Raw genomic sequence first — 130,856 nt, 5'->3', positions numbered from 1 at the left:
ACTTTCAAAAGGAACACTGTAGCGATCACTCTGACACTGATAAAAAACATGATAAATATACACTGGAGGTATGCCTCTTATCTCACGTACAGATACAGGGGCGGTCGGGTGGACTAGTGGTCAAAGCATCGATCGTCATGCAGAAGACCCGGGTTCGATTCCCGACATGGGTACAATATATGAAGCCCATTTCTGGTGTCCCCCGCAGTGATATTACTGTGATATTGCTAAAAGCGGCGTAAAACCATACTCACTCACACACTCACGCACACATCATCTCCTTCCTTCCCTCCCTATCTACCTCCCCACCCACTCACTTTCTAATTACTCACTCACCCCGGAGAACACAAGAGTACTACGCTACCAAACCATGGGGCATGTAAAGTTGGCACTAACGGTGACTGGGATCTTAAATCCAATGGCATCTTGCCATTCAATATAGACCACTTGAAAGACCGTGCACTTTAATCAGCTTCAGTTTGTTCCGCTATTTCATTGTCTCCGTGTGGTATTTCATTATGTTCCAACACGTTGGGATTCCAGGCACGACCCTATGTTCCCTGTACCCTGCTAGTTTTGAGGCGCGACGAAATAGATCGTTCGGGTGGTTAAGCTAAATTGCATATCTTTAAATCCCAATTCTGTCGATCGGTACGCAAAGTGTCAATCACTGGATTGTCTGGTCGAGATACAATTACTTACAAATAGCCGTCATAATACTGGAATATTGTTGAGATCGGTGTTAAACAACAAAACAAAGAAAATATTGTATTTCGAGTATGTCTGTCGACACAGATACGGTTCTTTATGTTTGAAACAAACATTTGTCGTTGAGCATCACACAGCCACAGCCACAGCCACAACCACAGCCACAAACACAGCCACAGCCACAGCCACAAACACAGCCACAGCCACAGCCACAGCCACAAACACAGCCACAGCCACAGCCACAAACACAGCCACAGCCACAGCCACAAACACAGCCACAAACACAGCCACAAACACAGCCACAGCCACAGCCACAGCCACAAACACAGCCACAGCCACAGCCACAGCCACAAACACAGCCACAAACACAGCCACAGCCACAAACACAGCCACAGCCACAGCCACAGCCACAAACACAGCCACAGCCACAGCCACAAACACAGCCACAGCCACAAACACAGCCACAGCCACAGCCACAAACACAGCCACAAACACAGCCACAGCCACAAACACAGCCACAGCCACAGCCACAAACACAGCCACAGCCACAGCCACAGCCACAGCCACAAACACAGCCACAGCCACAAACACAGCCACAGCCACAGCCACAAACACAGCCACAGCCACAGCCACAGCCACAGCCACAAACACAGCCACAAACACAGCCACAGCCACAGCCACAGCCACAGCCACAAACACAGCCACAGCCACAGCCACAAACACAGCCACAAACACAGCCACAGCCACAGCCACAAACACAGCCACAGCCACAGCCACAAACACAGCCACAGCCACAGCCACAACCGCAGATGCGACCACAACCACGACCACAGCCAAAGTCACAACCACAGCCACGGCTACAACCACAGTCACAACACAACCACAGCCACAACCACAGCCAAAACAATAACCACAACCACAGCCACAGCTACAACCACAGCCAAAACCACAACCACAGGCACAACCACAGTCTCAACCACAGCCATAACCACAGCCACAGCCACAACCACAGCCACAAACACAACCGCAGCCACAACTACAGCCACAACCACAACCACAGCCACAACCACAACCACAGCCACAACTACAACCACAGCCACAACCACAGTCACGAGCACAGGCACAGCCACAACCACAGTCACAACCACAACCACAGCCACAACCACAGCCACAACCACAACCACAACCACAACCACAACCACAGCCACAGACACAACCACAACCACAGTCACAACCACAACCACAGGCACAGACACAACCACAACCACAGTCATAGACACAACCACAGCCACAACCAAAACCACAGCCACAACCACAACCACAATCACAGCCACACCCACAACCACAACTTACAACCACAGTCACAGCCACAGCCACAACCACAGCCACCACCAAAGCCACAACCACTACCACAACCACAACCACAACCACAGGCACAACCACAACCACAGTCGCAGCCACAGCCACAGCCACAACCACAGCTAAATCCACAACCACAGCCACAGTCACAACCACAGCCACAGCTACAACCACAGCCAAAGCCACAGTCACAACCACAGCCACAGCCACAGCCACAGCCACAGCCACAGCTACAACCACAGCCAAAGCCACAGTCACAACCACAACTACAGCCACAGCCCCATGCAAATCTCGAGTGAAAACATCATGATACTACTGTTAAAATTTACTTTATATATTTTCACTTGCATTTTTATAAAGTACAGGAGGTTCATGTATACATGCAAGCTTCTTCAGGCACCAAAGTAAATAAGAATTCAGCATTTAATTGATTCCGTGAGAAAACATGACGGTGCTCACAGACTGTGTCATGTGATATCACTTTGCGCCCACGTACACACGTACAAACTTATAGTTAATAGTAGGGTGAGAGCACACTGCCCCAGTGTCTGAAAGTAATTGTCTCAGAATGGCTTCTGCTTCACTCCACGCAACAGATCTACCACGCACCGCTTCAGGCAGAGGAGGATTCGATGGGAAACACACATGGGAAACCACACGTTTACTTTTATCGCGTTATGACATTGGAACATTCGTGGATCAACTTCATAACGTCAACGCCAGAAAATAACCAGACTCAGTTATCCAGCTTCCATGTGGCTGAAAAGGCAAAATAGCGGTGAAAAGCAATGTCTTTTCATGCCATGTGTCAATGTCGTAAATATAAAACTGAACAGAACCTTGTTAAATAACGGTTTGGACGCATCTGAATTATTCGGATAAGAGTTTTATTCGCTTTGTTTAACCGCCGAGCTCAGCAATATTCCAGCTATATGAGAGCGGTCTGTAAATAATCGAGTCTGAACCAGATAATCCCGTGATTTGACATCATGAGCATCGATCCATTTAATCTGGATACGATGACACTTAAAAAACCCAAATCGCCGAGAATGACCAAGCGAGACTGACCAACCGATCCATTTTGTCGCCCCTCACCACAACTATGGGAGCAGAGATTCTTAATCGAAATCCCCCGTGTGCGACATGAGTGAGTGAGTTTTACGCCGCTTTTGGAAATATTCCAGCAACATCACGGCGGAGGACACCAGAAATGGGTTTCACACTTTGAACCCATGTCGGGAATCGAACCCGGGTCTTCGGCGTGACGATCGAACGCTTTAACCACTAGGCTACCCGACCGCTCCTGGACGACATGAGAGAGTCCTCTGGGTGCCCCCAATGTAAATGATTTAAGTACAGCATCAATTATTTTGTCCATGTTGTTTTCTATTAATTTGTATGTAGGTCACAAAATGTTCGATATTTTAACATCCACCCATCAGCAAACTCGTGGTCCCATTCCCTACAAAGGTGAAATATGTAGACTTCATTTCTGGTGTCCCCTGCCGTGGTATTTATGGAATATTGTTGAAAGCGAAATACTCACCCTCCCGGGTGGATCTCAGCATCGCGAACACACATGGAAATCTGTTCAGTATATGATTCATATCATTTTAAAGAAGCAGTATCCGAGATATCTACTGATTAGACATCTCCAAAGAAGCCGATGACCTCATTTAATCCTGATGATTTTCTGATCAGATATCTTTTAATGTTTTCGCAAGTGACTTAATACAGGTTAGTATTCGTACTACGTGTCATGAGTTCCAAAGATCAGGGTTGTCATTAAATAAGAAAAAAGTAATAATGAAAACACGGTTATAGGTTTACAGGTTTATTAATAACGTCTAATGGTACAAATTCATGACAATAAAAGATCAGATAAACCCAATCTGTGCTGACAAAAATAACCGTTCAATTAAATCAGAGTAAATACACATGCGGCTCAGAGAAGCAACTGTATTACAGCAATAAAGTGTTTTGTTTGTTTGTTTGTTTGCTGTTTAACGCCGCACTCAGCAATATTCCAGCTATATGACGGCGGTCTGTAAAATAATCGAGTCTGGACCAGATAATCCAGTGATCGACATCATGAGCATCGATCAACGCAATTGGGATCGATGACATGTATCAACGAAGACAGCGAGCCTGACCACCCGATCCCGTTAGTCGCCTTTTACGACAAGCACAGTCGCCTGCAATAAAGTGAGAGCACCTCCACCAACACTTTGACAAGATACCGACCGGTGTATGGTTGTACAGTGCGGTCTTAACGCTAAGGGGATCTTAACTCCCATACCTTAACATCGGCTTACGACAATCGTCCGCTAAGTTTGTTGTGTACAACGGCACCCAGATGCGTAGACAGCCAATTAAGTCGGCTGCGAACAATTAACACCTGAGTCAAATAACTTAACACTGTAATGAGTGAGTGACCTCGGCTGGGTTAAATAACGGGAAATAAACACAGAGGGCCTGTCCCTAAAACAACTCAAACGATAAAAAAAAATAGTCGTTAACGTCTGAAGATCAAGGGGTCACGGGTAGCCCAGTCGTCCAAGGCGCCGCGATTCGCTGTGCTAAGTTGCGGACCTCAGAGAGAGCAATCCCTGCTGGACAGCCGGGGAATACAATAGTCTGGGGCACTTAGCCAAACTGTGTTTCTAAACATGGGGGGGGGGGGGGGGGGGGAAATATCATAAATACATAAGAAATATATGAGCGTCCATTTAAATACTCCTAAAGTGTGAAAACCCTAGTTAGGAAAACATTTTCAATACAAGAATAGACCGCCTCCGTGGTCTAATAAGGTAGCGAACATATAGACATAACATACATCAAGTCAATACATGGTATGAGAGTTCCATTAGATCACAAGAGAATGAAATAGTCGGGCCACTAATTCCTTGGGGCCGTCGAGTAGCCTAGTGGTTAAAGCATTCGATCGTCACGCCGAAGACCCGGGTTCGATTCCCGACATGGGTACAATGTGTGAAGCCCATTTCTGGTGTCCCCCGCCGTGATATTGCTGGAATATTGCTAAAAGCGGCGTAAAACCTCACTCACTCACTCACTCACTCCTTAACACAGAATGTATTGACACGGTACACACACACTCACTCACTCACTCATTAACACAGAATGTATTGACACGGAACAATGACGCCCGCCGGACTTTGCCGATCGGTGTCGGGGAAAAAGCCGAGGAGCGGAGAGTTCACTAGACCGTGACACGAGCAAAATAACTACCCGGTGACACTATGTACCTGATGTTCTTTTATTTAATTATTCTATATATTTTGAATACTTGCTTAATTCGATATTTGTAGTCACTGTGTAGTAAAATATCTGAAATAACAGCATCAAACGAATCGACGTATTGCGTGTCAAAGTAGGTTTAAATCTGGGAATGCTTGATCAGGTAACCTGCCTCGCAGACCAACGTCATGCCAATCAAGCCATTCTGGCACGCATTGCCTCATCTCGAGAAAGTAGGTCTCAGCAGTTTATATATAGCATCAGTGCTTCACAGCTGGTATATATATATATTCATGATCCTTATATATATATACAAGGGGATTCTAAGAATATACGTTATTACTTAAACATGACGCGTGAGGCTAACATGAGCGACAGCGTATGCTAATACCTACACTGAACAAAACATCAATTGTAGAAAGATGTAATTAAGATGAACAATGAACATATACTGAACAAAACAAGTTAAGGATCATTAATATTGTTTGGGATATATTTTTATGGTAAAGATTGAGTTTCTATTAATGTGTACGGAATGTGGAAATATTTCATTATCCCTGACTTTTTTTGTCCATTGTATTTGATAAAGCATAAAAATGTTTTTGTTTTTTTAACGCCGCCCGTAAATAATCGATTCTGGACCAGATAAGCCGGTTATTGATATTATGAGCAACAAGCCATGCCGTCGGTGAGGAGGCACGCATTCTTCCAAGTCTCTGGCCCTGACGCATCCATAGAATATATAATTAAATTGCCTGTTGAGGTCAGCATATGTTGCTGGAGATTCAGTTGTAACCCGTAGTCATTAAATGAGATGTTCTGTGCGGAGGTTTTTGAAATTCCTACGCTATGTATGAAAGTTCAGTTAGTGCTAACAATACTATCAATAAACTTTTGATTAAAACATGAGTATGTTGGTATCAGACAAACTCAATAACCAAAAGTACCATTCCTGAAACGACACGTTAAATTAATATAAAAAGGCAGGACCAGATAATAACCAGTCTAAGATATCCTCACAAACAGATTCCAGTGGGAGGAAAATACAGTACTGTGGTAAAAATTATATACTCTTCAAAAAAGGAAACGCAATACGGATATTTGAAACGTGAAAAGACGTTCACAGTCACCTCAACCGCATCCCAAATACCTGGACTGCGGAGAATCTCCGACCAGACCGTACGAAACCGTTTAAGAGCAGCAGATCTACGATCAAGACGTCCTGTTCGACGCGTCATACTGAATCGACAACATCGTCAACAACGGCTGTATTGGTGTCGTCAACATAGGGTATGGCCTCAACTGCGATGGAGAGATGTCTGGTTCACCGACGAATCAAGATTTCTCCTCCGTTGAGGGAATGACAGACGTCGGGGAGAACGTTACGCCGGAAACTGCGTACAGGAAGTGGACAGGTTTGGTTGGTGTAGCGCAATGATATGGGCGGTTATCTCTCATCATGACAGGACAGATTTAGTCCATATCCAGTGCAGTCGTACGGTTCAACGATACATCAACGAAATTCTCCTACCACACGTCCTCGAATTGCATCCAACGGCAACGGTGTATTCCAGCAGGACAACACTAGACCGCATACAGCACCGACCACAAGAGCCTGTCTACACAACAACAAAGTTGATATTCTACCCCATCCGCCCAGATCCCCGGATTTGAACCCGATAGAGCACCTAGGGGATGAATTGGATAGACGGCTACACCGACGTCAACCACAACCCCAGCAGCTGGCTTTTGCGTTGCAGGCCGAGTGGGCTACCATTCCCCAGGATGTGATTTGCACACTCGCTTTTCCATGAGTAGGAGATGTCTGGCCGCTATCAATTCCAACGGGGGACATACGCGTTATTGATGGTAGCTGATCTTCACCTCGGACTTTTCCTATGTACCGATAACTGAGATGACTACAATCACCAAGTGTTCTCTCCACAACATTTTGGCTCAATACCTTGTACGGTACCTCGCATAAATGTACCTTCCTACCTCACACAAGTCTGGCTTTGCGTTTCTGTTTATTGAACTGCATGAATAGAACTTGGAAATCGTTCAATACTCCACTTAATGAGGGGGATTTAGCATTAGCGTTAGACACACATTTAATATCAACGGTGATTTGACGTGGAAATACTATAGCTGTGTAAGCATTTCATCAACATAAACGGCATCTACAGACCACGTTGACTTAAAGGTGACTACTAATTGCATTGGACAAGACAGAAGACAGTCAATCGATTTTTATGCTGATGTCAATGTGTTTGCATGGGTGCCATGCATACGGCATGGACATGCAGCCTGTTTGCAGATATTGAAGTTGCTGACTAACGAGACATGTTCGTGTTTTCATTCAGCCAACAAGATTCTCAGGCGCAATTCACATGGCCGAGCTAATCTACCGCATGGATAATATAGCTGTCACATTGTCGGCCTAGTGACGGTTCATGTTTCATTCTCTTGCACGTGCTTCTCAACGGGTAATTGTGCTCGTTTCCAGAGAAGGGGAGGTTGAATAAGATATGTGAATATATAATACGATGGTACTCATAGCTGTTTGTTTTGTTGTTTTACGCCGCACTTGGATATTCTCCGCTATGTGAGGCCGGCTTGTAAATGATCGAGTCTCGTCATGACAAACCAGTGGGTGATATTATCAACAACGATTCACGCATTGGAGGTACGAAGATATGCAATCAGCCAATTATCCGAGCCTGGTCACGCGATCCATGAAGACTTTTATGACGTTTGTTTGTTTGTCAGAGAAGGGAGGTGGGGGTGAATAAGATATGTGAATATATAATACGATGGTACTCATAGCTGTTTGTTTTGTTGTTTAACGCCGCACACAGCAATATGTCAGCTATATAGCGGCGGACTGTAAATAATCGAGTCTGGACCAGACAATCTGGTATACTGACTCCGAGCCGACCAGTCCTTGTTTAAGCCCCTTAATGCCGAGCGCCAGACAGGGTAACAACAAGTACCATCTTTTAACGTCTTTTGGTATGACGCGGCCGGGGATCGAACCCCGGACCTTCCGCTCTCCGGGCGGACACTCTTCCACTGGACCACGGAGGCGGTCCGCTTATAACGAGCTGATGGATATAACGAACTTACGTTTTTGGTCCCGTCTATTTGCTGTAGTTATTCTGTACATGTGCTTATACCGAACTACGGTTATAACGAACTAAAATAAGAAGTGCCTTTGAGTTCGTTATAACCGTAGTTTACTGTATACCTCATAGTTGATTTTTATCCCATGTTTGATTTTCAATCGATAATATCTTAAGTTAGCGATATTATATAGAACAAATGAAATGTACTGGCGCGTAGTCAGCACTCAAAGAAAATTAGTACAATTCTCCGAAAACTTATCGGTGGATTCGACTAGGCAGCGCTTCCTGGGAGAAGTCCCATTCGCTGTCTGGGCTGCGGGTCGAGGGACAAGGGCCCAGAGCTGATGATGAGTCTAACCAGCCCGACTGCAAGGATCACCCCAAACCTATTTGCTGCATTTATGTATAATAATAATAATAATAATAATGAAAATAATAATAATAATAATAATAATAATAATAATAATAATAATAATAATAATTATAATCATCATCATCATCATCATCATCATCATCATCATCATCATCATCGTCGTCGTCGTCGTCGTCGTCGTCATCATCATAATCATAATAATGATACCAACAGCGTGGATCGAGGCTCATGATATCAATCACTGGATTGTCTGGTCCAGACTCGATTATTCACAGACCTCCGTCATATAGCTGGAATATTGCTGACTGCGGCGTTATACAACAAAACAAGCAAGCAACGAGCAACCAAAACAAGGCTTAACATATATATGCATTTCATCACAAATTAGAATATATGACTTCACGTTTCATGCAGAGCCCGCGACATCTCAGCATAATATATCTTCCCCAGGAACACATCGGCCACGTTGTGACGCACTTGCTAGATTTTGTGCAGGACGAGTTTAATGCGCTGCCTCGGCTATCATATTGCCTCACATTCGTGGCCTCGTGACATGAAACACATTTATTTACACGTGAACGCAACAAGCATCGCGAGAGGCATTTAATCATGTATGTATATGTAACTCGACGTTTCTGCAAAGGTCTAGCACGAAGTATTGAACTTGCGATAAACATTGTCACCACCAAACTTGCCGATGCAAGACGGAGCAGTACAGGGAACACGTTTTCATTCAGTTGACTGTAAATAGCTTTCCTCGGAACCGCTTGAGTGGTCAGTCTGTGTGCTGCTTCAGAATAATGTTGACTGCTTGTGTATTTCCATGTGACATTCCCTTCGTATCTTGGCTTGTGTTTATTGGTTACTTGGGTCTGTTCATTGCCGACGTACACCCCTCATTTTTGTGATCCGTGTGCAAATATCACTTGAGTGGCGGGATCGGTGCACATGTACCTAAAGATATCCGCGAACAAAATATACGGTCGCCTTTCCCAGGTGAGACTCATTCATTGAACATTGCGACGACAAGCTGATAAGGTATTGTGTTGCTTGTGTGTCTTCAAATGTCTCAACTTGTTTCAGATGTCTTGATTACATATTGATATATGTCGTTATTTAACGGTTTGTTTTACTTCATAATGTCATTGTTATTCGTTTAATCGTTTAAAACATTAACTTTAATATGTTAAAAACATTTGATGTTAGACTTACATGATCGTGCATTCGTTTTATGTTTTATCATATGTGTATAAACAGGTACAATATACATAGACATATCCTAACGAATCCTTATGCAATATCATGATTCATATTTGTAAATTGTAAATTTATCAGCTCAAGTTTCAGGTGAACAATAGTTATAGGAATTGTGATAAACATTTTATTCTTGTTAATACGTTGTTATACAGATGATATTTCTACTGCTTAAGTAATCCAATTATTGATGATGAATGTGATCATGCTTTCGACGCAAATTATGATACTTCTGACATGTTTTATTAAACAACGTGGCAATAGACTAATGTAATATTAGTTATGGTCATAATAATGATAATAATCATGCAGGGTCGTCATATCTCGATTCGCTTGCGTCACTTAGGCGTGGGTTCGCATCCCGGACTCGTCCTGATTATGTGTCTAGGTTTGTCAGCACCAAATCCGTGCTTTTGGACTTCATGAACGTTGAAAACGTAGAAACACATGCAGGACTATGGGATACAACCCACATCAGGAAGATGTTAGTGCGATATAACGCGCTGGGAATACTCTTCGACTCGCTCCACTAATATCCCGACGTTGAATACTTGTGTGTATAATCTTAGTTTCGTGGTAACGTGATTCATTCGTACATAATAGTACATAATAGCCGAATGTTATTTCTTTATTACTAAAGGCATTCGAAAATATCATCGTTACCCGACCCGCGTCATAAAACACCCGAATTATTTCCTGGCGTAGACTGACCTGCGCACACCGCTTGTTAGCTAAACCAGTCCGTCGAGATCATAAGGACAGTACGCTTATCAGCTTAAACCTATCCAGATCTGTTCAACGTGCCGCCGCTATACAATTAATACTAATGAAGAGGTAGACTGTTAACAAATGTTATAACAATAGACACAATTACCTGAACCAACGGTGATGTCGAACACTTTTTGATTGAATAACCTGGTGCTCTTGACCCCATAGCTTTAGTAGCGCGTAGGTCACAAAGTACGTCGTTCGTATTATAAGACACGTCCTGAAGGTACTATACACAGCGATGTTATCAGCCATACCATAATGTCGGGCGACCCACTTCACTCAGCCGTCCTTGACACTGGGTAGCGAATAGCGTTCCCTTTTTTGACGCATTCCTCCAACTTGCATCATCAGTCCCCGTGAGTAGAGATTCAGGGTGATCTTGCACTGATGCTATGTTTACGTAGAGACTGGAAGTTGATTTTTGTATTGTCGTTAAATTAGTTTGTGGCTTTTAATGTTGCCTTGCTCCAATGCTGTACTAAATATAAATCCATGGATGTGTGGTAATTCTATTCTCATAAGACAGTCTAAGGAATCCAGTCTCTTATAGGGACAACTTGTTCTTATTACAGTAAACTACGGTTATAACGAACTCACAGGGGCACTAATTTCAGTTCGATATTGCCGTAGTTCGTTATAATCATTTATAGCTAAAATGGATAGAATTATCATTAAACCGCCCGCATGTTATCGGAAATGAGCGGGCCACTGTAACTTGATAATGCCCTCATATTGATTGACGACGGGCCATTATCAAGCTCGTTGTTAGGTGACGTCATAGGATAGGGATAGTTGACGTCACGTTCAATAGTGACGTCATCTGGTTTGTTCTATGACGTTTCCATACTTGTAAAAGTGGGTCAGTGACATCCGTGTTGATTGCAGTAAATGTTTTAAAACCGATATTGTTGTTTCTTTTTATTTGATAACTAATTCCATCCATTTTAGCTATAATAACGGTAACGCTATTTTTCAGGGCATTATCATTTGCAGAAGCCCTCGGGCTTTTCAACTGCCCTCCTTCGTCGGGCAGTTAATGGAAGACCTCGGGCTTCTGCAAATGATAATGCCCTGAAAAATAGCGTTACCCTTATAATATACAGTGTATATATAGCTGGACAGGGCAGAAAAAACAGTTCGTTATATCCCTCATTTCATTATAAGCGTGTTCGTTACAATCGAAGTTTACATAATCAGAACTTATGATTTAAGATGAGGTGAAATAGGGTTTAACGTCGCGTCCAAGATTATTGCACTTATAAAGCGACGTGCGTGTACGTGTGTGTTTGTGTGGCTGCTTGTACTAGTCCGGACTGATGCCGATTTATAGTGCTAGACCACCGACATACCATGCCGCAGTTTAACATGAATTCCCCACCAAGACATTGTTTACTGACTCCGAGCCGACCAGTCCTTGCTTTAGCCCCTTAATGCCGAGCGCCAGACAGGGTAACAGCAAGTACCATCTTTTAACGTCTTTTGCAGTTCAGAGGTTTTTTATGCACTTGTCTTATGCACTGAATATAAGTATCTTACCTTAATGCTTGTCATATTTTTGGATGACCCTCCCGATGTCCTTCAACATTTTATTATGACCATCCCCGAAAAGACAAAAAACATTTATACTTAATAATAATACGTCCATTTTGTCAAGACCCTCACCAAATATGTGTAACTCCTAAAGACTATCGTATGTTGGGTGACCTTCCCCAGGTTTTCTCTGACCCATCCTATCCTATAATAAATGACCGGTCCCTCATGTCGTGCTTTCCGTCCGTCCGTTGTTAACCCGTTAAGGGAGGCGGGGTCGGGCGCATAAGGCAGTCCTAACACTCAGGGCTCAAGCATAATGTGTGTCTGTAAGGTTACAGACCATCGGAAGCCTATGTTAAAGTATGGGAGAGATCTTAGCGCTAAGATCGCTTTGTGCAAGTGGGCCCAGATGACGATGCCTTACTGTCTAACAATTATCGATAACCTCAAATAATGATGGCTTAGTTTCATACATGACGCTGTTACAATCTCTCTCTCTCTCTCGCGTACCAAAATCATCATTATCATGGCCTGTTCATGGTGTTCACATGCATGTAGTTGCATGTTGGAAAAATAGTTCAGTAAGAACAATATTAAAATTACATCGACACGGAACTACCATAATGACTTTTCCATGGTCCGATTAATTCCGTATTTATTTGAGAAGTGTATGTGTGTATGCTTTATATTGGTTTTGGCTATTTAGATGAGACATTTAGATAACCGGAACATTAGGACGAGATGTACGGATAACCCATTCACGACATCTTGCAAAACATATTTATGAACCATATGATTTAAGATACGCTAGAGTTCCTCGGAAAATTTAAATTGTCTCTCTCTCTCCCTCTCTCTTTCTCTCCCTCTCTCTCTCTCTCTCTCTCTCTCTCTCTCTCTCTCTTTCACTCTCTCTCTCCCCCCCCCCCCCCCTCTCTCTCTCTCTCTCTCTCTGTGAGATGAGTTAATGAGTAGTGAGTGAGTTGATATTAAACGTCACATCGGCAATATTTCAGCCTATCGTGGAGACTCTCCGAGATGAAGGAGGGACGGGGAGCAGGCTCAGTGACTCGGGTGTATACGTGTCATCTTTCACACCGAGCGTTTTTTTATTTCATACATATCAAGACGATAAAAGGTAAAAACTTCCGAGGCTTGCCGCGGGGTTTAAAACTTTTATCGACCAGTGTTGATACGTTTGATGTCAAAAGACACGAGGGTGAGATTCTATTGTTTTCCAACATCATTTCATTTCAGTTTGTAACAGTAGTCATCAATACATTGAGTGTACAAAGTAGAGCTAGCCAGCATCGGTGGAAGACAGATTAGTGATGTCATTAGATCGTGACGTCATAGTAACCGATGACGTCACAATGGCATGCAAAGCATTGTGATGCAATTTATTGTAAGTCCTTCGTCAAAAGTTCGGGACTTACAACATTCACTCACTCGGGACAGATAATGTGTGACATCCTCGTAGCCAGTTGGTGAATCCCTAAATATCACCCGAGTGATATCTCCATGGTTGGTCTGTTGTTTAACGCCGCACTCAGCAATATTCCAGCTATATGGCGGCGGTCTGTAAATAATCGAGTCTGGACCAGACAATCCAGTGATTGATGTCATGAGCATCGATTCACGCAATTGAGATACGATGACATGCGTCAACCAAGTCAGCGAGCCTGACCACCCGTTAGTCGCCTCTTACGACAAGCATAGTCGCCTTTTACGACAAGCATGGGTTGCTGAAGACCTATTCTACCCCCGATCTCCACGGGTCGATATCTCCAGTGAATTATTTGATAGGCATTAGCTAGAAGTTGACGGATGACAAAGAAGACACTATTTATGGTTCAAACAAAGTTACGTGAACTTTATTGATAGTTGGATAGACGCAATCATTTTGCTAACACTCAAATAGTTTGAGTATGGGTACTAAATCGTCCCATAGTCTTCCTTGAAAGGTTCCCCTCCCATAGTTAAACAAGAGCGGTCACCCTCCCATAGTATAGCATAGTAAAGTGAATATCACTTGAGGATTAGTTTGAGGCATTTACTTGATTGGAACTTTGTTTTAAGTAGGAGAAAGTCCTCAATCTCCCGATTATTTTCGCATTTGAAACTTGTTCTCGGCCTAACGGACTCGAACAAGCTTCACGTGCGAAAATAAACGCGAGATTTCGGACAATCTCCTATACATAACAACTTCTTTATTTACCATAGATGCTGGGTTGTTAGCCCTGCTTGACAACGGTATAAGGATCTATACCGAAACGTTGCCTTTACAGACGTTGTTATACATAAATTGAGTCTACTTTGATATCTCCAGTGGTAGCCAGTGTTGGGGGATAAAACGGAATTGCAGTTACCGTATTCGAGGTAATAAGCGCCCTGTTCATATAGGCACCCACGGTGATATTTGCTAATATATTGGCCAGTGAACAATCCCAATTAACACCCCCTCCGATTGATCAATGTACACAGAACTTATTTATTCATGTATAATACGCACTCGTGTGTTATATGCACCCTTAATTATTGGCAATTAAATTCTGGAAAATTATATCTGTCGTACATAAACATTTCAGGCTGTCAGCATAAACCACGGAATTTACGATAAAATCATATTCTAATAATTGCCCCCTATTTCTAATTTATGTCGAATACGGTAATTGAAACCTAAAACACAACCGTGTCACAACGTCGCAAACACAACTCGGCTGTCATCGGAATAACGTAAACATCAGATCACACTCGCATCGTAACCCACACCTACGCTAGAGATAGTATAATTATTATCACATGTGATAACAGGGGTCACTACCGCCACGCCCACTGCATACATTTCCTTATCGTCTGTAAATAAACGGCGTGTTACGACGTAAATTGTAATAAAAAGGTAAATTGTAATACTTGCAGCAAATTGTAATAATTTTCAATACTTGCAGCAAATTGTAATAATTTTGAAAATTATTACAATTTGCTGCAATTATTACAATTTACCTTTTTATTACAATTTACGTCGTAACACGCCGTTTGCAAAGTACGCCTACTTTTCAAATAGAATTCACTGACAATACCTAGTCAACTAAATTACATAATTTTTTTAGATTTAATACATGATGTCTAGGATCAGCTTGACTACACGTGAAGATCCGAGTTATAATTGATCTTCAGCAACCCATGCTTGTCGTAGGAAGGATATTGCCGAGTGCGGCGTTAAACAAACAAACAAACATTCAAACAAACAAGAAACTAATCAAATATAAACAGGAGTGTTTATTTTCAAGTTGAGCCTGTCGAAAGGTCAACTTTTAAGCATTGTTTTACATTAAAGACAATCTGTTCACTTGTATTGTGAAATCGTTGGTACATACATTGAGGCGAGTTTGAATGTACTTTTAATCGACAATTCACTGTCATCAATGTGAATGAATGTGTGGTTCACCGACGGTCGGTCCCTTTCTGCACTCTCCGCTCTGCGGCCTTGACCTGAGGTGAAATCGATGTTGGCTAATTCATTATACAACACCCTCGGCCCGGTTCGGTCGTTCTCGGCCAGCCACAAACGCTCGCGGACATTGCATCGTATAAATCCGGGTCATAGTTCGATACGCATCGCTATAGTGACATTCAGATACAAGGTACGTCATAGTAGTCTACTTGTTTCAAGTGTGAGACACGGTCACGAGTTCGGTGATCCCTCGGCTTAGCAATAACTTTACACCTGAACGAAAATGACCTGAGGGGTCATGTGTCTCAAAAGGAGGCCAACATTCGGGTCATTTTGACATCTCTGACTGACAAGGTGAGTTGTGTTTCATTGACATCTGTGTGAGGTACGAAATGCGAGCTATCGATTTGTTTACAAGTATATCGTACATTGTAGGCCTTATCGTACATATAGCTTGTTTGTTTTTTTCACCATGGCTCCCCTAACAAATTCAGTACGCGTCTAAGGAAGTTTCTGCAGACGAAGATGTAGTTGTGTAAAATGTCCTGTACTGAATAACGTCCCCGGTTCCTATTACAGTAAACTACGGTTATAACGAACACGCTTATAACGAACTGATGGATATAACGAACTTACTTTTTTGGTCCCGACTATTCGCTGTAGTTATGCTGTATATATGCTTATACCGAACTACGGTTATAACGAGCTAAAATTAGTAGTCCCTTTGAGTTCGTTATAAGCGTACTTTACTCTACCGCGAGTACGAATACCGGAATCGCCCTGATTGTGTTTATTGGTTAGTGTGCATCCTATCCTTCTGCATTAGTTTCACCATGTCGTAAACATCTGCATGACTCCGGGTTTTCCTCCCTCATAAAACTGACACGCTGTAATACAACTGCAATTCTGTTCAAATCGGCGTTAAAAAGGAGCACTGATCTAACGCAATTCCCCGGGACTGGTTGTTGCCTTTGTTATTGTTTTTCCCCAGTGAGTACCCGGATGTATAGCAGAAATCTAGACTAGTTCGCGACCTCTGCTGCGCCATTCGTAAGCGCCATTAGTCACTTTTATTGGTAGTAATAAGGGCGTATGGTCACATTGATCAACAAAATGAAATAAAGTTTTCGAGATAATAAGGAAATGTAAGTATCTTTGTGGGTAGCATCGGTAATGGTGACGAAGTTTTGATAAGACACTTGCTTGGTAATTTTGCGATTTTCGTTTACACTATTTTGACTTGCAACACAAAGTAAATATTTCACCTGAGCATTGCTTTTTTATAGTGTGTATATTTTTTTACTGTGAAATGTGTAACAAATTTATGAAACGTCTAAATATTCAGTTATTTTACAAAGTGACTGAAAAACATTTCCATCTGTATTATTATGATAACGAATTCCAAACATTTTAATGTCATCACCAATTTTAAGAGACTGAAAATGTAACGTTGAAAAGTACATTTCTATATTGTTTGGCTTCTAATTCTACATAATAATCTGTTGTGATGTTTGTATGCCCTTTTGATCGTCTTAATCAATTTGGACAGATTTTTTAGTCAAAATGACTGAAATATTTACACATTTTATAAAGTGCCTGAGAGAATCACATTTTACAAATTGACGGTAATATATACACGCTTACAAAGGAAAAGACCTGTGAAAACAACGTCTATCGCTCATTAAGGAATTTCCCAACCAAGACGTAGAGAAACAAGAACGAATCGGTTCAAATGAAGGAAAACAAAATGCAAATATCATAATTAGAACCTACCAAATTTATGTGTATAAATTTTAGGCAGCTTCCTTGTTCGAGGAATGTATCCGTGAATATCCACACAAAGGAACAATATCCCACTCGTCTGCAGCTGTACAAAGAAACTTATTCGATGTCACGTGTAACAATCAAATATTTTAAAAAATATATATCGTTTCGGGATATTATAAGCCGTGTTCGTTTCTGAACTGATCACCTGGATTGTTTCAGGTGTTTTACATAGGTGTTAAGTCTCAATGGTCGGCTGAGAAAGCCCACGTGACAACTATTTTCTTTACGTCCACGGTTCCTAAAAAATCCATTGAGTGATAGATAACAATGATCAATCAATCAACGTATTAACGGTTAACCCTTTGAACAAATTGTATGTTGTTTTTACATCGGCACTTCACGCCATGATATGAGTGTATTCCCTTTGTTTTAGTAAACCTAGACATGTAAACACTCACTCTTGACATATCCACTGTGCAAGATAACAGTGATTAATCAATCAACGTATTTTCTGTTAATCCTTTGATGACTTGGAACGATCCGTTGATTTACAAAAAAAAGTAAATCAACTGATCATTCATCTCTTGCTGGGCTGCCACGTGCATATTACATAACACACATTTCACCTCACTTCAAACCTGGATTTAGATTGAATAATTACCCCAGACACAATAAATGCCAAATGGTAACCTTTGTCAGGTAATCTAAGTGGCGCTACCACTAATTGTACCTGTAATAAATTCATTAACTGAGCATCAAGTGAATGACGACAACTACACAAGTGTAGGGTTAGACGAGAAAACGTGGATGACAACAAGTGTGTAGTAATCGTAATATCGACGCAAGCCGAAATCCGAAATTCACTGCATGGATACATTTTTTAGTATTAAACTATAACCATCTGGGGGTATTTCCAAATGACGACATCCGATGAGCTCCGCTGTTCTTTTTGTCTGTTTGTTTAGGCTGAAGAAATTAATTAACATGCGCCCTTTGTCGAAATCGTTATAGATCACAGTTAACCAATCAGTGTTTATGCAAAAATGCGTAAAACAAATATTGCCTCCAGCCTCCAAGTTTATTAAGCTGTCCTTGCAGACGGTAGCCCAGTCTCTGGTCACGCTCAGTTGCGTTGCGTATCATCCGGGTACTCACGGGGAAAAAAACAAAACCAAAGGCAACAACCAGTCCGGGAAATTGCGTTAGATCAGTGCCCCTTTAAACCCAACTAGCGCACTCAGAGTTGCTATAATGCTGTGTTAGAACAGTGTTTGGCGTGAGGGTTTGGCTGCTAGTGTTTTCAACCCGTGTGTAGTGCTTATACTGATCAAGACATTGTATTCCCGTGTTATAGGTTTTCCGACGCTAAAGAAACATTCGTAGTTTTCACTCTTATCACATGAACAACTGTAAAACATCTCAATGACATTCGCTTATGAAAGACAACTTTCTGAGTATAGCTATCATCTGAATATTTACAATGTCTGTGTGATGCTACGACCCCCGTTATAGCGCGAGGAAGCGCGATAAACATGGCCGTCCGAAAACGTTTGATATCCCAAAATCTATGATCCGACGATACAGGTAGGTGTCGTATGGTCTGCTTCAGTATCTGCTGATCTAATCGAATTCTCCTCCAACCTCGACCCCACCCTCCTCCAACCTCAACCCCACCCTCCTCCAACCTCAACCCCACCCTCCTCAGACTTCAACCACACCCTCTCCTTAACGGATCCGTTCGGTCACACAACTCCTGACGGTGTGAGGTGCACCGATATATTCCACGTGTCGCGGACAGAAATAGAATTCCCTTCTATCCCCGGGGCTATAACTTGTTCTCTCAGAGCCTTCCTTCAAGCGATGTGAGGAGTTCACACACAGTGTTTGACCTTCGAGGAGAGGTTTCAGGACACCGATAATGTAAGTGGACATTCTGTTCTATAACTATATCCGCCTCCGAGGGTTATTCGATTAAATATTCAACTGTTATTCCTTCATCGAAAGCTGTCTACCCCCGTCTGCGGTAAAGAGAGGATGTGACGACCCAGATATTGGACACATTCTCTTTATGCTGATATGGATTTAGGCAGTAATAAAAGTTATTTTTGGCAATACATAAACGTAGAGTGCATAACTATTTACTGTGTTATTTAAACGCCCTTGGGTACAATTCACTATTTCACATTCAACTAATGCGCATAAGCGGTGCATCATGCTATCCCGAACAAAACAAATTCTTTTTCTAATCGTTATAGTCAGTGTCCAATACCCAAAAGGTCAAAGGTCAAGGCATATGCATGGTGACACCCCATTACCGTTCACATCGAAATCACATCTCGGAATTACCAGCGCCCGTTTAAATATGTCAAGGCTGGCTTATTACTGTTTGATTGACATTTATAAGTTGGTTTGACTGACATTCTAGAAGTTGGTTTGACTGACATTCTAGAAGTTGGTTTGAAAGTTTATACATTTCTAATTTACTGCATTTAGCGACGTTCCAGTGTAGATTCCTGCATCGTTATCAACTTCCCGATTTTATATATTAACGTCAATGTCAAAATTCAGTCAATTTGTAAAAATACTGATATTTTAGGGAAATATTAAAGTAACACTTATACAATGTATTTTTCTACCTGGCAGGGTTTACGGACGATTATGCTCCGGGGTAACGTATTCTGAGAATGCGTGTGATGACGTATGATAATTATTTTAATCTCATGTTTGTTAAACGGTCTGTATTGATAGGAGATGAATACAAGACAGTTATCCAAACTCATTACAATGAGCCTGAACACCCGATCCTTAAGTCGCCTCAAGGATCATGCGGACCGACCGGTGAACATCGGGGACAGATAGATCTTCAGCAACCCATGCCGTTAAAGGCGACAATGCTTGTCGTAAGAGGCGACTAACGGGATCGGGTGGTCAGGCTAGCTGACTTGGTTGATCCATGTCATCGTATCTCACTTGCGTAGATCGATACTCATGATGTCAATCACTGGATTGTCTGGTCCGGACTTGTTTATTTACAGACTGCCGTCATTGAGCAGGAATATTGCTGAGTGCGGCGTTTAACAACAGACAAACAAGCAAACCCAACAACCTATGCTAGTTGTAAGAGGCGACTAACGGGATCGGTTGGTCAGGCTGAGTGGCTTGATTGATTGCGTGTCATCGAACTATGACCATAACTAGTTATATCAATCACATGTTTGTCTGGCCCAGAATTGAAAAAAAAAATATCTACAGCCCCCATCTCATAAGCAAATCAAAATTTGTGCACGCCTGTCATCGTGTGCAAGAATGATGGATCCTAACGATTTCGATCACTGGATTGTCTGGTTCAGACCTTGTCATTTGTGGACCGCAGTCGTACAGCTCGAATATCAATGCATGCGGGGTTAAACAACAACCAAAACAAAGCTTGTTATCAAGCACATGACGCATGGAGAACAATAACAGGAACACAATAAAAACCCTCCCCAAAGCACGATAAAGTATTAGTTGCGTTAACTTCGAAAAGGATTTTTTTATAATTACCAAATCGCTAATCGTGTTATACAAAACATGTTATAACACATTACGTCGACATATTACGACGAACAAAGTCGAATAACAGTAAAGACTAATTCCATGATTCCACGGTCTTAAGTTTAGTCGGTGACGCAAGCGCTGTAGCCACGAGCATCTACATTCAGAGATGAGGTGAATGGGGTTTAACGTCGCGTCCAAGATTATTGCACTTATATAGCGACGTGCATGTACGTGTGTGTGTTTGTTTGGCTGCTTGTACTAGTCCGGGCTGATGCCGATTTATAGTGCTAGCTCACTGAGATACCATGCCACAGTTTAACATGAATACCCCACTCAGACACAGTATACTGACTCCGAGCCGACCAGTCCTTGTTTGAGCCCCTTAATGCCGAGCGCCAAACAGGGTAACAACAAGTACCATCTTTTAACGTCTTTTTGTGTGACGCGGCCGGGGATCGAACCCCGGACCTTTCGCTCTCCGGGCGGACGCTCTTCCACTAGACCACGGAGGCGGTCATCTACATTCAGACACACAACTACTAAAGGGCAGACCGCCTCGGTAGTCTGGAGGATAGAGTGTCAGCCCGGTAAGCGGAAGGTCGGTGGTTCGATTCCCGGCCGCGTCATACCAACATAAGTTAAAAGTTGGTGCTTATTTAACGTGTCTGGCGCTCAGCATTAAGAGGGTAAGACAAGGACTGGTCGGGTCGGAGTCAGTATACCGCAGTTGAACATGAATACCCCACTCAGAGTCAATATACTGTGTCTGGTGTTAAAGCCCATTTCACCTCACCTCTGACAAGCAATATTCAGCAGGAAGTTATGACTTCAAAGCCATAAATTGCCCAGTTATAGCATTTGGTGAATTGCGAAGATAATTCCATGTCCTTCTTATAATAGAATTTGTCACACACAAAAAACGAATTTTTTAAATTAAAAACATTGAAAAGAAGTTCCCTTTCTTTCCATGTGTGATTACACCATTAAGAAATATGCTTTCATACTAAACCTTGGCAACACCAAATCAAGAATGTGTCAAGAAACTTGACTTTGCGAATTACGTGAATTTTGAATGTAAGCTATGCCTGTGCTTGAAGCTACGTGATGTGCAATCGAATGTCGTATTTACTTCTCGTCAGTGTACGAGTAATTAGGAGCTAAACACTGTTTTTTCAATGTGGAGCAAGGTTACCTGTAGATTTAACCGCGCTAAATAAAGCAGCTTGCGGTTTCAAATGTTAGATGCAGCGCGGTTAATTCTAGTATCAAGTATTCCAGCTTTACATTGAAAACACAATCTGTTTATCTCCATTTAACCATGACCACATAAGACGCGAACTCAATAGATTTCCTAACACGAAAGAGGTCGGATTTTATTCGGTCGTGGTGGCATTGAGATAAACATAATAAATAATAATTATTGTATTTTCAATGTAGAGCTGCGTGTTAGGTTCCAAATCCAACTTAGCGTGCTTAAATATACAGGTAACCTTGGTCTACATTGAAAACACAGTGTGTTTATCTCCTAAATATCTTAATACTGTTTTACAAATGTAGATGAGTATCAACAGTGTACCTCTTGGTGACATCGGTAGCCGAAGTGTCTGTTTTGAAGTGCTCACTGATAATATTTTATGTCTGAAACAAACGCCCGAGCAAAATGTAGTAGTAGTTGTAGTTGGAGCTGTAGTAGTAGTAATGGCGTAGTAGGAGTAGCAGTTGTGGTAGTAGTAGTAGTACTAACAGCAGCAGATGTAGTAGTATAGTATGATAGTAGTAGCAGTAGTAGTAGTAATATAATAGTAGTTGAAATGCAACGGCAGTAATAGTGGCATAGTAGAAGTAGTAGTAGTAGTAGTAGTAGCAGTAGTATTAAATGTATAGTAACAGTAGTAGTTGTAGTTGTAGTAGTAGTAGTATAGTAGAGAATTAATTGTAGTTGTCGTATGGTAGTAGTTGTAGTGGTAGTAGTACAGTAGTCGTGGTAGTAGTTGTAGTAGGAGTAGTGGTACAGTTGTTTCAGTAGTAATGTGGTAGCTGTATAAGTTGTTGTGGTAGTGGTAGATTTAGCAGCAGCAATAGAAGTTTAGAAGTGGTAGTAGTAGCAGCAGTAGTAATATAAGTAGTAATAGTAGTAGCTATTGCAGGAATAGTAGTAGTATCGGCAGCAATAGTCGTTGTAGTATCTGTAGCAGCAGTAGTAGTGGTAGTAGCAGTAGTAGCAACAGTAACATTAGTGGGAGTATTAGCTGTATCAGCAGTAGTATTGTCAGTAGTAGTAGCTGTAGTAGTAGCGGGATAGTCGAAGTAATGGTTGTAGCTATTGCAGGAATAGAAGATGTATCGACATCAGTAATCGTCGTAGTAGCTGTAGCAGTAGTAGTGGTAGCAGTAGTAGTAGTTGTTGCAGTGGTAGGAGTAGCAGCAGCAGCACAAGTAGTAGCTGTAGCAGCAGTAGTATAAGTAATAGTAGTAGCCATAGTTATATAAGTAGTAGTTACAGTAGCAGTATAGTGGTAGTCGTAGTACCAGCAACAGTAGAAGTAGTAGTAGTAGTAGATGTAGCAGGAGCAACAGTAGTAGTAGATGTAGCAGCACCAACAGTAGTAGTAGTAGTAGTAGTTGTAGCAGCAGCAGTAGCAGTAGTACTAGTAGTAGATGTAGCAGCACCAACAGTAGTAGTAGTAGTGGTAGTAGATGTAGCAGCAGCAGTAGAAGTAGTAGTAGTAGTAGTAGTAGTAGCAGCAGAAACAGTAGTAGTAGATGTAGCTGCAGCATTAGATGTGGTAGTAGTAGCAGCAAAAACAGTAGTAGTAGTAGATGTAGCAGCAGTAGTATAGGTAATAGTAGTAGCCGTAGTTATATAAGTAGTAGTTGTAGTAGATGTAGCAGCAGTTCATGTGGTAGTAGTAGTAGATGTAGCAGCAGTAGTAAAGGAAATAGTAGTAGCCGTAGTTATATATGTAGTAGTTGTAGTAGATGTAGCAGCAGTAGATGTGGTAGTAGTAGATGTAGCAGCGTCAGTAGTATAGGTAATAGTAGTAGCCGTAGTTATATAAGTAGTAGTTGTAGTAGATGCAGTAGCAGTATACTGGTAGTCGTAGTACCAGCAACAGTAGTAGTAGTAGTAGCAGCAGCAGCAACAGTAGTAGTAGATGTAGCAGCAGCAGCAACAGTAGTAGTAGGAGGAGGAGCAGGAGGGGGGGGGGGGGGGGGGGGGGGAGCGGAGGAGGAGGAGAGTTCTTGACTTATTCGACTGTCTGTTGTTTTCTTCCAGATAGTTAAACAACACGACCATGTTCGGCCGAGAGGTACTGCTCCGCGCTGAACGGGAGGCCACCAGACAACTCCGGCGGCTGCAACAACAGCGCTTCAGGGCAACAGTGACGTCGGTACAGGACCGCACCACGGAACCTGGTCTCCAGGCTCAACCAGAACCAAGTTCCTCCAGTTCTGCTTTGCCATTTGAACAGATCCCGGGCCCCAGGAGTCTGCCAGTCATCGGAACTCGCTGGCTGCACATGCCTGGAGGTGAGCGGGGCAACTCAGGTTCTGTTGACAATATGGGGCAGTTGATGTGCATCCTGGTAGCACAGGGGAGATCACTCACCTGATGAGGTAGCCTCGGACCGGTGTATGCAAATAGAGAAAAACAGATGTTGGAATCCACACATAGGGTCTCCCCGTGGGGAACAAGCTGGCTACAGGATTATATATCATAACGTATACATCATTTTGGGTACCATTTATACTGATGGTTGGAGTGAGACGGGCCTTAGCTTATATGCCCCGAATTTCATTAAAGAAAAATGCCGGGCATAAGAAAGAATACACTCATGTTTGATGATGGATAAAATTGAAACAAACAAGAAATGATTATTCAATGGTGACGTATTTGATAGGGGTACCATAATCATATTTGTGTTTTGGACCTTAAGTTTGCAGTGTTTCTGCGACTGTTTTCAGACAGGTAAGGTTTTGATAACGGTTTAATGAAATTCAGTTTTTAAGTGTATAGTTCGTTTGCCCGGCAGTTTATTATGGCCTTTCAGAGTTATGTTGGATGGGGGTGGGGGATATTGGTGGGAATAAGAAACGTCAATTCAAGAGAACAACCATCTTCCCATGGCAAGAGAATTAACTGACTAAAGTCCAGTTTCCACCCTCGCCGATCCAGGCTGGAATTACTGGGCTCGATCGTAGCGCCACCAGTGGCTATTACCAGTCATGTCCCTTCTAAGCCTCTCCTATGGACCAATCAGATTCCACCTCTCGTATCACTTGCGTTTGCTTCACAATGGTGGCGCCTACTCAAAACGATCTGATCGATAATCAAGATCTATATTGTGATAAAACGGGTCTTACATCGCGAAATGCATCAAATCACGTGAGCTCCTTGATTAAAAACATGAAAAGATTTGGAAAATATCTGCTGACAAAGAGTTGGCGGTGCACATGTTTTGCAAATCCTGCAATCGACCGAAATCTGCACGACTGTTTACGAAACGGATTTCGATTTCGGTGCGCGAATTTGATTGGACTATGCATAGACTCGTTAGTCCAGCCAAAATGTAACTCCGTAATACCAGCCTAGTTCGGCAAGGGTGGAAACTGGACTTTTATAGTCAGTTAACTCTCTTGCCTCGGGAAGATGGAGAACAACGGGCAATATAAACTATATTGAATGGACCACTGAAAATCAGGGATGACACTAGGTGTCCTCGAAAGTCCACATTTACCACGTAGGGGAATTCCACCAAGGCAACCACAGGATAATAATGTGGGATTAGAACCTGAAAAAAAATAGAGAATTGTGTTCGTAATATCCGTAGTTTACTGTAACTCTACTTCTGAGCTGATTATGAGAAGGAGTGCGTCCGCTTGAAGCAAACGTAGCTAGGGTTAAAGTGTTCCGGGGTCAACGCACTAGTCTATTTACCCGTGTCAACAAGCTTTGTATAACTTTCATGATCTGTGAGAAGGAGCAGGGTCACAGCAAGTCAAGCGTGACGCTGTACGTCATAATGGCTTCCTTTCAACGTGTTTGTATCCACGCCTTGGCAATGAATGACGTTAACCCTATATCGTATCTTAAGGTTATCGGTGATCCCCGATTGTTTGCCTCGCTATTCATGTATATACACTGTGTGTGTTCAGGATCTTACGGAGATACAAAATGCACGCAAGTGTTAGTGTCCAAATAACAGATCATAGCTCAGTGAGGCGTGTTCAATGGCAGCCTTTTGACGGTCTATGATGTTTGGAACTAATAGGGGTATTGACGTCACTGGTTGCAGATGTCGGAGCTTATACACGAAACTATGGACACATATACTTTGCCAAAGCATATCATCTTCTGAAACTGGAATTAAATCATACACCCCGCCTCGTCGTTGCCCTGCTTGTTGGTTTCCCGAACCATTATCTGACGTAATTTGTAAAACTGGGTGACAACACACAATTTGACACACGATATTTGAGACCGGAAAGGGGAGATAAATTGTTTTGAAATACGTGTATATACGTAGTTTTTCTTCGTATTCTTGGAAATCCTTTATTGGACAAGATATTTGTGGATTTTGTTTTGAGAAAAGAAGATGCGAACTAAAGCGTTATAATTTCAGGTTTTAATTCCTGCTTTGACACCAATTGCCTGTTCCAAATGACAATAGACAGAGTTCGTATGTCATACTTCGAGCCATGACGATATGGACCTGTGAAGATCCGGGGTAGAGTAGGTCTTCAATAACCCATGCTTGCCGTAAAAGGCGAATATGCTTGTCTTAAGGGGCGACTTACGGGATCGGGTGGTCAGGCTCGTCACTCTCGACGGATGTTGACGGCAAGGCCTTGCGTGCTCCGCTCGTCCGTGTTGACCCCAGGTGTCATTATTGCCAAGTTTACCATGATGATAATTGTAGATTATAAGAATTTATTTTTTTTGTATATACGAACATGAATATATATTGAGGGCGTGGGTGGCCCTGCCGTCTGAGGCGCCGCGATTCGCTGTGCAGAGTTGCGTCCCTTGGGCACGCCAGAAATGACTGTGGGTTCGAATCCCGGTTCGCCCCGATTATGTTTCTAGGTTTGTCAGCAGCATACCCGTGCTCGTGGGTTTCACCGAAGTGATGAACGTCTGAGACCTGCATCACTTCGGGCCTTCCTCCCACATTAAGCTGACACGCCGCTATAACTGAAATACTGTTAAAAGCGGCGTTAAACCCAATTCACTTATTCGGCTATCCTCTTACATCAGTTCGTGATATAACTGAAATATCATCGGGGTGATGAACTAAAGACACACTCACGATCCGTGAAGATTCCGGGGTAGAATAGGTCTTCAGCAACCCATGCATGCCGTAAAAGTCGACTATGCTTGTCGTAAAAGGCGACTAACGGGATCGTGTGGTCAGGCTCGCTGACTTGGTTGATACAGGGCATCGATCCCAATTGCGTGGATCGATGCTCATGATGTCAATCACTGGATTCTCTGGTCCAGACTCGATTATTTTACAGACCGCCGTCATATAGCTGGAATCATGCTGAGTGCGGCGTTAAACAACAAACAAACAAACACAAACAAGTCTAAAGCTCGTATGTCCTTTCTCAGGTCCTCTTCATGGCATGACCTTCTACGAGAAGGTCTGCAAGCTACGGTCAATGTTTGGAGAGATCATACGCGAAGAAGTAGTTCCTGGCTTCCACTTGTTACATCTCTACAAGCCGGAAGACTATGAGACGGTGTACAGGAATGATGGCAAATACCCAGTCAGAAACTCCTTCTTTATGCTCCAGAGGTACAACAAAAAGTACAACGACGGCATCCATGGTATCATTGACAGGTAAATGAGACGCATATTACCACAGTCAAACATCGTTGTGTCGAACCTTGATGTGTCGAACTTTGATGTGTCGAACTACGGTTGTCTTGAAGTTAAAGCAAAGTCCCTGCTTATACCTTCTTTATTTATGATTTCGGTTGTGTCGAACATTGGATTACTCGGAGGTTCCCTCAACTTCGACACAACGGTGTTTGACTGTTTTAGTACAAGTTGTGCTCCTCAGTTGTGATGTTGTCAGTACTCCTCGGTGTTCCATGCACCCCATTACTCCATCACCCGGGAATACATATGACCCGTGAAGATCCAATGTAGAATAGGTCTTCAGCAACCCATGCTAACCGAAAATAACGACGTTGCTTGTTGTAAGAGGCGACTAACGGGATCGGAGGGTCAGTCTCGCATGATTGATGCATGTCATCGTATCCCAATTGTGTTGATCGATGCCCATGATATCAATCACTGGATTGTCTTGACTTGATTATTTAAAGAACCGGCGTCGTATAGCTGGTTTGTTGCTGATTGCGGCGTTAAACAAAAAAAACCCCCAAAACAACTATAGTAATAAAGGAATCGAGTTTTCTTTAACTCATTTTCAGTGGTACACAAATAGTAACTTAACCGTATTATGTAACCACGGTGACGGAGGAATGCTGTGTATAGAAGTCTGTGAAGTATTGATCCGTTTGTTCTCCAATATCAACCATTTTACAATCTGATTAATTAACTTTCATCTGGTTTGCATTTCTTTGTGGAATTTCTGAACAGTGGGCTTCCAATACGTTTCCGGAGACATTTGCCTATAAATACGCTGACGAGTGTTGACCAGCGAAACGTCTGTTTGTTTGTTAACAAAGAAAAAGATTGCCTAACAATGACTGAGAGGAACGCATTGGTCAAGTTTGTGACTGATGATCTACGAACACTGTGGCCGTCATTCGAAAGTAACGGAGATGGTATTCAGTGTCAAATCTCATTTCCTGAACCAGATTCCTGTTATGTCCGAAAGCTTCGCGTCGAGTGAGTGAGTGTGTTAGTTGGGTTTAACGCCGTTTTTAACAGTATTCAATTTATTCGCCCCGTGTCAGCTTAATGTGGGAGGAAACCCCGAAGTGGTACAGATGTTCACCACTTCGGTGAAACCCACGAGCACGGGTATGGTACTGACAAACCTAGAAACATAATCGGGGCGAACCGGAATTCGAACCCACAATCATAGGTTTCTGGCGTGCCCAAGGGGCGCAACTCCGCACAGTGAATCGCGGCGCCTTAGAAGACTGGGCCACCCGTTCCCCCCTACGCGTCGAGATAGCAATAGACGAACTTATGTTCACCTTATTTTTTATCCATAAATTGTCTCAACTTTGTACTCTACGCCGTCGGTATGTCTGGCAGCTGGCACTGTGTCTGTACTTGGCGCTTTCTTTAACGCAGTCAACGCGGGCATAAATCAGGTCGCGCGTCTGCGATGGGAGTTTGGCGGTATCTTCTCAACGCATTTCGACTTGTAGGTGCCGCTTTTCGTTACCGGAGTATAAACCAGGCGTGGTTGACCAAGGTAAAGCCCTGCTTTCAGGCTCTGAGTATCTGTTATGAAAAGTTACATAACCCTTTCATCACTGATTGTTTCCACCAGCTGGCGTCACGAAACGGTAGTGCGCCGTCATCAACCGTACTCAAAGGCACTGCAATGTTTATATCTCGTGAAGAATTCCCAAGCCGCTATGTAAAAATAGCCACTGTTCTTCATTTACGTAAAGACAAAACCATAAGATGTTTATATCCCAATTACTGGTGTAAGCACTCGCGTGTACGCCTACGCTGGTGGAAGATCGTGACGGAGCTATACGTAACTGGTGAGGTGGCGTGACATGGGGTTCAACGTCGCGTCCAAGATTATGGCACTTATATAGAGACGTGCATGCACCTGTGTGTGTATGGCTGCTTGTACTAGTCCGGACTGATGCCGATTTATAGTGCTAGCTCACTGAGATATCATGCCGCAGTTTAACATGAATACCCCACTCAGACACAGTATACTGACTCCGAGCCGACCAGTCCTTGTTTTAGCCCTTCAATTCCGAGCGCCAAACAGGGTAACAACAAGTATAATCTTTTAACGTCTCCGGGTGGACGCTCTACTACTAGACCACGGAGGCGGTCTTATCCGTAATTGAATACAGGTACCTCTATGTGTTCTCAAACATGATGCAATTTGTCCATAAATCCTTATTCCAGTAAGGGGCACAGTTGGTCCATTCGTCTAAGGCCCTGCAATTAGTTTTGCAGAGTTACGTCTCCTGTGCGTTTCTAATTCCTGTGATCGAGGAGTCGATTCTCAGATGTTCCTTGAGTAAGCGCCATCAATTCAAAGTACACTATAATGGACACAATCAATAGTGAACATAATCAGTAGGGACATCACCAGTCGTAGTAAAGTATAATAGCACCAATCTTAAGACAATGAGCCCGCACATTACCCGTCTTAACGCGATCACCCCGGAAATTACAAATCTCAACACAATCAGCCCGAACATCACAAATCTTAACACAATCAGCCCGAACATCACAAATCTTAACACAATCACCCCGTACATCACAAATCTTAACACAATCACCCCGTACATCACCAATCTTAACACAATCACCCCGTACATCACCAATCTTAACACAATCAGCCCGAGCAACACCAATCTTAACACAATAATCCCGAACACCACAAATCGTAACGCAATCAGCCCGGAAAAAACAATCTTAACGCAATCAGCCTGAACACCACACATCTTAACGCAATCAGCCCGAACAACACTAATCGTAACACAATCAGCCTGAACACTACAAATCTTTACTCAATCAATCTAAAAAGCAGCAATCTCAACACAATCAGCCGAAACATCACAAATCTTAACACAATCAACCTGAACACCACAAATCTTAACACAATCGGCCCGAACATCACAAATCTTAACACAATCGGCCCGAACATCACAAATCTTAACACAATCAGCCCGAATATCACAAATCTTAACACAATCTGCCCGAACATCACAAATCATAACACAATCAGCCTGAACACCACACTTCTTAACACAATCACCCTGAACACCACAAATCGTAACACAATCACCCCGAACAAAACAAGTCTTAACACAATCAGCCTGAACACCACAAATTTGAAGCCAACACACGTGACACAAGTGACATACCGTTTAAAGCGGTGTTAAAACCGTACTCACTGATCCTGTAAAAGTCGTTTTGACGGAAGCTGTAATCTAACCATTGAAGACTCATGGTCGTTATCTCCAGGACTATATGTGACAGGTTGTAATGGCTATAAAGGGGACAGCGTCGTGCATATAGTGCACCTTTAGTTCCCTGTAAATCAACACCTGACTTTCTTTACCTTCTGTCTTCAGTCAAGGTGAATCGTGGCACCGGCTGCGGAGACAGGTGCAGCAGAAGATGCTTAAGCCCAAAGCAGTGTCGGCCTATTTTAGTGACCAGGCCAAGGTCGCCGATGACTTCATCGACAGTCTTCGCCAACACAGGAACAAAGACGACATCATCGAGGACTTGCTTCAGCACCTCTACAAATATGCCGCTGAATGTAGGTCACTGAAGATAAAGAGTGACGCCATGGTTGTTTTATGTAGAAAGTTTCGACTTGTTTGGAACATTTGCATGATGCGGACTTTGAACACTACGTCTTATGATTCGCTACATCCGTGAAGATCCGGGTTAGAATTGGTCTTCAGCAAAACTCATGCTGAACCAAAAAGGCGATTTACGTGATCGGGAGGTCAGGCTCACCGACTTGATTGATGCATGTCATCGTTTCTTAACTGCGTTGATGGATGCTCATGACATCAATCACTGAATTGTCTGGTCTAGACGTTAATATTATTTACAGGCCGCCGTCGTATAGCTGGAATATTGCCGAGTGCGGGGTGTAATAACAAACAAAAATGTTTCGCTGAAGTTCTGTGACTTAAACCTTACTCGATATCAGTAATCTAATGAAACAAACACGAAACTTGACTTAGTGATCCATTAAACTATATTACAGATGATCTATATTGCTTGTAAGCGAATACCATTTTGCTGACCTGCTTTTGAAAAGATATGTTTACATCAGAGCATCACAATTGTTACACAAAACATGATGCACAAAGGGGATGGAACGAATACTATTTCACCTTTGCGGGTTGTTTGCCTGTTTCAGATAATGGGGTTGTTTGACTACTTCACCTTTGCGGGTTGTTAGCCTGTTTCAGATAATGAGGTTGTTTGACTATTTCACTTATGCAGGTTGTTTGCCTGTTTCAGATAATGGGGTTGTTTGACTATTTCACTTATGCAGGTTGTTTGCCTGTTTCAGATAATGGGGTTGTTTGACTATTTCACTTATGCAGGTTGTTTGCCTGTTTCAGATAATGGGGTTGTTTGACTACTTCACCTTTGCGGGTTGTTAGCCTGTTTCAGATAATGAGGTTGTTTGACTATTTCACTTATGCAGGTTGTTTGCCTGTTTCAGATAATGGGGTTGTTTGACTATTTCGCTTATGCCGTTTGTTTGCCTGTTTCAGATAATGGGGTTGTTTGACTCTTTCACTCATGCGGGTTGTTTGCCTGTTTCAGATAATGGGGTTGTTTGACTATTTCACTTATGCCGTTTGTTTGCCTGTTTCAGATAATGGGGTTGTTTGACTATTTCACTCTTGCGGGTTGTTAGCCTGTTTCAGATAATGGGGTTGTTTGACTACTTCACCTTTGCGGGTTGTTAGCCCGTTTCAGATAATGAGGTTGTTTGACTATTTCACTTATGCCGTTTGTTTGCCTGTTTCAGATAATGGGGTTGTTTGACTATTTCACCTTTGCGGGTTGTTAGCCTGTTTCAGATACTGAGGTTGTTTGACTATTTCACTTATGCAGGTTGTTTGCCTGTTTCAGATAATGGGGTTGTTTGACTATTTCACTCATGCGGGTTGTTTGCCTGTTTCAGATAATGGGGTTGTTTGACTATTTCACTAATGCGGGTTGTTTGCCTGTTGTTTCAGCTATTGGGGTGGTGTGCTTCAACAAACGTATTCAGATAATGGGGTTGTTAGACTACTTCACCTTTGCGGGTTGTTAGCCTGTTTCAGATAATGGGGTTGTTTGACTATTTCACCTATGCGGGTTGTTTACCGGTTGTTTCAGCTATTGGGTGGTGTGCTTCAACAAACGTATTCAGATAATGGGGTTGTTTGACTACTTCACCTTTGCGGGTTGAATACCTGTTTCAGATAATGGGGTTGTTAGACTACTTCACCTTTGCGGGTTGTTAGCCTGTTTCAGATAATGGGGTTGTTTGACTATTTCACTAATGCGGGTTGTTTACCGGTTGTTTCAGCTATTGGGGTGGTGTGCTTCAACAAACGTATCGGGGCACTGGACCAAACTGCGGGACCTAACAGTGAATCCAGACAGTTTATCAACGCCGTCAGTGACGTCCTGCACGCAACCCACACCGAAATGCAGAGTTTCTTTCTCTTCATGTACTTCGACACGCCGATGTTCAAACGTCTTGTGAAGGCCCAGAATCTCATTAGAAGGTAAATGTCGTTTTTAACCTTTAACTTCGGATTTGGCTTTCCATTTGACGAATTTAACCAGCTGCTATTAATCATAAGGAAGATAATTCATCAGGTGAAGGAGTAGCCATATAGTCCAAAACGTTGTGTTCCTCATAATAAAGAGGTTGACATCAATAAATTCTCTTCCTTACGTGTATCACTTCTAAATGCCTTTCAAAGACTTGCTATTAATCAGTTACAGTGAGTGAGTGAGTGAGTTGGGTTTAACGCCACTTTTAACAGTATTCGAGTTATATCACGGCGTGTCAGCTTAATGTGTGAGGAAAGCCCGAAGTGATGCAGGTCTCAGACGTTTACCACTTCGGTGAAACCCATGAGCACGGGTATGGTGCTGACAAACCAAGAAACATAATTGGGGCGAACCGGGATTCGAACCCACATAATCAGTTACAGTCATCTATATGTTTCGAGTGGGCAATATAACCATACAATATCCAATACAATACGAGTTTTCCCGTATTCGTATTTTCACATTTTTTTCTAAATCATTCAACATAAAATGCTACAGGTGCTTTCTCAAAAGCTTATTTTGCAAATAGGGGGCATGGGTGGCAAATGCGCCACAATTCGCTGTGCAGAGTTGCGTCCCTTCGGCACGCCAGAAACCTATGATTGTGGGTTCAAATCCCGGTTCGCCCCGATTGTTTCTAGGTATGTTAGCACCATACCCGTGCTCGCGGGTTTCACCGAAGTGGTAAACGTCTAAAACCTGCATCACTTTGATCTTTCCTCCTACATGAAGTTGCCAGATTAAGCTGATATAATTGGGACACTGTTCAAAGCGGCGTTAATCCCAACAGACTCACTGTCTTCACAATATTCTCACCAACTCATTTCCCAGCAGGCAAATATGCTATGAGCAGTCACGACGCTGTAAATTATGCAAGGAAAGATATCTCATTTGTTAACGTCCCGGCAATCGCGGCATTTCTAGAACTGACATCACAACCAAAGACATTGCTGGACGATACTTAATGGATCGCCCTAACATTGTTACACCGTTGTTGTACATAACCATTGACCATTGACCAGTGACCAGTGACCGTGAAGATCAGTTTAGAACTGGTCGTCAGCAACCCACGCTTGTCGTTAGAGGCAACTGAAGGGATTGGATGATCAGGTTCGCTGACTTGGTTGATGCATGTCACAGTATCCCAATTGCGTAGATCCATGCTCATGATGTCAATCACTGGATTGTCTGGTCCAGACTCGATTATTTACAGACTGCCTTCATATAAAATACTGTCTGAAATGCTAAAGGAAATTATTGTGCACGTTGTTCAAAGACTGTCGCTATTGGAATAGAGGAACTACCGATCTACCTGACTGTGGTAGAGTCATTTCAGTCATATCGACAGTTTTTAGGAGAACAATTCGAACGAAATCCGCAAGCTTAGATTTATTCAAAGTCCAACGAGGGATGTCCGAAACAAACTATTGCAATATGCCCATGTGACTCCGTTATGATAATACTAATAATGTAGTCTTCATAAAACATCTAATCCACAAAAGAAGTCATTTGGAGAAAATTCTAGATGTACATCTTATGAAATAAGGAAATGACGATGCATTTGTTTGTCAACACTGCTCCCATGATGCATGTGACATTACACATGCATAGCCCTAGCCATTGCCATGCTACGGAAGTCTGTAGATGGAAATGAAAACAAGGTGATACACTTGATAGAGATAGGGAAACTGTCTATTAGTTTAGACAGGGTGTTATACCGAACTGCCCAAGCTCTGGAGCTTTTATATCAACAAGTCTCACGGTATGATAAATAAAACAAAGAACGTAGGGGTCGTCTCAAAAACAAAACCGGGAATTAAAACGATATCAGACAGCTTTGATACAGGGGTGATTTGGCGTACAGTGTACAAGCTTAATGACCAGAAGGTAACCCCGTCTTGAAGTTGAATTCGGGAGGAAATTAAAGGCACATACATTGTATGTTTTCCAGACTACATTAATTATCGCTCTCCACGAGGTGGGATTTCGATACACTGCACGTGGCGATGACCAAGCAGTTTTCAGGGAAACATATTCCATCCTGTCTGTGAGGTAACAATATCTCCGCACCATTCATGACTATCACAGTAAGGGTTGGTTGGTTTGTTGATTAACGCCGCACTCAGCATTATTCCAGCTATATGACGGCGGTCTGTAAATAATCAAGTCGGGACCAGACAATCCAGTGATTAATATCCAGTGCGGTAAGAGGCGACTAATGGGATCGGGTGGTCAGCCTCGCTGACTTGGTTGATGCATGTCATCGATCCCAATTGCGTGGATCGATGCTCATGGTGTCCATCACTGGATTGTCTGTTCCAGACTCGATTATTTACAGACCGCAGTCATGTAGCTGAAATACTGCCGAGTGCGCCGTTAAACAACAAACAAACAACCTTGTTGTAGCAAATGTCATACCATATACGTCATCATGCTGGCTTTAGAAATCATCTATCGAACAACAAATATTTCTTAATTATAAAACCCCAACCCTCCAATACTCATCCCGTTTCATAGCTTTTCACTATTCCATCATTTTCCGAACTAATATAGTGCTGTAGGCCCTGAAGATCCGGGGTAGAATAGGTCTTCAGCAACCCATGCTTGCCGTAAAAGTCGACTATGCTTGTCGTAAGAGGCGACTAACGGGATCGTGTGGTCAGGCTCGCTGACTTGGTTGATGCATGTCATCGATCCCAATAGCGTGGATCGATGCTCATGATGTCCATCACTGGATTGTCTGGCCTAGACTCGATTACTTACAGACCGCCGTCATATAGCTGTAATATTGCTGAGTGCGGCGTAAAACAACAAACAAACAAAGATGTAGTGCTGTAATCTCTAAATTGCTACCCCGTCAACACATATCTCTATGAAGTAAAATAACAGCAATACTTTGAGACTACCCCAAATTCAGGTGACGTTTACGGCCGGGCCTGTGTGAGGTCATCATTTTGGGACAGGTGTTAGGTAAATTACCTATGCCATTGGCCGTTTCATACATGCATGACAACACACGAATATTATAAGCTTATTATCATTGTACCTGTAAAAGCACATTTTAAGGCTAATGACAGTGTCAGTAAAAAATATGGTCAAGAATCTATACGAGGGGCGTTAACGAGGGGAGTTTTGCAACTTCAATATAAGACTAAGTCGCAGAATATCTTTTGCACTTTTATTTTTCAATATAATCTCCATTCACCTCGATACACTTATTCCATTTGTCCTTCAAGCTTTTAATACCACTTTTATAGAAATCCACAGATTGGCCCTCTGACTACGCCTCTGTGGCAGCCTTTATGTCCTCGTCATCCTGGACGCGTCTTCCACGTAGGGCAGATTTCATTTACCGGAACAGGATATAGTCACTGGGGGCTAAGTCTGGGCTGTAGGGTGGGTGATTTAACTGTACATGGAATAAGTGTATTGAAGTGAATGGAGATTATATTGAAAAATAAAAGTGCAAAAAGATATTCTGCTACTTGGTCTGATATTGAAGTTGCAAAACTTATTGAACGCACGTCGTATATGTTTAATTTGATATGTGCTCTTTTCATACTCCTATGATTCGTATTTTTTAAATTAAGCCAGAAACGCATTTTTCCAGCATTTCCGACAGTACTTTATCTTGAAATTTTCTGAGTGCGGCATCAAACAACAAACAAACAATGCATGACCAGCATGATGTTTGGAAAGGTCATTTTCAAATTATTTTTATCCCAACAACGTCAGGCTTGATCACAAACAATGAATTTCTTCTTTACTCCGTATTCTAGCGTATCCAGTCGACATGCCCAAGACTCCCTTAGGAGAGTGCTGGTAGCTTCTGCTAGTGGTCAGGAGATTGACGGGGAACATGGTGACCTCATTCCTTACATGATGACCAAGACTGACCTCACCGAGGCGGAAGTAATGACGGTAGTGACCGAGTTTTTCTTCGGCGGAGTCGATACGGTGAGTAGCCATTGATCGTATCCGGCCTCAGCCATTGATTTCTGCAAAGACACATTTCGAACTGACTGAGTGGTATTCTCCGTGTGTTAATCTGAATTTATGTCTCAAGAGTGTGAAAAATCAATGTTCTTTTCTTGAAAGAACGCCCAATAGTCATCTGTCTTATACGCAAATTCCATTTGGGCTCAGATGATTAGCCAACACATGTTTGATGATTAGATTAAACACAGCTGTGACTGATAATCCTACTGATGCAAAACACACATTGTTTCGATGCCTGACGTGGCTCTGAATGTGTGTTTGTTTGTTTGTTGATTAACGCCGCACTCAGCAATATTACAGATATATGACGGCGGTCTGTAAATGATCGAGTCTTGACAAGACAGTCCAGTGAATGACATCATGAGCATCGATCCACGCAATTTGGATCGATGACATGCATCAACCAAGTCAGCGAGCCTGACCACCCGATCCCATTAGTCGCCTCTTACGATAAGCAAAGTCGCCTTTTAAGGCAAGTAGGGGTTGCTGAAGACCTATTCTACCCCGGATGTTCACGGGTTGGCTCTGAATGTTCAAAAACAGTTTAGAACAACGCACATTTGAAGACAGATGAAATGATTACTTATGTTTTTTTCAATATGTTCTGGAATTCATTTAGCCCATGGATCATATTTGGTTCTGCATATTCTGGCAAAAAAGTGTTCAGGACCAATTTAATACATTTGTTTGCGACTGAAAACGATTTGTAACATCACACATATATATCGACTCATGTTGTACCGGCAATTATGACGTAATGCGTATGTGTGCACAATGAAACGCTCTGCCAAGAATCATTGTTGATGAAATCCTTCTTTTCAAAGCTTGTATTGTGTTGCGCAACTTTTATGATATGCAAATACAATTTCTGCTGAAATGGATTTTTTATTAGGTACTAAATAATACATTGTTATAAGTTATAGATACAAATCAAATTCCAAATTGCGTGGATCGATGCTCATGATGTCAATCACTGGATTGTTAGGTCCATACTCGATTATTTACAATCCGCCGTCATATAGCTGGAATATTGCTAAGTGCGGCGTTAAACAACAAACAAACAAACAAAACAAATGAAATTAAAACATTAGTAATGAATTTGAAAGTTTGAATATGTAAATATAGTTTAACGTCAATTATGTGCCTGAATATGTGAGTATCATGTTGCAGACAAGCCATATGCTGGGCTTCATCTTGTACAACTTGTGCAAGAACCCGGATTCGATGGGGCGTCTGAGAGAGGAGATCGACGCCATTCTTACAGATGGGCGTCCCCCCACAGATGAGGACGTCTCCAGGATGCCCTATCTAAAGGCTGTCTTCAAGGAGTCACTCAGGTGTGTTAGTTTGTTGGGTTGAACAGTGTTTCAGTTACATCACAGCTATATGTACGAGGAAAGCCCAAAGTGATGGAGGTCTTGGCAGTGTCAACTTTGGTAAAACCAACGAGCACGGATATGGTGTTCCCAGCTAACTGGGGCGACCCTAGTATTAGAGCCTACGGTCAGTGTGTCTTGCACCAGAAGGACCACAACCAACATTGACCCACATGGCGCTATGGTGCTGAAGACACGTGGCTAGCGTCATGCAAATCAAGCAGACAATACATTAATTGCGCCCTCCCTCGCTTTGTCTTTGCTTGCTACTAGAATCCTTTACTGGATTCTTAACAGCTTATTATCATTATGCTGCATGTGTGTTAAATCATGCTTTTATTGTAATGTTCCTGAACCCATGCTTGACTGTTCCAGAATACTTCCTGTTGCCCCTGGCAACGGCAGATCCTCAACACGAGACCTCGTCCTGTCTGGCTTTAGAATACCAAAGGGGGTGAGTCTCAAACTTTGAAGTTGACGGTAATGTCTGGCAGCATGGTGAGTCTCAGTCTGCGGAGTTGACGGTATACACACATCTGTTTGTTTGTTTGTTTGTTCAAAACGGCCCCGTTAGTCGTCTCTTACTAGTCGTCTTTTACTAGTCGTCTTTTACGGCAAGCATGGGTTGCTGAAGACCTATCCTACTCCGGATCTTCACAGGTCACACGTATCAGGTATGACATATATGTATCAGGCTATTTGTCAGTTCACGTGTGCTCGTGGGTTTCACCAAAAGTGGTAAACGTCCGAGGCCTGCGTCACTCCGGGCTTTCCCCGCACATGAAGCTGACACCTTGTGATATAACTGAAATACTGTTCAAAGCGGCGTTAACCCCTACTCACTCACCCACCCAATCAGTTCACGTAACCGTGCACCCATAGGGGAACGTATCAGTCCAGCCATAGGAGCACGTATCAGTCCACCCATAGGGGAACGTATCAGTCCAGCCATAGGAGAACGTATCAGTCCACCCATAGGAGCACGTATCAGTCCACCCATAGGGGAACGTATCAGTCCAGCCATAGGAGCACGTACCAGTCCAGCCATAGGAGCACGTGTCAGTCCACCCATAGGAGAACCTATCACTCCACCCATAGGAGCACGGATCAGTCCAGCCATAGGAGCACGTATCAGTCCACGTCCACCCATAGGAGCACGTATCAGTCCAGCCATAGGAGCATGTATCAGTCCAGCCATAGGAGCATGTATCAGTCCAGCCATAGGAGCATGTATCAGTCCAGCCATAGGAGCACGTATCAGTCCAGCCACAGGAACACGTATCAGTCCACCCATAGGAGCACGTATCAGTATAGCCATAGGAGCACGTGTCAGTCCACCCATAGGAGAACGTATCAGTATAGCCATAGGAGCACGTATCAGTCCAGCCATAGGAACACGTATCAGTCCACCCATAGGATCATGTATCAGTTCACCAATAGGAGCACGTGTCAGTCCACCCATAGGAGAACGTATCAGTATAGCCATAGGAGCACGTGTCAGTCCATCCATAGGAGCACGTATCAGTATAGCCATAGGAGCACGTATCAGCCCACCCATAGGAGCACGTATCAGTATAGCCATAGCAGCACGTGTCAGTCCACCTATAGGAGAACGTATCACTCCACCATGAGGAGCACGTGTCAGTCCACCCATAGGAGAACGTATCACTCCACCATGAGGAGCACGTGTCAGTCCAGCCATAGGAGCACGTATCAGTCCATCATCCTCACATCAGTCGATCCCTCATCATTCCATGAACCTGTCCTTCTTTTCAGACGGTCATGGCCCTGCACCATGACGTCACAGGTCACGATGACCAACAGTTTCACGAGGCAAGTCAGTTCAGACCCGAGCGGTGGCTGAGATCGCCAGAGAATCAGCAGACAGTTCATCCCTTCATATTCATGCCGTTTGGATTCGGAGCAAGAGGGTGCGTCGGAAAGAGATTTGCTGAACAGGAAGTGGCCCTTGCTATCGTCAAGGTAATCAGAGTTACCCCGCTTTCTGAATCGTGTTTCTGCGAATCGCGGTTAGTCGACAGTCAGGGCTATGTCATATTCGTCAAGATCAAGTTAGTGGGATGCAGGATGTTCAAGGCAAGGGTCAAAGTTGCCCACGGGCGTTTGGGTAGCTTAGTATATATAACATAAGGTTCGATTCCAAACAATGTGTGAAACCCATTTCTGTTGTCCCCTGCCTTGAAATTGCTGAAATATTGCTGAAAGCGGCATATACCCATACGCACTCACTTATTCATTGCATAAAAGCTGGTGTTCAGCGCAGTTGTCCCATGTCTGACCGCCTCCGTGGCCCAGTGGGTAGAGCGTCTGCCCGGTGAGGGGAAGGTCGGTGCCTCAATCCCCTGCCGCATTATACAAAAATACATTAAAAATATGGTTCTTGTTTTACTCTGCCTTGCGCTCGGCATTAAGGGAGATAACACAAGACATGGTCGCCTCGGAGTCAGTATACTGTGCCTGGTGGGGGTATGCGTATCCATATTAAACTGCGGCATGTTATCTCACTAGCACTATAAAACCAGTTATAGTCTGGACTCTCTCTCTCTCTTACACTGCGGGCATGGTATTTCACTAGCACTATAAAACCAGTTATAGTCTCACACACTCTCTCTCTCTCTCTCTCTCTTCACTCTTCTCTCTCTCCTCCCTCTCCATCTCCCTCTCTCTCACAGACAGGCAGACACACAGACGCACACAGAGACAGAAATACAGAGACACAAACAGACAGACAGAAGCACACACAGACACAGACAGACAGACAGACAGACAGACAGACAGACACATATTCATGCACGTAGCTATATAAGTGCAATAACCTTGAACGCGACGCTAAACCCCATTTCACCTCACCCCCTCACCAATATCAACAAATACCTTTAGAAAGAGGGCATGTCGAGACCCAAGTAATGTTCCTTCAGAATGTCGTGGACCAGAGAATAGGTGACTGTATGTTGAAGCATGCTCGCTCTCTTGTGAGAGTCGAGTCGATTCTCAGTGATACTGTGCGAGGCTCCTCAGTCATATTGCTTTATTGTGTCTCCAAACTCACTCTTTCATAATAGCTAAATGAGAGGTACTTGTAAATATGTGCTTGTAATGATGTGATTGTATTTTTTCTCTTTTTTTCTTCCAGTTTCTGCAGAACTTTGACATCGATTATTGCCACACGACGGATCTGAAATATGAAATGAACATTGTGAACACACCCGTGACGCCCCTCCGCTTCAGGTTTTCCGACCGGAAGTAGTCAGTATTGAATCCTGATTGGCTGACTGAAACTTTTGTGTTGCTAGTAAGCTCCTCCAGTAGAGCATACATGTATGTTGACAACAGGCGAACGCCATGTACTGGTAACAATACCGCGTGTTCAGCCCAACAAGAGATTGAGCATGCGTGTCATAAATAGTATGATATTGTACACCTGGCCTACTGCTGATTATACTCTATAAAGCACGGAGTTCACTGAGCATTAACCGACGAACGAAAACCGTTCTGTCATTGAGTTAAACAGGTCGCTAACTGTATAGTGTTACTAAAGTCGCTAGTTTGGACACGTTTATGAAAGTGTATTACATGTTACTATAACCCTAGATGTACATGATGTTGATAACTGTAACGTCATTGAACACGTGTAAAGACTTGGAAGATGCTGGTGTACGTACAACGCCTTGAAGTGGCTATTGCAATAGTAACGCCTTGAAGTCGCTATTGCAAGAGTAACGCCTTGAAGTCGCTATTGCAAGAGTAACGCCTTGAAGTTGCTATTGCAAGAGTAACGCCTTGAAGTGGCTATTGCAAGAGTAACGCCTTGAAGTCGCTATTGCAAGAGTAACGCCTTGAAGTCGCTATTGCAAGAGTAACGCCTTGAAGTGGCTATTGCAAGAGTAACGCCTTGAAGTGGCTATTGCAAGAGTAACGCCTTGAAGTCGCTATTGCAAGAGTAACGCCTTGAAGTCGCTATTGCAAGAGTAACGCCTTGAAGTCGCTATTGCAAGAGTAACGCCTTGAAGTCGCTATTGCAAGAGTAACGCCTTGAAGTGGCTATTGCAAGAGTAACGCCTTGAAGTCGCTATTGCAAGAGTAACGCCTTGAAGTCGCTATTGCAAGAGTAACGCCTTGAAGTCGCTGTTGCGAGAGTAACGCCTTGAAGTCGCTATTGCAAGAGTAACGCCATGAAGTCGCTACTGTGCGTGTGGAGCCATGAAATCGCTTTTGCTCATGTGAATCAATGAAATCTCTTTTGCTTATGTTAAGCAATGACGTAGCTAGTACACGTGAAAATCCATGACGTCACTTGTGAACGTGTTAAGTCTTGATATCGCTTTGTTACAAAGCCATGAAGTCGCTATTGCACGTGTAAAACTGCTTATTATAATTTGTCAAGCACGAGTTCACTAAGCATTAAACCGACGAACGAAGACTCGTTCTCTCACTGTGTTAAACATGTCGCTAACTGTAAAGTGTTACTGATGTCATTGTTTTTGACGTGTTGTTGAATGTGTATTGTATATGATGTACGTTTCGTTGATGACTGCGTGACGTCATTGAAGCCTGTACGTCAGCTCGCTACTGCACGTGTAAAGGCAAGAAGTTGGAAGTATCCTTGCCATGAAGTCGCTCGTGCACGTGTAAGGCCTTAGACTATCTACGGTACGCGTAAAGCCATGAAATTGCTTGTGTACGTAAAGTCATGAATTTGCCTAAGCTTGTGTCAAGCCATGAAGTAGCTATTGTATGTGAAAAAACATGAAATCGCTCAACTACGTGTAAAGTCATGAAGTCGCTCTTGCCCGTGTACAGTCATGAAGTAGCTATTGTACGTAATGTCATGAAATCGCTAAACTACGTGTAAAGTCATGAAGTCCCTCTTGCACGTGTAAAGTCATGAAGTAGAAAGGCAGGAAGTTGGAAGTATCCTTGCCATGAAGTCGCTCTTACATGTGTAAGCCCTTAGACTATCTACGGTACGCGTAAAGCCATGAAATTGCTTGTGTACGTAAAGTCATGAAGTCGCTCAAGCTTGTGTCAAGCAATGAAGAAGCTATTGTATGTGAAAAACCATGCAATCGCTCAACTACGTGTAAAGTCATGAAGTAGCTATTGTACTAAATGTCATGAAATCGCTAAACTACGTGTAAAGTCATGAAGTCGCTATTCTACGTGTAATGTTATGAAGTCGCGTCTTGCTCGTGTCAAGCCATGAAGTAGGTATTGTATGTGAAAAACCATGAAATCGCTCAACTACGTGTAAAGTCATGAAGTAGCTATTGTACGTAATGCCATGAAATCGGTAAACTACGTGTAAAGTCATGAAGTAGCTCTTGCACGTGTAAAGTCATGAAGTAGCTACTGTACGTAATGCCATGAAATCGCTAAACTACGTGTAAAGACATGAAGTCGCTCTTGTACGTGTAAAGTCATGAAGTAGCTACTGTACGTAATGCCATGAAATCGCTAAACTACGTGTAAAGTCATGAAGTCGCTCTTGTACGTGTAAAGTCATGAAGTAGCTACTGTACGTAATGCCATGAAATCGCTAAACTACGTGTAAAGTCATGAAGTAGCTACTGTACGTAATGCCATGAAATCGCTAAACTACGTGTAAAGTCATGAAGTAGCTACTGTACGTAATGTCATGAAATCGCTAAACTTCGTGTAAAGTCATGAAGTCGCTATTCTACGTGTAATGTTATGAAGTCGCTCTTGCTCGTTAAAGCCATGACGTTGCCATTGCACGTTTGCTACTATGAATTCGCTACTGTAATTGTAAAAATCACGAAGTGGCTGTTACACGTGTAAAGCTATGAAATAACTAATGCACGTGAACAACCATGACATCGCTACTGCACGTGTAAAGCCATGGATTTCCTATTGCAGATGTAAAGCCATGACGTCGATATTGTACGTGTAACACCATGAAGCAGCTATTATTTTTGTGTAAAGCCATGAATTCGCCATTGTACTTTTAATACCATGAAGTCGCTACTGTTGTGTAAATAATAAATTGTACGATTCCGACTATATCATGAGATGTGTTTTATGAATTCCCATCACATAGTGATGATACCAGATGTTCGAGGAAGGTGAGCATGTATCCTGCCCATCCTACAGGCTACACTCGTTCGTCATGCTTGTCAAGTCAACTGTAAACGACCGCCTCCGTGGTCAAGTGGTAGAGCGTCCGCCCGGAGGTCGATCCCCGGCCGCGTCATACCCAAAGCCGTTAAAAAAGGTACTTGTTGTTACCCTGACTGGCGCTCGGCATTAAGGGGCTAAAGGCAAGGACTGGTCGGCTCGGAGTCAGTATACTGTGTCTGAGTGGGATATTCATGTTAAACTGCGGCATGGTATCTCAGTGGGCTAGCACAATAAATCGGCATCAGTCCGGACTAGTACAAGCAGCCACACAAACACACACGTACATGCACGTCGCTATATAAGTGCAATAATCTTTGACGCGACGTTAAACCCAATTTCACCATCACCATCAACTGTAAACCTGAAAAAGAAAAACATGGGAACATATGGTACAAGTCTAAATAGGCAGTTACATCATTTTCATCACTGATGCGTCAAATTTGGAAATATCCCTCACATGTCTTCCATAACACTTTTCGTAAGCTTCGCTAAGGCCTCGAATGCTGTAACCCTGATCAAATAAGTGTTGTATGATGCTCTTTGAAATCTTGGTAGAAAGAGCATGCTCGATTGTACCTCAAAAGTTGTGAAAAGTAGTCAGCAAAGACTGAAGCTGCTGGTATGTTGCTCGACATAAGTCTCTTGCTATACATTCTTGTAGGGAGTGTTTTGTCGCTCTGCATCTCTATGGACATATCTAAATATGAAACAGATGAGGCGATTTCAGTGGTCTCTCTTACTTCTTGCAATGACAATTCAGTGAAGTTGCTATTACACATGTAACGCTGTAAAGTTGCTACTTTATTTGTAGCCGTGACGTCGCTACTACACGTGTAAAGCCATGAGGCCGCTATTGCACGTGTAAAGCCATGACGTCGCTACTGCACGTGTAAATGTAAAGCCATGGCGTCGCTACTGCACGTGTAAAGCCATGACGTCGCAACTGCACGTGTAAAGCCATGACGTCGCTACTGCACGTGGTAAGCCATGGCGTCGCTACTGCACATGTAAAGCCAGGAGGTCGCTACTGCACGTGTAAAGCCATGACGTCGCAACTGCACGTGTAAAGCCATGACGTCGCTACTGCACATGTAAAGCCACGAGGTCGCTACTGCACGTGTAAAGCCACGGGGCCGCTACTGCACGTGTAAAGCCATGACGTCGCTACTGCACGTGTAAAACCATGACGTCGCTACTGCACGTGTAAAGCCATGACGTCGCTACTGCACGTGTAAAGCCATGACGTCGCTACTGCACGTGTAAAGCCACGAGGCCGCTTCTGCACGTGTAAAGCCATGACGTCGCTACTGAACGTGTAAAGCTATACATTTGTAGGTGTAATGCATGTTTTTTGTACTGTTGTTATGTAACAATATGGTGCCATCTAATATGAGGACAGTGTGTGAAGGGTATAGATTGTACTGATATTGTGTGAAACACTGTAATATGATGACCGTGTACATGTGTAAAGCAATTCCGTCGCTACTGTATTTGAAGCAACATATACTTGTGTACAAATGTGCTGACTGTAAAGTTCATTATAACTAAAATTATAAAATATCTAAAGCAGGAAGTCGACATTGACCACGAAATGTCAGGTACTGTGAACAGCAGGAAGTCGACATTGACCATGAGAAGTCATGTACGGTGTAAGGCAGGAAGTCGACATTGACCATGAGAAGTCATGTACGGTGTAAGGCAGGAAGTCGACATTGACCATGAGAAGTCATGTACGGTGTAAGGCAGGAAGTCGACATTGACCACGAAGTGTCAGGTACTGTGAACAGCAGAAAGTCGACATTGATCATGATAGATCATGTACGGTGTAAGGCAGGAAGTCGACATTGACCACGAAATGTCAGGTACTGTGAACAGCAGGAAGTCGACATTGATCATGAGAAGTCATGTACGGTGTAAGGCAGGAAGTCGACATTGATCATGAGAAGTCATGTACGGTATAAGGCAGGAAGTCGACATTGACCATGAGAAGTCATGTACGGTGTAAGGCAGGAAGTCGACATTGACCATGAGAAGTCATGTACGGTGTAAGGCAGGAAGTCGACATTGACCATGAGAAGTCATGTACGGTGTAAGGCAGGAAGTCGACATTGACCATGAGAAGTCATGTACGGTGTAAGGCAGGAAGTCGACATTGACCATGAGAGGTCATGTACGGTGTAAGGCAGGAAGTCGACATAGATCATGAGAGGTCATGTACGGTGTAAGGCAGGAAGTCGACATTGATCATGAGAAGTCATGTACGGTGTAAGGCAGGAAGTCGACATAGATCATGATAGATCATGTACGGTGTAAGGCAGGAAGTCGACATTGACCATGAGAAGTCATGTACGGTGTAAGGCAGGAAGTCGACATTGACCATGAGAAGTCATGTACGGTGTAAGGCAGGAAGTCGACATTGACCATGAGAAGTCATGTACGGTGTAAGGCAGGAAGTCGACATTGACCATGAGAGGTCATGTACGGTGTAAGGCAGGAAGTCGACATAGATCATGAGAGGTCATGTACGGTGTAAGGCAGGAAGTCGACATTGATCATGAGAAGTCATGTACGGTGTAAGGCAGGAAGTCGACATTGACCATGAGAAGTCATGTACGGTGTAAGGCAGGAAGTCGACATAGATCATGATAGATCATGTACGGTGTAAGGCAGGACGTTTACACTGACCATGAGAGGTCATGTACGGTGTAAGGCAGGAAGTCGACATTGACCATGAGAGGTCATGTACGGTGTAAGGCAGGAAGTCGACATAGATCATGATAGATCATGTACGGTGTAAGGCAGGAAGTCGATATTGACCATGAGAGGTCAGATACTATGAAAATCAGTGAAAGGCAGGACGTTTACACTGGCCATGAGAGGTCAGGTACTGTAAGGCAGGAAGTCGATATTGACCATGAGAGGTCAGGTACTGTGAACAGCAGAAAGTCGACATTGATCATGAGAAGTCATGTACGGTGTAAGGCAGGAAGTCGACATTGACCATGAGAAGTCATGTACGGTGTAAGGCAGGAAGTCGACATTGATCATGAGAAGTCATGTAAGGTGTAAGGCAGGAAGTCGACATTGATCATGAGAAGTCATGTACGGTGTAAGGCAGGAAGTCGACATTGATCATGAGAAGTCATGTACGGTGTAAGGCAGGAAGTCGATATTGACCACGAAGTGTCAGGTACTGTGAACAGCAGAAAGTCGACATTGATCATGAGAAGTCATGTACGGTGTAAGGCAGGAAGTCGACATTGACCATGAGAAGTCATGTACGGTGTAAGGCAGGAAGTCGACATTGATCATGAGAAGTCATGTACGGTGTAAGGCAGGAAGTCGACATTGATCATGAGAAGTCATGTACGGTGTAAGGCAGGAAGTCGACATTGATCATGAGAAGTCATGTACGGTGTAAGGCAGGAAGTCGACATTGACCACGAAGTGTCAGGTACTGTGAACAGCAGAAAGTCGACATTGATCATGAGAGGTCATGTACGGTGTAAGGCAGGAAGTCGACATTGATCATGAGAAGTCATGTACGGTGTAAGGCAGGAAGTCGACATTGACCATGAGAAGTCATGTACGGTGTAAGGCAGGAAGTCGACATTGATCATGAGAAGTCATGTACGGTGTAAGGCAGGAAGTCGACATTGACCATGAGAAGTCATGTACGGTGTAAGGCAGGAAGTCGATATTGACCATGAGAGGTCAGATACTATGAAAATCAGTGAAAGGCAGGACGTTTACACTGGCCATGAGAGGTCAGGTACTGTAAGGCAGGAAGTCGATATTGACCATGAGAAGTCATGTACGGTGTAAAGCAGGAAGTCGATATTGACCATGAGAGGTCAGATACTATGAAAATCAGTGAAAGGCAGGACGTTTACACATACCATAAGAGGTCAGGTACTCTTGAGGCAGGATGTCGAAATTGACCATGAGAGGTCAGGTACTGTGAAAAGGAATTTTCTTCACCCTAAATATTTGTTGTTGTTTTTGTTTATATATTTATATATACGTCCTGCCTTCCACGTTTACACTGACCATGAGAGGTCAGGTACTCTTGAGGCAGGAAGTCGATATTGACCATGAGAGGTTAGATACTATCAAAATCAGTGAAAGGCAGGACGTTTACACTGACCATGGGAGGTCAGGTACTGTGAGGCAGGAGGTCGATATTGACCATGAGAGGTCAGATACTATCAAAATCAGTGAAAGGCAGGACGTTTACACTGACCATGGGAGGCCAGGTACTGTATGTGAGGCAGGAAGTCGATATTGACCCTGAGAGGTCAGGTACTATCATAATCAGTGAAAGGCAGGACCTTTACACTGACCATGAGAGGTCAGGTACTCTTGAGGCAGGAAGTCGATATTGACCATGAGAGGTCATGTACGGTGTAAGGCAGGAAGTCGACATTGACCATGAGAGGTCAGATACTATGAAAATCAGTGAAAGGCAGGACGTTAACACTGACCATGAGAGGTCAGGTACTGTGAGGCAGGAAGTCGGAAACACGGAACTACTTTTAAGTTGCAAAACAAGCCGCAGTGAAACGTCCTCTGTTAGGTTGGAAGAATATACGTTTTAAGGTTTTACATTTGTAATGAAATAATTTAATTTTCCGTATGTAATACATAAGATATTCCATGTTTCTCGCAAAAAATCATGTCTCTCTCATCTCGTGAACAGGGATTATTTTTTCTCGTGTCTACTCGATGCGAGGAACATGATACTTCACTCAACACTTGAAATAGCTTTTATTTCTTTATGTAAACACACAATGTTCATGACATTTTGTTTACTTTGTCACTATTTATTCAAGTAACCCACATTCGTATACAGTTCCAAAGCTGTCCATCCTGACGCTTGAAATGTTTTGTTTGTTATCACTCATAAATGTACTTTTTTAAACTCGCATGCACTTTAAGATTGCATGTAATCTATTCTGTAAACATAATGTTTGTGCACTCTAAACAGAAATAAAATGATAAAAGAAATATATATGACAGCATTTTCTAAAGTTGATACAGTAGTCTGGGTATATAATTTCCGAAATCAGGGAAAACGATACAGTCAGGACGACATTTAGGGATGTTTATGCCTCAACTCTTTATGAACCTTGTCTAAATCTTCAAGAGATCAGTGCGCGAAATAGGGCCATGGCGGTACCAGTATCAATTCAAATTGTACGAGCGCTTCAAATCCAAATTACAGCGTCCCTCGTTCAACGTTATTGAGTAATAGTGAGGGATTGAGTATCGTTTTACGGCGTTTTCAGCAAAATTCAAACAATATCACAGAAAGAGACACCAGAATTGGGTTTTATACATTATACTCATGTCGGGAATCGATCTCGGGCCTTCGGCCTGACGAGCAAACGCTTCACCCACAAGGCTACCCCACCGCCCCTATTGACTATTAAATAACGAGCCAGTGACGAGGTTTTTACGCGTCTTGCGGCAATATTCCAGTCATATCACGGAGGGAAAATCAAGAACAGGCTTCACACAGAATACTTATGCGCTGAATCGAACACAAGGCTTTGGATTAACGAGCAAGCACTTTAGCAACTGTGCCAGGCAGGTGACGAATAGTACATCTTGTCTTAATGACGTGCAACCATGAATGCAAGAGCACGTTTAGTGAGGTGCGGGGTAATGCATTGCTAATTACTTAATGATTATTGCAGCTAGTTTGTCGTGAATAATCAATATGTCAGTAACAGTGACATTAAAGCGATTACGATTTCTTATACGTGCTTTCGAATACTAGTAGTAACACAAAGCTGTCGTTATTCAACACCTCGTGGGAACTTTTTCATTTGAATAAATCGTTCTTTTCGCGCACGCGCCGTTTGCCGCTGGGATCAGCTCGCTATAGTGATAATGAAAGCAAAGCCAGAGACTGATGAAGTCAATGTTTGGCAGGTTTACACAAATAAACTTTGTTTGACATTGAAAGAAACATCTGTTATGTTTGACACGCAGTCTTCTTACATTTGTCCCAAAGAGTCAGCTGATAATGCGGGACTGTCTGTATGACATCTATGTAATATCGATCAGCTGTTTGACAACTGCATGTAGGCAATGTCGGTCAGCAATATGACAACTGTCACATTGGCTAGCAATTTGACAGCTGTGTGACATCGACCAGCTATAAGATCGTTACAGCATATCAGTCAGGAATGTGGCAGTTATGTAATACTATATTCCAGTATATACCAGCAATATGACAGTTATATATTAATATCTTCCATCAGTATGCCTGTTATGTAATATCTTCCAGCAATATGCCAGTTTTATAATATCTTCAAGCAATAGGCCAGTTATAAAATATATTCAAGCAATATGCCAGTTATATACTACCTTCCAACAATGTGACAGTTTTATAATATCTTCAAGCAATATGCCAGTTATATATCTTCAAGCAATATGCCAGTTATGTACTTCCTTCCGGCGATATGGCAGTTCTATAATATCTTCAAACAATATGCCAGTTCTATAAGTTCTTCAAGCAATATGCCAGTTCTATAAGTTCTTCAAGCAACATGCCAGTTCTATAATATCTTCAAGCAATATGCCAGTTCTATAATATCTTCAAGCAATATGCCAGTTCTATAATATCTTCAAGCAATATGCCAGTTCTATAATATCTTCAAGAAATATGCCAGTTCTATGATATCTTCAAGCAATATGCCAGTTTTATAATATCTTCAAGCAATATGCCAGTTCTATAATATCTTCAAGCAATATGCCAGTTCTATAATATCTTCAAACAATATGCCAGTTCTATAATATCTTCCAGCAATATGCCAGTTATATAATATCTTCAAGCAATATGCCAGTTCTATAATATCTTCAAGCAACATGCCAGTTCTATAATATCTTCAAGCAATATGCCAGTTCTATAATATCTTCAAGTAATATGCCAGTTCTATAATATCTTCAAGCAATATGCCAGTTATATAATATATTCAAGCAATATGCCAGTTATATATCTTCAAGCAATATGCCAGTTCTATAATATCTTCAAGCAATATGCCAGTTCTATAATATCTTCAAGCAATATGCCAGTTCTATAATATCTTCAAGCAATATGCCAGTTCTATAATATCTTCCAGCAATATGCCAGTTATTTGCTACCTTCCAACAATGTGACAGTTATGTAATATCTTCCAACAATGTGACATTTATGTAATATCATAATAGCAATGTCATAATTATGTAATATATTCCAGCAATATGACAGGTATGTCATGTATTTCAGCAATATGACAGGTATGTCATGTATTTCAGCAATATGACAGCTACGTAATATCTTACATTAATGTTACAATTATGTAATATATTCCAGCAATACGACAGATATGTAATATATTCCAGCAATGTGACAGTTAAGTAAGATATTCCAGCAATGTGACAGGCAATCCGTAAGATTGCCCCGGATATGTTCTCTTCCGGTACGCAGTTTCCGGCGTAACGTTCTCCCCGACGTCTGTAGACCCGTGCTCTTCCATCCCTTCGACGGAGGAGAAATCTTGATTCATCGCTGAACTAGACATCTCTCCATCGCAGTTAAAAACTCTGCACTTTAATACCGTTCATAGTGCTGCTGCACGTGCAGTACGTGCAGCCCCATGGCCCTTTAGTTAATGCTCTGGGTGCGTTTTTCCGAATCGTACGTGTTTCCCGACTAATGGTTTGCATGTCCTTGTTTTGATCATTTTATCCGGGAAATTTGTCACTGACACTAAAACACATTAAACGGTAATGTTGCTTTTATAGCAAAGCCTCCGTGGTCTAGTGGAAGAGCGTCCGCCCGGAGAGCGGAAGGTCCGGGGTTCAATCCCAAAAGATATACCAAAAGACGTTAAAAGATGGTACTTGCTGTTACCCTGTCTGGCGCACGGCATTAAGGGGCTAAAGCAAGGACTGGTCGGCTCGGAGTCAGTATACTGTGTCTGAGTGGGGTATTCATATTAAACTGTGGCATGGTATCTCAGTGAGCTAGCACTATAAATCGGCATCAGTCAGGACTAGTACAAGCAGCCACACAAACACACACGTGCATGCACGTCGCTATATCTTGGACGCGACGTTACACCCAAATTCACTTCACCTCACCTTTTATAGCAAAAAATATCCGTTTTGCGTTTCATTTTTTGAAGAGTTTATGTAAAGTCAACGCCAGAGAATAATCGGTTTCGATTATTCGAGGAAACAGGATCCACAGGGCGTAAAAGGCGAAACAGCTGTGAAAACCACACGAATGAATCACGGTAAATCAGTGATGACACCAGGTGTTCTCGGAAAGGTTAAGCATGTTCACGTAAAGATCGAACAGCAATATTACATTTACAGATGAGGGTGTGTATTCTGTTTCGGACTCTTAACGAGGCTCAGGTGTACAGAGATAGATGTAATCAATTATGAGAAATATCTTGTTGGTATTGACGTCACTGCCACAGCTCCGGCCGGCCTCACCCCCTCAGATATTAGCAACAGCTCCTACCACGGCCTCTCAGGGGGAGTGAACTTTACCGCACATGTGAGATTGCTCCCAATATCACAGCTCAGGTGGGCGAGGCCCAAATCCGGCTTGACTGACGCCCGTGTATGTGTGTTGCACATGCAATATAAAAACAAGTTCTGGGTAGTAAGTGTAATCAGAATGCATTGCCTTTGTCGCGTTTGTTTATCCTGGTATACAAACGGTGACAAAATAACCTGATTGTGAGATACCAGTATTGAATGACATTTTGTCTGGCTAAGACGTGTTTCTGTTTAAAACAGAACCTTGCAAGAAGTGTCTGATAGACTACCTCAGTTGTCGTTATTGTTTACAACGCACACGTGTTAAGCTCGGCAGTCATTCACACACACGCGAGACAGAGTAACTGATTGCTATGTGAAGGTGTAAGCCCCTGCTCTCATATGTAACACATACGTTAGTCTGTTAAAGTACTTTCACAAGCAGTGCCCATCATATTGCATCTGGCTTATGCATCGTCATTGTGTTGGCACCAAGAGGATCTAGCTAAGGTATGTTCTAGCGGGATCCGATTGGTAGAGTACAACTTAAACTAAGATGAGGACCTTGGGCAACAATATAGAACAGGGTATATAACGAAATATGTAGGTCAACTGTATGGCAAACAATACAGACCATATTTTTTGAAGTAAGGGAACGATCTTGGCTGACTATGTAGAAGGTGCTTCATTGAAGTGATAGAACGACTTTCCCTTGCAATATAGAACATGCTTTTTGGTAGTGATAGGACGATCCTGGCTGTCGTAGAACATGCCTTTATAGTACTTTGTTTGTTTGTTTGTTTGTTGTTTAACGCGACACTCAGCAATATTCCAGCTATATGACGGCGGTCAGTAAATAATCGAGTCTGGGGCAGATAATCCACTGATTGACATCATGAACATTGATCCACGTTATTGGGATAGGAAGACATGCATGAACCAAGTCAGCGAGCCTGACCACCCGATCCCGTTAGTCTCCTCTTACGACTAGTGATAGGGCGATCTTGACTGAAATAATTGTACATGTAGGATGTGGGATTCTATAGCAACATGTGTAGATGTTGAATATTCTTTCGCCAACTTGATAAAAGCTGGCATCAAGACAACTCCTTCCTCCATAACCTCTACTCCGGGATGTACGTCATACAAAACGCAATACGGGTCCAAATTCTTCTACATTCAAACACAACCTACCAACACGGAACATCACAAACAATACGAAACACAACTAGTGTCATATTAGGCGAATACTTTATTTTCAAAATCATTCAGTCAAATATCATGTACTTATACAACCAGTTCTATCGTACATATCAGAGTATATCAATCATATAAAAACAAGTGAACAACGGGGTAGGTCAGGTCTACGTGTATGGAGGAGCGTGTTCTACAGCAATGGCCTGCTGACAGCAACAGAAACCCCTACCACGGATGACTATAATGGCGTCTTTCGCAGTCCACTTCCTTCGTGAATCCCATGTTGCTGCAGTAGTATTAGAAATATTGAGCAACAGGTTTTGACAAAGATAACTGACAAGGCAAGGATCCACATGCAATTAAACCCCGTTTGATCCAGACGTTCCCAAATAATCATCCGGACTGACGCATGTCCGGGTAACAAGTCACTGGTGTAATGTCTCTCTGTATAATGTATAGTAACCGTCATGGTGGTGGTTGGGGGGTCCTGACTAACAGGTTCTGGACAAACGGGGTTTCACTGTATTTCTCTATCCGGGCAGGGCGTATAACCAAGTCGGCTAATGAACACAAGTAAGTACGACATTTTGGGGGTTACGGATTTTGATCGCGAAACATTTGGTCAGTAGGTCGAAAATAAAATAAAATATTCATTGTCCAAATTTTTTACTCATCTTAAAGTTCGGTTCAGATCGGTTGGTGATAAAATAATTATGACGATTTATACTTGGAAAAACATCTGCTGTAGTCACTTTGGATTATTTTTAATGTCAAATCAATCTTTACCGTCAGCGGTATTAAAAAAACTTGTCATTGTGATTATATAATTTTCTGAATTTTCGTTGAATTGTCGGAGGATTCGTAAACCAAACAGAAAATGTAAGGTCTAATGTATGTTTAATAGAGACAACAAATTAATATTTATACCTTGCTCAACCACTGAAATTTGCTGATGCGAAGGCGGTTGTACATAATAGAGATTGACATAATGATTTTAAGAAATAATTTGATATTTTTGGCATTTTTATTTCAAAGTGTTTAACAAATAACAGAGCAGCGGCATAACTACTAAATAAATTATGGGGTCGGCATTACGGTAGCAGTGATCTCTCTTTATCCGCTCAGATTAAAAGATCAAGCAAAATTTTCAAATAACATTTAACGGCAACTAAGATCTATTGGGTGTTATAAAGAGCCCACATGTACATATAGATGAAGTAATTGGTGCATTGTACTAGATTATAAAGAATATATAATATATTGTTGAGGTCAGAATAGGCTTATTTCCAGTTAGTAAACTTTGAGCTGAAGAGTCGATAATGAGATGTGATTATACGTTTGTTCCGCGTGATGAAATTCAGAAATACCAAAAGCTCCATTTAAATGTCTATTTACTACAAAACAGTTTGAAATCATGGTGAAAACAACTTTATCAAAATGCAACAATTACTGAAAGTTCGAATTTACAAAGTTGCAAAATCACGGCATGTTATATTTAAACTATTCTTTAACGAAAATCAAACAAACGGTTCGGCATCTAAGGGAGGTAACTCAGGAAGCATTACTGGCTCTCATTCAATTCGTACACTAAATTTTAACCTTTTGCATGATACAGAAATAACCCGTTATGACTAAGAGGTTTATTTATAACACAAAGTGAATGGCTTCAGTACCCGAAACCAGTTTCCTTACATGAGGGCTGTTTATTTTTAGATTGTCTACTTTGTTATGGCTACACTACTTTAATATAATCAACATTATATTCCATCTTCTCTCTATACACTTAATGCGGTACGGTGTTCCTGGATTAACGATTAAACAACACGTCCGAGAAATAAATAAACACATTTATCACAGTAAGATTATTATGGTTAACAGTAAACAAAATTAAATACAGTACATAGGTTTGACTGAATAATTCAGTTTTAAACCAGACAAGAAATTAGAATAGAGGAATCGTGTTCTAAAGCGGAAAACGTAATTGAAATCAAAGATTTCATGTCGATTAATACATACAGGGTTGTTGATTAATTTTGCTTTATAGGGTTGTATCTAGGTACGTGCTCAAAAAACACTATATCAGTTACTCTATGGGACTTGTCTACATACACACATCCTGTCACGGTCTGTTGCATATTGAGTGAAATGTACATGCAATATCGTCTCTTGAGTCACACAAAACAGTGGAGAACACATGAAATGACATGACATCAACAGTAGAGCTACTACGAAAACATTGACCCGTTCTTCTGGTAAACATGGCTAAGAAAAAATGACATTCCCATCGATATGAATAAACATTGTATACTTAGTATCTAATACCGTTATTCCACGCTGTGACAACCATATTTTTACGCCGATATATCTTTGTAATAGCCAAACCTTATCACTGCGGAGCACTCACAGAATGGACACAATACTTTGTACCCCAGATAACAAACTCCGGAATGACACGATACGAACGCTTTAAACCTCCAGGCTATCACCTTAATAAACGTTCATCTGTTTTTGAATCCCCAGCCCTAACGTACTTTTTTTCTTAGACTGTTTACCAGTACAAAACTATCTCAGCTACAAGTATTGCAACTCTTCACACTAGGTTAGCGAGTTTTCGATAGCCGAAACGCTAAGATAGCTTTGTGAACGTGGTCCTTGTAGTCAATATTATGCGGTGAGAAAACGTGAGGGGAAAGTGAAATATGTACATGGTACTGATGCCTGCTTGGAAAAAACCAACACAACATCATGACAATTGAAACTAACATGTTAGTACCTTGCATATTCGTTTACATTTATTTCCTATAGATGGAAATTTACATATATCATATCGTTTATTCGAGTTACCAAACGGTGGCTATATACTGACATATGTCAAAAACGCAACATTCTGATTTCTCTTGGTGTCAATGAGTTCATAGATTCAATGTTTCAGTCTGCAAAAAAACATACAAACGAGTTTCCGAGTATTTTTCTCATCAATTAAATTGAGGGGCAAAAGAAAGTATTCCGAGTTTGTTTCTTTAATGTCATTGAAAATTGAAAGAAATGTTGTTATAATTGAGTATGTCTATTTAACCATCGCTCATTCCTGGTAAGTTTGTGGAAAATGGTTCAATGAAGACTAGGGTAAGAAATGAATTCGTCTAGAGCTGACTAAGCGCCAATGCAGTTCATTTTTTTAATATAATATCGCTAACTTAAGATAGTTTCTATTCAAAATCAAACACATAGCATCAACTGAGAGGTATCGAGAGTTGCGATGGGACCTGCTCGTCATTGTGCTGTTGCTTATGACACTTACAACAAAATGTCGTCTTTCCTGAAATCAGTTAATCAAAATCGATCATTATTTGACATGGACACAGTTGAGAAAAAATAGAGATCAGTTAGTTGGCAGTATGTTTCAAATATATATTTCAAATCAAATTAATGCCATTTGTTACTTTTCAGATCTGTATTAATGACGTGTAGCTTCAAGGAGCCTAACATCCTGAAATTATATAGCAGTAGTAGTAGTGTGTGAGTGAGTAAGTAAGTGAGTTTGGTTTAACGTCAGCGTTCCAGTTAAATTGCGGCATGTAAGCCTCATGTGGGAGGAAAACCAGAGGTGATGCAGGTCTCAGACATTTACCACTTTGGGTATTGACAAACCCAGACACATAACCAGCGCGAATAGGGAACTCTAGCTCATGATTATGTGTTTCTGGTACGCCAAGGGGACGCAACTCTGTACATTGAGTCCCGGAACCTCAGACGACTGGGCTACCCGCGCTCTTTTGTATTACAATATACATTATCAGGTATCAAATATAATAATATGATACCTGTTTTGTTGACGGGTGTCCTGAAGCATCAAGTTGGTGTTGCAAGTTAGCATGTACGTCAAAATCGCAAGCAGTTATTGCTTTAGGTTCTCGTCGGGGTATAAGTGAGCGAGTATGTTTTTTACGCCGCTTTTAGCAACATTCCTCAACCTTCAGGGCCAGGGACACCAGAAAAGGGTTTCACACGAACCCGGGTCTTCGGCGTGAGCGGCGAACGCTTTAACCACTAGGCTACCCCGTCGCCCCCTCGGAGTATCAGTACAGGTAAGAACAAAACTGTGACGAAGAATATTTGAAATTGACCATCAGATTATCGACAACAGCTGATTAATAGGATCGTAAGACATAGTAGGTATTTGTAACAGAATGTGGTTCATTTACACATAGTTGGGCGAAAATGTTTTAGTAGATTTTGGCATTCGGAGATCCTGCTGGACACAATAGTAAACAGAACGTACATATCGAAACGTCATTCATAACATTTGGCAATCACGCCTTGTAAGAAACAAACAATATATATTCAACATATTGCTTCACAAATTGCCCTGAAAGAAACTCAGAAGCAAAGATAATACAACTGGTAACAAGTATAAGAATAAGCATTGTAACCATGGCACAGGAATATGTAAAATCGATCAACAAAAAAATAGCGCATGACGTCAGAGATGTACCAGTTCAATAAACAATTAAGTAAATAACAAGATAGTGTAATAAACGTAAATACCATTTCTGAAACCATTATTGATATTAACTAATATAAATTGTCAATGCATGAGAATAAATTACCAGTCTTAATTATTCACTGAAACCAATTCCATTTGACGTAAAGGGCAAAATAGCTATGGGAGTTACATGAATGGACCACCTAAACAAGGAATTTGGTAATTATGGTCTAAATAAATTAAACTGAAATCACTGAAACAAGGAATTTGGTAATAAATGTCTAAATAAATGACACGTTTACAAATAATGTATACCCGATGAAAACAAGCGAGCCGTCAATAATCTTAAAGAAATTTGATGAATACATACGTTCTTCTGCATTAGTGTTCGATGTATGAATTGAATATATCCGACTAGTTTATATTACAGCAGCAAAACGCAATACATTAGTTTCGATTCTTTTGCAAGTACTTAAAAATAGTACACTGGCTCTTTCTGATATCACTTGGAAGTGCGTCTAAGATCTGTCATCCTTATCGCTGAAAGTCTGCAAGAGTAAGTTTCGGAGAAGCAATTACTGACGATCCTTTTATCCGAAAAATCAATTTAGTTTTCATCCTGGGAAAGTATCCTATTTCACTTTTAGCAAATAAAACAGAGGCCTATCATGATAGACATTAAAGCGAAAAGAAATGAATGCTCAAAACCTGAGACTTAAAAGCAGTCGAACATACATACCAACATATTGCACATCTGTAATCGTATGTCCTATAAGTATACTTAATTCGAAAGATCGCAATGGTTTGCATCAGCTGGTAATTGTCCCTGCATCAACGTGCCATTTGAATTAAGTGTTTCAGAAGGGGATGAAACGGTACAATATGAAAGCATCTCCATGCATAAGTTGTTGATTCAAGCATGAACGTGCAGTTCAAGAGTGCACACGCTGATAGAAAAGTTACATGCCAGTGGTACAAAGGCTACCTATCGATATTAAGAAGAAGGCAAGAAAAGTTCTAACCCTCTACACTAACCTATCCATTGAAAGATATTTGTAAAATAAATAAGACTGTTCCTTCGAAGTGAAACGTGACAAATGTAGAAGAGTGAGACAATTAATACTAGTACATTTCAAGTCATAAATATCACTGGTAAAATTCAAGGGTGCGGATATTAAAATCGTGTATGACAAAAGTGTGAAAAAACGTCACCACTTCTTGTGCTGTCACAAGATCCTACACATCGACTGACATATTTAGGGCTAGAACTGGTTTCTGGCTCAAATTAAATCCACATTTCCAAACAAAACTCCAAAATTACGAAATGTAATTCATCGGGGAATGTAGAAGAGTGTGACTGAAAAGTAAAATGACATGGAGGCTTACAGCGATGACGCCATCACTGATTAAACATGTTCAACATGATGAACGTATATCACTCTGCGCATCCGTACGCTTATAGGAGTCGGGTGGCCTTGTATCAATCCATAACATCCCTTGACAAAATTACGGCACACAATGTGATGGTGTAGAAACGTCGGTTGTAATTCCTGCAACTAACCTTTGTTCATATTTGTCGTGACAGCAAACAACGTCCAAAGTAATCTCACATCGCATGGCATATGAAACACTATGACTACTGTATGCTCCAAAGTCAGAAATGCTTTGTCAATAGATCCATACAAAGAAATGAACTAAAGTCTAATGTTGTTCTTTCAATCTGGAGTCACTCAAATATATTGTACCCTGCATTGATAGATCCTTGCGAGATCCTCGAGAGGTCCCGAGAGACCCTTGTCGTCGATGATCAAAGTAACACGGCACTGAAGTTATTCGATTAGATGTTGTTTCTGAAAGGTTCTTGTGCGCGTCATTCTCGATTAATTCGTCGTCCCAGAACACAAATTCACGTCGCTACACAATGATGTTTTGGAGGCAATCTGTAACACAATATCATAACAAGCAGGCAATCACGACCTTCATTTCGGAATCAACCCTGAGAAGATAATGTGTTGCAAATAACCCGTTTCAATCATATTACAGTCCTATGTCCACTGTGGCGATGGTATATATGTTCGTCCTTTGGTGTCTTGTGGGAATCGTTGAATCTACGGTGATGTCGTGTGTACTTTGTTCTGACTTGCAGTGGCATTGTCCGGGACCTTCCGGGCAAATCAGGACAGAAGGAAGAAGAGAACGATAACGACAACGGCAACAAAGAAGAAAAAGCCAAGCCAGACAGATATGGTGAAGCAGGTGACGACTCGGGGGTTGGATTTCGCTTCTGATTCCGACTGAAAGAAACAAAAGCATTTGTATTAAAATTGGTACATACATTAAATATTTGTGGATCGAAAACCTCTGTTATTGATCACATATCATAATGTTTGCTTTGTTTGTTTGTTGTTTAACACAGCACTCAGCAATATTCCAGCTATATGACGGCGGTCTGTAAATAATCGAGTCTGGATCAGACAATCCAGTGATTGATTTCATGAGCATCGATCGACGCAATTGGAATACGATGACATGCATTAACCAAGTCAGCGAGCCTGACCACCCGATTCCCGTTAGTCGCCTCTTACGACAAGCATGTGTTGCTGAAGGCCAATTATTCTAACCCGAGTCTTTGCAGGATGGCACTTTATATGCCACGTTCGTAAAAAGATAATGACAACTATAAAGACGGAGGAGACAGCCTAGCAGCTATCTTATGACGAAGTACTGACTTAATGTTGAGTGATAAGTGAGTGAGTTCGGGTTAAACGCTGATCTAAACAGTATCTCAGTTCTGAAACTGAGTATTCGGCTTATCTGCACCTAATTGAAGGGCAACACTTACTCGGCACATAATTATTGTTTGTTTGTTGTTACACGCCTCACTTAGCAATATTCAATCTATATGACGGCGGTCTGTCAATAATCAAGTCTGAACCAGATAATCCAGTGACTGACATCATGAGCATCAATCTACGCAATTGAGATACGATGACATGCATCAACCAAGTTAGTAAGCCTGACTACTCAATCCCGTTAGTTCCCCCTTACCACAAGCATGTGTTGCTGAAGACCAATTATTCTAACCCGGGTCTTTGCAGGGTGGCACTTTATTGATGAACAGGAGATAATTGGAAACTTAACATTGGACAAGAACCATTTCTGTGATCGTTGGTGTACACGTCCATGTCTTATTAAACACACATGACATTAGGTCTGAACTATCAAGGACTTGAACTACAATACATGTCGTTACCCCGTCCGTACACAATCTGGTTAAGACAATTAGTGATTATACGGTAGTATACGGTATTTCCTCAGTAAGTGAACATTGACGATTTCATGGATCCTGCCGTCACGGCGTGAGACACTCTTGATTGTATTTAAGGTTTAAAACGGATCTGTACATTGAACAAGTGTACTTGGACTGTTGATATGACGTCAGGTGTCGATATATGGAGTGCACTGGATCAATAAAGACACAATAGCTGCTCGATTTAGAACCAGAGACTTGTCCTGAAAGAACTCGTGTCCAGGGTTGTATTTCTAAAGAAAGGAAAGTTTTGCTTTACGAGTCGTACCTGGGCCTCTAGACTAACATCTAGTCTCTAAAAATGAACATATCGTACAGAAAAAACAGCTCTTCACATATCTTAATAAAAATATAATAAAAGGGAGCCCAGTGACTCTTTTCAAACATTATAGGATTGCATGGGATGTATTGGATATATATTTGTATCAGGGTCTGTAAGACAGACTACTGGGCCTCGTTCTACAAAGCAATTTAAGAACTACGATCACCGTGACTCTGTTAATGAAAGGGAGTATTTGATCGTATTTGTGCGAAATTCGCTTTGTGCAACGAGCACTGGTGATCATTGCATTCAGTTTTATACAACTAACTATGAATATTTCGAGGGTTCTGTGTGTGGGTCTTGTTTTACGTCGTGTCTAGCCATATTCCAGCGATATTCACGGTGAGAGAAACAAGAAATTGGCTTTTCATATTGTAACCATACGGGATTCGAACCCGTGGATAAACGCTTCACCACTTAAACTTGCTGGCCCGCGAACATGATACATGACGATCATTGGATCGCCATCTCAAAATTAATAAAACTTAAGACCCCCATGTGAGCATTTTTAGGAGCTGGACCAGGGCCCACTTGCACAAAGCGATCTTAGCGCTAAGACTATTGTAAGCCTATGTTAAAGTATGGGAGTTAAGATCGCTTTGTGCTAGTGGGCCCTGGTCCACGTGGGGTGGTCCAGTACCCACATCATCTATACTACTTCTTTGTAGCCCCCTGACAACAGTTTGCCCAAATCCGATCCTCGCTATACAGTTTAGCACTAACACTGGATACTGTTCGGGGTTGAATTTGCATTTGGAGATGGAAGTATTTCTCTTATCCGACTTCATTTCATCCGAAGTGTTCAGAATATCAAAGAAACCGTCAACACCTACGTGTTTTATGTGATTATTTCCCAATCGACTCCTGAAGTTGTCAAAGTGTTTAAAGATCTGTTGGTACAAATATCCCCTTTAATGAGTACCAATATTGACATCTGTGGAAGAATAGTATTCGTATATAGCGAACATCCTATCCTGTGGGGTGGGTCAGTTTTCTGCGACGCCACAGTTGTCTAAGAGCAAGAATCCAATGAACATGGGTCCGAATCAACTCTTCTCGTGATTCTTGGTTTGTCATTGTCATCATATACGTTTTCTGTGAAGTCATTCTACAAGGTCTTTCAAACACAACCTGAGTATGTGATGACTGATTAAAGTTTTGATGTAACCGTCATTGCATCGTTAGTCAAAATTGGATTGCCCTGTTATTGACTTGTATAGCTTCTAATGTTTATTTGGATGAGTTATATATGACTTATGAATTATATATTAAAGCAACTTACAGATTTACATATCTATTGCGTGGATCGATGTTCATGATCTAAATCACTGGATTGTCTGGTCCAGACACGATTATTTACAGACCGCCGTCATATAGCTGGAATATTGCTGCGGCGTAAAACAACAAACCAAACCAAACCAAAACATATTTATCACACATAAGTCATATCGACTACTACCGGTACGCGACAACTTACCCCTCGGTCCTGAAACCAGGAATTCCGTGCGAACTATTAGGAACGCCCAATACATAACTAGACGTTCATTTCTTCGTACCTCCCACTGGGATAGCACCGACTGGATTGTGTATTTCGCTTGATCTATTGACTAACTATTTGTTAAAATAGCATTAAATTCAAAATTGACAGTGTTGTTTGGGGATATATTGCATATCATTGCATTCCTCTTCTAAACCCTGACATACATTGATAACATGTGACTATCACATAGACATATTGATTGCCCATAGAATAATTCCGGAAAGAAAAACTCGTCAAAGTTAATTGTTTTCAGAATAAACAGACCGGTTGTGTTCATGTGACGTTCCAGTCAGAATTTTCCGCTCATTTCTCAGCCCTAGGAGACTGGTCGTCTGTGCGAGACACAGACACTATGCCGTTCACCACGTCCACGGTGACCACGTTGGCGTCTGCAGACTCATCTTCATTACGTACAGTCCACACAAAACGTGCTCAAGCTGATTTGTACAGCATGGCTATCATGTCAATTCAGGCCTCTCGCATACAATAGGTGCTTATTCAATATTAAATAGGAAGTTATTTCTATACCAAACAGGACAATAATGACAGCTTCATCAAATGGAAAGCAAATTGCAAAAATGATTTTTTTTAGATTGTGTTCAAAAGGTATGTTTTAGTTTAATCACTCTAATATGCATGGACTTTTGTTATGTACCACTCAAACGGACCACCCGATTCGTTCACATTACCACTGTTAATCTGTCATGCCATGGCAGCTGAATGAATATGATAGAATCGGGGTCCTTAACATATTTTGTGTAGTATAAGATCCGCATACTAAGCAATAATAATGCCCGTTATCATACTCGATTGTAATCAGTACCATAAACCAGTCCGCTATATTCACGATCCGATAGATATGCAATTGAGGTCAACTTGTAGGAACTACTTAACTAAGCTCCTTACATGAAAGTGAGACGGTTAACTCAGGTATCGTATTCCTACACCGTTTCTAACATCACTTCCGTGAATGAAATATGTCTTTAATTTCGGTTATGCTAAGACTGCATTACATGATAGAGATTATTCGCATCATGCAGTTTTGTATCGTACATATCAAAGGAATCAAATGTGTGTATACTGCTCAAAAAAGGCTCTTATAATATGCCGTTCCTCCTGCAACAAAGTGACACGTTGAGAAATACGTTAAATACTTAAACCAGCGTTAAACCCAACTCAGTTACTAAGATCAACATAAGGTCACAATTCTCATACTTACATAACTGTCCCCAATGCCTCGTATAGCGATGACCTTCCCGTTCCTCCAACAGTAACGAACTTCGTCCTCCTGGCTCACCTTTTTCCCATTCCTCTTCTTCTGAATCTTTCCATTTTTCCAGAAATATTTAAGTTTTGATTTCGTCTCCCCACATGATGTCTTGCTCCCTGTTTCCTCAAGCCCCGTGGAGTCCGTCCTGGACGAAGAAGGGACATCCAACAGAAGGTCAGCGGTTGTCTCCCCGCTGTTCGACCCCCGGCTGATGGCGGAGGACCGGTGTGTCCCTCCATTGTCCGAGTCGTGGGGTCGACTCTCATCATGGATGTCTTCCAGGGAGCTGATAAGGGGGGTCTGTGTAGGCTCCACGGTGGAGCGTGACCAGTTACACGATTCGGCACTGGGGAATGTTGTCACATGCTCAAATGAAAACTTGGGGTAGTTAAGTGCTTCGTTGTACGTCGGTGGAGATTGTTGAGTGGCGGGTCCTGCAAAGAGATAAAACTACAGTTGGATATTTTAAGTAACAACAATATACATATCTTCACGAAAAACAAATTTAAGACGATGAAGTCTTGGGGTTGGCACATTCGTATCTGTCACAAGCAAAGGTACACACACAGAAACTACATCTAAATCACTGTAAAGTTACAGTGATAACACCAGGTGTTCATTCTTACCAGAAAACATAGGAAAACCTCAGGTGAACACATGTAATCTGCTCATTGAAACACCTATACATAGGATTAATTGAAATGTAGTGTAGAGTGAAGGGGTCGGATTTTACGTGGACGCGGATGACCTTCTGTAGCACATGTCAACTCACCAACGAATATAGATTAATGTCAAAGGAATAGTATTACTGACGTAAATCTTGGATAATGAGGCAGACAGCGCGTCGAGTCTCTAGTTCGGAATCGATCACCTGATTAGCAACATAGATACTGGTCTTAAGTCATCTTCCTTGGGTAAGGTTTCCCCCGTGTCATTCCAGAGACGATGGGTGCTGTAGAAGTGTCGCGATCTGGAAACACATTCCAAACTCGGCCACTAGAGCCAACTTTATCAACAAACCGTTTACTCTCAAGCAGAAGGACCACGTACTCACTCCTAACTGTATACAAGACAAGCACGTGGACCAAGTACTCACTCCTTACTCTATACAAGACAAGCACGTGGACCAAGTACTCAATTCTAACTCTATACAAGACAAGCACGTGGACCATGTACTCACTCCTAACTGTATACAAGACCAGGGCCCTGTTCCACAAAGCCATCTTAACGGTAAGATTATCGTAACTCCCATACTTTAACATAGGCTTACGACAGTCGTAGCGATAAGATCGCTTTGTGGAACGGGTCCCAGATACTCTCTCCTATCTGTATACAATACAAACACGTGGACCAGGTACTCACTCTTAATTGTATACAAGACACACACGTGGACCAATTAAGTACTCAATCCTAACTGTATACAAGACAAGGACGTGGACCAGGTACTCACTCCTAACTGTATACAAGCCAAACACGTGGACCTCGCCCCTACCTTTGATTGTAGTTCACTGTCAATCAGACTTTGCTTGTTATTCCCAGTCAGTCAAAAGATAATGCTCCCTCCTTATTCTATAAACTACACTGAAGCTTACTCCTCTGTGACAGTGCCACCAAGACCAGCAGCAATATCGCATACCTCAGCCACTGCAGTCACATCATCACCACTTCATTTCATTTCATAAACCTACGAAATTCACATATTAAGTCCAAAAACACACACCATCGAATTAAAAATTCAACCTAAAGATAGATATTTCGGTACCTACCTCTTCGCACAAGCCAACTATCTCTTCATATGTAGGATTGTGCCAAGTAAGGAAAAGCATTTTACCTGCAAAAATATCCCGTTTTTCCACATATATTACATCATCACCATGGCGCTCTGCACAAGTCTGGGAACGATGAGATACTGGCGACAGCGCATGCGACTGAATTCGCAAGATTGGCGGATTTTACACGATAGGGATCTTTAATCTGCAGCGCATGTCCGGAATTCACACGAGGGGAATCTTTAATCTACAGGGCATGTGAAGGAATTACACAGTGGAGATCTTTAATCTGCAGCGCATGTGAAGGAATCACGCAATGGAGATCTTTAATCTGCAGCGCATGTGACGGAATCTCACGATGGAGATCTTTAATCTGCGGCGCATGTGGCGGAATCACACGATCGAGATACTTAATCCTTCATCTTGAACGTATCCCCATTCCCCAGCCACACACAGACACACACTATAACTATATGGCGATACTGACTCCAGAAGCATAACAATCGCAGTCCCTTCGAAAGACGCGAAGATGATGGGGAAAAGTAAGACTCTCTTTGGTTAGCTTACATATAAAACATTTGTGTTAACTCAGGTAGATCGATCATGAGCGTCCCGGCATGGGAAAGTCATTGCTCCAGTGGCTTGGAGCCCCCACTCCCATCTCTCTGAATCTCCATCTCACAATTCCATTAAACAGAGCACAGCTTACTGTTACACAGGAACCATGCTTAACGCTGAGTATCTCCACGCACGTATAGAGAAACTGCCTCCTTCATTTCTCGTGTGTAAGGTTACCACTCTCCTGCCTCACCAGACGGTATGGCCAGACTAAAGGCTAGGTACAACTCACACTTCGCCCTTTTCAGCATTATCGTAACAATCATCATCTGGTGTGTGTATACCACATGTACCTCCCGAGTCATGACGTCACTCCAAGATAAAATCTGACGATTTACGTCATGATCTATAACAATAAAACGCATATTTCTGATAGTTTCCATTTCAACGAAGGAATAAAGGTTGCACGATCTGATCTCCAGTGGGGGATTTATATTGCCTGCAGGAATACCACTGTGGTGTCAAATTGCCTGCAAGATCGAAGGCCAGGTGATATGTTGTAGTGTGCTGAAGTGACATAGGGTTTCAAAAAGAGTGTCGAGTGCAAAATGTCTACAAATGGCAAAGGGGCTTCAAAACGCCAAAAGACACAGGGCGTAGGGTTCCTGGTGTCCATATGACTTTGGCTGTAATGGTTCATTTAGGAGAAAAACGAGGTTAATGTAAGACATACGGCGTCAGTCACCCCCTCCCACCTCTCTCCTCCCCTCTTTCTCTCTTTCAGTATCTCTGTGTGTATCTCTCTATCTTTCTCTTTCTGTGTATCTCTCTGATACCGGGGAATTAAAGATTAACTGGAAACTTTGAGGAAAGGGACACGTCAACTGGGTTTATTAGCTTCTCTGCAAGACCAACTTCGCCTATATATATATATATATATATATATATATATATATATATATTCTCTCTCTCTCTCTCTCTCTCTCTCTCTCTCTCTCTCTCTCTCTCTCTCTCTCTAGGACTCTATAGGACATTTCCGAAGTACATCTATCCAGGGTGCACTTTCATCTCCAATTAGCGAACAAGACTGCTTAGTGATCACACTTCCCCAAATCCCTATTCCAAATATTTATGTTTTTCAACTGCTTATTATGTTTACCTCCAGTGGTTCCGCGTTTACCCGTCGTTACACCAGCCTGACCTCGCAAAGCACTAACTCGTTTTCAAGCGTTCTTAAAATAAATAAACCTTTCCTCAACTTCCTCTGTTCATAAATAACCTCCTCAATGTTACAAATACCAGTCCAGGACATGAAAGACTTATCTTTAATGCACATTGCAGTCATTAAATTATCGATCGTATGTTACAAAAGCAAAGAAAAGCATCTGAATTGAATTTATGGACCTGGATATTGGACTCAGCATGACGCATGTGTATATATAAAAATATTCTCCTCATTAAACCAAAAACCAGCATAAAGAATGTAACCATCGTTATAACGCATTTTCGTATGGGGCTTTCAGAGTCTGTACCAAAAATAACAAACTGTATGCCTTAAGGATGAAAGTAGACTTACTCCTTACTCTGAAACGAACATATCGTACAGAAAAAAACCCAGTTGATCAGTTATCTTAAAAAAAATATAATAAAAGGGAGCCCAGCGACTCTCTTCATTTTGAGATACTGCAGTAATCTAGACTTGCATGGGCTGTATTTGATATATATTTGTATCAGGTCTGTACGACAGACTAGGATGAAAGCTGAAATCAACGTATGTTTGTTTACATGATATCCTCGTTGTAACACATGCTGATTCTCATCTGCAAAGCTACATACCATCATGCTGAGTAGACCAAAATTGATTCTTTTAAAATGATGTTTTAACAACCATCAGGGAACATAAATGGTAATGGTGTCGACGAGATCTGATTGGACAGATGATGTATATAAACAAACCGGTGATGCTATTAGCATAACTCATTTCGTTGAGAGGATTTCGAAACATCCTATCATTATATCAATACTCGAAAATGTGTACTGCCGCCATTTTAAGTGTAGTATTAATATATCACCAAGCTGTCGATTTGTATAAACAAACAGCAGTTATTAAATGACTTTGTCAGTAAACGCTGTTTGTAATAGTGGGGAGGAAGTCATTGACAGCATCTGCTTGCCAAAGGGGAGTTAACTCTGAAAGGAGAAGTTTGTGGTTCGAGAAATATTCATTTCGATCATTGTCCATCGGGGAGTGAGGGATATTGTTGCCGATTGCGCGACACATATTTGTCTCATGAATTATAAAATTGTAATATTATGGACACGTGAATAGCCCCAATTCCATACACACAATGTTTTTAGCGCGTACATTTAGTGAATTCTCAACTCCCTGGGGATCATATCTTCATGATCAGTGCTATTTGGATGAGTTTTACGCCACTTCACGCAACATTCCAGCAATAAAAGAATCAAACCCGGATCTTCGGCGTGAAAAGCCAACACTTTAACCGTTGGGCTACCTATCGACTACGACTTACAGGAGAAACTGGTCTTGTAGAGAAACTAATAAACCCAGTTGACGTGTCCCTTTCCTCAAAGTTTGCAGTTAACTTTAATTCCCCGGTACAGCCTAAGAAGAATACGATTCCTTCCTTCCCAAATGGTTTAATAAGTGTTTAGTGAAAGAATGGATTTAGTTGGTGTGTAGTATCTGTGTAAATCAGAACTTTGAGTAGATTGTTCCAATACATACAATTAGTAACATAACAATCAAGCTGATTAAATCGGTCATGTCTAGATAACAGAAATACATGCGACAGTTTATCCATATCTTACGAGGTCGCTAATATCTTTCCGTGTGATGCCGTCACGGCAGTTAGTGAGTGGGTGAGTTTGATGTAGACTAACATCTTATCTCTGAAATGAACATATCGTACATAAAAAAACAGTTGTTCAGTTATCTTAATAAAAAATATAATAAAAAGGAGCCCAGTGACTCTCTTCATTCTGATACTGCAGTGATCTAGACTTGCCAAACATTATAGACTTGCATGGGCTGTATTTGATAATATTTGTATCAGGGTCTTTAAGACAGACTAAGTTTGATTTTACGTCGCTATTAGCAATATTCCAGCAATATCACGGCAGGGGGACACCAGAAATGGGCTTCACACATTGTATCCATGTCGGGAATCGAACCCGAGTCTCCGGCGTGACGATCTAACGCTTTAACCAATAGTAGTTCTATGACATCAGTTAGTGTTGCGCCATAATCTAACGACGTCATAGTGAGCCCCGAGTCCCTCTGATTGTTCCTACATATTCTAAATGATATGTTTTTAATCAACAATCACGTTAACCCCGTAGGACTGGTGTGGCCGACCTTTAATTAATCAAACTTCGCCCTACCTGATGTGACGGTGGAAGCAGGAATGTAGTGTACATCATACAGAATGTCCTATGACGCAAACTGACTCTTTTTTATCACAATTCAATCAATAACAAGCGGAGATTTCAAAAGCCAGACTATATACAAACACTTGCCACTTATGCAGTATACATGGGGTGCTTCCTACAAACGTATCATAGACATAACTCTGGTTTTGATGACCTGTCCAAACAAGGTTTGACATTTTGATATAAGCTAAAGCAAATATATGTATTGATTTTGTTAAACGCGCTCTAAATTCAGTAGTCGTTTTCACGACGTATTTACCAGCATACTGATATCTGCAGCCACATCTCAATCACCGCAGGCTCACGGAGCTAGAAGGTCTCTTACATAATTCATATAATTAGTAATTTGTAAAGGGAAGTTGGAAAGCATATATTGTCACGGTCGCATTTTCCCTAATGATGTGATTGATCTGCTAAACAGAGTTGTGTGGCCACATTCGATCCGTGGTTGGGTATTTACAGGTGGAAGTGTGTTTAATGTACCGAAAGTATAGCTGTGTGAATATGCACACGTGCATTCTGACAGCGTTCATGCGCCAGATCTGTGATGATTGGGACCGAGATACCATCAGTAAGATTGCAATAACACAACCCTAAATTCCATGATCAGACATTCAAGAATCGCTCAACCTTTATTCCAGTTACATGCAAGAAACCAGTCTATACCTGTTTCAGGTATTTTAGCATTTGCTTATAATCACAACGGCAAGACCTATCGATTACCAACCACAAACACTTAGGAACGCCTAATGGCCTTATTTACAGCAAGACGATCAGATATTAATGGCATGAAGACTTCTTAATTTGGTCTTGGTCTCAGCACGCAGGCCGAAACACACAGACTAATACATTATTAACAGGAGAACACACATCTGCGAACCCTAATAGTGGATTTCACAATATTCCACAGATTCCACCAAAGCCGTGATGTTTCTGTCTACATTGATCTGAGTTTGATGTATGTAAACTGTAATAAACAAGCGTAGTTTGTATATAAATAGCTTGATGTTGTCTCCTTGTTCAAATACACTGATGTGTTGTCCTGTTCAAATACACAACATGATGTTTGCCCGAAAACCTCCCCGTTCTATTCTTCAACAAAGACATGGTTTCTCAAATTAATCCTATCGGGCGTGCCTGCAGAAAAATACGCTATCCAATGACTTGCAAACACACGTTGCTCAAAACAAATGCAAAACAACACAACTAACCATTCCATCCTTCTAGTCCCCGACCACAAGAACACGTTCACCACAGCTCCCAGAAAGTGTATCAAAATAACCCTAATACATCAGCGCTACGCACATGGCGGATATAAATAAAACACATGACGTTAATATGGGTGAATATGGACCTCAGACGTACCTGTCGGAACAGCGCTGTGTCTCTGGTAGCTGTGGAAAGCGTATCACGTTAAGTTCTTATGTTCAATTCAATCCCTATATTCGCCTGAATTGCACTCAACATGTCGATACGTAGAAGCAATGTTCTTTTTGTGCTTTCAGCGCTCGCAATCCCTACCTTACTCTCGTCCTCAAGTGTCGGCTGTGAGAATTCCCGTTTCTTCTGTCGTCTGCTCCCGCAGCTCTCGTCTGCCGCGCACGCGCATCTACAATTGGTCTCTTTAACGGGGGAATGTTTATCTGACAACACGTGTTTGTAAGGTGATTAACATACACACTCTCACAGCCCAGTCCGTTTTCCAGACGGTGAAGTAATGGGTTTAACGTTATTGCATTTTGGAAAGTGCTCACCGTGGTTTTAAAAGATATCTACAGCATAGCAATTAATCGACTATTGTCACGTGCTCTATGACGTGCTTTCGTCAAGTTTGCTCTTGTCCGTTGTGATGTTTTATTGGCGGCATAAGACCGCAACATACTCAAAACGGGTGTTATGTTATTATTACAGGTAGTCTATTATCACTGGGTGGATGATGTCGCTAAGGGGTTGGGGGTGGCGGTGGTGGTGGTGGTGGTGGTGGTGGTGGTTTGGTTGGCGCACATCAATGGAACGGTTTAATTCAAGACGGGGGTGCGGATGTTACAAGCATTCTCAAAAGGACATACTTCAATCTATTGGTACACAGAACTTATCTCAATCCTACCGTGCACCTTCCTTCAAATTAAATGTATATAGACAAACATCTGCATCCTGCAATCTTGTTCGCCAAGACTTCCTCTCTCGGGAAAATTATCAAAAAAACTTATACATTCAGCATTCCCAGAATCCCCATAATAGTGGACGATAAAACAGTTACATGAACGTCTTCAATTACATGTATGTTTTCACTGTGTGGCATTGTCCAAATTTCGTGAACCTGGATCAGAATATGTTTATGGTTGTGTCAACTATGAACCTGTCAAATCGCCTCATTACAGGTCCCTATATCCTCTCTATTTAATCACATTGTACAAGGGTGTTGGCGTCTAGAACAAAAATGTGTAATACAATCAGTATGCTTTTCCCACCACGACTATGAATCTATACATCGTGGTGAGGTGAGGTGAAATTGGGTTTAACGTCGCGTCCAAGATTATTGCACTTATATAGCGACGTGCATGCACGTGTGTGTGTGTGGTTGCTTGTACTAGAACGGACTGATGACGATTCATAGTGCTAGCTCACTGAGAGACCATGCTGCAGTTTAACATGAATACCCCACTCAGACACAGTATACTGACTCCAAGCCGACCAATCTTTGCTTTAACCCCTTAATGCCGAGCGCCAGACAGGGTAACAACAAGTACCATCTTTTAACGTCCTTTGGTATGACGTGGCCGGGGATCGAACCCCGGACCTTCCGCTCTCCGGGCGGACGCTCTACCACTAGACCACGGAGGCGGTCCTATACATCTTGGAGTCTCAATGATTCCAGTCATCATCATACGCCGCGAAGTAGGGCACATTAGTGACGACAGGTACATTTCAGTGCATAGCTGAATGAAGAAACATGTACATAGACCGTAGGATTAACACGCAGTCCTGTTTATCATTGTGTCTGCAATTATCGCTTGACAATATCAATACAACGTTAATAGACCTGCCATTCATTACACCGAGAAACACTGTACGATGTTGCCAGTGGCATCTAATGTGTTGTTCTATATGAACCCTGATAGTATTGTTACACTATATTGTTCAGTGGGAAACACGTCCGTCCATCCCTACCAGTGTAAACACATTCAATCAAGACGTATTTATGGCACGTAGATTCATTGTGTGAGGTGAAGCTTGCTGTGCACGCAATCGGCCCATCACAGCAGAACACCGCTGTGTACAATGATGCAGTGTGTTTGCGGAAACCCTCGAGTCAGAGTAATAAATTACAGTCAATTATTAAGTCAGATAAATGGTTGTTAGAGGACCGGTGGCCGTAACGTATTCCTCTCCAGCAAAGGGTATTAATTTCACAGAGCTTCTCATAATGACCTTATGTGAGAGCTGTGGTATCTCTTAAATCGAAATTTCGAAAGTTTCTTGTACATGACAGTATATATAATATATACACACATGACCTGTACGCCCTTGTAAAATGTGTCATACATACACACATGACCTGTACTCCCTTGTAAAAATGTGTCATATATACACATGGCCAGTACTCTCTTGTAAAATGTGTCATGTTTACTCTGCACCAGTTCTCCCTTGTAAGATGTGTCATAGATAGACAAGGCCAGTACACCCTTGTAAAATGTGTCATATAAACACTTGACCAGTACTCCCTTGTAAAATGTGTCATATATAGACATGGCAAGTACTCCCTTGTAAAATGTGTTATATAAACACTTGACAAGTACTCCTTTGTAAAATGTGTCATATATAGAAATGACCAGTACTACCTTGTAAAGTGTGTCATGTTTACACTGGACCAGTCCTCCTTTGTATAATGTGTCATATATAGACATGACCTGTACTCCCTGGTAAAATGTGTCATATATAGACATGGCCAGTACTCCCTGGTAAAATGTGTCATATATAGACATGGCCAGTACTCCCTGGTAAAATGTGTCATATATAGACATGGCCAGTACTCCCTGGTAAAATGTGTCCTATAAACACTTGACCAGTCCTGCCTGGTTAAATGTGTCATATATACACATGGCCAGTCCTACCTTGTAAAATGTGTCCTATAAACAATTGACCAATACTCCTTTGTAAAATGTGTCATATAAACACTTCACCATTCCTCCCTTGTAAAATGTGTCATATAAACACTTGACCAGTACTCCCTGGTAAGATGTGTCATATATACACATGACCAGTACTCCCTTGTAAAATGTGTCCTATTAACACTTGACCAGTACTCCCTGGTAAGATGTGTCATATATACACATGGCCAGTACACCCTTGTAAAATGTGTCCTATAAACACTTGACCAGACCTCCCTTGTCAAATGTGTCCTATATAGACATTGCCATTACTCCATTCTATAAGGAAAAAACGGTACTGGTATTTAAGGTATCTCACTGTATTTAGGTCCGAAGTGAACTCTTTTATCACCTAAACAATGTCGCATCCATGAAGATGGATGAATCTGTATCGAGGCAATTGCAGGAACATATGCCAAACAGAAACTCCGTAAAAGAGAAGTGTAAATATTTAGTGAAACCAGGAGTGATTCATTTCAACAGTTACTGTTTTGAGTCACACTCTCGCGCACAAAAAGAAACATTGGCTCAACAAGCACCTTGCATGACTGCTAGGCCTTCCTGTAACTGCGACATAGAAGCCATTCCGGTATGATTACGTAGCTTCATATCCAATAATGATAAATTCGGAAATTGTCAATTAAGTGCGCAGACTTTACAGGCCTGTGTAACCGATATGAAGCAACTCCCCGATTTAACTGGGAGATGAAGCGAATGCACTGGTAGTAATGAAGACAGGGAGGGGAAATCTTGCTAATTATGTCCGGTAAAAAAGCTTCTCAATTTCTGAGTAGCCATGATATATTGATGCAGTGCATGCTAAAACAATTGATTGAGCACAACATTGACTCTTTCTCTGGCAATGAAATATCATGATTACAAAATCCAATTTTTAAGCGATGCGCAAAAACGCCCTTTGGGATAAGAAAAGAAACTTAATTGAAACTTGCAGTGCCTTCTTGTGAGGCTATTGTGGGATATAGCAAATTAGTTTGTTGTAGGAAAGGTGTTACTTCTTTGGTATAATTAGCAAATCAAGAATCATGTTCGGGAGGAATCTGGGATTCGAAACTAATGAAGGATCGTTGAAACTAAGGGAAGCAACTCTTCCTGGTATGTCTGAGACGACCTAGCTACACACTCCCTCCTTGGAAGAAAAACGTGTTTAATCAAGAATAATTCGGACACCTGACTAACCGGCTTAATGCTCACCGGGACGAGCTGGAAGAAACATACTTCTTTAAACAAATCTTTTGTGTGGATAACATTAATAGGACACATGGAGCCTTGTTATTGCTAGGAGCCTTGCAAAGCTCAACTTTGGAATATTAGTTCAATTTTCAAGATATATAAATTTGAACACCCGGAGGTCAAACCCTGTAAATAATTCACGTTTTATCCAGAAATGACGTCACATTATTTTCACTACTTATTAAAATAAAACAATTATATGCTTGTATTATTTTCTTTAAGAAGCACAGTTTGCACGTGTTGTGTCTACTAAGGCAAGTGCCTTTGTCCGAAATATGCCTCGGTTCAACCAGCAGTCAAAACGGGTATGTGGCAGGATGGTCTGGTAAAGTGATTGTTAGCGCCTGACAAGAAACCATGGTTTGTATACTCCCCAGGGAGACGAAAATAAAAATCGAGTGCACACTGATCCATTGCCCGGGATAGTAATGTCAGCGCTTTGAGAACGCACCGAAATGTATGGAGGCTAGCGAGATATAAGTACACACATCATTATTACTATTATTGTTGTTATTGTTATTATTATTGTTGGTGTTATTGTTGTTGATGTTGTTGTTGTTATTATTATTGTTGTTGTTGTTATTATTATTATCATCATTATTATCATCATCATCATCATCATCATCATCATCATCATCATCATCATCATCATCATTATTAGGCATCCTTGCGTAACCAGGAAAAACAACATCATACCGTTATTGTCAGTGTGTCAAGTGTAAGCATTAGGTTTCACTAAAGATAAATTTGAGACTCGTGTACTCATGTTATTTTGGTATCTTGAGTAATAGGTTTTCGGTCTTACCTTTCTTTTATCAGCCTCAGGTTAGAATAACATCTCCCGCGTGGCCAAGAGGAACCGCAATGGCGGCCGTTTCTTAGCACAGGATAAACACATCGGGGAGGAACTTAAGAAGGCATAAACACCCCAATAAATATATGCCTTTGGGCTCAACACTTCAATAAAACCTTACAAATCTTGTAAATAGCGATTACATAGCTGTCAATCAATGTATATAACAGTGGCCGAGTACCAGTCAGCATTTATATGGATTGAACGTCGTGCCCTGAATGTAGTCGATATCAGTGTGATTGTTGTATGTGAAGGTCGATGGCCAGATAATCATCTGGTCAGCCGCGTGTGGAAGATACGGAATGCCTGTCTTGTGTTGGTTAGCCTTGAGTGGCCATTTACGCTGCTGTAGGCATTGATCGCTTTCCTCACATCAAATATCTAAAAGTGGTCGCTCATCCACGTGAAGAAAATCGTTTGAGTTCAATGGGGTAACGTATGTTTTTAGGTCGTGTGTACGGTAAGGGAAAGCTGTTCAATGCATTCTTTCACTATGGTGCTGATTTGGGGACCGTGGTCGTATAAGCAATGGCCATCGGGTAATATAGTGTCAGCGATACTTCGAACACAAGTAACTAATATATCGGTTAAGACGAAATGACAGAATAACCCTAACAGAATGCTCCTTTAATATAGGTCTTATTCGATCCCTTTTAGTCGAAGCGTAGACTAACATCTAGTCTCTGAAATGAACATATCGTACAGAAAAAAAACAGTTGTTCAGTTATCTTAATAAAAATATAGTAAAAGGAGCCCAGTGACTCTCTTCATTTTCGGATACTGCAGTGATCTAGACTTGCCAAACATTATAGACTTGCATGGGTGTATTTGATATATTTGTATCAGGGTCTGTAAGACAGACTAGTCGAAGCGTGATGAGTTGATATAATTATGGGATCGTTACTGCCCCCTTCCTTAAGAATACAGAATGATTTAACTTCATTGATTCGACGTATCCATTATGATTAGGTTATGACAGGCTGAATATATGATGTACAGAAGCATTGACAGATACGGTAACCTATACAATGTACATGTGTGAGTCGGCCACATCGACATGCTCTTATACAAGGTAGAGTCCGCCATACAGGGTACAATATGCTTTTTAAGTCACATTACATATTAACGTTTTTGACTGGATATAACGGAACCCGCTTCACTCGCAATCCCATAACGCTTTGTCCACAAAGATTATACCTTTGCAGCTGATGAACTATTGTTTTGATGTCCCTACTTTGAAGAAACTTCCGCATCTATCTAAAAACACAACATGTGAACAAAACCAACAAAGACCTTTCAGGAAACACACACCGTATCAGTGGATATGTGCGTTAAAATGTAAATATATAACCAGAGAATAATCAGTCCCAAATATATACCGAAACAGACTCCCCTCGATGCAAAAGGCAAAACAGCGATAAACATTTCATGAATGGATCACTGGAATTCAGTTAGGACACCAGGTGTTCGAGAAAAGGGTAAGTATACCCCACCGACACTCACATAGTCCGCAGTCACATCGACCATGTTTAACTTGACACCCTCTACATAAGGACACCTTTCTTTCTTTCATTGTTCCTAAGGCTATATGTGACTAACAAATGTACGTGAGACCATATGTGACTCAAAGATATATCAGCAAAACATTCTGTACAAGAGCCTTAAAACCACAAGAATATTTACGAACACAAACATCATCGCACTGTGAACCTGAATGGTACTGCACCTTTAAGACAGAATAAACCACTCGTACATTAGCTTCCGAGGAATCGATTCCCCAACTCGACGATGAAGCTGACCAGCACACGAGACTGGTATAAGTAGTTTAATCGGCCCTACCTTTCTCAGAGCACCTGCGTTCAGATGTAGCTTCCTGGATGTCGAAGAAGTCGGCCGTTGAAATGCAATGACAGTGCAAGGAGCTTTTCAACACTGCCACATGTGCCCGAGGCTTTGTTTGAACTTTTATCAGAAGCAGGGAGGTTGATCCCAAGAGTACGAAACTAATTCTGAAAAGTGAACATAAAACGCCATGAGGTCACCCGAGACAAATCTTTAAGGGACCTCACAAATAGCCATGGGCATCTGTACATGGCTTGCAGTTTGAGAAGTCGAAACCACACATGCGGGAATGGTGTAATTGTGTTGTGAAATTGGTCATTCACAGCATCATAAAAGGACTCCCAAATGATCACACACCATTTTAGCATAGTTTCGTATCTCTCCTCCCCGGCGTTCCACGGGCATCTTTGGTCTAGTCAATTTGCATCCCCGACACTTGCTTACTGTCGCTGAAGGCCAATGTATGCCGGGAATGACCCGGGGGTCGTTGGTAGATTCGGATCTGAAGGGGGTCGGCTATATCAAGAAAGCGGGATGTAGTCACTCGTGAACGTGAATCGATACATTTTCCTATGTAGAAATCATTTGGGATCGGCGGAGTACTTCTAAATTCAGCATAGACACAGTGTGAGACTGGTCGCTTCACATTAGAACGCCTCTTCCATATATTGCGATTGGCGGAAGCAGCGCTAGTGTGTATGGGGATGAGTCTGGGACTGGCTTGTGGTAAATTTAATTTGTGCCGTAATTAGGACACACAGTATACTACAAGGTTTGGCATTATTCAGTTAGTTGGTAATTCAACCAGAAACAAGGCAATATTCATCACTTAACCCACATCATCTGTGTCAGCGAATACATGACACGAAAGCTGCTTGGATTTGGAGGAATTTAAAAGGTACCATTAACTAAAAAGTAAAAATAATATATATGTGAAACTCCAACTTCATAAATCGATATATGATTTTAGACGAGGTAATTCCCATCAGAATCTGTTTCACGCTTTATGTCGCACTCCCGCTTGTTGCGAACTACGGATGTGTGGACATATGTCTGTATCTCCAGTACTTCAAGCTAAAGTAACGCAGTATATGCAATAGATTCTAAAATCAACCGGTCGTGAGTTTGCCCAATTTCGATCGATTCTCAGCGCCCTTCTCGTTCTTTTGGATTTATTCATATTGATGATTTAATCGACGTGTTAAAATGAAGTATTGTTACAAAAAGTTTTCTATCCAGCTCATAAATTGTCGCACTCATTTGAGAGAACAGCCATTAAACACCGTCCTTTCAATGATGAACTCGCGAATGTACTGATGAACGCACACATATGACCTTGCACGAATGAATGCCCCAAATTCCTGAAACACGCACATGCCCTTTGGTTGATGCAGTCCTAAATCTCTTGATGAACACGCACATGCCCTTGTATTGATTGACTCCCAAATATCTTGATAAACACGCACCCATTTGGATTGATGAACTTCCAAAATCTTGATGAACACACACATGTCTCTGCATTGATAAACTTCCAAAAGTCGTGATGAACACACATGTGTTCTTTCATTGATGAACTCCCAAAGGTACTGACGGACACACACATGTCCTTGCAGTAATGAACTCGTTACTCGGACTTCACCATTTTGCATTCATAAAAGTTCGCTTACAGATATCCGATTAACTGTCATCTTCCCGAGGCAAGGAAGTTAACTGACTATAAAAGTCCAGTTTCCACCCTTGCCGAACTAGGCTGGAATTATTGAGTAATATTTTGGCTGGACTAACGAGTCTATGCATAGTCGAATCAAAATCGGGTAACAAACTAGACATCCGGTAAATAAACAACATGGATATTAACGAGCAGAATTCGGTCGACTGCAGGATTTGCAAAGCAAGTGTACCGTCAACTGGGCGTCGACAGATATTTTTCAAATCTTTTCATGTTTTTAATCATGGTGCTCAAATGATTTGATGCGCTTCGCGAGGTAAGACCCGTTCTATTACAATACAGATTTTGATTATCGATCAGATCATCTTGACTGAAGCAAATGCAAATGATATGAGAGGTGGAACCTGATTGGTCAATAGGAGGGACAGAGAAGGGACATAACGCGTAGCAGTCACTGGTGGCGCTACGATCAAGCAAATCAATTCTAAAGTAGTTCGGCAAGGGGGGAAACTGGACGTTTATAGTCAGTTAACTCCCATGCTTCTGGAAGATGGAACTGTGGGAATCAGAATAGCCTTTTCCTGTTAAAGAAATACGAAAACTGCCCGCTCTATCACGACCAGCCTCGAACGATCACTCGTGTGGTGATGAAAGCAGTAAAAAGTTTCCAAATATTGATAAACATTAATAAACACAGAAATAAAGGTGTCATTGTATTAATCAACATTAATAAACACAGACAGAAAGATGTCCTGGTATTAATCAACATTAATAAACACTGAAAGAAAGATGTCCTTGTATTGATAAACATTAATAAACACTGGAAGAGAGTTGTGCTTGTATTGATCTTAACGACATAAAACAATCGGCTGTATTCACAAGTACACGAAAACCTACTTTTAGGTTTCAGGGATGCACTTTACTTTTCTGTCGATGTGAAGCCCAAACTAAAAGTGGCTTTCCTGCACTAGTCACCAAAAAACGAAAATAACTGAACTTGTAGTTGATCAACACTGTAGGAGGGCTTTTCCTGGAGGCGATGTCACTCTAGAATAGCTTCCTTGTGTTGAATAATTGATGACACGAGAAATTCCTTTTTATGAACCAGTGATTTTGTTTGGTCTTTACCGCCACACTCAGTAATATTCCAGTTATATCACGAAGACCTGGAAACAATCAGTTCTGGATCAGAAAATCCAGTGATTGGAAATTACGAGCAACAATCCACGCTGTTGGGGTACGATTACAGCAACCAACCAAATCACGAAGCATGACCACCCGATCCATTAAGGCGTCTCATACGACCAGCAAAGGTTGCTTGGGAGCAAATTCTACCCTGAATCTCTGAAGGGTTTGCACCAGTGAGCATCCAGAAAACACCCAGAAATGGAATTGGGGAATACAAATATGCAAAGATTACAACAATATATCCAGAATTTAATACGATTACCCCAAAATAGAACCAGTGAGCAAGAATGTTTTCCCGCATTTATGGCACCATTCGAGCCATATCACAGCAGGGTTGATAATTAAAGCGACAAAACCCTTTCCATATCCAGTAGAAACAGCTGCATAAAGCAGAGTCGATTGTACGATTCCGACTATATCATGAGCATGTGTTAATGAATCACTATCAAATAATAATGATACCAGGTGTTCGCGAAAAGGTGAGTGTATCCTGCCCCACCGGTGGCAACCGTCACAAACACATGCAAAGGCAAGACAATTGTTCACCTGAAAAAACATGGAAACATATGGGACAAGTCAAACTAGGGACTAGCATCGGACATAAGTTTTGTCACTGACGCGTCATTTTTTAAATGGCCTCCACATGTCTACCGTAAAACTTTTTGAAAGCTTTACTGAGGCCTTGAATGTTGTAACCTTGATCAAACAACTTCTGAGCAAGATTTGGGTATCGCACTTTGTGGTTAAAGCTACAACCCCTTATTATAAATTGAAATGATAAATTGTTTGAATAACATTACCATAAGGCGTTGAATCGGATGGTAAACAATTGTTAGATTGATTATTATTTAACAGACCTGCGAATACAAAAAATTCTCCGTGACTACGTATGTGTTGGGAACATTAGCCCTGAGGTTTCTTGTATTTTCATTATCTTACACAATATTATTAGCTGAAGTTATTTACGGTTATTTTCCCAGCTCCCCTGAAAGGAAACCGACACGATGCATTTCTCATTTTATCGGGTGGTATATTTACTTACTGCGTACATCACTTGTATTTCCGTTCTATATCGTCAACAAATGCCTATGCAGTTCAAATGCAAAAACCGACCGGTTATAATCCCTGGTTCGCTGGACCACATGTGGAGCGGAACAATTGGTGAGAAAAACAACCTAAAGTGACAGGGTATGTATTACGTTCTGCATGCTGTTAATGCAGCAATTACTTTCTAATATATTTCAATTACTGTTATTTCCGCCCGTCAACCCACTGCTATGCATCGACAGGTTTACATTGGTCATTTCAACATCAAAGGATGCTCGTTATATAATCGGAAAACAAATTAGCATCGCTAAATATGTTACCAATTTTCAACGAATGGCAATTCCGTTTTTTTCGATAAATTATTTGTTTGTTGTTTAACGCCGCACTCAGTATTAGTCAAGCTATATGACGGCGTTTTGTTAATAATCGAGTCCAGATCAGACAATTCAGTGATTGATATCATGAACATCGATCTACGCATTTGGGATACGATGACAGCGAGCCTGACCACCCGATCCCGTTAGTCGCCGCATACCACAAGCATGGGTTGCTGAAGTCAAACTTTAACCCGGATCTCCACAGGTCTATCGATATCTAACGACCTTAAAAATCAGCACGTTATAACTGTAATTCAGATTAATAAGGTTGTTTTTTTTATCACGGGGTTTAAATTTTTTTCTAGGTGTATGTCCAATTGCGTGATATGCGGCATTATGCCTGTCTTACACTACCCCGTTGGGATTCCAGGTTAGATTTTTTCTCATTCATTGTATCATAGTTTCATTGTATCATATTCCACAGTTGCCATTCTGTACTGTTTTCCCTTAATTGACTGAGTGAGTGAGTGAGTGAGTGAGTTGGATTTAACACCGATTTTAACAGTATAACAATTATATCGCGGCGTGTCATCTAAAAGTGGGAGGAAAGCCCGAAGTGATGCAGGTTTCGGACGCTTACCACTTCGATGAAACCCACGAGCACGGGTATGGTGCTGACAGAACTAGAAACATAATCGGGGCGAACCGAGATTCGAACCCACAATCATAGGTTTCTGGGTTGCCCAAGGGACGCAACTCTGCAGAGCGAATTGCGGCGCCTTAGACGACTGGGCCACCCGTGCCCCCTTAATGGACTGAGTGGTCAGGCGCAGTGTCATCGTACCCCGACGGCGTTGATCGTTGCTCATAATATCAATCAATGAATTCAACTGTCTTGCCCAGACACTATTATTTCCAGGCTGCTGTCAAATAGCTGGGGTATTGATAAGTGTGGCAGAAAACAACAACCAATAAAATCCAAGGATATAATCTTTATGATGCAGTTTCGTCCAAATTTGTTAACCTTAGATCATTGAAATGCCGCTGGGCAATGAAAGAGAATAACCATCCTAGATTCTGCCGAAACAGATTCCACAGGGCAAAATAGGTGTGGGTACTATATGAACAGACCACTGAAAAATCAGTGATGACACCAGGTGTTCGCTAAAAGGGTCAGCATGTAAGTTATGTTGTGCGGAGTCAGGTAACACCGACGTACTTGATTGTGCAAATTGTGTTTCGCGGATGCTAACGATAGGGCAGGACATGCTTACCCTTTTCGCGAACACCTGGTGTCATCACTGATTTTCGGTGATCCATTAATATAATTGTCACCGCTATTTTGCCTTTTACGCCCAATGGAATCTGGTTATTCTCTGACGTTGACGTGTTATATTTATCTAATTTTCAAATGGATCGAATCAAATTAGCTTGTATTCTTACGGTAGACCCTGTGGGAAATCTGGGGCAGAATAGCACGTCAGTACACCATGCTGTGATTAGAGTAGAATGCTGGCTACCGTGTGGTCAGACTCTCTCAGTTGGTTATGTGTCATCGTTGAACATTTGCTCGTGCTTACTGGTGAGCTTATCCAGTCTACAGTATCTACAATCTGTCGTGATATAGCTTCGCGAACAAATAGTGCCATCACTCGTTGATAGTGGTTCATAAACAAATGAGCATGATATGCAAATATATACACAGTATATTTTCATTGTATTATGGGCCGGTGGCCTGAAGTACCGAAGAAATTTGTCTGTCTGTCTGATCATGATATGGTAGGAATCGTACAATCGACTTCTTATGAATATGGAAACGGTTTTGTCGATTATATTATCATTAATTTATTAAATATTGCTGACATGGCGTCTACTATTACACCCACTTAAGTTGCAAACTTGTCTATTTTATGCAACTGTTGTTTGTGGTAAGGTTACTGGAACATCGTTCACCGGATTACAGGATTACCCAATTATCATGGCCAGTCTGCATTAACACGGTAACGTTGCGTAAACAGATAATACGGCCTTCTCCTTGCCTTCCATTTTGTTCCTCGTAAATTCACCGATTTTCACATAATGTAGTAGCATCGTATTTCAGTTCAACACGGAAATACTTTCAACCTCATTGGAAATCATGAGACGGACAAATGCCACGGGCATTGGACGGGTGTTAATGCCAGCGTGTTTCAGAAAACAGCAAAATCCCTTTAATTTACTCATCATAAAATACCACGAGGCCACACATTCAATATGTACCACAATCTTGAAATGCATTATTGACCCTCGTGGGGGTTCCTTTTTAGAATTCGTCTCCAGCAACCCATGCTTGTCGTAACAGGCGACTATGCTTGTCGTAAAAGGACACAAACGGGATCGGGTGGTCAGACTCGCTGACTTGGTTGACAGCGTGCTCGTAAGCCAAATTCGTGGATCTTTGCTCATATTATCGATCACTGGATTGTCTGGTCCTGTCTCGAATATTTATCGGCCGCCGTCTTACAGCTGGAATAATGCTGAGTGCGGCGTTAAACAACAAACAAAGAAACAAAACATTTATTAAAAAAACAGAACAGCTTCCTGCGCGTGTGCTGTAATACATCATCTACGTTGTTACATACATTATAGAAAAATACAAAAGGTTTTCAATACATGCTAAATAAATACTCCAGCCATATCACTGCGGGGGCCACAGTGTATGGACTTCACATATTGCACCGATGCTGGGAATTGAAATTGATCTTCCATGTGACGAATGAACGCGACTACCTACCACTTTATTAAAATACATAATCTCTTGATTTTCATCAATAACAATGTCCTGAGTAGCACGGGCTTTTTGTATTAAAACGATGTAAGATGTCGAGTTCAACAACCGTTAAGAATTCGAGAGGAGTACATTTCATCAATTTCATCTTACGATCCAGCAATGATTCTACTGGAATGAATCCAAGGCCATATCGCGCCGTTACTTCTACGCCCCATAGAACAAGGGGATTTCACTATAGACGAACTAATCAGGTGAAGATGATGCCATTCATTTCCCCACACCACTGTCAGGGGTGACGGGTTTTGCCCTTGCACGGAGGGAGTAATATAAGAAGGCCTCTGATCCACAGACATCAGCTGGTGATAGTGTTGGCAGAAAATTGGCTCCTTCGAAATATATTGGCTGTACCTCTTCCCTATCACACTACAGAACCAGATCTATAGTAATACACATATGATATTTTATGAAAATGATCTCCATGGAAACAGAAAACCAAAGAGCATTACATATCTAACACATGAACCCCATTCTATGATCAGTATCATAAAGTGATGTCTTGAAATTCGGAAGCACATAGTATTAGGGGCAGGTTTTAGTCTTGTACGGAGTTTCCTACAGATCAACCTCGTTATTGCGTACCTGTTTGTGAAATAAATGGGACAAAATCAATTTCGATAATCATATCAAATCTCCATTAAAAGTAGAGTATATTGTACCTTTCCGACTTTGTCATGCGCATGTGTTTCTAAATCGCTATCACATAGTTAGAATACCAGATGTCCACGAAAAGGCCCGGGTGGTGTTTCACTTTTTTTTAGTGGTATATTACAATTTTTATCTATAAACTACGATGATTTGTCCTTCTTGCAACAAGATTGATCGATTGGGATTCGACCAACGATCATCTAAGTGATCCTGTGACTAAGGGACGCAACTTTGTACAACGAGCGTGGTTCCTTACACCAGTGAGCCCTACCTGTACGTCCTATTGTTCGGCACAAGTATCGCGATGTAGCGATATTGGGATTATTTATGACCAAACCAGTGTACTTAATACCATCATATAACACGCATGCGTATTCCACTGCCACATCCTGTATAGCCATTGACCGTGACATGAAAATAACCACAGTCTGAATATTCATCATTGGAAAAACAGGCCAAGCGAATTGATCATTCCATTAACACTCACGTCAAGTCTACGACATTCTCAATCCATCTCCACTCATTACAGAGAGACTTCCGAGGGCACGCGTGCTATTCCAGGGATCTCCTTGCTATCAAATCAGCTTACTAGGTCTATCTCTAATAAGAGATAATTATAAGTCAGAAGTCATCCCTCACACATCAGAGAAGTGGGGCACATACTGTGTGTGGAGTTTGAATATTGGCAAAGATAGGATGGGTCGGCAGTACCGTATTTACACCAAAAAACGGTTAATTGACACCGTACGTGCAACTTTAAATAATTAATTTCTTTCATGTGAACTCTGATGATGAAAATGTTAATATTTAACCAACATCTGTGATCTTTAAAAGGGCAAATTACTCCTAGGCCTATCGTTAGCTCGGCAAATTACGTGTAATTACGTTAGTAGCCGAAACAAACGGAGTCAAAGGAAAAGCTCCCAGAATGGTTAGGCTATGATAAATAAATGATCCAGCTCCTAAAATGAAAGCATTTTTCATCATGGCATTGTTCAAAGGATTAACTCTGAGATAATACGTGCCTGAAAGTTCCAATCTTTCTACATTACCTATGTCACTTACAGAATAATTGGTGTCCATTTTCCTTCCTCCAAACTTTATGTTCTTTGAGGAATATCGCAGAGTGAGGCACAATATATGAAAGATTAAATACACTTAATTGCATGCATTCATGACTATCCTAATGACGTCTTCATATCAGTTTCAGACAGGGCAATCTAAACTTAGTATATCCAATATGGGTAGGGCAGTCCATGAATATTGATCTTGTTTGAGTCTTGACTTGGTGAATCTTCGTGATGTGGAATGTGAGGCTGTTTGGTGAAATTATAAATATAATAAGTTGGCATTTTGCCAAAGGACGTATAAATTATCTGTTAATTGTTGGGAGTATATTTACAAACGGAGAATATTTTTATGGCGTGTCATGAGCCTAATTGGTTAATTAGGTTTACTTCTATAGGTCAAATGTAAAAAAATAATGGATTCTTAGTGATGAAATATTATATACAAATGACCAATGCCTTTCTCTTCAGTGATGTAAGGATATGGGTAAACAACCTATAACTGAACTTCATAAAATGATATATGTAGAATGAACTGCACCTTTACTTTTCCGTGATGTAAGGCTATCGGTTTAATAGCCTATACCTTTATTTCTCAGCGCTGTAAGGTTATCGGTTAAATGGCCCATACCTTTACTTCTCAGTGATGTAAGGTTATCGGTTAAATGAACTAAACCCTTACTTCTCAGTGCTGTCAGGCTGTAGGTTAAATGAACTATACCTTCACTTCTCAGTGCCGTCAGGCTGTAGGTTAAATTACCTATACCTTTACTTCTCAGTGCTGTCAGGCTGTAGGTTAAATGAACGATACCTTTACTTCTCAGTGATGAAAGGTTATTGGTTAAATGACCAATACCTTTACTTCTCAGGGCTGTCAGGCTGTAGGTTAAATGACCTATACCTTTACTTCTCAGTGCTGTCAGGCTGTAGGTTAAATGAACGATACCTTTACTTCTCAGTAATGTAAGGTTATCGGTTAAATGACCTATACCTTTACTTCTCAGTGCCGTCAGGCTGTAGGTTAAATGACTTATATCCTTACTTCTCAGTGTCGTCAGGCTGTAGGTTAAATGAACGATACCTTTACTTCTCAGTGCTGTCAGGCTGTAGGTTAAATGAACTATACCTTTACTTCTCAGTGCTGTCAGGCTGTAGGTTAAATGACCTATACCTTTACTTCTCAGTACTGTCAGGCTGTAGGTTAAATGACCTATACCTTTACTTCTCAGTGCTGTCAGGCTGTAGGTTAAATGACTTATATCCTTACTTCTCAGTGCCGTCAGGCTGTAGGTTAAATGAACGATACCTTTACTTCTCAGTGCTGTCAGGCTGTAGGTTAAATGAACGATACCTTTACTTCTCAGTGCTGCCAGGCTGTAGGTTAAATGACCTATACCTTTACTTCTCAGTGCTGTCAGGCTGTAGGTTAAATGACCGATACCTTTACTTCTCAGTGCTGTCAGGCTGTAGGTTAAATGAACGATACCGATACTTTCTGTGCTGTAAAGCTGAATGATTCATTGCATATACCTTCACTTCTCAGTGATGTAAGGTTATCGGTTAAATGGCCCATACCTTTACTCCTCAGCGCTCTAAGGTTATCGGTTAAATGACCTATACCTTTACTTCTCATTGCTTTCAGGTTATCGGTTAAATGACCCATACCTTCACTTCTCAGTGATGTAAGGTTATCGGTTTAATAGCCTTAACTTTACTCCTCAGCGCTCTAAGGTTATCGGTTAAATGGCCCATACCTTTACTTCTCAGTGATGTAAGGTTATCGGTTAAATGACCTATACCTTTACTTCTCAGTGCCGTCAGGCTGTAGGTTATATGGCCCATACCTTTACTTCTCAGTAATGTAAGGTTATCGGTTAAATGACCTATACCTTTACTTCTCAGTGCCGTCAGGCTGTAGGTTAAATGACCGATACCTTTACTTCTCAGTGCTGCCAGGCTGTAGGTTAAATGACCAATACCTTTACTTCTCAGTGCTGTCAGGCTGTAGGTTAAATGACCGATACCTTTACTTCTCAGTGCTGTCAGGCTGTAGGTTAAATGAACGATACCGATACTTTCTGTGCTGTAAAGCTGAATGATTCATTGCATATACCTTCACTTCTCAGTGATGTAAGGTTATCGGTTAAATGGCCCATACCTTTACTCCTCAGCGCTCTAAGGTTATCGGTTAAATGACCTATACCTTTACTTCTCATTGCTTTCAGGTTATCGGTTAAATGACCCATACCTTCACTTCTCAGTGATGTAAGGTTATCGGTTTAATAGCCTTAACTTTACTCCTCAGCGCTCTAAGGTTATCGGTTAAATGGCCCATACCTTTACTTCTCAGTGATGTAAGGTTATCGGTTAAATGACCTATACCTTTACTTCTCAGTGCCGTCAGGCTGTAGGTTATATGGCCCATACCTTTACTTCTCAGTAATGTAAGGTTATCGGTTAAATGACCCATACCTTCACTTCTCAGTGATGTAAGGTTATCGGTTAAATGACCTATACCTTTACTTCTCAGTGCTGTCAGGCTGTAGGTTAAATGAACTATACCTTTACTTCTCAGTGCTGTCAGGCTGTAGGTTAAATGACCTATACCTTTACTTCTCAGTGCTGTCAGGCTGTAAGTTAAATGACCTATACCTTTACTTCGCAGTGCTGTCAGGCTGTAGGTAAAATGACCTATACCTTTACTTCTCAGTGCTGTCAGGCTGTAGGTTAAATGAACGATACCTTTACTTCTCTGTGATGTAAGGTTATCGGTTAAATGACCTATACCTTTTCTTCTCAGAGCCGTCAGGCTGTAGGTTAAATGACATACCTTTACTTCTCAGTGCTGTCAGGCTGTAGGTTAAATGAACGATACCTTGACTTCTCATTGCTGTAAGGTTATCGGTTAAATAGCCCATACCTTCACTTCTCAGTGATGTAAGGTTATTGGTTAGATGACCTATACCTTTACTTCTCAGTGCCGTCAGGCTGTAGGTAAAATGACCTATACCTTTACTTCTCAGTGCTGTCAGGCTGTAGGTTAAATGACCTATACCTTTACTTCTCAGTACTGTCAGGCTGTAGGTTAAAGGACCTATAACTTTACTTCTCAGTGCTGTCAGGCTGTAGGTTAAATGAACGATACCTTTACTTCTCAGTGCTGCCAGGCTGTAGGTTAAATGAACGATACCTTTACTTCTCCCTTAAGTGACCAATACTTTTAACCTTTTTCAGTGCTAGAAGGCTATGGTGAAATTACATACCTTTACTTCTCAGCTCTGTCAGGCTGTAAGTTAAATGAACAATATCGTTACTTTCTGTGCTGTAAAGCTGAATGTTAATTACATATACCTTCACTTCTCAGGGCTGTAAGGTTATAGGTTAAATTACATGTACATTTACTTGTCAGCCTTTCAATGTTATCGCGTAAATGGCATTCCCTTACTTCTCCCGTAAGTGACCAATACCTTTAGTTCTCAGCATTGTGAGGTGCGGGGAAATGACCTGCACCTTCATGCTCAGTGCTGTAAGGCTGTTGGCGAAATGACCAATACCTTTATGCTCAGTGCTGTAAGGCTGTAGGTTAAATGACCAATACATCCATGCTCAGTGCTGTAAGGCTGTTGGCTAAATGACCAGTACCTTCATGCTCAGTGCTGTAAGGCTGTTGGCTAAATGACCAATACATTTATGCTCAGTGCTGTAAGGCTGTTGGCTAAATGACCAGTACCTTTATGCTCAGTGCTGTAAGGCTGTTGGCTTCATGACCAATACCTTTATGCTCAGTGCTGTAAGGCTGTTCGCTAAAATACCAAACCTTTATGCTCTGTGCTGTAAGGCTGTTGGCTAAATGACCAATACCTTTATGCTCAGTGCTGTAAGGCTGTAGGTTAAATGACCTATGCCTTTACTTCTCCCTAAAGTGACCAATACTTTTAACCTTTTTCAGTGCTAGAAGGCTATGGTGAAATTACATACCTTTACTTCTCAGTGCTGTCAGGCTGTAAGTTAAATGAACAATATCGTTACTTTCTGTGCTGTAAAGCTGAATGTTAATTACATATACCTTCACTTCTCAGGGCTGTAAGGTTATCGGTTAAATTACATGTACATTTACTTGTCAGCTTTTCAATGTTATCGCGTAAATGGCATTCCCTTACTTCTCCCGTAAGTGACCAATACCTTTAGTTCTCAGCATTGTGACCTGCACCTTCATGCTCAGTGCTGTAAGGCTGTTGGCTAAATGACCAATACCTTTATGCTTAGTGCTGTAAGGCTGTTGGCTAAATGACCAAAACATTTATGCTCAGTGCTGTAAGGCTGTTGGCTAAATGACCAATACATTTATGTTCAGTGTTGTAAGGCTGTTGGCTTCATGACCAATACTTTTATGCTCAGTGCTGTAAGGCTGTTGGCTAAATGACCAATACATTTATGCTCAGTGCTGTAAGGCTGTTGGCTAAATGACCAGTACCTTTATGTTCAGTGCTGTAAGGCTGTTGGCTTCATGACCAATACCTTTATGCTCAGTGCTGTAAGGCTGTTGGCTAAAATACCAATACCTTTATGCTCAGTGCTGTAAGGCTGTTGGCTAAATGACCAATACATTTATGCTCAGTGCTGTAAGGCTGTTGGCGAAATGACCAATACCTTTATGCTTAGTGCTGTAAGGCTGTTGGCTAGATTACCAATACCTTTATGATCAGTGCTGTAAGGCTGTTGGCTAAATGACCAATACCTTTATGCTCAGTGCTGTAAGGCTGTTGGCTAAAATACCAATACCTTTATGCTTAAAGCTGTAAGGCTGTTGGCGAAATGACCAATACCTTTATGCTCAGTGCTGTAAGGCTGTTGGCTACGGGACCAATACCTTTATGCTCAGTGCTGTAAGGCTGTTGGCTACGGGGACAATACCTTTATGCTCAGTGCTGTAAGACTGTTGGCTAAGTGACCAGTACCTTTATGCTTAGTGTTGTAAGGCTAAAGGTTAAATGAACAATACGTTTATTTCTTTGGAATATAAGGCTGTAGGTTAAATGAACATTACGTTTACGTATGGGTGTTGTGATGCGACATGAAACCAATAATACATTTACAATTGTTGTGATGCAAGAGTTCAATTTAAAGTTCATTTAAAGACAGATGCTGTGGTGCTTTTAGTAAGACGTGGCTATATTATACCCTTAGTCTTTTTCATTTTATAACAAGCACGTGTTTATAATTTCTTCTAACCTTCAGTGTACGAAAACAATCCTTGTCATTTATTATTTATCAATGGCCTGCAAATAATACCGGTATTCGGGAAAACAGACAAATATTGGACTTCTGGTAAACTAATCTTTATGTTTATTTTATGCAGTCAGATAATTGTTAACTTCGGTTCAATTATCAATTATCGACAAAAAGGAGTAAACGGCAAAATGAATTACTTGATATTGCCGAACCTAATATACCGTTCTTTTGACATGTAGTAAGTATGCTGGAGACGCAACTCCCCAATTTGGTCTGAAGAGTTGGGTCGCATAATGGCGGTTTAGAAATAGTAACGGTACATAAACCAATATTTCTATACGCAGTGTACTCTTTTCTTTAGAACACTTTTATCATGTCAATAACATAGGAGAACGAGGCAGTCCACCATATGTGATATTCTAACTGTCACTGATATTGACAAGCTGTCAACAAGAGATCTCATTGATTAAGGTAGAAACATAGATAATGGATGCAACTGTAACCCGACTTCAACCCAACACAACCGTTTGGTTCCCCAGCTGACGCCGAGAACAGTAGGGTAAGGGGACGATTATACACAACGAAGATTTACAAGAGCCGCAATGTTAGACTTGCACGCGTCTCTAAAGCAATACCTAGTTTAAATCATAAGTTCTAGATTATGTAACTAATAGGAACAACTTGTCCCTATATGAGATTGGAGTGTGCTGTCCACATGTGACTTGCCTATTAGGAGGATATAATTACTCAAATCCATGGATTTTTCTTTCAGTACAGCCTTGGAGTAGGGCTACCGCCATTTCTACAGGGTTATATACATACAAAAGGATATAAAATGATTTTACAAATGTTAAGGCTAAAATGAACAGGAAATATTATCCGACGTAAATAAATAAAGACCCTCTTCTATCCATGCTTGTCATAAATTATTTCATATATTTTGAATCGAGGAAGTGCTTGAAATGAGAAGTGCTGTGATCCCATTCACTGAAGCTGGGGCACATCTTGAACACAGACAAAACAGAATAAATTATTGCATCTAGTTGTATTAGGATAAGTTTGAAGCGCGGTTTCGTATCATTTCGCCGGAAGCAGCTCTGGGGTGGAAATAGAAGGTTAAGACGGGTTCTGTTTACCAGGCTTGTCATTAGAATATAAATAACCATCATTTCGTCCCCTGGGATACAAACAGAAGAAGAAAAAACTATAGAGGCGGAAATAATGGCATCCATTGATGTTTTGAAATGAAATGTTGAGGAAGTGATTTGGGATAATTTTGTAGCCGATGTATATTGCTAATTGTGTATGGTTGCAAACTTTACATTGTGCAATGTAACATGCAAGGGAGAGTATGAGTTTGAAATTATATTTTGAGGAAATGACTTGTTATAATTTTGTAACCAAATCTCAGTTAAATCTACTGTATTAGCGACAACAATGACATACTCGTATGAGCCTCGTATTTTGAGAAGTGGCGAGTAAACGATGTGGAATATAGTGGCAATCAGTTTATGTCATAAATGCGGCCGTAATTCCTGATTTGCCGGGAACAGGTGAACACGGTATTCTCCCTATATTCACATCCAGGCTGATACATTGTTCCTGATTTGTGTAACTACCCAAGTCATGATTCATACAGAGGCGATGGATGCAGCAGTAGTTATTGTGATATCAGCAGTCGTCGTAATGACGTGGACAGTGATGATGGTGGATGTGATGACAACGGTGGTTGTGGCAGTGATTTTGATGATCATGGCGGTCGTTTGTGAACGTTGTCATGATGATGGTGATGCTACTTATAACGTTGTGGTGAGATGCTACTGTTTATGGTTTTAGAGGTTGTGGTGATGATGATGGTGGTGGTGGTGGTGGTGGTGATGCTGAAGATGATGGTGATGGTGATGATGATGCTGCTACTGCTGCTGATGATGATGAGATGATGATGGTGATGATGATGATGATGATGATGATGATGGTGATGATGATGATGACGATGATGATGATGATGATGGTGATGATGGTCATGGTAATGTTGGTGATGATTGTTTTGGTGATGATGTTTTACTGCTAAAGAAGCACGAATATTTCAATATTTGTTCACAGTAATCGCAAGTCCAGCTACTCTATAAAGTATTCATCACCTCAATGCTGCACACGCATCAGGCCTCAAGAGAAATCAAGGCAATACTGCAGCCCATGAACGCCGAGTAAATCACACCAACGGTAATTATAGCTCTAACGAAACCTTATTACCTTCAATAAACAGCTCTAAAAAGATTCTCCTTCGAAGCAATAATTAACAAAAATAAATATTTGGGTTTACCATTTCAACAAACGCCAAGTCCCTGATAATGCGGGCATATATATTTTGTAGAAATCCATGCACAAGTTCATCATGTTTTCATGGAAGGCATGCTGAGAAACAGACATTATGGTTCATTATTTAGCAATCTCTTTTCAGATCCATACCTACAGATGTAGCTGATGGTAATGTGCATATCATACATTCCTAGCGCAACTGAAGGGCATCTGAAGGAAATCTTAACTCTGCAAGAAACGCAAACCCCGAAGGAGCTAATTCTCGTGAAAAGCTGCTGACACGAATGTCAATAATTTGAACATCGATTTAAACATTTTACGTCTATCTTAGACAGTGTCTTTGTTAGAAATGACATGCGCAAAAGTTAAGTATTCATTATTGATCAATATGTCTTCGCATGATGTGGCGTCAGTGAAGAGACATAGAACTTGAATGGTTCTGGAAGTTTTCTTAAAGATATAAAGCACTTTTGAAGGCACGTAATTTGAAAGCTAACAATCGAATCTTATTAGATCGTTGAGGGAATGGTTTGGGTCCGGCGATGTTCCGATGCGACTGAATTGATATGGACGTGAGGACAATGGCTTCGTCATGAAATACACTACCGGGCAAAAGAAAGTATACATCAATGATTGATGGAGATTGAAAATGCAACAAACAAGGAATGGTTAATCGATGGAGATTTATTTGATACGGAAATCATAGTTGTGTTTTGGACCTTAATTTTGCAGTGTTTCAACGATTGTTGTCATCGCTGTAACGCTTAGATAACGTTTGCAAATTTTTGTTTAAATTGTTTGGACACCAGTGTTGAACCTAAAGGATAAAGTAAAGTACTGTCCAATACTAAGTGAATTGGCACATATCAAAAAATGACTTAATAGCGAATGCTTGAATTTTTCAATATGTAGTGATCATTATACAGGAAGGTGGGTGAGTGTGAGTGAGTCGGGTTTAACAGCACTTTTAACATTATTCCAGTTATATCACGGCGTGTCAGCTTAATGTGGGAAGAAAGCCTGAAGTGATGCAGGTCTCAGACGTTTACCACTTTGGTGAAACCCACGAGCACGGCTATGGTGCTAACAAACCTAGAAACATAATCGGGGCGAACCGGGATTCGAACCCACAATCATAGGATTCTGGCTTGCCCAAGGGACGCAACTCTGCACAGCGAATCGCAGCGCTTAAGACGACTGGTCCACCCGTGCCCCTATACAGGAAGGTGTAAACATATATTTGTATGCAGAATTGAGCAATGGTTGTACTGCATGACTCTTTAACGTTTAGCAGCTGTTGTTAGTTACAGAAACTTACTGCCAACACGTATGATCATACGGAACAAATGTCAAGGCCGAATTAATAGAATGGCTTGTCTATAAGACCTACTGTAACCTACTATTACAGTTATTTGACGCTCCTTTGAATATTATTCCAGTTATATCACGGCGTGTCAGCTTAATGTGGCAGGAAAGCCCGAAGTGATGCAGGTCTCAGACGTTTACCACTTTGGTGAGCCCATGTCCATAGGTTCTGGTGTGCCCAGGGAAGGTAACTCTATTCTCTATAGACGACTTCCCGGACACTTGTTTAGTGGGAGAGTTACGACTGCAGTATATTTATGCTAAGATAGTTATGACTGTCGTAAGTCTAATTTAATATTCTAAACTTTCCGACTCTTTTATGTCTATGTTAAAATGCAGAGGTTGCTACTGTCTTGTCAGTGTTAAAGCTGTAATGCGAGGAACTCCGTCTGGAAAGGGGAAGCTATTTCAATTACACGAGAGTATGTCTCTGTTGACGTTCCATCCCTAGATGATACGATAAGGTGTCATTTGACTACGTACACAGCCTGGATTGTGAGTGGTGTTTGAGATAACCTTGCTCCAAGGCCACACTGAAAGATAAGTGCATGTGTGGGCAGTAATTCTATTCTTATAATAGGCAAGTCTAGATATCTGAACAATAAAAGTCTAAGAACGCCAGTCTCTTATAGGGACAACTTGTTCTTATCATTGATATAAGCCTTTGACGACTTGGACACCTGTGTCCCATATATAATTAGTATAAATGTTAGTATCTTCATATCGTGAAGGATAATTTTATTAATACATTAAACTTTAATTCATATCAACAGCGCCAGGTTAACGAATTTCATCGTCAACCACGGGCAGTGAAACTCCAGTGAGTGAGTGTTTTACATGTTGTACGCTGTTTTTAGCAATATGTCGGTCACGGGAAGCGGTCAGCAGGTCGCGGGAGCTTTACAGAAACCCGAGTCTGGAGTGCAGACCAGGATCATAATGGTGTATCTACACTCTACAACCAGTCGACAATCGTCAGGATGGTAACGTCACTTTTGAGCAACGATCGCGACCATGACGTAAAACAGGCGTCTTACGATGCCGAAATGTTCGCGCACCGGTCGCGATCGACGGGAGGTCTATTGTGACTTGTAGTCCAATGTACACGAGGTAATCGTTTAACCCACGTTGTGTTCTATTTCCTTCACTGCACCTCCAGCGTGTAAGTCTAATTGGCAAAGGTTAGTGATATGAAAACAAACCCTGGCTCGTGCCACTGAATTCGTGATTGCGGATACTTTGGGCTCCATGTGTCAAAAGCAGGGTGTTCAGGTTCATACGAGCTGAGGGGCGGTCGGGTAGCCTAGTGGTTAAAGCGTTCGCTCGCCACGCCGAAGACCCAGGTTCGATTCCCGACATGGGTACAATGTGTGAAGCCCATTTCTGGTGTCCCCCGCCATTATGTTGCTGGAGTATTGCTAAAAGCGGTGTAAAACCATACTCACTCACTCACTTATACGAGCTGAACTGACTTGTGACCATGACCCAAGAAATTTTTTTAAAAATATATCAAACTCAAGTCTTGAATGGTTTGGAAAGGCTAGATTGCCTTAACTCTAAATCAAGCCCTATTCTGGGTTCCATTTGGGTTTGTTTGTTTTGTGGATATATATTCCTTAATAAGATAACTTCATTTCAGGGAGTATATGTTAGTCTGATGTACATTAAGTTCGTGAATTCGGGCACTACCCGTGTTACACATGTAATCAATGGATCATTCAGTGCACACATTGTGTGTTTGTTTATTTGTTTGTTTGTTTATCGCCGTACTCAGCAATATGAGGGGGGTCTGTAAATAATCGAGTCTGGATCAGACAATCCAGTGATTGAAATAATAAGCATCGATCTACGCAATTGGGCTACGATGACATGCATCAACCAAATCAGCGAGCCTGACCACCCGATCTCATTAGTCGCCTCTTACGACAAGCATAGTCGCCTTTTACGGCAAGCATGGGTTGCTGAAGATCTATTCTGACTTGGATTTTCACGGATCGTGCTCACAAGTACAGAGACATAATGTTCTATGAACTATGTTTGTGTCACAATATCACATCTGTCTTGTGACCGCAGTAGGCTCTGTATGGTAACTTAAATGTTACTCGAGCCAGTCATAACGTGACGAAAAGATGACGTCATAAAAAAACGGCGACTGGCCAATCAGATGCTTGGATTGTATTACGCGTAATGAAAACGTACGTTCCGGACAATCACCGTTATAATCACTCTGCACGTTGTGCATGGCATAAGATAATTGAATGTCAATTGTTTGTATATCAGGCTTATATGATTAATGAATATATTATACCTCTTTCTAGCCGTGCAAATGTCAACGTCACATCTGTAAGTGTAAGAGTAGAAACGGGACATGCTGGTATCACTGTTTATATATATTTACGTATGATAGTCAATAGGTCTTTTATAACCTCTAGATCGCCTTCTCGATCTTATGAATACATCGTCTGCCTGGAGAACGTAAGGTCGGTGGTTCGATCCCCGACCGCATCATGCCAAAGGACGTTATGAGATGGTACTTGTTGTTACGCTGCCTTGCGTTCAGCGTTAAGGGGGAAATCAAGGACTCGGCTCGGAGTCACAATTTTGTTTATGAGTTGGGTATCCATGTTGAAACCGTGGCATGGTATCTCGTCATTCGTCCGAGCTGGTACATGCTGCACACATTAACATAGACACGTACACACATTCATGCGCATCGCTATGTAAGCGCAATAATTTCGAACGCGACGTTAAATCTTATATCACCTAGCCTTACAACCCCTGTGGTACTGTATTATAAATTTATAATCCTTTGGTTCAAAAGCACCATTTCATATCAGCTATTTATTACCCCATCAGCGCGAGCGGCTTATCTGCGCCTAGATAAGGACTAGAATATCAGAATCTAGCCTCAGATTAAAAATGGCAAGATATGACAAGCTGTAGAACGTGACTTGATCCAGCTATCCCATCATAACTTGGATCTTGGTGCATGTCATCTTATATTTCTTGGCGGTAGGAATTAATCATTATTGAGTTATTACTCATGTTCATTATGAACCAACGTCGAGAGGCAAGCAATACATCATTCTGGCTTAATATCACTCGAGAATATGAGAACTACTTAAGATGAACCTAGAGCTTTGGGGTCCCCTTTCTATTATCAACGACGCTTATGACCGGACAGTTTTCTTGTCCGGGCGACAGGTGGCAATAAGCATTTTCAGATAACAAATCTGGTCCAGCGAAATCTGGACCGGAAAAACTAAGTAATATAAACGCAAATCAATGACATTCGGAAAAAACAACCTTTGCACTACTTTTACTAATGTTGAGATTGTACTCAACAGCTCCGACCCAACCCAGACCCAACCCAGACCCCATCCTTCTACGGTTAACCGTCCACAGACAACCCTCTTCTTCTGTCATCGGTCAACAGCCGACCCTCAATCTTCTTCTGTCAACGGTCAACAGCCATCCCCCATCTTTCTGAGGTCAACAGTCAACCTTCAATCTTCTACCGTTAACCGTCAACGATCAACTCACAACCTTCTACCGTTAACAGTTAACAGCCAACCCTCAATCTTATACTGTGAACAGTCAACAGCCAACCCTCAATCTTCTACCGTTAACCGTCAACAACCAACCCTCAATCTTCTACCGTTAACCGTCAACAATCAACCCTCAATCTTCAACTGATATCGGTCAACAGCCAACCCTCAACCGTCTACCGGCATCGGTCCACACCCAAACCCCACCCTTCTACCACCTACCGTCTACCGTCAACCTACAATTCTAAATCTTTAATCCGGAAACTCAACTTTTCCTCTTGGAGCTAACATCAATGACGACACATGCAATGGACGTGTTGGTAACTGAGAACATTTCTATATTAAAGACACACTCACCATGGCCGCTTAAAATATGACTGTATATTAACCTCGATTACCCATACTATACATTTCGTGACACTCAAACTAGTTAACCCGTTTAAGTCGGGCAATGTAAGGTTACCATCTCTCAAGAGATAGTTAACACATTTCCCCCTGGGAGCTAATTATATAGTCTGGACCTACAACGGATGCACACTCTGACTCGACAGACGGGTCTCAATCAATTCAGGTATAAGAAGGTGTCTGCCATTTGATGGTTTGGAGTTACAAGAAGACACACGCAAACATTACCACGGTCTGTTAGGAACGAAATGCTACATGACCTAGAACCTGGGGGATATATCCTGGAGTACTAGTTTGAGTACCTTTACGGTTGCTGAAAACAGATTACCCCCATCTTCCTGTATGTTTATTTACCCAAAACAGTAAGTGGACGACATGAGAGACACTTACAAACATTCTCACAAAGCTAGCAGAAACACGTAGGTTTTATAGCATTGTTGTGCCGGTATGTACCTTTTCCGAGACACTTAGTGCCCTGCTTTCGTTGTTACGCTAAGCAAGGGCTCTTTTGCGCATGTCTGTCATATGTTATTCCCTTACTGCCGTGGTATACAAGAGTGGGGGAACTGAATGCACAGGCTCTAACATAGACTTGCACAAGTCTATAAGTCAATAATCATTAGTTTAATCATAATTTCTAGATTATATAAATAATAAGAACAAGTTGTCCCTATAAGAGACTCAGACTTTTACCGCCCACTTATCTAGACTTGCCTGTTATATGGATAAAAGTACTAGAACACATTCAAGCACCTTTCTTTCAGTACAGCCTTGGAGCAAGGCTAACATCACTCACAATCCTGGCTGTGTACGTAGCCAAATGACAACTTATCGTATCATCTAGGGATGGAACGTCAACAGAGACGTACTCTCGTGTAATTGGAATAGATTCCCCTCACCAATGAAAGCCATCTTGCACAGACAACAGAGGGAGTTCCTAGTATTACAGCTTTAACACTGACAAGGCAGTTGTAACTTCTGTATTTTAACAGAGACATAATAGAGTTTAGAATATTAACGCAGACTTACAATAGTTAATACTATAATATCTTAGCACAGATTTGCGACAGCCGTAACACTCTTACTCCAGCAAGGGGCATGGGTGGCCCAGTCGTATGTGGCGTCGTCATACGCTGCGCATAGTTGCGTCCCCTGGCCAGAAACCCGCGGTGGCGAGTTCTGTGCTTCAAGGTTTGTCAGCACCATACCCGCGGTCGAGGGTTTCACCGAAGTGGTGAACGTCTGAGACCTGCATCATGTCGGGCTTTCCTCCCACATTAAGCTGACACGCCGCGATATAACTGGAATACTGTTCAAACTGATATTAAACCCAACTCACTCACTAATTCATTCTCCTATTTTAACAAAGACATGCGACAGTCGCGGCTGTCCTACACCGAAATTCGGAACTCTTCTACTACCGAGATGGATAACTTGAGGATAACAGTCCATTGTCTCAACATTAACATCAATTTGTTGGGCAGACGGGTAGCCTCGTGGTTAAAGCGTTCGGTCGTCACGCCGAAGACCCGGGTTCGATTCCCCACATGGGTACAGTTAGTGAAGCCATTTGTTGGTGTCCCCCGCCGTGATATTGCTGGAATATTGCTAAAAGCGGCGTAAAACCATACTCACTCACTCACTCACTCAATTTGTGTATAATTGTAGCGGGATCCTAAATGAATATCTAGGAACGCGTGACATGTAATATAATAATTCAACCTGTGCCTTTTGGCGAGATGATGGCTGGTGAAACAGAACGGTATATGTACACACTATAGAGTTTGGAATTGGCCTATTGTATCTAGAACATACTGAGGATTTAATGTTCATGTGCCTAGTGTGGTTCCCTCTTCTAATACTACTACAGTTCACACAAAACATGCCTACACTGTGTAAACACCATGTGCCTACTATGCATCTATCCACTGATGCTACTATAGTTTACACATAACATGCCTACACTGTGTAAACACCATGTGCCTACTACGGCTCTATCCACTGATACTACTACAGTTCACACAAAACATGCCTACACTGTGTAAACACCATGTGCCTACTACGGCTCTATCCATTGATACTACTATAGTTCACACATAACATGCCTACACTGTGTAAACACCATGTGCCTACTATGCCTCTATCCACTGATACTACTATAGTTCACACATAACATGCCTACACTGTGTAAACACCATGTGCCTACTATGGCGCTATCCACTGACACAACTATAGTTCACACATAACATGTCTACCCTGTGTAAACACCATGTGCCTACTATGGCTCTATCCACTGATACTACTATAGTTCACACAGACCATACCTACACAGTGTAAACACCATGTGCCTACTATGCCTCTATCCACTGATACTACTACAGTTCACACAGACCATACCTACACTGTGTAAACACCATGTGCCTACTACGCCTCTATAAACTTATACTACTACAGTTCACAAATAACATGTCCACACTGTGTAAACACCATGTGCCTACTATGCCTCTATCCACTGATACTACTATAGTTCACACATAACATGTCTACACTGTGTAGACACCATGTGCCTACTATGGCTCTATCCACTGATACTACTACAGTTCACACATAACATGTCTACACTGTGTAAACACCATGTGCCTACTATGCCTCTATCCACTGATAATACTACAGTTCACACATAACATGTCTACACTGCGTAAACACCATGTGCCTACTATGGCTCTGTCCCATGTTACCAAATGGTTCCAACAAAACATGCCTACACTGTGTAAACACCATGTGCCTACTATGGCCCTATCCACTGATACTACTTTAGTTCACAAACACCCTTCGTACATCGTAGAAAGCATAGCCTTCTCTTTTATCTCTAAAACTATTTCGTTTTCAAAAGTTGAGGCACATTATTGATTACAACTCTTTTTCATGCCATCTTTTTTTGGTATTTTCTCTAAGTACGGATTATTCTAACCCAAACTCCGTTAATACAATTATCGACATTCCGGGAGGCAGCTGTCTTGAAAAGTACACTTCTCTAGAAAGAGCATCCTCGCTTTGAAAGGGATCGTGGAAGCACTTATAATTAGACAGCATGAGTGATTTGAAGTTTAACGATGTTCAGTGATATATATATAATGACGGGTACTATGATGTGGAGGCCATTTCAAAAAGTGATATAGGATAACTTTTAAAAATGTCCAAATGTTTGGTCGTGTATTTTGTTCAATTACTAAGAAAACATCCGAGAAATCCCAAGAAATTTGGAGTTTGGAATTTGCTTAAGAGATCCAGAGGATGTGCGTAAGGTATCCGGAAGTTATCCGGATGCAAATGTTCTGTACGTTGTGTTTTTAGTTAATAATGTTTATCTGGGGATATCAGAAGGCTGTGGCAATTTTCTCATTTTTCAATGCCCCCAGAAAGGTTGAGATGTTTGTTTCTGGTATGGTGCTAATCATTGTCCTAACGTTTCATACTTTTAGTTTGTTCTGAGAAAAACAATCTAGTCCTATCGAACATTTGAATGAGACCAGCGACACGGCCTGGAGTTCACAGGCATCGGGTCATAATGGTAACGAATATGGGATTCGAACTCACAATCAGCTGATCGTGCACAATATAAACAATATATCCTGATGAACTATACATGCCGATGAATAATTTGTCCTGATGAACAATATATCCTAATGAACAACATATCCTGATAAACAATATACCCTGATGAACATTACATATCGATAAACAATATCCTGATAAACAATATATCCTTATAAATAATATATCCTGAAGAACAATGTATCCTGGTAAACAATATGTCCTGATAAACAAGATATCATGATGAACAATATATCTTGAAGAACAAAATATCCTGGTAAACAGTTGGTCCCGATAAACAATATATCCTAATGAACAATATATCCTTGTGAACAACAAATCCCGATAAACAATATACAAAGACTATTTTCAAAACAATTCTCCATATCATGATAAACAAACTATCATACAGATAAGCAATACATTACGATGTACAATATTTAAATTCACGATATATAATATATAAATTCACGATATATAATATATAAATGGCAAGAAAAATAATACATATCCCGATAATCAATATATACTGATGAACAATGTATCACAATACGAAGTATATCAAACAAGACATATGCAAAATGTATGAAAGTATACAAAATATCAAGATACGAAATATATCAAAGGAAACAAGCTATGAAGATATATGGAATCGGTATAGGATTGGTATGTTTTGAACTCTACTCGTGAGGTCATGACCCGATACTGTCAGTCATAACACTTCCATGGATGTAACAGGCGAGAGTCGTTGTATAAGGATTCCCAAACAGCAATCGTCGAGAAACCATGACTGAACCTCAATAAAGAGCTTTAGTAATTGCATTAGCGGAGGATAATTGAATTAATAACACCTCAACAGCTGATCATCGGGATGTAGATGTGCTGGCAGCTGCTGCAGTAGCTTGGAAACACGAGCGCAAATGGTTACAATGGATACTATAGAACTTCACGCGGAACCGTCAGCCAGTTACAACTAAAATGGTTACAACCGTAATATTCATGATTTATTCATGAAACGTCATATCTTGAGTTCATCTTATCGCTGACCCAACGTCCTCCATCAATAATCTCATTCGGGGCCCCAATGCAGGGAAGCGTCGCCCTAAACGAGAAATGCACCACCCTACCCTACATCATGGTAGAGAAGCAGTGATATCTGGAACTAGATGGAGCAAAATACACTGTGCAATATATTCACACGTCCGCGGTTGTGAAAATTCAATCAGTTCTTGGTAAACTTATCCTCATCTATATTTCATGGCAAATCCACGAAACCACAGTTACTATAGAAACCGATTGACACCACATGCCGATGAGGCGCTATGCTTAAGGATGCTCATATCAATTACAAAGAAAATACAGAAACCAAACCCTGAGTCATAGATGCTGTTTTCTGCTTGGCTAGGTACTGAATCATTTCCGGGTTCTTCTCATAGCCGTGAAGCGATTACATGAACACGCGCTGCATCATTAACGAATCTTCAGTAATCCTTGGAGAATTGCTGACAGATTCGGTACACAAGGGGCGTAACTCGTAGTCTAACAAATACTCACTGTGCCAAATCGGTGCCAATCTATATTAGATTTGCTATCATTACAATGAGCGAGGGTGTGCAGAGAAAGCATGACAAAGCTGAGCAGTACCAGACTTAACCCACAGTTCCTATCCACAGGGGAGCGAAGTGGAGACACAGACCTACATATACATGTTCAACAATAAGTCGCAAAGCATTTGCTAATTACCGGGATGTCAAAGTTCAACGGAGATCAAGAAATGGATGACATTGGAATCGGTACTAACACCTCCTCAGCTTCCAGAAGAACCACGTTGGTCCCGCTGGTGCAATAAAAGTCAAGCATCAATGAAATGAATATCAAACCTCATGTCGTATGTGCCGGCCCAGATCAATACTCTTAGCATCCACACACGCACCGCTTCCCATTCAGTGGAAAGAATGTGTTCTCTCTCACACACCAGCCTCAGCGCGAGACCTGCCTAGACTGTATGCTAATACTAGATAATTCGGTCTACAGCAGAAGCCGTTTACAGTACGAGGGAAGCGAACTCACCTCTTTCTTGGGACATATGTGTGGGTGCCCCACATTCAGATGGTTCTTCAGTCAACGTGTGCTACATATGTTTTCCGTCACATCACCCCCGAGTCGACCGACACCACCGCTACTCCGTCGCGATATCACTTGTAGGTCATGTTTATGGAAAGGCATTATGGGACGGTGTGGGAGAGCGGCTGGTTCATCGATCGTAAATTATCAGTGCTAGTAATAACAATAGGCGTTGACAGAGAACAGGTGCTCCTTGACGGTCTGTGCCGAGAACAGTTAGCCAGCAAAGCAAATGAAATTCTTCAATTAAAACTCAGGAGACTAATTAATAAATTAATATTTATGTACGTTTTTAATGTCCCCCCTGTGTATCGCTATGCTGACAGGACTAGTGATTCACTGAGATCATTGCTGACTAAGATGTATGGTTAAAACACATTTTTATTTCAAAAGAAATCTTGATCGGTAAACAATTCAAACTTGTTTATGTAAATATATCTCCATGTAATAACTAAACAACAGCTGGGTATTTACACTGTACAAGAAAGTGCTAAACATAAATATATGAAAGTCAGTGATGTCAATGGTGTCTGTGAAATAAAAAAATGCAGTTTTCCATTGCTATATGCACAAAACTAAAGCTACTCAAATATTTTGCTTTTGATAATTAAGTCATTAAGTGATTGACGAATATCCATGTTTGTAGAACTGCTGACTAAACTATTGCCATGTAATATTGTTTTTAAATTATACCCATGTGTGTAAAAATACATAGTGTTTCTGATATTGTATTTTTGACAGATAACGATAAAGTGAATTGCATCTTCAAAGTTATATCCACAGTCTGGTATGTCTGATACATGTCGTCTAAAATTATCAGCAAATGAAACGTCGAAATTAAAACTCATTAATTAATGAATAAATATTTAAGTACGTTTTTAATGTCCCTACTGTGTATCGCTATGCTGACAGTACTATTGACTCACCGAGATCATTGCTGACTAAGATTATCTTGTGATGTAGGTATGATGACACAATCGTTGACACACGTATGAATAACCCCTAGACGCACGCACATATGCATAAATTAAACCATTACTCTTCTGTGTGTTTTTCTTTTTCTTCTTTTTTTTCTTTTTTCTTTCTTTTTTTTTTCTTTTTTTTTCTTTTTTTTTTTTTTTTTTTTTGGGGGGGGGGGGGGGGGGGGGGCTGAATTAATTCTAATATTATATTTTATCTGAGGCATTGTACGACCATGTTGACATAATTCACAAACGTCTTACATAAACAACCGAAGGTGTTGGGTTTATTTAATTAAGAGCAGTATTACATTTGGCCGTAGTGTTGACATAATTTGCACAGTATTACATGTAACTGTGACGTTGTGATAACCCCCCACAGAAGTCCACAATGTCAAGAAGACCAGCATGTTATCCCAGTGTATAACATTTAACCGCAGTAATCATATATCGCAGGCTGAATGGAAATGCGGCGTTGTCACCGTGAACGGCAGTCTTAATACTATGTCACTGTGGTTTTGTCACAATTAACCGCAATCTTAACGTAACTGATGTTATCAACATTCACTGCAGTCTTTGTGTAGTCCACCGTAATCTAAATGTGCCTGTGGTGTTATCACAGTCCTCCACAGTCGTAATGTGCCTGTGGTGTTATCATAGTCCTCCACAGTCGTAATGTGCCTGTGGTTTTATCACAGTCCTCCACAGTCGTAATGTGCCTGTGTTGTTATCACAGTCCTCCACAGTCGTAATGTGCCTGTGGTGTTATCACAGTCCTCCAAAATCGTTATGTGCCTGTGGTGTTATCACAGTCCTCCAAAACCGTTATGTGCCTGTGGTGTTATCACAGTCCTCCACAGTCGTAATGTGCCTGTGGTGTTATCACAGTCCTCCAAAATCGTTATGTGCCTGTTGTGTTATCACAGTCCTCCACAATAGTAACGTGCCTGTGGTGTTATCACAGTCCTCCAAAATCGTTATGTGCCTGTGGTGTTATCACAGTCCACCACAGTAGTAATGTGCCTGTGGTGTTATCACAGTCCTCCAAAATCGTTATATGCCTGTGGTGTTATCACAGTCCTCCACAGTCGTTATGTGCCTGTGGTGTTATCACAGTCCTCCACAGTAGTAATGTGCCTGTGGTGTTATCACAGTCCACGACAGTAGTAAGGTGCCTGTGGTGTTATCACAGTCCTCCAAAATCGTTATGTGCCTGTGGTGTTATCACAGTCCTCCACAGTAGTAATGTGCCTGTGGTGTTATCACAGTCCTCCAAAATCGTTATGTGCCTGTGGTGTTATCACAGTCTACCACAGTAGTAATGTGCCTTGGTGTTATCAAAGTCCACCACTGTCGTAATGTACCTGTGTAGTTATCACAGTCCTCCACAGTCGTAATGTGCATGTGGTGTTATCTCATTCCACCGCAGGCTTAATGTTACTGTTCTATAACGATAAGCCTCTAGCTACAGAATTACACGTATCTTTGGTGTTATTACAATTGAGCACAGTCTTAATGCAACGCTGATGATGCGATAAGTCACAACAGCACTCGACGTATCTTTGGTGTCATTACAATTAAGCACAGTCAAAATATAACGTCACCACAGTATTCCATTTAACTATGGTGTTGTCACAATTAAGCACAGTCGTAATGTAACGGTGATGATGTGATAAGTCACCACAGTATTATACGTATCTTTGGTGGTATCACAATTAAGCACCGTCTTAATGTAACTTTGATGTTGCGATAAATCACCACAGTATTCCATTTAACTATGGTGTTGTCACAATTAAGCACAGTCTTAATGTAACTTTGATGTTGCGATAAGTCACTACAATATCATATTTCAGTATGGTGTTGTGATTATTCATACAAACATCTTATTTTATCACGATGTGTCACATTCCATATTCTACGAGTCCTACATGTACGGTCTACCGCAACGTTTTGTCTCAGTTCACCGCAATATAGATTTGACCATGACGGTTTCACGTACAATACATGGCATTATATTTCATTTTGAACAAATGGGTAACATAAGTATTACGGGCACAAAAGTGAGTTAATTAAATTTGACAAAGAAACGAACTTGTTTTAAAACTTTAATCAAAACCGAGCCGCAAACATGGATTCAGTCCATCTATGCCAAAACGCTTTTGTCTCGAAAACCATTTTTATCCTGCATATTTCCAGATACACTGTACTTGAAACACAGTTTTGCATTTTACAACACAGATTGTTAACTGTTCAGTAAAGATATTCTACGAAACAGTTAACAGAAGGGTGCGTGGCCTTGAGTAACTGAAAATCTAATTAACATGTATGACTTCTGGTAAATTGGATTTTAACTTAATAATTGTAATACAGCTAACATCATTATAGGGTATAGGCCCTTCAACACTACACATGTACCGTAAATTATCGACTTTTACAGTTTCTCAAGCTGCTGGTTTCTAAAAGAAAAGTCCCTTTATTCAAAATCCATTGTCTTCAGTTAATTTTGTTTCAGTAAATCGATAAAGCCTTTCTCTGTCATTTTTATTCCTTAATGTCGATACACAGCGGGCTATTTTTCACATAATCAATTGTTGAGTACTATTGTAATATTGAATTCACTGACGCTGTAATAATTGTGTGAATGTCATGAATAGTTTAGTATTTGAGAAACCTTTGCAGATATTTGATATTCGTTTTTATGTACTGCAAATATTTGCCAAGGTATTTATAATGTCTCGTGCTGGTTATGCTCAGGACGTTAGCAGGAAGTGTGTTGCTGAGTGATACCCATGTTCCAAGATCATGTGTCTTTTTAGGTAAGGAGGGTATCGAAGGTATGAACCAATCACGTGTGTTGACAGTGAAATGCGAGGAAGGATATGACATAGCATTACTTGTGGGATCACCTAAAATAACATACTTCATCCCAACATGACATAATAAACACTACACCACGTGATATACTAAACCTCCCTACACCACCTGACACATTAAACCGTCCTACACCACCTGGCTCACTGAAACCTCCCTACACAACCTGACACACTAAACCTCCCTACACCACCTGACACATTAAACCGTCCTACACCACCTGGCTCACTGAAACCTCCCTACACCACTTCACACACAACCTCTCTACACCACATTACATACAACCTCCCTACACAAAATTACACACAACCTCTCTACACCACCTCACACACAACCTCCCTACACAAATTCACACACAACCTTCCCACACCACTTCACACACAACCTCTCTACACCACACTACATACAACCTCCCTACACCACCTGAAACACAACCTCCCCACACAACCTCCCTACACCACCTGAAACACAACCTCCCTAAACATCCTGACACACAACCTACGTACACCACCTGACACACAACCTACGTACACCACCTGACACACAATCTACTCACGGTCACCTGACACACAATCTACTCACGGTCACCTGACACACAATCTACTCACGGTCACCTGACACACGATCTACTCACGGTCACCTGACACACAATCTACTCACGGTCACCTGACACACAATCTACTCACGGTCACCTGACACACAATCTACTCAGGAACACCACACACACAATCTACTCACGGCCACCTGACATATAGTCTACTCACGACCACCTGACACACAACCTACTCAGGAACATCTGACACACAATCTACTCAGGGCCAACTGACATATAATCTATTCAGGGTCACCTGACACACAACCTACTCAGGAACACCTGACATATAATCTATTCATGGACACTTGACACACAATATACTCAGGAATACCTGACACACAACCTACTGAGGGCAACCTGACACACAATCTACTCAGGAACACCTGGCACACAACCTACTCAGGGTCACCTGACACACAATCTACTCAGGAACACCTGACACACAACCTACTCAGGAACACCTGACATATAATCTATTCATGGACACCTGACACACAATCTGATCAGGAACACCTGACACACAACCTACTCAGGAACACCTGACACTCAATCTACTAACGACCGCCTGACATACAATCTACTCACGACCACCTGGTACACAATATACTCACGGTCACCTGACATACAATCTACTCACGGCCACTTGACACACAATCTACTCAGGAACACCTGACACACAATCTACTCAGGAACACTTGACACACAATCTACTGACGGCCACCTGACATATAATCTACTCAGGAACACCTGACATATAATCTATTCATGGCCACCTGACACACAATCTACTCAGGAACACCTGACACACCATCTACTCAGGAACACCTGACACACAACCTACTGAGGACCGCCTGACACACAATCTACTCAGGAACACTTGACACACAATCTACTCACGGCCACCTGACACACAATCTACTCAGGACCACCTGACACACAACCTTCTGAGGACCGCCTGACATATGATCTATTTATGGCCACCTGACACACAATTTACTCAGGAACAGCTGACACACAATCTACTCAGGGCCACCTGACATATAATGTACTCACGACCACCTGACACACACCCTTCTCAGGAACACCTGACACACAATCTACTGAGGACCGCCTGACACACTCCCTATTCATGTATCTGACCCCACTCTCACCCCTCCGCTCAGACCCCCGACACAACACACACTTCCCAAGTGTCGGCGCCTCTGGTAGCACCTCCTACCTTGTGTTGCCTGCGTCTCGGGATCCTCCTGTTGAAGTTCTGTATATCCCATTGTCAAATCTCGACCACTGTACAACACAGCCTCTCATAAAATGTATCTCAACAACGCTCATCATACCCAACCCATTCACATACACTCACCCTTCTCCTCCACACCCTCGACTACACCCACTCCCCTTTCGCCGATGTTGCCTCACTCAACATCAACATCACCGCCACCATCAACGACGTGCACACAGCGCTGTGTTACTGGTGCGTTTCATTATCGGGCAAGCCGGGGTCTATTTACCTCTCTCTCAGAGGTCCTCTGTGCCTTTCCCGGACTATGAGTAATCTCCACATCGCTTACTAATACCTTAAGAATCCTGTGCAGTATCTCACGCAGAAGAGGTGGTGAGTTTTCATGAGTGAAATTAGCGCTGAACCGCTGCCTTCGAATCCTGTTTTCTCTGAACGTTCAAAAAAAACCTGACAAGTTAAACGGAGGCGTATATTTATTTTCACAGACTTGCTATACAAGATGCGCGTTAAAAGATAAAACGAACATTTTCAACAAAATCAATTTATGAATCATGAACTGTATGACCCAGAGACATATACTGGGCAGCTGTCTAGTAATGGCTGTGTGGTAGAACTTCCTGGCGCTCGCGAAAGAGTAACCAGTCAAATTAATGTTTATTGCAATCCTAGTAAAATGTAAATCCTTTGCGAAAACCTAATACGGAAAAGGGACAATAAATGTTTATAGATGGTTGGACTCGCAGCTAGTGGACCTGAGATCAATCATTTTTAATCATCGTTTTTACAATTCTTTACTATTCTTTACTATTCTTTACTACCATTACGGCATTCTCGGTGGATATGACTGCCACACCATATTGAACATGTTCAAAAACTATATTAAAACGAATTATGAATCATGCTGAAAAATATAAACAGTAACTGTTATTTACGCGTCCTTTTGAGCTAGCTCACTGCGGGCCTATAATTCAAAATTCAATATCTGATCATTGGAGATGTTGTCGTTCATTCCTGTACTTCAACTGTGTCCCGCTGGAAGCAATACCCTCCAGTAGACATGCGCATCATTCCCCTTTGATATTTCTCACGCAATAATTCTTTTATCCCCTGATGTGCTCTTAAGACAATTCTCGCCCCGTTATATTTAACGTTGTCTCCAAGCATATTTCGTCGATAATACAAGCGTTGATACGTTGAACCCTAAACGGCCAATGATAATCAGTTAAATCTTGTCGTATTTCACCAAACTATCTTGGAATCCTATTCCGGACGAGCGTTCTCTTCCTAGCGTCGATCCTAGACCGGTTGCTAAGCAACGAAGGAAATTACGCGAGGCTAACCCATGTTTGTGCGTAACTGATTAAGCATTTGTGTCGGTTGTTAGATATTGCCAGATTAATGAGATGAGGGGAGCGAGTGCCCTATGTGTGCCGCAATACCGAGGCTTTCCGAGATGTTCTGCCGACTGGTTCTCTCTGTCGCACTTAGTCCCAGTCGCGTTGTTCCTTGGCATTTTGGAAAAAATATGTTCTTATATCATGCAAGTGCAGCATGTCAGCATTGGTGCATAGTGGACTACAAATCAATGCCTTCTCAGACTAACGTATGTGTTTCATGGAGACTCTCTCAAGCTCTCCCTCTCATTGCCACCTCTCCACATATAAAGCACAGGACACCCTCCGACGCCACCTTCCATCTCACCCCAACCTCTCCACATATATAGACAAGGACACCATCGCACGCAACCTTCCATCTCACCCCAACCTCTTCACATATATAATCAAAGACACCATCCCACGCAACCTTCCATCTCACCCCAGCCTCTTCACATATATAGACCAGGACACCCACCCACGCAACCTTCCATCTCACCCCAACCTCTCCACATATAAAGCCCAGGACAACCTCCTACGCAACCTTCCATCTCACCCTAGCCTCTTCACATACATAGACCAGGACACCATCCCACGCAACCTTCCATCTCACCCTACACCTCCACATACATAGCCCAGGACACCATCCCACGCCACCTTCCATCTCACCCCAGCCTCTTCACATATATAGACCAGGACACCCTCCCACGCCACCTTCCATCTCACCCCAGCCTCTTCACATATATAGACCAGGACACCCTCCCACGCCACCGTCCATCTCACCCCAACCTCTTCACATACATAACCAAGGACACCCTCCCACGCCACCGTCCATCTCACCCCAACCTCTTCACATATATAGACCAGGACACCCTCCCACGCCACCGTCCATCTCACCCCAACCTCTTCACATACATAACCAAGGACACCCTCCCACGCCACCGTCCATCTCACCCCAACCTCTTCACATATATAGACCAGGACACCCTCCCACGCCACCGTCCACCTCACCCAAGCCTCTTCACATATATAGACCAGGACACCCTCCCACGCCACCGTCCACCTCACCCCATCCTCTTCACATATATAGACCAGGACACCCTCCCACGCCACCGTCCACCTCACCCAAGCCTCTTCACATATATAGACCAGGACACCCTCCCACGCCACCGTCCACCTCACCCAAGCCTCTTCACATATATAGACCAGGACACCCTCCCACGCCACCGTCCATCTCACCCCAACCTCTTCACATACATAACCAAGGACACCCTCCCACGCCACCGTCCATCTCACCCCAACCTCTTCACATATATAGACCAGGACACCCTCCCACGCCACCGTCCACCTCACCCAAGCCTCTTCACATATATAGACCAGAACACCCTCCCACGCCACCGTCCACCTCACCCCAGCCTCTTCACATATATAGACCAGGACACCCTCCCACGCCACCGTCCACCTCACCCAAGCCTCTTCACATATATAGACCAGAACACCCTCCCACGCCACCTTCCATCTCACCCCAGCCTCTTCACATATATAGACCAGAACACCCTCCCACGCCACCGTCCACCTCACCCAAGCCTCTTCACATATATAGACCAGGACACCATCCCACGCAACCTTCCATCTCACCCCAAGCTCTTCACATATATAGACCAGGACACCCTCCCACGCCACCGTCCATCTCACCCCAACCTCTTCACATATATAGACCAGGACACCCTCCCACGCCACCGACCACCTCACTCAAGCCTCTTCACATATATAGACCAGGACACCATCCCACGCCATATTCCATCTCACCCCAACCTCTTCACATATATAGACCAGGACACCATCCCACGCCATATTCCATCTCACCCCAACCTCTCCACATATGGGTACACGTGGGTATTGGGTCATTCTTGATTTTGACACTTCAGTGAAAGGTCAGCCACGCATCACCACGTCTCCAAATATATAACTCAAGACGCCAAACACCATTCATTCTCCCTCTCACCACAACGCAGAGTCTTTCGTGCCGAAGTTAGATCGCAAATCGTTTACTGTGGTATTTTAGCTTGTGAACGTGGCACACAAAGATGGGTGTGAAAAACAACGCATACTAGAACAAAACGCATCAACTAAAGAATCCAGCCGTGTCTTATCATGGATAATCCATCAACTCACTTTTGAGAGAGAACAGAAAACATACAATTTAATCATCCCTGTATCCAAACATAGATTACGGCAACTGATTTGAGTTAAAGATGGGAGTAATGTACAAGCAGATGAAGAAACTGAAAGCAATTTCTATTTTCCAGAACAGGTCTGTCGTCACATTGCAATAATGACATTGAAAGGGGTATACGAAGACGTGTGAACATCAAGATCACTCTTCCATAAAATGTCACTTAAAGATCCCGATCGAACACAAGCTATTCGCCACGTCGACAATAGAAGCATGTAAGTGTAAACAGTGAAGGAATTATTGCATAATTGATACTATTCGGTAAGGACAATTAAAACAGAACTGAAAGGATGCAACGCTGAATAATTGATGGCCTCCGAGACTATTGCTGTGCTTACAGCGTGGACGCCTCAGTAGACACCGGTGGAGAGTTGCGGCGAATATACACGTTCTGGATGGGGAATAAAAACACAGGAGAAAAACTATTGATGAAGAGCTGCTGGGATTCTGGCATCAGGAGCCAAATACTCCATAAAATATGACTCTCATTTTACACAAGGACAAACATCTGACTTCCAATGATGCAAGTGTCAAGGTCGTGCCGAGGGATTTACTGTATTGATATGTGTGAGAATGCACGCTTGTGCTTGTGCGTTGATATTAATAGTGCATTTACCAACCTCCATTAGTATTTACAGTGGTATGACGTCACGTACTAACAGGACGACTTAAATTGATCATGTTAGAGTATCAATACAATTCTTTGTAGACTTTATATCTTATACATTTTTCTATATATTTTCAATATGCATGTATGTTGCAGCAGTCATTGATGCGGACAGGAGCGTGGAAGAATACATAAAACCCGACTGTGGATGGATGGATGGATGGATGGATGGAAGGATGGAACGATAGATAAGATATATATATATATATATATATATATATATATATATATATATATATATATGTGAGTGTGTGTGTGTGTGTGTGTGTGTGTGTGTGTGTGTGTGTGTGTGTGTGTGTGTGTGTGTGTGTGTGTGTGTGTGTGTGTGTGTGTGTGTGTGTGCTGCAGAACACTATGTCACGATGATGTTGACTTGAGCGTGGAGGAATACACACACCGCGAATGAATCAACGTGTACTGCACCAGTCAATGTTATGATGCGGAGATGAGTACCGAGGAATACACACATGCGCTCTTGTAGAAATGTTATGATACGCAGATGAGCAACGACGAATACACACATGTGATCTTGTAGAAATGTTATGATGCGGAGATGAGCAACGACGAATACACACATGTGCTCTTGTAGAAATGTTATAATGCGGAGATGAGCAACGACGAATACACACATGTGCTCCAGTAGAAATGTTATGATGCGGAGATGAGCAACGACGAATACACACATGTGCTCTTGTAGAAATGTTATGATGCGGAGATGAGCAACGACGAATACACACATGTGCTCTTGTAGAAATGTTATGATGCGGAGATGAGCACCGAGGAATACACACATGTGCTCTAGTAGAAATGTTATGATGCGGAGATGAGCACCGAGGAATACACACATGTGCTCCAGTAGAAATGTTATGATGCGGAGATGAGCACCGAGGAATACACACATGTGATCTTGTAGAAATTTAATGATGCGGAGATGAGCACCGAGGAATACACACATGTGCTCTAGTAGAAATGTTATGATGCGGAGATGAGCACCGAGGAATACACACATGTGCTCTAGCAGTCAATTTTATGATGCGGAGATGAGCACTGAGGAATACACACATATGCTCCAGCAGTCAATGTTATGATGCGGAGATGAGCACCGAGGAATACACACATGTGCTCTTGTAGAAATGTTATGATGCGGAGATGAGCACCGAGGAATACACACATGTGCTCTTGTAGAAATGTTATGATGCGGAGATGAGCACCGAGGAATACACACATGTGCTCTAGTAGAAATGTTATGATGCGGAGATGAGCACCGAGGAATACACACATGTGCTCTAGCAGTCAATTTTATGATGCGGAGATGAGCACTGAGGAATACACACATATGCTCCAGCAGTCAATGTTATGATGCGGAGATGAGCGCGGAAGTATCAACGTGTGTTTCAGCAGTCAATGTTATGAAGCGGACAGGGGTTGGGGTAACATGTGTTTTCCAAGTTGAGAGGCAGTGGGTGCTTCCCGGTGTCAGGGGCTTACAGCAGGTGCGCGGGAGGGAGGAGATGAAGCTACAGCTGTGGCCGGAGATGAGAAAACAGATAGTCCAGGGAGACGTTGGCCGTGTACGATAATGAGTGCAGATCAGGAGATTATATTTTGGACGTCAGCAATTTTTTGTACAAAACAAACAGTTTGTGTATTACCGCTCCCGTTTTCCCACCCTGGGAGCTAAACATAACAAAACCTTACATACAATAACCTCGGCAACTGCGGAGGAAGGGACGCCGAGATTACCCACCCCCTGCCAGGCACGATGGTATCACGGTGTACCTGGTCTGGCAGCGACATTATACACCGCATTCCCTGGACCCCCAGCCGAGTATATGGTATTTGGTGGAAGCTCCTTACCATCACTGAGATTCTCATCATCACCCTCTGTAATTGTGGTATGAGCATGTGAAGGGGATGCATGTATCCGTCAAGTGGATCTATCTGACAGTTCATCCATCTTCCATCTAATTATTTAACCCTAAAATACTATATTTGCCTGCTTCCTCTTACTCCATCTCATACTCTCCCCCTCTTCTGTTTCTCCGTTTCTCCACATCCCTGCTCACTTTAATTTCTCCAATATTACCTCTCTCACCCCATCGTGATATCATATAATCTGACACGTCGTGATATCACTGGAATACTGTTAAAGCGGCGTTAAAATCCAACTCACTCACTGTCCCTCACCCCATCGTGATATCATATAATCTGACATGCCGTGATATCACTGGAATACTGTTAAAGCGGCGTTAAAATCCAACTCACTCACTGTCCCTCACCCCATCGTGATATCATATAATCTGACATGCCGTGATATCACTGGAATACTGTTAAAGCGGCGTTAAAATCCAACTCACTCACTGTCTCTCACCCCATCGTGTTATCATATTATCTGAAACGCCGTGATATCACTGGAATACTGTTATAGCGGTGTTAAAAATCCAACTCATTCACTGTCTGTCACCCCATCGTGATATCATATAATCTGAAACGCCGTGATATCACTGGAATACTGTTAAAGCGGTGTTTAAATCCAGCTCACTCGCTGTCTCCCACCCCATAATGATATCATATAATCTGAAACGCCGTGATATCACTGGAATACTCTTAAAGCGGCGTTAAAATCCAACTCACTCACTGTCTCGCGTATGTCACGAAATATATATAGGGGACAAACCATTTTGGGCTGGGGTTTTGTATCGAGATAATTTTTTCGGCTACAGCTTCAAAACCAGATTTATTTATTTTTTAAATACGAACCTGAAGATTTTTTAAAAAGAAAAATACCTTGAAACAATGAATTTTTGTGACACGCGATTTCTACTATTTCAACAGTCTGAAGCATAAATATTTGTTTTAAAGAATTGTCGAGGCCAATTCATTTTTTCGGTAAAATCGAGTTCGGTAGGCATCCCCCTCCCACTCCTTCACATGTTAAACCAGTTATCTCTGTATCAATTAATCCATACCATCACGCAGTCTATATCTTGCAGTTAGCATCAGTCGGCTGTTGATAGGAACCCCTTGAGGTTAAGGGGCACCCGGTCATCTAGTTATAAATTGGTATCGTTATTGGATTACGAAGCCGCGATTGCGCCGCTACAGTCTACACATTCATTCCTGATAGACAGAGTCCCAGTCTAATATGACCCCGTACCCAGAATGACCTCACTGAATTACTATCAAACCTTTGACGTCTCCATCATGGCGTGCCGATCTCTTTGCGGTGTGCTAAGACAAGATGGAGATTATTGACCAAGAATTCCCTCAAAATCCGAGGCGACAAGACCTAAACTTTTGGAGATTCCGAACTAGTCACCAGTATGTCAAACACGTAGAATAAGTCGACTAAAGTGAGGATTGGGTGGTCAGACTCTGTGACCTATCATTGTAGCCCGACGTCATGGGAGAGTGCTCATAACATCAACCATCCGTTTGGCCCAAACACGATTATTTACAACCGCCTTAAAATAATCTTTGAAAGGCATTTAGAAGTTTTACGCATAAGGAAGAGAATTCATTGATGTTAACTTCTTTATCATTGATATTTAAATAACTATATTACTGACATTTGTCAATAATTATTCACCTCCACATCCCTCAAGCGGGGGCGCGGGTGGCCCAGTCGTCTAAGGCGCCACATTTTGCTGTGCAGAGTTGCGTCCCTTGGGCACGCCAAAAACTTATGATTGTGGGTTCGAATACCGGTTCGCCACGATTATGTTTCTAGCTTTGTCAGCACCATACCCGTGTTCGAGGGTTTCACCAAAGTGGTAAACGTCTGATACCTGTCTCACTTCAGGCTTTCCTCCCACATTAAACAGACACACCGTGATGTAACTGGAATACTGTTAAAAGCATTCTTCTATGAACCAGGTCAGGTAACCTAGAAACATAATCGGGGCGAACCGGGATTCGAACCCACAGTCATAGGTTTCTGGCCCAAGGGACGCAAGGTTCATAGAAGCACTTCGCTCATCATGATCAGAAACGTTCTTCAGAAGTGATCCTCTGTGCGACAGAATGATGCTTGTCGGTAACGTTCCTATACACGCAACCGAGCTCTGCGTTAAAGTATAGTCCGCGTAGGAGCAGACTTGTGGTTTATGGGCATTCTCCCAATAGCACTGTTCCGATTAACATGCGCTTCAGCTTTGTCTGCTCTGTTACAGGCAACCAACCCCTTGTGGCTTCGGCTGCTAGGAGATCCATACACGCGCATAGGAACATTATATTTAAGCCAAATTCGCTGGAAACCTCTTGTGGTTTGCGATCAAAAGATCCTGTAACTCAAACTACAGGTGGTCATCTGGTCAGCGTCTGGTCACCGTCATCCCAATTGCGATAAAAGCTTTCATCATCACCTCGTTGGTCGCTACGTTTTAGTCTTCGCATGGGCAACCCTTTGTGGTTTAGTACCAAAAGTTGCATTAATACCCAAACGTACCAGACTGTATTCTTTATACTTAAAAACCTCTTTCGAATTAGGATCAAAGTTTGCGAAGAAAACGTTCGCCAAGGCGATTTTATCAGACTGCAGTTGTACCCAGGCCTCATTGCGACCTACGCTTCCAACATGACCCAAACGTTCGCATGGACAATGTGGTTTTGTCATTACACAGGCTCCCCTTGGAATTAGGATCAAGTCTCCCAGCATCACCCCTAACACTCGTTTGGACACTTACTTTTAGTCATTACACTGTCCCCTTCTCGAATTAGGATCAACACTCCAAACATTATCTCAACCAACGCTCTTCCCTTATACGTCTTCAGCCGAGCAAACCCCTTGTGATGAAGATTAAGCTTCTTAGCAACACTCGCGTACACACGGTGCGTACTGGCTTACCCCGACTCGAGATGTCTCCCACCCACCCATAGGTGATACATTATTCATGACTACAATTACCACTAATAACAAACTGACACGCAGTAGAGGTGACGTGAGGTGAGGTGAAATGAGGTTTAACGTCGCGTTCAAGATTACTGCACTAATATAACGACGTGCATATCATCTTTGAGAGTCGTGATGCGGTTGGGGATCGAACCGTCGGCCTTCCGCTCTCCGGGCAGACGCTTTGTCCACTAGACCACGTAGGCAGCCTTGGGATTGAACCACTGACCTATCCGCTAGACCACGGATGCGACCAGAGGATCGAACCACCGACCTTCCGCTCTCCGGGCAGACGCTTTGTCCACTAGACCACGGATGCGGCCAGGGGATCGAACCACCGACCTTCCGCTCTCCTGGCAGACGCTCTATCCACTAGACCACGGAGCATCTGGTAACCTACTCGTAATTTATGCAGGCAGAAGACAGACGCAGTGGTTAAAGCATTCGCTCGTAACGCAATACACCCGGAATCGATTCCCCGAATGATTGAAACCAATCTTGACCAGCCCTGGAAGTGATATTGCAGGACTACTGCTAAATGAAATGTTCATCTGTCCACAGTCACTCGTGTCATAGTTTACTGAGGTAGGGTAGGGTAAACTAGTGGTTAAAGCCTTCGCTCGTCCCGTCGAAGACCCGGGTCCGATTCCCCAAATAGGTACAATGTGTGAAGCCCTTTTCTGGTGTCCTCCGCCGTGGTACTGCAGGAATATTGCAATTGCTCAGAGCGGCGTAAAACAATGCCCACTCACTAAACCTGAGCACAGAAAGTCAGCAACGGACTGAAAATCCAAATATGTGCATGTTCACTCCAATGAATTGGTGAACTGCATTTAGCGTTGCTTCGTGGCACACCCTGTTCAGCTTAATGTAAGACAGAAACAGCAGGTCTATCTCACCGTGCCTGAAACATATTATTTCCCCCATCCGCCCTGTCCTCATTGTAATGATATAGCTCTAAATAAAGCAGGCTTCGATTTTCCACATGTCTGAATCTCCCACTGGGGCTCCTTTTCAATTTCAATGGAGTTGTTTGTTTCCATCAAAATTGTACATTTTATATTTAAACGAGCGACTAAGCGTTAGGTCTAATCCTGCCGGAGATTCCCCGCGAGAAAGCCCCCACATTGTACTCCATGTGGCCAATATATCTCTGCACGTTTGGCATCCCGGGCTACTGTTTCCTACGCGGTGAAGATATGCTGGGGATTATTGTTCCAGTGAGAAGATAGGTGGCCAGTATTTCCCTGCATTGTGAACGCAGAGAGTACGTAAAAGTTGTTTTGCTGAGTCAGCTCTGTTACAGCCATTCGTTACTGACGTCTATCGCCAGAAGCTATGATTGTGGGTTCGAATCCCGGTTCGCCACGATTATGTTTTTAGGTTTGATAGCACCATACCAGTGCTCGTGGATTCCACCATAATGGTAATCACGTATTTTCCTAAAGCTTACACGCCGTGATATAACTTTCAAAGCGGCGTTAAAGCAAACTTACTCGCTCACTCCGCGGCGTGTTTGAGTCTGGGTCAGAAAAGTCTACCATGACAGCGTTAACACATCGTCGAGTACACTAACAAGGCCATCATGGTTGTTAGTATTCCATAGTGGCCCCACGCTGCAGGCACTTTGTCTATGACCGCTCCGCTCCTGTACTGCCTCATTGCATAGATTAATATTTAGTTGGACATCGATTGGTTATCCATGCACACCAGCGCTATTCAAAGGGCCAAACAGTTGAACTCACTCACGCACTCACTAAAGGTTGAACCACGTGTAGGGTAGGTCGGGGTAGCCTAGTGTTTAAAGCGATCGTCGAAGACCCGGGTTCGATTCCACACATGGGTACAATGTGTGGAGCCCATTTCATTGTCCCCCGCCGTGATATTGCTGGAATATTGCTAAAGTGGCGTAAACCTATACTCACTCAATACTCAACTACTTGTAAACTATATAATACACAAACAAGGTTGTCTTCATTACAATTGCCTGTATTCGCTTACCACTTTACCAAGACAATGTTCTCGTTGTCATTCTCCGTGTTCAGAGTCAACCCTGCTGGTTGAAGAACAATCGTGGAGTCAGTAGATAGGTCCTGGGAATGAGTGAGTGAGTGAGTGAATGAGTTGGGTTTAACGCCGTTTTTTACAGTATTCCAGTTATATCACTGCGTGTCAGCTTAATGTGGGAGGAAAGCCCGAAGTGATGCAGGTCTCAGACGTTTACCACTTCGGTGAAACCCACGAGCATGGGTATTGTGCTGACAAACCTAGAAACATAATCGGGGCGAACCGGGATTCGAACCTGGCATGTCCAGGGGACGCAACTCTGCACAGCGAATCGTGGCGCCTTAGACGACTGGGCTCCCCTTGCTGCCCCTGGGAATGAACCAAGAGTGTACACTGATCCCAAGGCCAATGTAATAATGATGTAGCGCTTTCAGCATGGAGTAGTGCAAAGGAGTGAGTGAGTGAGTATGGTTTTACGACGCTTTTAGCAATATTCCAGCAACATAACGGCGGGGGACACCAGAAATGGAATTCACAAATTGTACTCATGTCGGGAATCGAACCCGGGTCTTCGGCGTGACGAGCTAACGTTTTAACCAATAGGCTACCCCACCGCCCCTATAGTAAACGATCCAGCGCATGATAAATATTCATTATTTTTAAGAGCATTCGACGACGGGAGCGTTGTCTACCTCAACACAGATGTGTCAATGTTAATCCTACAGTAGCTTACAGCCCACTGGATGTAACAGTTTTTTGTTTTTTTTACACGTCAGTGTTTGACATTTGCGGTAGTATCTATGTCATTATCCTGATGTGCGTTGATATGATTAGCGTTGCGTTATAAATCATTTTTATTATAATAAGCATACTCCATAATTGATAAGGCAGCCTCTATAAAACACTCGTTAATGTACAAGCGTTGGGAAGCGTGAGTTGGGGTGCGGAAATTAATTTCCTGTATATGATTTTCATATTCTACACCGCGTGGTGAGGGTTTCACAGAGCGTTTGATTTCCGCTGAAAACGGGAATATATGTCTGCAATCATTGCCGAAAATGTGACAGACGAAATCACTTCGACCCAAACAGTAGAGATTATTGGCGCTTAACGGTTGGCACCGTAAGCGTTAACCTCTCGGTAGATTGTGTGTCCCATGCCACGCACCTGGCGTCAGGTTTTATATCTCTCAGTTGCCTGGTAACAAACATCACATCAGTCGTGGATGCAGAATACAGGGACTCGAGAATTAAACGCCTTCTTGTAATGAAAAACCGCCTGTCTTGAAGAACCGCCTGCTTTGGAGAACCGCCTGTCTTGAAGAACCGCCTGCCTTAAAGAACCGTCTGCCTTGAAGAACCGCCTGCCTTGGAGAACCGTCTTCCTTGAAGAACCCGTCTGCCTTGGAGAACCGTCTTCCTTGAAGAACCCGTCTGCCTTGAAGAACCGTCTGCCTTGAAGAACCGTCTGCCTTGAAGAACCGTCTGCCTTGGAGAACCGTCTGCCTTGAAGAACCGTCTGCCTTGGAGAACCGTCTGCCTTGGAGAACCGTCTGCCTTGAAGAACCGTCTGCCTTGGAGAACCGTCTTCCTTGAAGAACCCGTCTCCCTTGGAGAACCGTCTTCCTTGAAGAACCCGTCTGCCTTGAAGAACCGTCTGCCTTGGAGAACCGTCTGCCTTGAAGAACCGTCTGCCTTGAAGAACCGTCTGCCTTGAAGAACCGACTGCCTTGAAGAACCGTCTGCCTTGGAGAACCGTCTTCCTTGAAGAACCCGTCTGCCTTGAAGAACCGTCTGCCTTGAAGAACCGTCTGCCTTGAAGAACCGTCTGCCTTGAAGAACCGTCTGCCTTGGAGAACCGTCTGCCTTGAAGAACCGTCTGCCTTGGAGAACCGTCTGCCTTGGAGAACCGTCTGCCTTGAAGAACCGTCTGCCTTGGAGAACCGTCTGCCTTGAAGAACCGTCTGCCTTGGAGAACCGTCTGCCTTGAAGAACCGTCTGCCTTGAAGAACCGTCTGCCTTGAAGAACCGTCTGCCTTGGAGAACCGTCTGCCTTGAAGAACCGTCTGCCTTGGAGAACCGTCTGCCTTGGAAAACCGTCTGCCTTGAAGAACCGTCTGCCTTGAAAAACCGTCTGCCATGAAGAACCGTCTGCCTTGAATAACCGCCTGCCATGAAGAACAGCCTGTCTTGAAGAACCGTCTGCCTTGGAGAACCGTCTGCCTTGAAGAACCGTCTGCCTTTGAGAACCGCCTGCCTTGGAGAACCGTCTGCATTGGAGAACCGCCTGCCTTGGAGAACCGTCTGCCTTGGAGAACCGTCTGCCTTGGAGAACCGTCTGCCTTGGAGAACCGTCTGCCTTGAATAACCGTCTGCCTTGGAGAACCGTCTGCCTTGAAGAACCGCCTGCCTTGGAGAACCGTCTGCCTTGGAGAACCGTCTGCCTTGGAGAACCGCCTGCCTTGGAGAACCGTCTGCCTTGGAGAACCGTCTGCCTTGGAGAACCGTCTGCCTTGAAGAACCGTCTGCCTTGGAGAACCGTCTGCCTTGAAGAACCGTCTGCCTTGGAGAACCGACTGCCTTGAAGAACCGTCTGCCTTGGAGAACCGTCTTCCTTGAAGAACCCGTCTGCCTTGAAGAACCGTCTGCCTTGAAGAACCGTCTGCCTTGAAGAACCGTCTGCCTTGAAGAACCGTCTGCCTTGGAGAACCGTCTGCCTTGAAGAACCGTCTGCCTTGGAGAACCGTCTGCCTTGGAGAACCGTCTGCCTTGAAGAACCGTCTGCCTTGGAGAACCCGTCTGCCTTGAAGAACCGTCTGCCTTGAAGAACCGTCTGCCTTGAAGAACCGTCTGCCTTGAAGAACCGTCTGCCTTGGAGAACCGTCTGCCTTGGAAAACCGTCTGCCTTGAAGAACCGTCTGCCTTGAAAAACCGTCTGCCATGAAGAACAGCCTGCCATGAAGAACAGCCTGTCTTGAAGAACCGTCTGCCTTGGAGAACCGTCTGCCTTGAAGAACCGTCTGCCTTGGAGAACCGCCTGCCTTGGAGAACCGTCTGCCTTGGAGAACCGCCTGCCTTGGAGAACCGTCTGCCTTGGAGAACCGTCTGCCTTGGAGAACCGTCTGCCTTGAAGAACCGCCTGCCTTGGAGAACCGCCTGCCTTGGAGAACCGTCTGCCTTGGAGAACCGCCTGCCTTGGAGAACCGTCTGCCTTGAAGAACCGTCTGCCTTGGAGAACCGTCTGCCTTGAAGAACCGTCTGCCTTGGAGAACCGTCTGCCTTGGAGAACCGTCTGCCTTGAATAACCGTCTGTCTTGGAGAACCGCCTGCCTTGGAGAATCGCCTGCCTTGGAGAACCGTCTGCCTTGGAGAACCGTCTGCCTTGGAGAACCGTCTGCCTTGGAGAACCGTCTGCCTTGAAGAACCGTCTGCCTTGGAGAACCGTCTGCCTTGGAGAACCGTCTGCCTTGAATAACCGTCTGTCTTGGAGAACCGCCTGCCTTGGAGAACCGCCTGCCTTGGAGAACCGTCTGCTTTGAAGAACCGCCTGCCTTGGAGAACCGCCTGCCTTGAATAACCGCCTGCCTTGGAGAACCGTCTGCCTTGGAGAACCGTCTGCCTTGAAGAACCGTCTGCCTTGAATAACCGCCTGCCTTGGAGAACTGGCTTCCTTGACAGAGGTTGGCCCAAACTGCTTATAATACTGATACTGGCCAGGGCCCACTTGCACAAATCGATCTTAGCGCTAAGATGATCGTAACTCCAATACTTTAACATAGGCTTAAGGTAGTCTTAGCGCTAAGACTGCTTTGTGCAAGTGGGCCCTAGTGTAGTTTACTCGTCAAAATAGATAGTTCAAGGCCCAATGCCAGCTCTGTAGATTGGCCACTACTGCCTGGTTCATACAGGACAAGTTATGACTTCTTTAAAGGGCTAGTTTTGGGCCAGTACAAGCACAATGCACTCTGGCACAATATTGGACCAGTGTTGGTGCGGACTGTCACTGTTGAAATTAAACCGGTACTTATTGGCACGAACTCTCGCTGCTGCAATTCGACCAGTGTTGGTGCGGACTGTCACTATTGAAATTAAACCGGTACGTATTGGCACGAACTCTCGCTGCTGCAATTGGGCCAGTATTGGTGCGGACTGTCACTGTTGCTATTGGGACAGTATTGATGCGGTCACTCACTGTTGCAATTCGACCAGTATTGGTGCGGACTGTCAGTGTTGAAATTAAACCGGTACGTATTGGCACGAACTCTCGCTGCTGCAATTTGTCCAGTATTGGTGCGGACTGTCACTGTTGCTATTGGGACAGTATTGATGCGGTCACTCACTGTTGCAATTCGACCAGTGTTGGTGCGGACTGTCATTGTTGAAATTGAACCGGTACGCATTGGCACGAACTCTCGCTGCTGCAATTGGGCCAGTATTGGTGCGGACTGTCACTGTTGTTATTGGGACAGTATTGATGCGGTCACTCACTGTTGCAATTCGACCAGTGTTGGTGCGGACTGTCACTGTTGAAATTGAACCGGTACGTATTGGCACAAACTCTCGCTGTTGCAATTGGGCCAGTATTGGTGCGGACTGTCATGGTTGCTATTGGGACAGTATTGATGCGGTCACTCACTGTTGCAATTCGACCAGTGTTGGTGCGGACTGTCAGTGTTGAAATTGAACCGGTACGTATTGGCACGAACTCTCGCTGCTGCAATTTGGCCAGTATTGGTGCGGACTGTCACTGTTGCTATTGGGACAGTATTGATGCGGTCACTCACTGTTGCAATTCGACCAGTGTTGGTGCGGACTGTCAGTGTTGAAATTGAACCGGTACGTATTGGCACGAACTCTCGCTGCTGCAATTTGGCCAGTATTGGTGCGGACTGTCACTGTTGCAATTAAGACAGTATTGAGGCGGTCACTCACTGTTGCAATTCGATCAGTGTTGGTGCGGACTGTCAGTGTTGAAATTGAACCGGTACGTATTGGCCCGAACTCTCGCTGCTGCAATTTGGCCAGTATTGGTGCGGACTGTCACTGTTGCAATTAAGACAGTATTGATGCGGTCACTCACTGTTGCAATTCGACCAGTGTTGGTGCGGACTGTCACTGTTGAAATTGAACCGGTACGTATTGGCACGAACTCTCGCTGCTGCAATTTGGCCAGTATTGGTGCGGACTGTCACTGTTGCAATTGGGCCAGTATTGGCCCAGTTATGCAATGATATCTGGGAGGTAATGCATACCTTGACGGATCTCTTGCACTTGCCTGGAAGGAACACCTCCCTTTAAGAAAGGAACACCTCCCTTTAAGAACGTTGAAACTGTGTTCCAAGTACAAGTTCTTCTGCCCGGCAGGTTATCACATTTATAAGTTGGCCCATGTCCATTTGGTTTCGTTCGGATAGAACAGACCGGTATCTATACACGGTATGCTTGATTAGGTTCCGATATAAGTGCTCTTGTGCTGAAAGCATGTCCTGTCTACCGAACTCGTCAATACGCTATATCGTGAGGACGCCCAGAGCAACTTAAACGTTAATCCTATTAGTCATATAATATGTACAACACATGTGCGAGATGCATTCACAGGGTGAGGTCGTGGACAGGACGCATGCACATAAATGAGTTGTACGCAGTATTCGGATGAATAGACCTGCCATTATACACGTGCTAAACGAGCACCTAAGGGGCCTACGTGGTCGGGGCAATTTGCAGTCATCGGAAGTTGAAATGAGGTCGACCAAACGCCTTACTTGCCGGCTGACTCACGTTAGATCAAATCCAAATTTAGTTACGTTTTAGCAATATAATTGCTTTGAGTCCATTACTGAGATAATCATAATTTCACACAAGGCTCTAATTACACCATCTATATCTTCACTGAAAAGGAGATCAGACCGCGGAGTATAGTTTTCACTATACTTGTTTCAACCTCGAACTATACCCAGTGGAATCTGCTGGTGAATATAGTTTTACGCCGCTTTTAACGCTATTCCATCAATATCCCGTCGGGGAAACCAGATCTGGCCTCACACATCGTACCCATGTGGGACACGAACCTGATTCTTAGGCGTGACGAGCGAACGCTTTAACGACCCGACTACCCAACACCTCCTCGTCTGGTTGAAAGAAACACAGGTACGTCGTAATGTCCCTTTAAACACACAGGACCGCCTCCGTGGTCTAGTGATAGAGCGTCCGTCCGGAGAGCGGAAGGTCCGGGGTTCGGCCCCCGGCCGCGTCATACCAAAAGACGATAAAAGATGGTACTTGTTGTTACCCTGTCTGGCGCTCGGCATAAAGGGGCTAAACCAAGGACTGGTCGGCTCGAAGTCAGTATACTGTGTCTGAGTGGGGTATTCATGTTAAACTGCGGCATGGTATCTCAGTGAGCTAGCACCATAAATCGGCATCAGTCCGGACTAGTACAAGCAGCCACACACACACACGTGCGTGCACGTCGCTATATAAGTGCAATTTTCTTAGACGCGACGTTAAACCCCATTTCACCTCACCTCACTTTAAACACACAGCTAGACTTGGTCATGGCCCCGTTCCACAGAGCGATCTTAGCGTAAACATACTTTAACCTTGGATTACGATAGTCGCAGCGCTAAGATCGCTTCGTGGAACGTAGCCCATGCTTCCGGACTGACGAGTTTCAGACTTGTATCTACAACTCGGATGAGTCACCCGTCTGGACGGGTGTTGACTGCGTGTAATACCAGTCGATCGAACACTAAGGTTGTTACGGGACTCAGACATAGAAACACCGTAGAGTGTTAAGATTGGGTTAACGTTTGGATAGTTAACTCCAGCATGGTGACCAGCCTTTTAGTTGTGCGTTTCATCCTCGCAATATCCAATGTACTGTAAATTATTAAATGATTTACAGTATAACTTTCAAACTACCGGTTACACCGTAGGTCAGATGATCTTTTTATACCCATGGCATCTT

General features: G+C 42.3%; 2 protein-coding genes across 8 annotated transcripts; one reads left to right on the top strand and one right to left on the bottom strand.

The window, feature by feature from the left end:
* The first annotated feature begins 9,603 nt into the window (after positions 1–9,603).
* LOC139462356 (probable cytochrome P450 12a5, mitochondrial) lies at positions 9,604–45,041 on the top strand. Of its 6 annotated transcripts, none has more exons than XM_071244016.1 (10): positions 9,604–9,819; positions 24,414–24,667; positions 27,750–27,981; positions 31,395–31,585; positions 33,371–33,572; positions 37,404–37,581; positions 38,794–38,960; positions 39,375–39,453; positions 40,776–40,982; positions 42,154–45,041. In XM_071244016.1, the coding sequence occupies exons 2-10, from the start codon at positions 24,433–24,435 to the stop codon at positions 42,265–42,267; spliced, it is 1,605 nt and encodes a 534-aa protein (XP_071100117.1). In that variant the 5' UTR covers positions 9,604–9,819; positions 24,414–24,432; the 3' UTR covers positions 42,268–45,041. The 6 variants fall into 6 exon arrangements, with proteins under 6 accessions (XP_071100117.1, XP_071100115.1, XP_071100119.1 ...); XM_071244014.1 differs by having other exon boundaries at positions 9,604–9,861; XM_071244018.1 differs by lacking the exon at positions 9,604–9,819 and adding an exon at positions 11,186–11,204.
* Positions 45,042–54,931: 9,890 nt separating this feature from the next.
* LOC139462355 (uncharacterized) lies at positions 54,932–112,831 on the bottom strand. 2 transcript variants are annotated; one of them, XM_071244012.1, is made up of 4 exons: positions 112,696–112,831; positions 79,699–79,868; positions 65,774–66,258; positions 54,932–61,676 (listed from the first exon to the last, which is right to left on the bottom strand). In XM_071244012.1, exons 1-4 carry the CDS (start codon positions 112,809–112,811, stop codon positions 61,557–61,559), a joined length of 891 nt encoding a protein of 296 aa, XP_071100113.1. In that variant the 5' UTR covers positions 112,812–112,831; the 3' UTR covers positions 54,932–61,556. The 2 variants fall into 2 exon arrangements, with proteins under 2 accessions (XP_071100113.1, XP_071100114.1); XM_071244013.1 differs by lacking the exon at positions 112,696–112,831 and adding an exon at positions 106,998–107,139.
* Between the last annotated feature and the right edge of the window lie 18,025 nt (positions 112,832–130,856).

Source organism: Haliotis cracherodii, unplaced genomic scaffold (assembly GCF_022045235.1).
Source record: "Haliotis cracherodii isolate W230 unplaced genomic scaffold, xgHalCrac1.p SCAF_15, whole genome shotgun sequence".
NCBI classification, from domain to species: Eukaryota; Metazoa; Mollusca; class Gastropoda; order Lepetellida; family Haliotidae; genus Haliotis; species Haliotis cracherodii.
This window is presented reverse-complemented; position numbering and strand designations above follow the sequence as displayed.

Excerpts from the sequence above, each read along its gene's own strand:
- LOC139462356 (XM_071244016.1), top strand. The coding sequence starts at position 24,433 with ATGTTCGGCCGAGAGGTACTGCTCCGCGCTGAACGGGAGGCCACCAGA. Across the intron at positions 27,982-31,394 it reads ATCCATGGTATCATTGACAG|TCAAGGTGAATCGTGGCACC; the intron begins GTAAATGAGACG and ends TTCTGTCTTCAG. Across the intron at positions 39,454-40,775 it reads GCTTTAGAATACCAAAGGGG|ACGGTCATGGCCCTGCACCA; the intron begins GTGAGTCTCAAA and ends CCTTCTTTTCAG.
- LOC139462355 (XM_071244012.1), bottom strand. The coding sequence starts at position 112,811 with ATGATGAGCGTTGTTGAGATACATTTTATGAGAGGCTGTGTTGTACAG. Across the intron at positions 66,259-79,698 it reads ACGCAGGTGCTCTGAGAAAG|GACCCGCCACTCAACAATCT; the intron begins GTAGGGCCGATT and ends ATCTCTTTGCAG. Across the intron at positions 61,677-65,773 it reads GAGGCATTGGGGACAGTTAT|TCGGAATCAGAAGCGAAATC; the intron begins GTAAGTATGAGA and ends TGTTTCTTTCAG.